Here is a 144179-nt window from a genome sequence, read left to right on the forward strand (position 1 = left end):
GAATGATTTGAGAGGCACAAAAATTAAGGAAAGGAGACCAGATAAAAAGCTTTCAGGAGAATCTGGCAAATAATGTTGGCGGTCTGGTATAGGATGGCAGTGTAGAGATGGGGAATAGGGTAGATAAAGGTAATGGTATGAGTACAGAGTTATAACTTGCGAATTGATTAGGTACTGGTGATTAAAAGAGAAGAATTGGAGATTTAGACCAGGCTAGTAGGGGATTGTAATATCTTTTGTAGAGATAGGGCAGACTGGGGAGAAACAGGATTTGGGTGAAAGGAATTCAGAGTTCCTTTAAGCTCTTGTATGTTTGGGATATTTATAAGCCAGTGTGTGGAACAGCAAAATACACAAGTTGTCTGTTAGTATCTGGAGTTCTGAAACTTAGGACAGGAAATAACGGCTTGGTAATCATCCACATTAAAATGTTACACAAAGCCAGGGGACAGGATGAATTCACTGAAGAATAGTTCAATAAAGTAAACAAATCCTAGTCACATTTCAATGTTTTGGTGACACAGACTATTTCATCATAAAAGACGATGGGAAAGAGTCGCTAGTTGTTAAGTCAGAAGGAAAACCAACGAGGTGGTACAAAAGAAAGTTAGAAAGTTTCTCAAGAGAAATGGGAATAGTTAGCTATACCGTCTTTGTAGGAATTCAGGGCCTCAAAGAGAGGGTCTAAGATAATTCTTAGAATTTGCTGTGGTATAAAGATGATGCTGATAAATGTACGTTTTTTTGTAGAAGAGTTTTTCAGTAATATTTCTAAATTCTAGCCAATTATTTTGATTACAGCTCTTTTTGGTCTCAATCAAAACTCCTACTTTTCATATATAAAATATCCAGTAAGATTCTTTCATTTTCCTCTTCTTGTCCTCCCCGTCTCATGGTGTGGCATTGTGGCATCTCCAGCATCAGGTCAGGGACTCAGGTTCACTCGTGGCCTGGTGTTGGTGCCATCTCAAAATGGCCAATGCTCTTTTATCATGGGACATTTTTATTCATAGCAATTTGCTCCTGTTCTTTTCAGATAATCCCAAATATATCAAGTAGTCTTTTTGAAAATTCTCTTAATACCTAAACAAATGGTTTCTTTCAAGATCATGTTTTTGGTTTATTCATTTGATCCTTCTTTTTTATGCTCCTGATTTTCCCTCTATGTCTGATGATCATTAGATATCCACTCATAGTTAGGAATTAAGGGTCATGCTGATGAATACTTGGGAATCAATCTTGAGTTTTCTTTCCCGTGATTTTGTGGGTCAGTTTCCTCTGCAGGCCTCTCTCCTCTGCAATAACTAATTGTGGCCATTATGATGTGAGGATTGTTCATACCAACAGCCTTGCTTCCACACAGGGCATGTGAGCAGGCAGTCCAGAGATTCCTATATTTGCCAAAATAAAGAGGGAGTTTAGTTCATATGAGGAATATTTTAGTTTATTTTATTCATATAGAGCTACCTGTCTTTTATGTGTCTGTTCACCTTACCCCCTTTGCATGAGATGAGGAGATGCAGAGTCAACAGTTCTTCTTGTTAATCAATTGCTAATACTCTCAGTAGGAGCACTCCTAAATCCTTTTTCAGAGAGCAGTTACTCTGCTTTATCTGGGAAACTTCATCCCCTCTCTATACACAGGGACGCAGGGGCACAACTGCCATGCTGTAGATGCATTTTTTAAAAAGGCTATTATCTTTTTTTTTTTAAATATCATAATCCTGTTTCTTGATTCCCACCTGGAAGCATCTCTGAGACAACCCAGGGGAAAACTGCTCTGAATCTGGTTATCTCTGCTTGGTTTGGGCTGTGACTCTTCCATACTATTATCTCCAGCAAAATGATTCTATCTGCTTTCTAGAAATTTCTCTAGAAGTCTCGTCTTCGGGATCCCTGGGTGGTTTAGCGCCTGCCTTTGGCCCAGGGCGTGATCCTGGAGACCCGGGATGGAATCCCGCGTCGGGCTCCCGGTGCATGGAGCCTGCTTGTGTCTCTGCCTCTCTCTCTCTCTCTCTCTCTCTGACTATCATAAATAAATAAAAATTAAAAAAAAGAAGTAGAAGTCTTGTCTTCTCATGACATCCTTAAAAACATTTTTTTTTCAGCTTTGCTATTTTTTAAATACATATTTTCTCTCATTTCATAAAATATTAGAAAGGAAGGGGAGAAGTTTGGTGTATTTAATCAACCACATGGACCTGGAAACATCTTATTTTGAATTAAGATTTGTTGAGAACTGCTCATTTTATTCTGCATATTAGCATCTTTTGGGGAATTAAATACCACCACCACCACAACAAATAGTTGCAGGCCCAGAGTCAGGTAAATTAAATCAAAACCTCTAGGGTTAGAGCTGGCCATTCCTTTTTTTTTTTTTTTTTTTTTTTTTTTTTAGCTCTCAGGCAGTTTCTGGTATATCTCTTTTTCTAATAAAGTACAAGATCCTTAGGGATAGAAACTTAATATTACTTATTTATGCAGACAGTGCTTTACACATAGGCAAATAAAGGTTTATTAAATTGAATTATCAGTGCTCTGAGAAGTTCAGCATTTAGAAATTAAGGGTAATTGTCTATTTTTATTATATATCCTGGGCTTTTGGGATTAAAAAAATAAAAGTTCTTGAAATATAGTAATCTCAATTTTTTATATAAGTAAACTAAACAAAATTCTATCATCCATGTGATATTCAAAAACATCATGAACTTTTATGGTATATTAATTGCACAGTGCATCCATGCATACACAATCAACATTCACATCCATGTGACTTCTCTATTTGTTCTTATAGTTGAAATAATTTAATATTTTCTTTTGAGACATGAATTTTTCAATTGTCAAGGTGGCAATTTCCATGACCACGTAGTGCCCAGGATTATGTTTGATGAGTTTCCAGAGATTACTTTCTCTCATTTTGCTAATAAATTGGTTTAGTTTATTTGGGATAATGTGGCACAGCCTAATGAATAAACCGACTTCCCAGCACAGACTTTAAGCCTGGGAACTATGAATCACCAAGCTATAAATACTCTGGGAGCTCCCAGAGAGTTGCTGATAAATTACAGGACAGTGCTTTTTCTGTAAAATGCTGCTGATTCTTGAAGGTGAGTCACTATCTAGGTTCAGAGCTTTATCTACGTTTTAATCTGAGAAAAGCAATCTGTGAAATATAATCTTGAATGAAATTAATAATAAATACAAAATTATTCGTGCACCTTTATACTCCAGTGTTGTGTTCACTCTGAGGATCTTTTCAATCATTTAGACCAGAGAATTTTCCTATAATTATGTCATGTTTGATCCAGAATCTTATTCAAGTGCTCTGTATTCACACCCTCCCTTTGATGTATAAACCCTTATGGACAGGAAAACTCCCCTGGCATCTCTGCTGCTGGGAGAGAGATGGGCTATTTCTACAATTAATTTTTTTTTCCTTTCAAGATGGCAGGTTAACAATGAGTATTATATATGGAGCATATCATATTTTCACAGTTCTGTTTCACAGCGAAAGTGTGAATAAGAAAATTATGTTTTTGCCACTGAAGTTCTTTTAAAACGTTCTTATCCTAGTAAAATATGCATAACATAAAATGTACCATCTTAACCAATTTTTAGTATACAAGTCAGTGGTGTCAAGTATATTCAAATTGTTGTGCAGTCAATCTCCAGAACTTCATTTTGCAAAACTCAAATTCTAGGGGCACCTCGATGGCTTAGTCAGTTAAGTGCCCTACTCTAGATTTCAGTTCAGATCATGATCTCAAGGTGGTAGAATGTGGGATGAAGCTCCAAGTTGGCCCCTTCTCAGCGGGGAGTCTGCTTGTGATTCTCTCTCTCACTCTCCCTCTTCCCTTGCCACTTCCCCTGCTCTTTCTCTCTTAAATAAATAAATCTTAAAAAAAAACCCTCAAATTCTATACCCATAAAACAAGTCCCCATTTCCTCTCCTCACCAGCCCCCGCAAACACCATTTTACTTTTTGTTTCTATGTATTTGACTACTCTAGATATCTCATATAAATGGAATCCTAACAGAATTTGTCTTTTTGTGACTGCTTATTTCTAAATGTCCTCAAGTTTTATTCATGTTTTAGCATGTGTCAGAAAATTCCATTGTAGGTATATACCACATCTCGTTTATTTGTTCATCTGTCAGTGGACAGTGGGGTTGCTTCCATCTTTTGGCTCTTTTGAATTATGACTGCTAGGAATATTGCTTGGAGCTTCCTTTATTAAATAGTTTAATCTTCCTAAATTACTTCTCTTTTCTACCATAGATAACCAAATTTAATGGATCTTCTTATCTGGGCTGATTTCAAGGATTCCTGGGACCAATCCCAAACCTGCTGAATCACATTGATTTTCTTGTGAAGGAAATCTTGGGTATATACTAAAAAAAAAAAAAAAAAAAAAAAAAAAAAAAAAAAAAGCTGCATCATTTTGATAATTAGAAAATTTGGGAACCTAGAGCTATCTTGTATCCTGATAATTTAGATTATACCTACAGTTACATCTTAATCACTCTCTCTTCTCCACTGATAAAATATCATCTGGGGCTTTTCCAGAGGGCAAAACTTATACAAGAGATGTCTACAGGGAGTATTGTATAAAAACATCTAATCTTTTCATTTCTTTCTGTGAAGTTCATTCTTAAATAGAGGAAAATTAAGACTTATTTCCAAATAAAGAATACTGTAAATATCTTAGCAGCATAGCCAGCTAACTGGTTGTATTGGTTGAAATTATTACTAATCTTTATTTAAGAATGCTCCAAGCTAGTTGAACAAATCTCTCAAACAGTTCTTAGGTTTTTTTCCCATGCAATATTCTTTATCAATATTAGAAATTTAGATGTTAATAAAGAAAGCATCAGGAAAGTAGGAAAAACTGTTAACTGATCAAAGTATTTACAAAGATTTAGAAATATCTTTACATTTGTTAACATATTATCCACAAACAATTCTTTATATCTTATCCATATGGAAAGTTATTTGTCTGTTTCATCTTAATAAGAATCTCTATATTTTTAATTTAAAACCCCTAAATTGTACAAATCTTTTTTTGAAAGATGAACCTTTAAATACTACTAACATAATTTTACTATTACCATGAGTAGTACTTGTTTTTGTTTGCATATTCAGAGTGCTTATTCTACTCAAAGAATGTAAATAGGTTTTAAATAAAATTTTAACTTTTCAATGACATGCATCTTTAAGAGATTTGTTTATGTTGCCACTGACATTATTTAAATAAAAGTTGTGAAAGTTCCTACTTTCCAATATATTTATTTTCCAATTAGAAAAACACACCAAAAGAATGCAAAGAGTCCAAAGTATTAAAATCAGGTAATGAGAGAGCTACTGACTTTTATTTTAAGGGGAGATATAAAGAAAGGAAGTGAATACTGGAGACTACTACCAGGTAGGAAGAAAGTATTAGTGTCATTAGGTTTGAAATGTCAGAGGGGCTTTTAAGGTTACTAGAGCTTTGCTCATTCCCAGAGGGAAATTTTGTTAAGAAAACCATTTAGCCTTAATTCAGTTATATACCACTTCCTTTATCTTTGGTATTATCTTTCAAGTACAGTGTCCTTCAAATAAACTACAATTAGTAACATGACAAGCAGCTTTTGGGACACCTGAGAGATGCTGCTGGTTTCTGAATGTCATAGGTTTTCTTTCTCAAACCAGATGACTGCAGATTAGATACCAGGTTAAAAAAAAAATCTGAAAAGCAATAGAGCAAAGGTGAGAATTCATGTCACATGAACACCTATTTCTGATAGTGAATGTCTCCTGGAAATGATTTGTACTTATTAATTATTTTAGCTTCTTTTTTTTAATGTGCTTTATTTTGCTTTCCTTCTTCAAGGATTCTTTTCCCACTAAATATAATATTTTGAGTTGAGAATGTTTTATTTTAGTACTTAAGAAGTGTTTTCCATTATCTTCCAGCCTCCATATCTATAAATAAAAAGTCTGCCTTCATTGAAATTGTTATTCCCTTGTATAAAATGTCATTTTTTTTCTGTCTGTTGTCAAGATTTTCTCATTACTTTTAGTTTTTGGCAATTTGAATATGACATATTTTCTTTATATTTATCTTTTTGGGGATTTATTAATATTCTAGATCCCATATGTTTATCATCAAACAGGAGAAATTTCTGGCCTTGATTTCTTCAAATATATTCTTCTACTTTCTTTCTCCCCTCCTTCTCAGACTCCATATATACATGTTCCACATCTTTTTCTTCACCAACATTTGCTATTTATTATCTTTTTGATACTAGCTATTCTGACTTGTGTGAAATAATCTCATTGTGGTTTTGCTCTTTATTTCCTTGAGACTAATGATGTTCAACATCTTTTCATTTGTTAATTATTATGTGTCTTTTCTTTTTAAATGTCTGTGGAGAATCCCTGCCTGTTTTGAATTTGGATTATTCTTTTAGTGTTGAGTTCTATAAGTCCTTTATATATTTTGGCTATTAATATACTATTGGACATATCATTTGCAAATATCTTCTCCCATTCAGTAGAATACTTTTTCACTTTGATGGTTTTGATGGTTTTCTTCATTGAGAAAAAGCTTTTAATTTTGTTGTAGCCCCAATAGTTTATTTTTTTTCTTTTGTATCTCTTATTTAAGGATGCACATCTAGAAAAATGTTGCTAAGGTGATATCAAAGAGATTACTGCTTATGTTTTCTTCTAGGGATTTTATGATTTTAGATCTCACAATTAGATCTTTAATCCATTTTGAGTTTATTTTTGTAAATGGCAAAAAAGTGGTCCAGTTTTATTCTTTTGCAAGTAGCTGTCCAGTTTTTCCTGCATCAGTTATTTGAGAGACTTTCTTTCTCTATTGTATAGTCTTGTTTCCTTTGCGGTAGATTAATTGACTGTCTAAGCATGGATTTGTTTCTGGGCTCTCTATCTGTTCTATTGATCTATGTGTCTATTTTTTGTGCCACTAAATACTGTTTTGATTATTGTAGCTCTTATTTAAATAAATAAAATAAATTTTATTTATTTATTTATGAATGACACAGAGATAGGCAGTAACATAGGCAGAGGGAGAAGCAGACTCCCTGCGGGGAGCCCGATGTGGGACTCAATCCCAGGACCCCAGGATCACAATCTGAACTAAAGGCAGACACACTCAACCACTGAGCCACCCAGGTGTCCCTATAGTATATCAGGAAATCTGATTTTATGATACCTCCAGTTTTGTTCTTTCTGAAGATTACTTTGGCTATTTGGCATCTTTTTGTGATTCCACACAAATTTTAAGATTATTTGTTCTAATTCTGTGAAAATGTTATTGATATTTTGATATGTATTACATTGAATCTGTAGATCACTTTGGATAATATGAACATTTTAACAATATTAATTCTTCCAATCCATAGACATGGTATATCTTTCCATTTGTGTGTGTTGTCTTCAATTTCTTTCACCAATGTTTTATGGTTTTCAGAATAGGTTTTTTTTCACCTTCTTGGTTAAGTTTATTCGGAGGTATTTTGTTCTTTCAGTGTTATTGCAAGTGGAATTGTTTTCATAATTTCTTTTTGTGCTACTTTATTATTGGCATATAGAAATGCAAGAGATTTCTGTGTATTAATTTCTTATCCTGCATCTATACTGAGTTCATTTATTGGTTCTAATAGCTTTTTGGTTGAGTCTTTAGAATTTTCTATGTATAATATCCTGTCATGTAAAAATAGTAACAATTTTTCTTGTTTCTTACCAACTTGGATACCTTTTATTTCTTTCTCTTGTCTGATTGTGTGGCTAGGATGTACTATGTGGAATAAGAGTAGTGAGAATAGAATCCTTCTCTTGTGCTGATCTCAGAGGAAAAGTTCTTAGTTTCACCATTGAGTATGATGTTGGCTTTTTTATATATGGCCTTTATTATATTGAGCTATGTCTCCTCAAAGCCCACTTTGCTGAGAGGTTTTATTTTTTATCACAAATGGATGTTGAATTTTGCCAAATGCCTTTTATGTATCTATTGAGATGATTATATGATTTTTTGTCGTTTACTTTTTAAATGTGGTGTATCACATTGATTGATTTGAGAATATTGAACCGTCTTTGCATCCTTGGAATAAATCCTACCTGATTGTGGTGAATGATCCATTTAATGTATTGCTGAATGTGCTTACTAATATTTTTTTAAGGAGTTTTGGATCCATGTTCATGTGGGATATTCACCTGTAGTTTTCTCTTTTTTTCTGTTTCTTTCTTTCTTTCTTTCTCTCTTCTTTCTTTCTTTCTTTCTTTCTTTCTTTCTTTCTTCTTTCTTTCTTTCTCTTTCTTTCTTTCTTTCTTTCTTTTCTTTCTTCTTTCTCTTTCTTCTTTCTCTTTCTTTCTTTCTTTCTTTCTTTTATTCATTCTTTTGTTTGTTTATCCTTTTTGTAGTGTATTTGTCTGTTTTCAGTATCAGTGTATGGTGGCCATGTAGAATGTGTTTGGAAGTGTTATTTCCACTTCTAGTTTTTTGGAATAGTTTGAGGAGAGTAGATAGTAACTCTTCTTTAAATGTTTAGTGAAATTCAACTGTGAATTCATTGGGGCCTAGATTTTTGTTTGTTTGGAATTTTTTTTTTTAATTTAGAGAGAGAGAGCATGAGCCAGGAGAGAGGCAAAAGGAGGGGGAGAAAAAGAGTCCATGCCTACCATGGAGTCGGACATGGGGATTTAATCTCACAGCCCTGAGATCATTACCTGAGCCTCAATCAAGAGTCCCAACGCTTAACCAACTGAGCCACCCAGGAGCCCCAGTTTGGCATTTTTGATGACCAAATTGATTTTGTTTGTAGAAATCGGTCTGATTCTTTGGGTTCAGTTTTAGAAGGTTGTTTGTTTCTAGCAATTTATCTATTTCTTCTAGGTTGTCCAATTTATTGGCATATAATTTTTCATTGTAGTCTCTTATAATCCTTTGTATTTCTGTTGTGTTGGTTCTTCTCCTCTTTCATTTTTTGGTTTTATTTATTCAGGTCCTCTCTCTTTTTTTCTTGCTGAGCTTGACTAAAGTTTTATTAATTTTATTTTCAAAGGAACTTAACTTGGCTTCATTGATCTTTTCTATTTTTTGGTCTCTATTTCATTAATTTTTCTTTATTATATCTTTCCTTCTACTAACTTTGGGCTTCATTTATTGTTTTTCTAGTCCTTTTAGATGCAAAGCTGTATTGTTTATCTGAGATTATTCCTATTTTTTGAGGTAGGCTTATCTGTATTAGTATAATATTTCCCTTTTAGAACTGCTTTTACTGTGTCCCCAATATTTTAAACTAATGTATTTCCATTTTCATTTGTATCCAGATATATTTTGACTTCTTCTTTGATTCTTTTATTGACCCATTGACTATTTAGCAACATGTTGCTTAGCCTGCACATATTGGTGTTTTTTTCCAGTTTTTTTCCTTATAACTAATTTCTAGTTTCATACTGTTTTTGGAAAAGATGTTTGATATGATTTCAATCTTCTTAAATTTATTGATATTTGTTTTGTAATCTATTCTGGAGAATGTTCCTTCTGCACTTGAAAAAATATGTATTCTGGGTTTTGAGGTTTTTTGTTTTGTTTAGTTTTGTTTGTTTTTTGGATAGAATGTTCTGTATAGATCTGTTAAGACCATCTTGTCTAATGTTTCACTCAAATATACTGTTTCTTTATTGATTTTCAGTCTGGATGCTCTACACATTGATGTAGAGTGGGATGTTAAAGTGCCCTACTATTATTACATGATAGTCAATTTCTCTCTTTATTTTTGTCAATATTTGCTTTATGTATTTAGATGCTACAATGTTGGGTGCATAGATATTTACAATTGTTTTTTCCTCTTGTAGGATTGATCTCTTTAATATTCTGCAATGCCATTCTTTGTTTCTTGTTACAGTCTTTGTTTTAAGGTCTATTTTGTCTGATAGAAGTATGGCTACCCCAGCTTTTTTCCCCCACTTTCAGTTGCATGCAATATCTTTTTCCATCCCTTCACTTTCAGTCTCTATGTGCCTTTAGGTCTAAATTGTGTTTCTTATAGGCCTCATATGGATGGGTTTTGCTTTTTCATTCATTCTGTCTGCCTAATATCTTTTTATTAGATCATTTGGATTCTTTACATTTAAATTAATTATTGATAGTAATGTACTATTGCCATTTTGTTACCTGTTTTATGGTTGCTTTTGTATTTCTTCTCTGTTCCTTTATCTCTTTCTCTTTTTTTCATGATTGATGACTTTCTCTAATGTATCATTGGCTTTCTTTCTCTTTATTTTTTGTGTATCTAGTATAGTTTTGGTCTGTGGTTCCCATGAGGTTCATATATAACATCCTAAATATATAGTAGTCTATATTAAGTTCATGGTTATTTAAGTGCTTTACATTCTAGAAGAACTTTATTTTTACTCTTTCATGTTTTGTGTATATGTTGTCATATTTTACATCTTTTCATTTTGTGAATCCCCTTACCTAATTGTTTTTATTTTGCTATTGATTTTAACCTTTATTACTTTATAATTTATTACTCTAGTACCTTTACTATATGTTTGCTTTTAATCATGACATTTTTCCTCTCATAATTTTAGTATTTCTCATTATGGCTTTTCCTTTTCCCCTTAAAGAAGTCTCTTTAACATTTTTATAAAGCCTGTTTAGTGACAATAAACTCCTTTAACTTATGTTTGTCTAGGAAACTATGTCTCCAATTTTGAATGATGGCCTGCTGGTAAGAGTATTCTTGGCTGTATGTTTTTTTTTTTCCCCTTTTAACATTTTAAATATGTCATGCCTCTCTCTTCTGGCCTGCAAAGTTCTGCTGAAAAATTAGCTGCTATCCTTATGGAGTATCCCTTATACATAACTAGTTGCTTCTCTTTTGCTGCTTTTAAAATTCCCTTTTTAACATTACCTTTTTTGGTTCATATCATTTGGAACTCTGTGCTTCCTGAAGCTGGATGTCTGTTTTGTTTTGTTTTGTTTTTCCCAGGACAGAAAAATTTTCAGCTATTATTTCTTCACCTAGGTTCTACCCCATTCTCTTTTCTCCTTCTTGGATCCTTATTATGCAAATGTTTGTTCACTTGATATTGTCTAAATGATCCCTTAATCTAGCCTCATTTTTTTAAAATTCTTTTTTCTTTTTACTGTTCAGCGTAGGTACTTTCTATTACCCTGTCCTGCAGATTTCTGATCCATTCTATGGCATTCTCTGATTTACTGTTGGTTTCCTTTAATGTAATTTTCATTTCAACTATATATTTTCCAACTTTGATTGATTCTTTTTTATATTCCCTGTATCTTGTTGAAGTCCTCACTTTATTCATCCTCCTCTCTACAGTCTGGCTATCATCTTTGCAATTATTACATTGAACTTTTAATCAGATAAATTGCTTATCTCCATTTATTTAGTTCTTTTTCTGAGGTTTCGTCTTATTCTTTCATTTGAAGCATATGCAATGCATATGAAAAGCATATGCATTTCATAATCATATGAAATGGAGCCCATCTCTTCATTTTGCTTGACTTCCTGTGTTTGTTTTTATGAATTCGGTGAAAGAGACACTTTTCCTAAACTAAAGGAATGATTTATGGTTTTCCATATATTTTTTATGGTTGTATTGACTCTGTGTACCTGGTGACTTTGACAGTCTGGAGTTGTGGCTGGCATGGGCTAGGGGTTCATGTGAATTCAGTTTTGGGACCTCCTGATTAGATGGCTAAGCTGAAGTGGGAATGGTTCAGAGCAGTTCTGGGTCTTTCCATATAGATGGTACCCTGGCAAGATAGCTGAACCTGAAGTGGGTACAATCTGGAGGATTTTGGAGGCTCTCCATGCAGATGGCACCTTGGCAGGATAGCTAAACCTGAAGTGGGTACAATCTGGGGGATCTTGGGGCCCTCTACACAGAGGGCACCTGGAAGGATAGCTGAAGCTGAAACAGGAGCAAGCTGGGGGGTTCCGGTGTGCTCTACACAGGGATTTCCCTGGCAGGGTGGCTGGAGTTGAGCATAGGCCAAGTTGTCCAAGGGTACTCCACAGAGGGGGTACTCTGGGGAGTCACCCAGAGCAGAAGCACACATGGGCTAGGAGGTCGCATGTCATTTTGCACTGGTGGTGCCTAGACAAGTTATCTGAAGCTGAAGTTGTGTGAGCCTAAAGTTTTCCAGGGTGCCTGCCTTGTGGCTGTGTCATCTTCTGAGATGGCTGGAACTCCAGTGAGCACTGATCAGGTATGACTTGGTATCTTGTTCTAGGGCCACCCTGATAGGATGGCTGGGGCTGTTATGGGCTAGGGGCTTGGAGCTCCCTGAGGTGCTAGGTCACCTAGACACCTGGATTCTGCTTCCATTCTCACTATCAAAATGGAGAGGAAACATAAGCCCTGGCACTTGCCAGGGCCTCTGATCTGGAGAGAATTCCAGCAGCTCCCCTGACATTTAGCAGAGTTCTAAGGCAAGAATCTTTATGTTTTATTTTCTCTTTAAACCACATTTTTCCCCTCTGTGTCCCAGGGCATCCAGGGCTGGTAAGGACTAGGAGCCTGGGGCTTGGTGAGGCAGCAGGCCAGCAATGGCACTTAGACCCTGAATCCTGTCTGCACTATCAAGGTGGAGGGAGAATGTTAATTGTGACACTTGCCAGCCTCCCTACCTGGAGAGAGTTCTAGCAGCTTTCTTGCCATTTGGCAGGGTTCTAGTACTGTTTTTTTATATTCTAGTTGCCCTTTTAAACTCTGTCTTTTTTTATGTGCCCCAGGGCAGATGAATCTGCTCACAGTACCTCAGCGCTATCCTCCCACTACAATTTACAGTGCCGGGGGTTGGGATTCCCTTTGTTACCATGTTTGCATCTCTCTTAATGTTCTCTTCTGTGTAGTCTATATTTTGTTGTGCAGAAACTGTTCAGTCAGCCCTCAGATCTTCAGGAAGAATTGCACTATAAATGGGTGTATATTTGGTGTGTCCATGGAGGAGATGTGAGTTCAGGGTCTTTCTAGTTCATCATCTTGGGCACTCTGTATTAGACTACTTTTTTTTTTTTTTACAGAGGACTCTCCTATGATAACCATGTACTTAATTTGATGATTTTATGTAACCAAGTATTCAATTATTTAGATTAAATTTATTTTTGGGCTTTTTTTTCTCATGGTAGTATCATAGCCATGTTCAACTATATCCAATTCTTATTTTCCATTATTTTCTTTCCTTTCAAATTACTTGATTTTTCTATATATTTTGAATATTCACAATGTTTCCAAGTATTAGCTATTTGGTGATGTATGTGCTATATCCAGATACCTTACTAGGATGTTTATAAATTGTTAACAAGAGCCCTTAGCAATCATTTGATATGTATTACACTTTCCAAAATATAATCCTCAAGAGTTACATTTAAACTTTTAGTGCTATTTATATGGTAATTTTGTATTAAGCTGTAAATAGTAATTTAAGTTTATATGGGCACTTTGATATAGACCATGGAGAGGGATTTGCCATAGGGAGAAAGAAGTGGGTCCCCCAGATTTTTTAAGACAGTTATCAATGTTGGTGGTATACTAAAATCCTCTAGTGAAATTTTAAGAGAAAACAAAACAGAATGCTTCTTCTGATCAACTGAATAAGACTCTCTGGGAGAGGCACTATTTATTGAAATATTAAAGAATAAGTAATAATTAAAATAACTAGAAAAAATCCTCAAATGGTTTAGATGATAAATGAAAACTACTCTAAGAATTACCACTCTGTCTCTCTTTCACAAGAATTTCAGGATAGAAATTCCTGTCTCACAGCAGATAAACTCCTGACAATAATTATAATATGACCCTCTTTTTTCTTTTACATTTTGAGCAACTGTTATTCAAGCTGCCATAAAGTAGATACGAAAATAGTTATTGGAGAATAAATTAATGAATAGGTAGAAGCATCCAGATAAGCAGAAATTCTGGCAGGTCAAATGTTTTTTGCAGAATTAGAACATATCCTCTGCCAAAATATTTGAGAAGGGTAAGCAGTGGAGCTGGTCTTCGGATTTTTAAACATGTGCGTTTACCCGTACCAATTTTATCTCTCCTCCAGACTGCTCCTTTCAAAATGGGTAAAATACTTTAGAATTAAATCAGTAGTTCTCAAATGTCATGTTAATGCTTTGAAAAGTATAAAGTGTTATATAAGTATGAGTCATTAATCTTGTTTATGACAGATAAACAATTAGGATGAATATATATTTACTAATCACTGACAATTTTTGATCTACAGAATGGGGGCTTTATGTGAATTACACACAGTCCTTTGAAAAGGACGTTGTGATGAAGACTGACCTCCTATCTCTCCATAGTTTCTGTGACAACATAATTAAAAATAGAAGTTGATTGTAAAACAGACAGCATTGAGACAGATTTGTTTATATAGGGTCATTTATTCTTGCTGAAAGCAACAGCTGCTTTGCAATTATCTAAAAGAGTAAGAATATTTATCAAAGGTATTCTGCAAATCACCAATCCAGGAAGAAATTATACGAAGAGACAGAGGAAAGAAAGAAGAAAAGAAAGTAAATGATGTGGAGAGAAATAAAAATAGAAGGAAAGAAAGAAGACAAAGTGAGAGAGAAGAAAGAAGGAATGGGATTTGGAGTTAATCAATGGAAAAATGCTACACACTATAGCTTTCTGTTATATTGTACATAGATACATTAAAGATCTATGATGATTTTTAGGAAAGAAATCTCTTTAACCCAGCTTTTCCTACATTATTTAATCTAGGTTTGACCCACAAATCCTTTTAACATGTAACAATTGTTAACATTCTGACAAAATGTCTTTCAAAAAGGAAATTTCTGATATGACACCAAAATAGCATTTTATAAAAGGTATTGTACATTAATTCATATTTGTTGTGATAAATGTTTAGGATATTAGGTTATGATCTCATTAATAATGATTACCTACTTGTGGGACGCCTGGATGGCTCAGCGGTTGAGCATCTGCCCCTGGCTCAGGGTGTGATCCTGGAGTCTTGGGATCGAGTCCCACATCAGGCTTCCTGCAAGGAGCCTGCTCTCTCTCTGCCTATATCTCTGCCTCTCTATGTGTCTCATGAATAAATAAATAAAATCTTTAAAAAAATTACCTACGTGTGAATTCAAATTTAATTGCTTTGTAGCAAAGGAAGCTGTTCATAAAGTTGTAGTGCATATTTGTCTTTCTTTGTGACAGCCCACCATCTGAACCCCAGTGGGTCTCGGTAAGAATCAGAGATGCTATCTCATCTATAAGATAGATGCTTGCTTTCCTGCCTGATGCTTTCTTGGCTTTCTTTGCAGCCATAATTTGGATGCGTGACTTAAGACTGCCAATCAGATGAACCCATCAGGCTTTGCTCAGCAGTATAGTCTCAAGGAGGCAGATCCAAAAAAGATGATTCTGACTGAGACGAATAGTGAATTGTGCAGCCAGTGGTGGTAACAGTATTTGTATTCTATGTTCCATTTGCTGTCTTTAGTTGTGCAAGTACAGACATCAGTGTCCTCTTTCCAAGGCAAGTTCCACAGAATAATTTTGAGAATTATTACTGTCTGAATATTCCCAGATGTGGCCCATTCTTCTGGGTGATTCATGAACTACCTAATATCCTTTAAATAAATTTGTCTTCTGCTTAAATCAGCTATAATTGGTTTCTCTTGCTTGTGACTAAAAATCCTGACTGATACTGTGGGCTTAATCTTAGTAATGAGGAAAAAATGAAATGTTAGTGGTGTGAAAGAGCTATAATTCTTCTATGTTTCTGAGATCATTGGTTGTTGGGAAAAATGCTACGGAATTTTACAGAGGAGATAATTTTCAGAAGCAAGAAGGAGGTGACTTACAGGGAGGGTCAGAATGAGCAGTAGTGTGCTGGGATTTAGTAATGAGGCAGGGCATTTCTTTAGAACAGAAAAACAATATACCCTTCTGTTTATAATTTATGGCATAATTTAATCTTGCCTTTTCTTCATTTGGTTACTGTCACTTCTGCCTTTTTATTTGCCTGAATTTAATTGCCTCATAAAAGATTTGCCATCATACCAGATTGTTCTGAGGTTAATAGTTTAAGAGCTATCTTCAATGTACAACAGAAGTTAGCCTGGTGCAGGAAACATGTGACAGACAATAATGTTGCAATGTCTGAAAACAAAATGAAATGATCTTTGACAGGATTATACTAGATCTTTCAGAGATAATAATAGTACTTTACATTTGCAAATACTCAACAGTTTTCAAGGCTCTGCCAATATATTATCGTATCCAAGGCCCATTCCGTCAAATACAAAGCTCTTAATTTTATTTTAATCATTTTGGTGGAAATCTATTTCTAACTAGATACAAATTTCTTAAACAGGGAAATATTGTATATAATGTAAACTTTTACTATAGCTTTGCATTATTACTGTGAATGTAGATGAGAGAATAATTTTAGAAACATTAGTTCCAAGTCGACTTACAGAGCACCTGCTGTGCACCCAGCATTATGTTAGATAGAAGGATATAAAAATAAATAAGAGATGGTCTTTGCTTCAAGGAGATAGTAGTAGTTATTAAAATTCAAAAAAGTATGTATGATGAAGAGGCTTAATGTCAGATGTGTAATTATACTCTCCCAGCTTTTTCAGTGTTCTCATGAAGACCAAATTTGAAACTGCAAGAACCACTGCAGAAAGTAGTTAGGATTATAATCACAGGGCTGCCACTACTGATGCAGGAAACGGTCATACAGATGAAAGTGTGTGGGGCCATGTGCTGAAGTAGAAAGAGCAAGGATCTTGGAAAGATAAAATCTAGAGTTCAAACCAACTAAAGGGAACTCCTGATATTCACGATCTGAATGGATTTGGGCAAACATCCTAACTTGTCTGTTTCCTGATTGGCAAAACAAGAATAATACCTACCTTGAAAGGCTGCATTGTGAGTTAGGGAGAATACTGGCTAAGCAAGTAGTATAGAATTTTAATTACTTCACAAAGGAAACATTCAAGTTTACAGTCTTGTGACAAAATTAGTCTACTGCAGTACTTGACACTTAATCAGCACTCAGTACATATTTGTTCAATGGTGAAAAGATGAATATGTTTGAGTCTAACTTTGAGGCAGGTAAGGCAGGTATTATTATCTTAAATGTTAATATTGTTTATGCTAGAATCATGTTTACTTTAGAAAATAGAAACTACATTTACATATCAATTCATTTAAATTAGGAAAAATAATGACATTCTGAACAGAAAAAGAGCTTCATCTCTGAATTATTTATATCATTTATGTATTTTGGGTATTTTCCATTTGTACACATATAGTAATCAAATAAATGGAAACCTTAAATGGAAAAAAGAAAAACAGCTTTTGGCCTATGGTATGGACCATTACTGTTGAATAATAATAATAATAAAAATCTAAAGAAAACTACTGAATGCTTTCTGTGGGAACATCTTATTTAATTACAAAGATTTAGTTTCTAAATATTTATGTGTGAATTTGAAACATGTGAGAAGCTCCCTTGATAGAGTGGACATGTGTATTCCATCCAGCCATTCCATTTATAATGAATCCATAAATTTAAAACAAATTTTAGAAATACATTCAAATGCCATTCGTGAATAGAAAGTTCCAATATACATGCTTCTTGATTTTCTGAATCATTATGCTCAAGAGAATAAGAAACTATATAGAGACTTAACGCTCTAAACATCTACCTAGGAGCTACATCAATTCACATGTAGCCAGTCTGCAGCTTAACATTGTATCTCCAGTTTTGCTGGAGATTCACTTTTAATGGTCAGAGGACAGACATAAGTAGACATGTCAATGGGGCAGACTGGGAGTGAAATATTCGGATATTTAAAAAAGATAGTGTGTGTACTCAGAGTGAGTTGAATTACTAAGATTAGGTACAAAACCACTTACATAACATATTACGCAGAGGAGGGACCAGAGTGAGAGGAAGTCTGAAATTGACTTCCCAAAAGGAAAGCAGTAGGAACCTATCTGACAGAGCTGAGCACATTTGCATAGATAGCACTTAGTACTGGCCATAAATCTCTGAGGATCCAAGAACCTGCCCTCTTGGTTGTGATTCTTCCTTACCTTCCATAATGTTTTCCTATTATCTGGAAATTTATCAGCATGATATGTTCCAAGTTATTTGAGTCTTGGATCTCATTCTCTTAGTGAACAGCATTATTACATATGAAAGACGTTCTTGGATTGGGCATATCTAAATACCTGGTAATATCACCAACATAGTACAATATCCATCAAATGCTAACTTCCCTTCCCTTCAAAGCCTTTGTCCACAACATCTTGACATCCAAATGCTTCTATCATCTTGCCTGTGAAAAGCTTGTTCATTTGTTCTGTTCCGAGGTCGATGTCCTGTCTTCACAATCTCTGTTTCATTCCATTAGGGAATTCTAGTATTGGCCTCATTTATGTTTCCATAGGACTTTGTATTTCTCTTATCATGCAAAACCATTCATCTTATACTATAGATAGAGTGAAATATTAGGGGAAGGAGAAAATACTAACTGCATAACTATTTTTAAGGCTATCAGGGGATGTTGCTATGCATCTGTTTATTTGATGATGTCATGGAAGAAATGGTTATAAAATATTTAGCTGTTCAGAGACTAGGATTAAGATTCTTTAACAAAAGGGGTGTGTAAGAATTATCCCTCAAACTTTAGGGAGATGACCTCCATGAGCAGGGAATTCCTGGTTAGAATGTGAGGTATCCTATTGAAAGTCTGTTCCAGAGACAGTGGGTAATGCCATGCAGATGTCCTCTGACAAAATCTCCTTCCCAGCTATTAACACTGTGTACTTATTTGAAGTACTCATTCTTCTCAGATATTTTATTGTCTATTTCTTAATTCATTTACTATATATTGTCATTCTGTGTTCCATAAGCTCCATATAGTCAGGAATCTTGTTTCATTCACCATAATCTTACCAGAACCCAGAAAAATATTTGGCACGTTGTAAATTTTGGTTGAACCAGGGAATTAATGAGTATGTGAATGAGAAACACTGAAATTTTTCAAGGAAAAGGAAAAACTTGGGGGCCTAGTATTCCCAGGATTTTTCTTCTTCTTCTTCTTCTTCTTCTTCTTCTTCTTATTATTATTATTATTATTATCATTCATTTATAATGATTTTTTTTCACTACAATTGCAATTTTTACCAACATTCTTTGATTTTCTTTTCCAGTCTTTTTTTGCCCTCCCTTAGATGGGGAGGGGCAGGTATTGTTCCTGGCATCAGCAACCCAATTCTTATTACTCCATAAATAATGTAGATGAAATATGTTAGTCCTTAAATTACTCCAAGAAATTATTGGTATCTTAATGTTATACACCTCTACAATGCTATAAATTCTTGAGTTCAAATTGAGCAGGGAGAAACTAGCTAACATCGTAACCATGAACTTGATTTTATTTATCTTTATTTTTGTGCCTTACACATAGACAACACTCAATAAATGTTTAAAGAATAAAGAAAATGAGCTAAATGATTCTACTACACCTAGCCACCATCTATAATACCAATTGTTAAGGAAATGCATTGAAAATGATTTTGTACTGTAGATGTATACTTCCTTGACCTTGAACATGTAGCAGCACCTTCCTAGCTACAGTAGTGGGCACTCTCAGGTTAGTGAAAGTGGGAGGAGGAATGTACCTCTGTGTAGCAGGAGAAAGGTCGCTTAGGGCCTTGTTACTCAAAATACAGTCTGCATCACCTGGAAGCTTATTTGGGATTCAGAATCTGGCCCCATCCCAGGACTTTTCAGTTAGAATCTGTGTTTTCATCAAAATCCTCAAATGATTTGCATGCACATTTAAATTTGAAAAGCAAGGATTTAGGAGAGGTAGCTCAACAACTATGTTACCTCAGACATCAGTAATGTCTTAAATATCTGCATCCATACAAGACCTTTTAGATAGCTATATATTGGCAGACAGTAAAATTCCTCTTCAATTACTCTGAGGAGTAAAACTTCTTCCAAATTCTTATTTGCATATTCATCAATTTCCAGAAAACACACTCAATGTAGTGTTTTGAATTAATCAATTCAGTGCTTAAATGATGAAATTTGCAGCCTCAATAAAGCATGATCAACAGCTGCTGCCTTTCATTTCTGCTTCCATTAAAGGGGACTTAGAAATACTCACCGGAAACTCATCATTTCTCTGCTTCTTGGCAAAAAATATCCTTATCCAGGAGTTGGCACAACTTCCAAGTTGAAAGAAGCACTGGATTTTACATCTAGAAACATCTGCTTTAATCTGTGCTTGAAATAAATGAGAACATAAACATCTTTTATTAATCTTTCTCTTCACATCTCTTCTATAGCACTTAGAGTCTAGGTCACAAAATTAACATCATGTGCTAGAATGCTTTGCACTGTAGTATGTCTCACAATTAAATTGTAACAATGTCAAAATAGGAATATAGATAACAGGTGCTGTGGAAATTTAATGAAGAAGTTTGGATTGCTGGGGTAGTCAGATAAACTATGTAGAAGAGATTGGTATCAACTTTGGTACTGAAGGATGAAGATAGTGGACAGAAAAGGACATGAAAAAGTAAGGACAATGACAAAGATATGAAGAAATAATGAATAGCAAATTCAATTAGCGAGGTAACATGTCCATGATGTGTGATGATGAGACTCTCAATTAGAAATGTTGACCAAGACAGATTGCCATTAATTCCAACTTGAATTAGAATATTATCTGTGGTAAATACATTTTGAGTAAGTAACAAAATGGAAAAAAAAGAAGTGTGTTAGGAAAATTCTTAATCAAGAACCATTTGCGGCACGCAAGTTTAGTCCTCGTGTTGGTATTGTAGCACTGAGTCTTATAAATGATTGCTGAATAGCAATTAATAGATATATTGTGTTTCATGTAATTTTCAGGAAAAGAAATTAGGTTCTTAAGCCAATGAACTCTGCAATTTGTTTATTTGTTTTACAATTTTTAAAAGGGTGGTAGTAATTGATACAAAGTCATAAACAGAGACAACAGAGAAAACAAATATAAATGCAGGATATACACACTTGTCTCAACATGACTGTAAGTGGGACTCTGTTACATTCTTGAGAAATAACCACCAGGGTGAATCAAAGATAAGTTTTCCAGGATCAGTTTCTCATAGTATTATTATCCCTCTTCTCTTCGCTATGTCAGAAAACCTAAGTTTTAAGACGACCTGAAACATTTTCCAACAGTCACTATGACAGTTTCTCTGCAGATGTTGGCAGAACTACTACAGAATCACCATGTCAAAACCTCTATATGAAACATTCATCTGTAGAATAGTTATGATGATACAGACACTTCCTGGAACAGCATTAATGTTCTTAGGGGAACTCTACTTGACAGATGTGTATTTCCCACTGAAAAGAGTAGGAAGGTGATTTGGACTACTACTGGCCATGATAGGTCCCTTTGATAGAACTGTAGAGTGAATAAAGCGGTTCCTCTCCTTTGGGGAAGCTTCTTGTCAGAGGGAAGAGCCGACTTGATCCATGTAATCCAAGTTTTTCTTCATTTCCACAATTTGAGATTATGGTAAACTAATAGGAGAAGAGATGATAGAGTAGAATGAAGAAGATTGCTTTAATATCCCATTGCATCACATCCGATTAGGACTATCCAGAGGCAGGCTAGTGATCAAGAGGTTATAGAAAATAAAACCTGTTGGGTAGAGGAGTGAAAAGTCTAATTTTATAACCTAACTTATTTATTAAATTACTGAATCATTAAATATTGGACTGTTGGAAAAAGCAAGAATTGTAATGAATCAACCACTCAATCACCATAAACTATTTTGAGCACCTAGAATGAGTTCAAAATAATCCAGTTAACTTTCTTTCATTTGTTTCATATACTCAGTGATCTTCTGTGTTCTTTTAGTGTAGAGATTATATCCAATGATACTGATACTATGATTTGTCCATCAGAAACACACAATAAATACATGTTAATTTATAAGATAAGCAAGAGCTGAATCTATACTTCCATGGGTAATGAGAGTAGAGTTTCTCTCACTGCTGAATTGTGTTTTTCATCAGCTCAATGTGACAGAAACTGAATCTTAAGTTGAAAATTGAACAAAGATTGGTATACTGAAAAGGAATCTTAGAGGCTCTCTAGAATAACTTTCTTTTTAGTGCCTGGATCTCATTGTTCTACATGTATGCATTCTGACTTGTAATGTGATTCTCACAAGTCTGACTTCATATTTGGTTAAAATACAGTCCTTTGTGTAGTGGGATCGGAGAAGCTTCTAAAATTTGCCCCTTCAGGATACAGATGTATGAAGCTGATGAAGAGTTTTTTTTTTTTTTAATTTTTTTTCTTTATTTATGATAGTCACAGAGAGAGAGAGAGAGAGAGAGAGAGAGAGGCAGAGGGAGAAGCAGGCTCCATGCACCGGGAGCCTGACGTGGGATTCGATCCCGGGTCTCCAGGATCGCGCCCTGGGCCAAAGGCAGGCGCTAAACCGCTGCGCCACCCAGGGATCCCTGATGAAGAGTTTTAATTTCTATTTGCAGAGCCAATAAGGAAATGAGAGGAGAAATAAGAAATAAACCTGTTTCCACCAACTGATCCCTAGAATTACTAGATCTCTTTTTGTGTAAATTGAGGAATTTGGCTAGAAGACAACTGAATATTAACTTGACTGCACCTTAGAATCACATGGGAACTTTAAGCATTTACCAAGGTATAGTGATTATCCTGAAATACTTTAACTGGTCTGAGATGCTCCTGGGTATCTGTAAGTTTAAAAGATCTTCAGATTGTTCTAATATGCCATTGGAATTGTGAGATCCTGAGGTGGTCTCCAGTTCTAACATTCCAAGAATCTGGAAAACAACAGGTCTGGTAAATTCCCAGGTTTAAGGCACTATAGCCTTAACAATCATCTATTGTTGTTACTTGAGAGGAAGAGGTTCCTACATGCCGTATAATGCAAGAATTCACTGTCTCATACTCTAGCTATGGGAAACTTAATGACATTTCCAGTAAATCCAATCAGTCTCCCAAAAGAATAAATCATCCTCTTTGGTGATATCAAATTTCACCATGAACATGAATTCCTGAGTATTTCTTCCAATTTTAGCTAATATTACATAATCTTAAAGATTATACAGATAAGAACTGATTATTTCTCAAAAGTTGGATGAAATTAGCTCCTATCTTATTCCTTCTGTGAAAAGACAGAAATATTTGTTGGTAGACAACTCTATGAAGAAAATTCTTTATGGCGCCTATAAATCCTTGCAAAAACACTACAAATGGTAAAATAATTCGAGTGGGTTATTGTCACACGAAGATATTAGTTGGAACTTATAAAGCTATTGTTGGCCATGAGAGATTGTTATAAATATGGTTTTGTATAAATTGCTGAGGAAATATAGAAATGCATTATTATTTTGGATTCTGTTTATTGGAAACATTTTGGGAACTGGAAATTTAATTAGCTGGCTGACTGGATTTAAAGGTGACTGGCAAGTACAATCCTTCACAAAGTATAATTTTAAAAATATTCAGTTTGATCTCAGAGTTTATTCTGTGGCTTTGTCCCTGATTGAATTTGTAGGACCAGGGCTTATACATTTTTCCCATTGTTGGTCCTTATATGTTACTGCAGTTAATCATTCTTAGAAGCCTAGGGCTTAATTTACATGTATCTTTTGTTTTGAAGAGCTGTGGTTCTCTGCCACGTAAGGCCTCGCTTAGAGTAGCTCCAGTTTGGAGTAGGATAAATGTTTCTCACAGGTGAACATTCCCTACAGTTCTGTTACAGTGTTGTCCTATAAGAGACTGTGTCCTTAGCAGAGGCTAAGACAATTCTCTCCTAGGTTCAAAGAACAACAAATGTTGCCATGAGGAAAGCTAGAGCAAGAAGCACTAGAGGAGGAGGAGAAAGGACTTACGTAATGGGAATGATGTCAGGAGTCATTCTCAGGTCAGTATTGTACTCAGTACAATTGTCTGGCACCCAGTTTTCATCAGCCTGGAGTGTTTTTATATATTGGGTACTTTCCCTACTTGATTTTATTTATTCCTCATCACAAACATCTGGGGCTTTCTGTGTTCCTTTAGGCCCAAGTACCATAGTCTTTCCCTTGGGACTTCTTTAGATGGTCACCTCTGGCTTCTCTTTAGCAGTAATTTTCTTCTAGTCAAGGGGATTTGTCTATCTGAGGCCCTTTCCCTTTCCAGAGTATGTTCCAGGTCTTTGGGACTGAGATATTCCTTGTCCAAATGGCTTTGAGTTCACTTCCCAGGACAATGCAATCCTCATGCCCAAGGATAAGTCACAACTGTAAAAACAAAACCTGAAGGGAAGCAACCCAGAGCTGGTATGGAGTCCCATGTTGTGAGGAAACCATTTGCCTTCTATCTTGTTGATCCATCAGCCTCGGTATTATTTCTATCTCATACCTCAAGAAAACTACTTAAGCTCTGACTATCCTATTCTCATTTCAGCCAGGGAGAAGAAGAAATGGATGAAAAAGCCCATCTTCTTCCTTCAAGGGCACTTACAAAGCTCTCCTTACATCTCATTAGCCATAATTTGTGTGGTTGTGTGTGTGTGTGTGTGTGTGTGTGTGTGTGTATTTGTGAAAGAGAAAGAGAGAGAGAGAGAGAGACTGAAGGAGGTAGAAGAGGTCTCGTTAAAGGCATAGTTATTTTGTGTTACCTGGCACATTTATTGAAATGACATAAATTTATTTAAATTTGATATTTTCATTGTGTACTATTTGTCATGTTTTATTCCTCTCTCTACACAGAATGGTTCCACCACTTTTTTTTTTATTGCATGACTTCTCTAAATCACTTGAGGTTATTATTGCATGTTTTCTTCACTCTGAGGATTTCTATTCTTTTAGTGGTTACTATCAACATTCAAATGAATATTCAATAAAGTCAGCCTCTTTGCATAGCACTGGAGTAATATAAAAAGATGGGATGACCTTAATTGTCAGTATTTCCTTTCTTCTCTGAGGCTGAAACAAATTGACAGGCAGAAAAGCTAGATCTAGAATCACTGAAAGAGGAGGGAAATGTCTTAAGTAATGGAGGGAATGATGTTCAGGAGCCCGGGTACTTGGGGCACTAGGGGCACCTGTTGTCTGCTATTTTAACTCAGCTTTGTTACAAATAAAAACCAATTATTATTTTTTACACCACTGATTTATCTTTAGATGTGCAGCATGATTATTCTTTTTACTCATCAGTCTCACTTTCATTTCAGGTATTCTTTCTGGAATATTTTTTCTTCTTCTTCTTCTATTAGATCATTTAAAGGTTCTTAAATTAAAGTTTTTGTCTGAAAATGTCTTTGTTTTCATTCTTGGAAATAGATATTCTGAGTGACCAAAGTATAATTGGACACTTACTTCCTCTCTGAATTTTGCACATATATTTTGCTCGTTACTTGCTGCCTTTATTTCTCTTGAGAATTTGTTATTCTAATCATGCTTTGGTTAATATTTTTTGCAGCTATTTTTAAGATCTTTTGTACTTCGCAATTTCACTATGATTTGTTTAGATAAGAATTGTTTTAATTTATGTTGTTTGGAATTCTTTGGCTTTCAAATGCCATTATTCATCACTTAATACTAGGAAGCTATCAGGTGTTATCTTTCTCACTATTACTTCTATATAATTGTTTTATTATTTCTTCCTGGTATCTATTTTAAAAATATTTTTGCATCTTCTCACTTTATTTTCCATGTCTCTAACATTTTCCTTCATATGTTTTATTTCTCTATTTCTGTGCTGCATTTTGTGCAATTTCTTCTGATCTTTCTCCCATTCACTGATTCTCTTCAGCCCTGCCCTGTCAAACTGCTATTTAATGCCCCAGTAAATTGTTAATTTTAATTATATTTACTTTTTAAATAACATCTCCTAAGTTCTTAATTAAATATATCTAAATAAATAAATAAATAAATAAATAAATAAATATATCTAATTTTCTTTTCTATTTTTTTGGTAATCTTTTTATCCTAATATATTTTCAATTTGGTCTCATTTTCCCAAATTTGTTAAGCATATATCTTCAGTGTTCTTTTTTGAACATTTTTAATATCAGAACTTTTGTAATTCTGGTAATGTTGCTTCTGTTTCTTCTCATTCATGGTAGTTTGTTTTCCTTTGTTTTTAGCATATGTTTAATTGAGAGGCCATATTTGTTGACATCCTGTGTTGGGTATGTATTTTTCCAGGTAGGTTTTTGGCTTGCTTTTTCAAAGTACCTGGTTGAAAAAGATTTAGGTCCAATATAATTTGCAATTCTTGGCTTATGTATTGCAAACTGAACAAATATAGTAGATTTAGACTGCAAAATATTTGAAGGCCAGATTTGACCACACAGTCTCAATGAAGTTCTTATTTACAAAAAAGACTCCACTTAGTGCTAAAGCCAAGTGAAACATGATACTTCATTAATGTTACTATTTACCTCTATAGAGTCTCTTTTTCTGCTATAGCTGTTATTGTATGTGATTTATTCAGCTCCTTGCTTTTGAAGCTGTAGGTAATGTGAGATCTAGATATACTCCTATTAACTTTCAATTCCTGCTAGCATAAATCTGTGGTCCTAACTTCCTGATTATACCTAACTTGAGTTATTTCCTTGATTTTCTGCAAGCTCATCTAGTAGTTTGAAAGAGTATTTTGAATTATTTTTTTAGATGTTCCAGAGCAGGAGAATTTCACAATTTCTAGGCCATTATAATTTTGGAAACAGAAGACTCATATTAAGCCATAGAAAATTGTTCTATTTTCAGTAGGAATACATTTTAAAAAGAATTTAAAATACCACCAGGATCAAATAAAATTCCATTATTTTCAAGATGCTTATATTAAATGAGTCAGACAATGATTTTAGGTATGATTAAGTGTTATCAACATGATTGTGATAAAAACCCATCTGAAACCAGGCTGCCTCACTCTTTCACTTAGTAACTATGTAAACTTTGACAGATTTATTAGTGTCTTTGAGCCTCATTTTTCTCCTTAAAGGAAGGATGGTAGGAATAACAACCTCTTAAGATTTCTCTGTAGAATGAATATATTGGTTCATGTAAAATACTTAGAGAAATGCCTAGTACATGATAAGACATCTGATTATCATTACCTTAATAGGTATTGATGATAAAAATTAGCAGATTTAAAATGAAGTAGTTTAGAATAGGTCATCCCAAAATGTGCTGCTTTGGCATGTGTACTCTAACTAGCCAGTCAAGACCTGCAGACCTAAGAAAAACTTTTACCTCTCCCTTAAACTACCTGAAAATAATTTAGAGAGGGGGCCTAGCCCAGAAAGAGAGCTACTACCAAGAGATAACTACTTTTTTTTTTTTTATCTGAGTGACCTGACAAACATTTAATTACCAACATCTGCTTTTCTAATCATCCTGTGAATCACCATCTTCTCTTTTGAAGCCCCAGGTCCTTACCCAATTCCTTAGTTCAGGACGGCATATAAGTCTCACTTGCCCAGCTTGCTTTGGGGTCTCCTATTCTTCTGGGGCTCCTATATGTGTGTAATTAAATAGACTTTTCTCTTGTTAATCTGTCTTATGCTAATTTAATCATTAGATCAGCCAAGAATCTAGAAAGGTAGAAGGAATTTTTTTCTTCTCCAATACAAATTAATCCTGTAATCAACAGCATAAAAAAAAGGAATGATAGGCAACATCATTTAATATTTGGGACTATATATTTCATTCTTCCTTTAAAATGACCTGAGTAGCAAAGCTTTCAATAAATGAACAAAAGATAGATTTAAGAGTTTTTAAAAATAAGGCTTGAGTTAGAGTGTACATTTTAAACACACCTCCAAGCAAATATAGGAGAAATTGATCTTAAAAAGCATATATACTTAACGTATATTTTAGTTAAATGACATCCTGAATATATTAACCTGACTATAAATGGTGTTGCCTTCATTTAGGTTTGATATTCAAAAGTGGCTTTGACATAAGTTTGATCATCATTTTGGAAAACTCAAGTTTGTAACAAATGGTTGCTGATATTAGAATGCACTTTCTATTAATATTTATTTATCTTGGGGATCCCTGGGTGGCGCAGCGGTTTAGCACATGCCTTTGGCCCAGGGCACGATCCTGGAGATCCGGGATCGAATCCCACGTCAGGCTCCCGGTGCATGGAGCCTGCTTCTCCCTCTGCCTATGTCTCTGCCTCTCTCTCTCTCTCTGACTATCATAAATAAATAAAAATTTTTAAACAAATTTATTTATCTTCTTTAAAAATATTAATATTTTACAGGCAAAGAGCACTTCTTATCTCCAGTATTTCAAAAGTAGGGGTTTTCAGCTATAAGTATGTTGTTAAAATTGTATTTAATCTCTTTCTCCAACCTGCTGAAGAGAAACAGCCCGAATTAATATTACTCCATATAAAAATATGCACTGTAGGTTTGCTGAAAAATAATTTAAATTCTTCCCCTCTGGAGGAATATGTAATGCATCATTTGTTATTCAGTGCACCTTAGGACATTCGTGCTTGAAACTTCATAGAAGAAATATTTAGGTTAGGCATTTTGTTTGGTGATGGCATTCTCTGGAAATAAAATAAGCCCTCTCTAACGTGGGATACAAGAATTTACTTTTTTATATGCCTATTCATCAAGATTGATAGTTTGTTTTAGGGCTATATCAATCTTGAATCCCTCATGTTAGACATAGTTATGAAAGAGATGGAATTGAGTGTTGAGGACTTAAAAGTAAAAGTAAAGAAAATGAGAGATAGGAGTACATTTTCCCAGTGTGTTATTTTGAGGTAAAAAGAAATTGTAACAAAATAAAGCTAGTATAATTCTGGAGGGCTGCAGAATTTGCCACCCCAAAATATGCCTTTTTGGCATAAGGATTATTTTAAAGATATAGCAGATATAGAAAAAGCTCTGAAAGCCTAGTAAAAATTATCAATTTGTAAAAGACGTTTATAAGGAAAAATCTCTATTTGTAAGATTATCTCCCTCTCAGTACTAAGAAGAGGAGAATGAACAAATCTCTAGAAACTCTTAGCACTGGAGAAAGCAGGACTTACATCTGCATAACAGCCATACTTTTATTCACTGTGCTTTTCCTAGTAACTTTCCATAACTGCATCCTTTCCCCAACATCTTTCTTTTGCCTTAGCTAAAGATGGTATCTAGGGTGGTGGCTTGGGCCATTTTAGTTACTCGGTATTTTTTGTTTGTTTTGTTTTTGATGCATAATTGACATGTAACATTAGATTAGTTTCTAGTATACAAAATAATGATCGATATTTATATACTATGCAAAATAGACACCACAATAAGTCTAGTTTTCATTTGTCACCATACAAAGTTACAATTTTGTTTCTTATGATGAGGACTTTTTAAGGTTTACTCTTTTGGCAACTTTCAAATAATGCACAACAATATTATTATTATATTAACCATGGTGTACATTAATTACATCCTTATGACATTTATTTTATAATAGGAAGTTTGTACCTTTGACCTCTTCTAACCCATTTTGCCTATTCCCTAACCCTCCCTCTCTTCTAGCAACCACAATTCTATTTTCTATATCTATGAGCTTTGTTCTGTCCATTTGTTTTGTTTCTTAGCTTCCATGTATAAATAAAATCATATGGTATTTATCTTTCTCTATTTCACTTAGCATAATACTTTCAAAGATCCATCCACATTGTTGTGAATGCCAAGATTTCATTATTTTTTATGGCTGAGTAGTATTCTAATGTAGATATATATATCATATCTTCTTTATCATTTTATTTTTATTTTTATTTTTTTTATTTTTTAAATTTTATTTTTAATTTTTTTTAATTTTTTTAATTTATTTATGATAGTCACACATTGAGAGAGAGAGAGAGGCAGAGACATAGGCAGAGGGAGAAGCAGGCTCCATGCACCGGGAGCCCGATGTGGGATTCGATCCCAGGTCTCCAGGATCGTGCCCTGGGCCAAAGGCAGGTGCTAAACTGCTGCGCCACCCAGGGATCCCTCTTCTTTATCATTTATCCATCAATGCACACTTTGGTTTTTTCCATATCTTGGTTATTGTAAGTGATGCTGCAATGAACATAGGGGCATATTTATCCTTTTAAAATAATTTTAATATCCTTTGCAAAAATACCCAGAAGTGGAATTGCTGGATCATATCCTAGTTCTAGTTTTAAATTTTTGAGGAATCTCATTCTGGTTTCTACAGTGGCTGCACAAATTTATAATCCCATCAAATGTCAGGTGATACCTTGTTGTGGTTTTGATTTACATTTCTCTGATTAGTGATAATGAACTTTTTTATATGTCTGTTCGTCATCTATATGTCTTCTTTGGAAAAATGTTTATACAGATCCTCTACCCATTTTGTAATTGGATTCTTTTTTCTTTCTTTCTTTCTTTCTTTCTTTCTTTCTTTCTTTCTTTCTTTCTTTTTTTTTCTTTCTTTCCTTCTTGCATTTTATTTGCTATTGAGTTATATATGTTCTTTGTATATTTTGAATATTAACCCCTTATCAGATATATGATTTACAAATATTTTTTTCATTCAGTAAAATGACTTTTCATTTTGTTGTTGGTTTTCCTTCCTATGCAGCTTTTTAGTTCGATTTAGTCCAAATTGTTTGGTTTTGCTTTTTTGCTTATATATATATGAGGTACATATAGTATTGAATTTCTGTTTGTGTTTCTCATGTTAATCTGTCTTTTATTATAGGGACATCTCAAGTAAGAACCTAAAAGTGTAGAGGAAAAATTATTTTTATTCTCCTACAATTTCAAAATCAGCATTTGTTGTCAGTAAGTATTGATGAACTATTAATATCGGATGAAAATGATTTGCTATATCTTCATGACTGCTTAAGAGAAATTCTCACAATTGAAGCACAGACTCTGCAATTTTTAATATCAGAAACATTTTGAAAAACACAACTATAGCAAACTCAGTAAGAAAAATCAAGTTGATCGAGTACTTCATAGATTACTTACAAATCGGGGGTCACAATGGGAACCTAAAGGTGGTGTCAAAAATTTTTAAAAAGATGGGGCACTGAGGTGGCTAAGTCGTTTAAGCATCTAAGTCTTGATTTCAGCTTAGGTCATGATCTCAGCATCCAGATTGAGAACCAGATCAAGCTCTGTGCTCAGCAGGGAGTCTGCTTGAAAATTTCTCTCCCTCTCCCTCTACCCCCTCTTTCTGCTCCTCCTCCTGATCTCTCTCTCCCTCTCTCTCTCTTTCTTTCTCAAATAAGTAAATAAATAAATCTTTAAAAAAAATTTTCAAAATGACATTTTCATTAAAAATGACCAAACAGAGCACCTGGGTGGCTCAGTTGTTGAGTGTCTGCCTTTGGCTCAGGTTGTGATCCCGGGGTCCGGGGATAGAGTCCCACATCTGGCTCCCCATAGGGAGGCTGAATCTCCCTCTGCCTATGTCTGCTTCTCTCATGTGTCTCTCATGAATAAATAAATAAATAAAATCTCATAAATAAATAAAATCTTTTAAAAAATGCCTAAACAAAAGCCTAAAATTTCCTGTGAACCAAGAAAATTAATTGTATTTGCTAAAAGTTAATTATAATTATTACTGCTAATGTAAGTTTTGAGTTATGATTGATAGTCTCTTTATTTTTATTTTCATGCATGTGAATAACAGTCTTTCTTAGGTTTACACACAAACATGGTCCTCCAGTTTCTTTTTCTCATAAAGGTTAAAATTATTCACACACACATTTTCTCAGCAAGGTGAATCTCAGGAAGACTTTGCTTTTAGGTAAAGAACATTGTCTCTGAATTCTATTTCAGTAAGATGAGGTTTTAATTTGCATCCCTACAACTTTAAGATTCAAAGGTACCATCGTTCTGCTTATATCTCTGTCTTTATAGGTAAAACTTCATGAAGTAAAAAGCTACAAACATAGTAAAGAGATATTCAATAAATCATATAAGTATGTACAAATGAGCCAAACCGACCTAGCCAAACAGCAGGTTCTTCTAAAATCAGAAATTGACATGTTAACATTATTTCTCTGTGCTCAGCATCAGATGCCTGATGCAACAATGCCATCCAAATATCAGGTGCTTTAACTGATTAGTTACTATAACCAGTTCATTGTTTCTAGGTTAATTGAGTGAGATGAAAGTAGGAAGTAACTTTTATCTACCTTTATATCACTATTTTTCAAAAATGAAAGGATCTGTCTTCATTGTCCCTGGCTATCTCAAGTGGGAATCATAGGTTTTCCCACCATTATTATTTAAATACTGCGCCATTTTAATTGATTAACAATCTAACCCCAAATAAATAACATTTTACTGAAGAAAATTCAGTTTAAAGCTTATCCTTTTCACTGAAGCTCCCTACGTGAACCACATTAAGAAGGTGGATCCTCAACACTCAGAACAACCTTTGGTAGGAATTTTCTCCTCTCTAAATGTTTCTTCAAGGCCTTCACATTTCCAACACTGACTACCTTGGATATATTGACTTCATTACCATGAAATGACTTTAGGCCACCTGTTAATAAGTCCTGCATGGGTGGTCTTTAGGATAGGCAATTCCCTGGCGTTGATTGTCTTCAGTTATTATTCTAACTCAGGCAGAGTCCCTTTTAACATCTTTTTACATTTACTAATGCAAAAAATATTTATACCCAACCGGTACTCCAGACACTGTGCCAAGACATGGTAGCATTGATATAAATCAGGATTAAGTAATGCTAAAATAAATGATATTAATGGAATAATTGTTTTTAAGAAACATGCAAAGCCAGAAAAGTATAATGAAATCAGACTTTAATATTTATTCAGAGAAGATTTGATTTTGTTTCACCAGTGTCGGCTGCTTTTTTTTTTTTTTAATATATAATGCATTACTACCACCTACTTTTCAGATCCACTGAAATTTCATGTAGTCTCAACCATATCTTTTATGGAAAAGGCTCAAGTCTAAGATCACACTTGCATTTAGTGTTTTTCAGTCTGACGCAACACTTTAGCCTTTCTGTGCTCTTATCAATCTTGATACTTTTGAAAATTGCAGGCCCACAATTTTGTAGAATTCCCCTGGATTTTGTTTGTCTGATGTTTCCTCATAATTAGATTCAAAATATACATCTTTGGCAGGCCTGTTAGAGGGTTGATGCCATGCTTCCTTCCTTGCCTTTCTCGGCCTCATATTTCAGTTTGTCCCATTATTGCTGATGTTTGCTTTGATCATTTCATTAAAGAGGTGCCTTCCAGACTTTTTCATGTAAATTTACTCATTTTGCTTCTGTAATCAAGAGCACTTTATTAATATGTTTATTTGTATCTTCACGGATGCTTACCTTCCTTTAATGCATCTAATGTTTCTCAAATGATTTTTCAGGGAGAAACTGAATGAGGAAAATAAAGAGTAAAAGCAAAAATATTTTAGTTAAACTGAGCTTTTATGAGGCAGGAAACTTGAATCTGAGATCCAGGAGGGTTAAGTGAGAAAGCTGGGGCCAGAATCCTCACTCCCAGCCAGGACCCTGACATAGCAACAAACTTCAAATCAGTTTTTATTATTGACCATCACTATCATGAGTGAGTTTTTCAGTGTGATTTATGGCCATGAAAAAAAACTTTTTCCAACCAAACTTAAAAGGTTCAAATTTTTAAGGAACGCTCTTGTTATGACTTTTGAGACATGAGACTATAATCTTCTACATTTTGTTCTAGAGTAAATTATTATCTTCTTCCTAAACATGTATCCACTGAAGCTTTCTCGGGGTGATAAGACTTCAAAAACAATGATTCCTTATGACAAAAAATAATCCATGTACATGCAGAACCAAAATTTTAGCATATAAAGAAATCTACAGAACTTAGCTAAAATATAGTGATTCCTGGATCTACACTCAGAGATTTACTCAGTAAGTGTGAATTAGGGTCTAGAGGTCTGTATTTTAACAATGAATCAGAAATTTCCCATGCAGATGGGCCCAGAAACACACCATGGAAGCACTGAAATTAATGTAAATTAACCATTAAAAGAAATAAAGCTGATAGAGTTCTCATGCAACCTAAGGAAAGGATAGGAGACTGATTATTTAGCTGAGGACTTACAATCAGTTCTTATCCAATGTTTGTAGGTATGCATTTAAAAGTAGATTTTATCAGTATATCATAGGGTTAGCTATAAAATAAGAAATCACGGTATATTTCTTGGCCTCATTGCTTCTGTACCAATTCAAGAAATGACCCTTTTTGAAAACTCCCTTATTGCATTGTACAGAACCTGATAGTTCATATGAGCCATCATTTTTTCTCCTTCAAATAAGAAAGTCAGAACACAGAGAGTTTACAGTATTTTCTAAATAGCACAGAAATAGTTGCTAGAAAACCAGGTCTAGAGCTTATTGCTCCAGTCTTAGGACCTTTTTCATTCTTCCATTGTACTAAACTATATAGTATAAATCTATATGCCTTGTCTTCAAAATAAAAAGTGATCATGGTACATGGTAGATATAATTAGTCTTTTTTTGTAAGTTTACCCTCATATTTTGTCCCTAGTACTATGAAAAATATATATGTAAGGGAAAATCCCAACTGTTTGTTCAGTTTCCCTTTAGTGTGTCTTACCCAAACTTCTCAGGGCTTTGTGATTTCAGAGAATTTCTAAATGTAATTTCAAGGGACAAATCTTCAAAATTGATGAAGCATGCCATACCTTGAATTCTTGCCAAATTGCCAATGCTCTAATATTTTAATGACTGGTTCTATCATATTCATGATTTACTCTCATTTTTCTCCCAGCTCTCTGGGAAATCTTTGCCTGGAGTTTACATTCTTTTGCCCCACACACACTGAAAGAAAAGGACTTATATTTTTCTCAGCATTGGCTAAATTTCCAGTCAGTAATATACTCATATTTCTCTGTAGAGTGCTTTTTTTCTTTTTGTCATCTGTTACATGTTCTTTCAAAAAAATTTCTTATTGCTTTTAATTAACTTTGCAATGAGTCAGTCTTCTGGTTCTCTAAGAATCTTCTGTTGCAATCATGTAGCAAAATCAATTGGCAGGAATCAGAAATATAATAGGTTAAGCAATCACATTAACCTTCTAAGTCCATGGCTTCCCAAGGGAATTCAATTTAATTCAATAGTGTTCAATCAGTGTTTATTGATTTTCTCCTTTATGTCAGGTAATTCTCCATATGATGAGAATGTAAATATGCATACATTCTAGATCAATGCCCATCAAGAAAATATAGTCTATGAGGAAGAAGACAGGTAAGTAATGAGGGTTTGTAATATTTTAGGAAAAGGTCTGTGAAGATTAAACTCATATGTTATTAGAGGAGGACAGTGGCCTCCAAATTATATTTTAACAGTATGGGAAGACCTCCTTTAGGAGATAATACATGCTCTGAATCTTAAAGCAGGAGACAACCATAATAATGACAGGACTCTGAGAGAGTAACTCACAGAAAATGGAAGGATAGGAAAGAAAGAAATAACAAAGTATATTAAAAAAAAGTTCAGAAGTATTCCAGAAACCCAGACAGGACTAGTTACATAATATTCAGGACCCAAAATGAAAATATGTTGTCCCTTGCTATATTAATAAAAATTTCAAGATGGTCACAGCTTTATTAAAGTATAATTGATAGGATAAAATTATTTTGTTTCCTTTGGATATACACTCAGAAGTGGGATTGCTGGATCATATGTTAGTTCTATTTTTAATTATTTGACGAACCTCCATACTGGTTTCCACAGTGGCTGCACCAGTTTGCATTCCACCATTTCCTCACGAACACTCATTATCTCTTGTTCTTTTTGATAATAGATATAACTACTAGGGGACCCTTGTGAGCATGGGGACCTGTACAAAATAGATCACATGCCCATGAAGCAGGCTCTGAGCAAAGACCTGGGGTACAAAGGATAGGGTTTGGAGGGATGTTTGTAGAATAGACAGGAAAGTGTGGTGAATGATAAGGTAAAGAGAGGCCAGATCAAAGTAGGCCCTGCATGATATGTCAAAAAGTTTGAGGTAACCCAACCCTATCTCCTGCTTGAAGGTATATGGATGTATGTATTAGTATTTATTTCATATTTGTGAATATGTAATACTTTTTGAACTTTCAACCACAATTTTTTTCCATAAAAATGAAAGAATTATTTGTAAAGAGGAAAGAAAATGAGATAATAATACTAATAGCAATAAAAAATAATGGGATCATATCAATGATTTCACTCATATGTGGAATTTAAGAAACAAAACAAGGGGAAAAAGAAAAAAAGACAATCTAAAAAACAGACTCTTAAATACAGAGAACACACAGATGGTTACCAGAAGGGAAGTGGATTGGGGATGGGTGAAATAGGTAAAGGAGATTAAGAGTATACTTATCTTGATGAGCACTGTCTAGAACTGTTGAATCACCGTATTATACACTTAAAACTAATATAACACAAAATGCTAACTAAACTGGAATTAAAAGAAAAAATAATAAATTAAGATCACACATTAAGAGTAACGCAAGATTGTCTTTATAAAGCATTCAAACTGCACAGTATCACAATGTACTTTCCATTACTTCCAAATAAAGAGAACCCTGGGGATCTGAGATTTTTCTTGTCCTTGCTTTCCTTTTGGTCCTTCTTTTGATATCAAGATGGCATGAAAAGAAATCCTTAATTATGGCTAAGTTTAACTTATTACCTAATAATTTATCTTTGTCCAAAAAAGTATTTAGGATTATTTTATCTACCAATAATTTCTTCCAGCACCCTGCTCCTATCATCAGCTCCTGAGCACTTAGCCTCACTCTGCTGAGGGCCTCTGTCTGCTTCAATGGTTCTCAACTAATTCAGTATCTCTGGAGGATTGAGGCCCAGACACTGGTATTTTTCTAGAACCTAAAACACACTCTTATTAAGCTCAAATACAAAATCAGAGAAAATAGGAATCAGACAAAATAATTGTGATTCTGGGACTAGTAACTATGCTCAATTTGTTGTAATAAATGACTTTGCAAACTCTAACAAGGTCTGAAGTATTTATAATGAAAACTTATTATCAAGTATTGCTCCTGGCACTCAAGAAACAATCACAGTGAGTAAGGTAGAAACAGTTGATGCTTTTATAGATCTTATTTCTGGGGGGAAATGGACAAGAAGTAGACACAGCATGCACAAATAAAATAAAAAAGCATAGAGGTGCCTGGGTGGCTTAGTTAGTTAAGCATCTGCCTTCAACTCAGGTCATGATTCCCAAGGTCCAGGGACTGAGTCCCGCATTGGGCTCCCTGCTTGGCAAGGAGCCTCCTTCTCCATCTCCCTCTGTTGCTCTCCCCTGCTTGTTCTCTCTCTCTCTCTTTCTCAAATAAATAACTAAAATCTTCAAAAATATATACAAAACATATTCACAAAACAAACAAGAAACAAGTAAAACAATTGTGATAAATGCTGGCAATTAAAATACTCCATTCTAAAATATAATAAAGAAGATGATTACTGAAGGGTGAGAAAGAGCCCAGCTATACAAAAACAAAAACAAAACAACCAAAAACCCAAAAAACAGCATAAGCTCTACTTCAGGGAAGTGAGGGACAAGAACAATAAATCATGAAATAGGAACAAGATTGGTGTGTCCCAGCAAAGGACAGGAGGCCAATGGGAGGACATGAAGGACCATAAAGTGAGAGGACAGTGACATGAAAAGGCTGCTAGTAGGCGGGGGTCAAATCAGTCATCTGTCTGACCCTTTCCCCTCGTGACTCCTCCTGCCTGCTAAAACCTTCAGCATAGCCTTGCATTTTTACTACAGCCTCTGTTTCTGTTATCCTCATTTGTTCACTTTGAATGTCAGACTTAGACCTTACTCAGACATTGAACCTTGCCCATGGCATCCTAAGAAGCCTAATACCTTGGAGTTGGATCTTGTCTTTGCCCTCAACATCCTTTTTTTGTCAGGCATTCTCACTCCTCCCCTGACTTCCTCTCCTCTGCTGTCAATGTTTCCTGTGAAATCTAGGCCAGGACCATGAATAAATACACTCCCAGCCAGAATGGCTCCTGGTCAGCCCACCAGAGCAGCTTTGTCTAGAACTCATCTAATGTGTCTCCTGCTTTTAGTAATAGCAGTGACCACGAGGACAGGGTTCAGAAAAAAAGCAGCTTCTGGCAGCCAATAATGAGCTACTGAGGAAGAAAGCAACTGCTTAGAACTATAAATCATGAAGCCCTCATTAAAGAGGTTGTCTTGTTTTTGAATTTTAGCCAAGAGTTCTTTCTCTTGCAAATTTAAAACCAGAGTTTTAGGTATTGATATCCATTCAAATATTAGTTCATGGTGTTTTGTTGAAACAGCTTTTGAAAACAGTACTCATGTTTATTAAAAATGAAGCACTTCCTGAATAATATTGACAATAAAAGGTAATGAAACGAATATACACAAAACATATTTTATTTATTCATATTTCACTTGCTTATCCACTGTGAATAGTTTCATATATTCCGTGGATATGTTTATAAAATTCAGGCTGATCAGTTAGATTTTTCTATCCCAATAAAGCAGCTAGAAAATCATACTGACTTCAATGAGGCCCCTGGGACCCCAGTTAACAAAATAATAGAGAAATTGTTGAATTCTGAACTACACTCACTTGAGCTCATGAAAATTTGAAGTATTAAACTTTGAGTTGTTTTTGTGTCAATAACAAAATTAAAGTAAAGAAATGATAATCTATCAACATCTTCCATAGTGTTCTCTTGTTAATTACACTTATCACCTAAAGGTCTTACTGCTGCATCATTTATATGAACCAATCTCACTCAATTTGCACATTGAAAAAATGGCATTTATTAAAATATAATGGAAAGATGTTACGTATGGATGATAATAGCTTTCCATTTTGGTAGATAAATAAGAGATAGAAATACTTAGAGCAAACCATGCATTTCAATTCCCTAAAATATTTATGAGGGAAATGTGTTACTAAGTTTTCTTAGGACCCAGAGTAATTATATTTAACTTAATTTTATTGATGTTAGTTATATCAGCTTAAATGTTGTCTGAGATGACCAAGGTATTTTATACCTGAATATAAGTGGGGAGATATAAAACACTGAGGCTACTGGGGTGATAGTAGCATTATTTTTAACACTTGGAGTTATAAGGGAAATATTTATAAAAAAACAACCTAATACTCAGTGCCTAAAGGAAGTCAGCATTACTCCAACACTGATGCCCACTGCAGCAGGGAGATGAGCCGTCCCCGCTGGCCCAAGACTGTCCAAGTTTTAGTCCTGAAAGTCCCTCATCCAAGAGCAACTTCAATCACAGGCATATTAGGATGTTTGGCCCTCCATATGACAACCAGAAGCCTTAAGAAAATAATGTGCATAGAATAAATAGATTCTGCTGAGTTAGGATTAGGGCAATTTATTACCCATTTTGGGCTATATTTAAGAGTGAAAAGGAGCACTATTAAAATTATATTGTGATAACATACATAATCTGGGATGGAGCAGGGACCTGCAAACATTTTCTGTAAAGGGTTAGAGGAAGTGCAAAAGTAATTAAAGAAGAGTATAATAGAGGAAGGCTGAGTCAAGAAACAGAGAATAAACTAGAAGAACAGTAAGTGTTTCTTGAGGTTAGTGTTGTAAGTTTAATTTTGGACCCCAAAACCAGTATTTCCAAAATTTCTCTTTTCACTTTCCATTATTCATGTTTGTAATCTCATTTGTCTCCAATGGGGGCTCTTTCTCATTTTATACCCATGAGGCTGAAGGTGCAGTATACTTGAATAATTCAGAGAGGACAATGGGATCTCCTGGTGATTAATTTTTGTCAAAAATCAGCAGTCTAAGTACTGCAGGATGTGAAGGTCAAGATACTTAATAGATATATTGGGATTCCTTATAGTGTTGGTGCTGGGCAAATGGTTAACAACTATCTCAAAAGTCAATTATGAACCAACAGGTACCAGTGGTGTTTGGAGCAGCTGTGATATCTTACAGGTTCTGGCTTGATCTGTATGACAATTTTGATTGACTGTGAGCTGAGGCACAGGAAAAGCATATTTACACTGAAACAATGTAAAATAAAGTCACTTAAGTCCTAGCTTATTCCAGAAATACTAATACTAATTAATGTTTTAAAAATTATTTTAATACTGCCAATTGGAGATGTCATAGCATAGTACTTGAGAGCATATACTGCCCAGGTTCAAATGTTAGTTGCTTCTGTCAGTAATTGTGAGCTTTGAGCAGATCACTTAACCACTCAACTTCCTTGTTTGTAAAATAGCAATAATGGGATTACCTATTTTGTTTTTTCTTTATTTTTTTTTGTATTACCTATTTTGTACTGTTGCGGTAAAGAACAAATCAATCAATACTTGTAAAGCACTTAAAGTGATGCATTGTGTACGATAAGCATGCAATAAAATGTTGACTGTTATTCCAAGACACTTTGTTCTTGGAGAGAACCTTAAGTATAGGATCTAGAAGTTTGCACAATTATCTTGCACAACTTCAGGAAAAAAAGGATTTTGTACATTTGTTTTATTCAGCAAATATGTATTGAGAGCATAGTGGATGCTAAATATGGTATTATGTTGCAAAGTATATAAAATAAAAACTGTGAAGGGTCTGGGATTTTGTAGAGCTTGTTGGCTAACAAGTTAGCTTATTACAGTTTCATGGATTCTGACAGAAGATATGAGATTCCAGGTCAAAGTCCAAGGATAGTTTCCTAGTCACAGCACTAGCAGTCACCAGAGAACCAGCATTTTTGCATCAATTTCTGGATCCTCAGTTCCACAGTATAAAAGAGGTTCTGATGATACCTACACATACAGTGGATTATGTTATAGGACAGGGTTTGGAAATCCCAAATATTTGCCAGTAGGCAATAAGCGTGGCTGCTCTTTGCTCCAGAGAAAGAAATAATCTTCATTTTACAGGGCTGTTAACCATACCAATATCCCTGAAAAGATAGTCCATGAAAAGAAAAAAAAAATGGCACTCATGAAGCTTACATTCATGTAAAGGAGAGAAAAATAAGATGAAAGTGGGGGTCAGAATAAGGATGTACCCCAAGTATACCCTGGCAAATAATAATCACTTGAGTTCGCTGAGGCCAAGCACCTTAGTGTCATAGCTTGTGTGAATCGCTGTGCTCTAAGGAGAGAAAGGTAGGATAATAAGTGTTCATTTCTGGAAGGATCTGGGTTCTACAGATTTATTTGGCCTGTTGCAGTCTGCATACCACAGGGAATACTCCATGAGTAGTCACAGTGTGTACCTACTAAGAGTTCATTTTCTTCTAACCAAAGAGTATATGGTCTTTCTCACAGTTCTTGTGCTTCATTTCACTATGGTCCCTGGTTGACTTTTCTATATTGAATGGTTCTTGTGCTACACCAGTATCCTCTTGGGTTTCTAAATATAACTTTAAAAAAATTAATTCAAGTAGCATTGTTTTCAAGAGTAGAATTTAGTGATGCTTTAGTTACATATAACACCCAGTGCTAATTATATCATGTAGCCTCCTTAAGGCCCCTCACCCATTTATCCCATCCCCCCACCTACCTTCCCTCCAACAACCCTCAGTTTGTTCTCTATAGTCAAGAGTCTCTTACGGGTTGCTTCCCTGTTTTTATCTTATTTTATTTCTTCCCTCCTTTTCCCTATGTTCGTGTTTCATTCCTTAAATTCCATATATGAGTGAAATCATATGATATCTTTCTCTGACTTATTTCACTTAGCATAATACACTCTAGTTCCATCCATGTTGTTGCAAATGGCAAGATTTCATTCTGTTTGGTTGTTAAGTAATATTCTAATGTGTGTGTACGTGTGTGCGTGTGTGCATACCGCATCTTCTTTATCCATTCATCCGTCCATGGACGTTTGGGCTCTTTCCATAATTTGACTGTTGTTGATAATTCTGCTATGAACATTGAGATGCATATGCCCCTTTGAATCAGCATATTTGTATCCTTTGGATAAATACTGAGTAGTGCAATTGCTGGGTCATAGGATGGTTCTATTTTTAACTTTTTGAGGAATCTCCATATTGCTATCCAGAGAGGCTATACCAGGTTGCATTCCCATCAACAGTGTGAAAGGGTTCCATTTTCTCTGCATCTTTGCCAACATCTGTTTTTTCCTGAGTTATTAATTTTAGCCATTCCGGCAGGTATGAGGTGGCATTTCATCCTGGTTTTGGTTTATATTATTCCATGATGATGAGTAATATTGAGGATCTTTTCATGTGTCTGTTAGCCATCTGGATGTTTTCTTTGTAAAAGTATCTATTCATGTATTCTGACCATTTCTTAACTGGATTGTTTGTTTTTAGATGTTAAGTTCTTTGTAGATTTTGGATACTAACCTTTTATCAGATACATCATTTGCAAATATCTTCTCCCATTCCCTAGGCTGCCTTTTAGTTTTGTTGATTGTTTCTTTTGCTATCCAGGAGGTTTTGTCTCAATAAGGTCCCAGCAGTTCATTTTTGCATTTGCTTCCCTTGCCTCTTGAGATGTGTCTAGTAAGAATTTGCTGTGGCCCAGGACAAAGAGCTGCTGCTTTCCCCTCTAGGATTTTTTTGTTTCCTGTCTTTATATTTAGGTCTTTCATCTATTTTGAATTTATTTTTGTGTATGGTATAAGAAAGTAGTCCAGTGTCATTCTTCTGTATGCTGCTGTCCAGTTTTCCCAACACCATTGGTTGAAGAGACTTTTTCCCATTGAATATGTTTTACTGCTTTGTCAGAGGTTCATTGACCACACAGTTGTGGATCCATTTCTGTGTTTTCTTTTCTGTTCTATTGATCTATGCATCTGTTCTTGTGCCAGTGCTATACTGTCTTGATGATTACAGCTTTGTGATACAGCTTGAAGTCCAGAATTGTGATGCCTCCTCCAACTTTGCTTTTCTTTTTCAACATTACTTTGGCTATTTGAGGGCTTTTGTGGTTTCACACAAATTTTAGGATAGTTTCTTCTAGTTCTGTGAAAAGTTCTAGTGTCATTTTGATAGGGATTGCATTGACTGTGTAGATTGCTTTGGGTAGTATAGATTTTAACAATATTTGTACTTCCAATTCAAGAGCATGAAATGTTTTCCATTTCTTAGTGCCTTCTTCAGTTTCTTTCATAAGTGTTCTACAGTTTTTAGCATTCCTATTTTTACCTCTTTGGCTAGGTTAATTCCTAGGTATCTTATGATATTTAGTGCAATTGTAAATGGGATCGATTCCTTAATTTCTCTTCCTGCTGCTTCATTAATGGTATATAGAAATGCAACAGATTTCTGTACCTTGATTTTATATCCTATGACTTTGCTGAATGCATGTATTAGTTCTAGCAAATTTTTGGTGGAGTCTTTCAGGTTTTCTACTTAGAATATCATGTCTTCAATGAAAGTTTGACTTCTTTCTTGCTGATTTGGATGCCTTTTATTTCTTTTTGTTGTCTGATTGCTGAGGCTAGGACTTCCAGTAAGTACTATGTTTAACAACAGGGTGAGAGTGGACATCCTGTCATGTTCCTGACCTTAGGGGGAAAGCTCACTTTTTTCCCCATTGTGGATGTATTAGCTGTGAGTCTTTCATATATGGCCTTTATGATGGTGAGGTATGTTCCTTCTATCCCTATTTTCTTAAGGGTTTTCATAAAAAAAAGGGGGGATGCTGTATTTTGTCAGATGCTTTTTCTGTGTTTCTTGAGAGGATCATATGGTTTTTATCCTTTCTTTTATTAAAGTGGTGTATCATGTTGATTGATTTGAGGATGTTGAATCACCCCTGCAGGGATAAATCCTGCTTGATCATGGTGAATAATCCTTTTAAGGTACTGTTGGATTCAATTAGATAGTATCTTGAGAAATTTGCATCCATTTTCATCAGGGATATTGATCTGTAATTCTCCTTTTTAATGGGGTCTTTATCTGCTTTTGGAATCAAGGTAATGCTATAGCATGAGTTTGGAAGTTTTCCTTTCATTTCTATTTTATGGAACAGTTTCTGAAGAATAGATATTAATTTTTCTTTAAATGCTTGATAGAATTCCCCTGGGAAGTCATCCAGCTCTGGATGATCTTGTTGGAAGATATTTGATTACTGATTCAATTTCTTTGCTGATTGTAGGTCTATTCAGATTTTCTATTTCTTCCTGTTTCAGCTTGGGTAGTTTTTATGTTTCTAGGAATTTATCTAATTGTTTCAGGTTGCCCAATTTGTTGGCATATAATTGCTCATAATATTCTCTTATAACTGTATTTCTGAGGTTTTGGTTATGATCTTCTTTCATTCATGATTTTATTAACTTGGGTCTTTTCTCTTTTCTTGTCGATAAGTCTGGCTATAGGTTTGTCAGTTTTGTTAGTTCTTTCATAGAACCAGCTCTTAGTTTCACTGATCTATTCTACTGTGTTTTTTTTTTTAATTTTCTATATCATTTATTTTTGTGCTCTAATCTTAATTGATTTCCTTCTTCTACTGGGTTTAGGCTTTATTTGCTGTTCGTTTTCCAGGTCCTTGAGGTGTAAGATTAGGTTGTGTATTTGAGGTTTTTCTAGCTTCTTTGAGAAATGTCAGTATTGTTACATATTTCCCTCTTGTCACCACATTTGCTATGTCCCAAATATTTTGGACTATTGTGTTTTCATTTTCATTTGCTTCTATGTATTTTTAAATTTCCTCTTTAATTTCCTAGCTAACTCATTCATTCTTTAGTAGGATGTTCTTTAACTTCCGTATTTTTGTGGACTTTCCAATTTTTTTCTTGTGTTTGACTTCAAATTTTATAGTGTTGTGGTCTGAAAATATGCATGGTGTGATCTTAATTTTTTTTTTTTGTACTGGTTGGGGCCTGATTTGTGACCCAGTATGTGATCTAGATAATGTTCCATAAGCACTCAAGAGGAATGTGCTTAGGATGAAATGCTTTAGGATGAAATGTTCTGAATATATCTATTAAGTCCATGTGGTCTGGTGTGTCATTCAAAGCCCTGTTTCCTTCTTGATCTTCTGCTTAGATCTGTCCATTGCTGTGAGTGGAGTGTGTAGGCCCCCTTATTGAATTATTATCAATGAGTTTCTTTAAGTTTGTTATTAATTGATTTATATAGTCAGGTGCTCCCAAGTTGAGGGCATATGTATTTACAATTGCTAGATCTTCTTGTGGGATAGACCCCTTTATTATAATATAGCATTTCTAACTACAGTCTGTTTAAAATCTAGTTTGTCTGATATAAGTATCACTACTGCAGTTTTGTTTTTATATCCATTAGCATCATAAGTGGTTCTCCACCCCCTCATTTTTTAATCTGGAGGTGTCCTTTGGGTCTAAAATAAGTCTCCTGTAAGCAATATATTAATGGGTCTATTTTTTTAATTGATTTTTGTAGCCTATGTCTTTTGATTGGAACATTGAGTCCATTACATTCACAATAATTATTGATAGGCATGAATTTAGTGCCATTGTATTACATATAAACTTGCTGTTCCTGTAGATTGCCTCTGTTCATTTCTGTCTTTGTTGCTTTTGATCTCTTGCCCACTCAAAGACTCCCCTTTAGTATTTCTTGCAGAGCTGGTTTAGTGTTCATGAGGTCTTTTAGTTTTTGCTTGTCTTGGAAATTCTTTATTCTCTTTTTATTCTGAATGAAGTCTTGTTGGATAAAGTATTCTTGGCTGCATATTTTTCCCATTTAGCACATTGAATATATCATGCCACTTTTTTTCTGACCTGCCAGAAAGAGTAGCCTGTGGATAGGGCTGCTTATCTGTCTACCCTGGTAGGTTACAGACCTTTTGTCCTTAGAAGCATTCAGAATTCTCTCTTTATCTTTGTTTTTGCAACTTTTGCTAAGATATATCTTGGTGTTGACCTGTTTTCGTTGATTATGAAAAGAGTTCTCTGTGCCTCTTGGACTTGGATGCCTGTTCCTTCCTCAGTTTAGGGAAGTTCTCAGCTATAATTTGTTGAAATAAGCCTTCTGCTCCTTTTTCCCATTATTTGTTTTTTGGGACTCCTATGATATAGATATCAATGGGCTTTGTGGAATTTCCCCTAAGTCTATATTGATTTTCTCATATTTTTCTTTCCCTCTTCTCATCTTTATTATTTTCCATAATTTTATCTTCTACATCACCTATTCAATCTTCTGATTCTTTCATCCTCATGGTGATTACATCCAGTCAGTTTTGCATCTTAGTTATAGCATTTTTTATTTTGGCCTGACTAATTTTTAGGTCTTTTATCTCTGTAGCCATGGTTTCTCTGGTGTCTTCTATGCTTCTTCCAAGTCCATTGTTGTGACTATTGTTCTAAATTGTTTTTTAGATATATCGCTTATATCTGTTTTGAGCAAATTCCCATCTGTGATTTCTTCTTGATCTTTCTTTTGGGGGAGAATTCCTCTGTTTTGTCATTATGTCTAAGTTTGTCATTTGTGTATTATGAAAGCTTGTTATTTTTCCTTAATACTATTTTAAGAAGGGGTCACATGTTGTCTGGGGTCTAGTGCCTCAGGAATTGTTTTTGGTATATTGTGTACACCCTGCTATTGTGTTTTGACTGCTCTTTCCCACAGGTTAGTTCTCTACAGAGTTCCTCCTTGCTTACAGTGGGGAATGTTTGGACTTTTGACTGAATGTGCTTTGATTTGTTTGTTAAGAGAAGTCTTAAAGAAAAAAAAAGGAGCTTGATCCAAAAAATGAGACAAGGGAACAAACTAACAAACCAACAAATGAACAAAAAATTATAAGCCTGTTACCAAAGGAAAAAAAGAATAAAATAAAATAAATATAAAACATTTAAAAATGTAAAAAACAATTTAAAAGAAGAAAGAAAGAATGAACGAAAGAAAAAAGAAAGAAAGAAGGAATGCAAGCAAGCAAGCTTAGTCCTATTTCTATTAGAACTGAAGCTGATGCTTCGGAGCTCTCTATAATCAATAAACTTGGTATATGGTGGGGGCTTCTGTTGTTCACCTGAGGGAGAGGCTCACTTCACTAGCGTACATAGTCAGACCTTCCCTTGTAAAGGTGCCCCCTGTGGGGCACAGGGAGCAGTGTTTGGTGTAAGCCACTCCAGACTGCACTGGAGTTGCTGTGTTTCCCTCTGAAGTCCCACTATGTTGGTGGGTATGCGGTGGAGGTGGAAGATGGCATCCCAAGGGAGGGAGAACTCTTGGCCATCACTATTCAGGAGGCCCTCACAGAAAAGCAAACAATCTCCTCTCTTATGTCCCAGGCTTTCATCAGTTCCCTACCCCATAGCCTGTCTGTGCCAGGCAATCAGCTACCCCCAATGCCACAGTCCTCTTGTGTTTTATCTCTGGCTGGTTGCTGAGATTCAAAACTCCAAATCTTAAAGGGCCCAGCAAGGCACGGACACACTTCCCTCCCCCAAAGGAAAGACTTGCATTATGCTTGGCACCATTCTGTCCCAGAAAAGCAGTCAAAAGGTGGTTGGAGTTTGTTGTGGCACTCAGTGCTAAAAAGCGATGACCAGGTTATCTGCCCTTTATGTGTATCTCTGTCTCCTGCTGTTCAAAAGATGCTCAATGGCTCCCACCTGGCTTTTGGTCCTTGGAGAGGCAAAATACCCTTTTCCAAATGTACTCCAGGAAGGGGATTGATCTCTCCCAGTGCAACCCAGGGGATCTTCACTGAGACTTCACACTGTTGTGTGAATGCTACATGCTGCTTCCTCTCTCCTCCCTCCCTAACTTTGCTCCACAAAAAGAGTTCCCTCCCCTTCATAGCACCATGGCTTTTCTCTCCCCCAATTCATAGCTCCAAATCTCAAATATGCTAGGTTCTGTCCTACCAATTGTGCAGATTGTTTTCTTAACCCTCAGATTGATTTCCTAGTTGTTCAAAATGATTTGGTGTTGATCTAAGTCTGTTTATGAGAGGAGAAAAGCTTAAAGTCCCCCTACTATTCTGGGGGACTTTAATTCCTTCTCTAAATATGACTCTTGATGACTTCTTAACTTGCAGTCTCCAATGAGTTCTAGAATGATCCTATTGTTCCAATTTCCCCCTTCTCAACTCTTGAGATATATTATCATAATCAACATATTATATCTTTGGAATTTCTGATTAGACACATATTGCATGTTGCCCTCTCTGTATTCTAAATTCCTTAGTCAAGATATATAACTACATGCCCACATAATAGCATAGCACAACAAAGTATAAAAAATTATAGATATTGATCTTTTGGGAAAATTAGAAGTATTAATTTGTCTATTTGTTAGTCTGCCTATAAATAGTTAAGGGCTTGTTACATGCAAATATATATAAATGCATTTTCTTTGATTCATAAGACTTGTCATCTTGCTACCAGAATATTAGTGTCTATGTCTCATGAATTTCCCTACAGTGGTTTATCACCGAAGGTAGGCAGAAATTATCATCCCCTCTTTTTAGTTGAATAGTTAAGTGGCTTACCCATCAACCTTATGATGGCGGTTGGATTTAACAGAGGTTCTCTATCCAATCTGTGTTCCTTCTTATCCATAGTAGCAATGGTTTCCATCTAGAGGATAGTTATTAACTTCTCTAGGGTAATTATTGCTTGAGATGCCACTACCAAAATAATAAATTGCCCTTAAGTTTCCATGAAGATTCATTAAATAAGAAAAAGAATTTTATATTCTCTGTTCATTACTTGTCTTTCTTCATTTTTCTATTGAATAAAATAATACTAATAATTACAGTTATAAAAGTACTTCCCATGTATCTATTCTATGATAATACTTATTTATGTATCTCAGAAAACTTTTCTAAGTAGTTTTTAATTTATTCAAACAGTTTATTTTGTGCACCTACTATGTGCAAAATATATTTGAGATGCTAAGGATATAGCAATGGACAAACAAATAAAATTCTTTGCTTTGATATAGCTTGCATTCTATTATCATGAGAGAAGAGGCCAATAAGGCCTATACAAAATAACACAGCTAGGAAGTGGCTTAGCTAGAATTCAACACTGAATTTGTTTGACTGAGAGTTCAAATTCTTTCCCTTTATCTTAAACTCTTGACTCACTTCTTAGATGTTTCCTATGAAAAAGGAAGCTAGAGGTATAAACTTGGCTTTATTTCACAAATGGTAACTAATGAAAAAAGGTTCTAAGATGTCAACAGATACTTGCTGAAAGAGTTAATGGGCCACTTGGGCACTTAAGAGTCAAAGCATTTCTACTTTAATAGGCTGATATATTAGGCTGTTATATAGCAAACTCTAATCCTTGAGAATCAATCTCTTTTGGATTATCATATGATTTCCCTAAACCTGTATCATTTTGGGTGGAGCTAGGGTTTCTACATCAGGGATAAACCCCCTTTAACTTGAGAACCTTTATATGAAGTCATTTTCTTTATACTAACCCCAAGATGGATCATGATCACAATTCAAGGGAACAGAGAGTAAGCGACAGAATAAATAGCCATTCACTCCCTTGAATTCCAGTACACAGTGGATGTAGTCAGGATGGTACCAGAAAAAGAACGGAGATTTTCTGAATTCTTCATTTATCCCCTCTTTATTTACAGGAAAATCCACAGGCTTTTACCAGTGTTAAGAAGAATGGTTTCCCAAAGATGTTTGTTCATACCCTAATTTCTAAACCTGTGAACATGATGTATTACATGGAAAAAGTCACTTCATACATTTAATTATGGTTATGGATCTAGATTATCAGGTTGGGCCTACTCTAGTCATATGAATCCCTAAAAGCAGAAAATTTTCTCTGTGATCAGAGAAATGAAACAGAAGAGGCAAGAAAAGTGATAAAAGGGAAATTGGAGAGATTACTAGCATAAGAAAGTCTGAAGTGCCATTGGTTCAAAGATTTAGGGGCGCATATGCAAGGACTGGGGCAAGTCTCTAGGAAATAAGGGTGGCCTCCCACAGACAGCAAGGTCATGTGTCCCTCAGTCCTTAGCCACAGGAAAAGCATCCTGACCAAACTCTGAATGCATTTGGATATAGATTCTTCCCCGGTGCCTTCAGTTAAGAATACAATTCTGCTAACTTTGACTTCAGCTTAGTGAGACCCATGTTGGATTTCTAATATCCATGGGACGGTGACATAATAAATGAGTATTGATTCAAGTTGCTAAGTTTATGGCAATTTATTAATATGGCAGTGGAAAACTAATTAACTACCTCTAAGAATATTTTATGGGCTTCTTTTCTATTTCTTTTTTGAGACAATTCTGTCTCAGTGGATTTTGTTGAAGATGCTCAGCTCAAACATTATTTTTCATCCTTAGCCTCCTCCTTTTGGAATTGAGGTCTCTTTTCTTACAGTTTCATTATTTCTTACATCTACCTTTAACTCTGGATATTTCTTTTTTTTTAAGATTTTATTTATTCATTCATGAGAGACACAGAAAGAGCTAGAGGCAGAGACACAGGCAGAGGTAGAAGCGGACTCCATGCAGGGAGCCCGATGTGGAACTTGATCCTGGGACTCCAGGACCATGCCCTGGTCCAAAGGCAGGCGCCAAACCACTGAGCCACCCAGGGATCCCCCAGCTCTGGATATTTCTTATGGTTCCTTCTTTGTTCCACATATGAGGACCACAATACATTTATACTCAGATCATGACCCAGAATCAACTAATTTTTCTTTTCATTCACAAGAATTCTTTTTCTATTCTCAAAAGCCTGTCCTTCCTACCACAAATCAATATCACCACCTCTGTGAGCAGGTGCCCAGAACTTCCCCTTCCCCAATTCTACACCCAATTATTTATCATATGCTTTCTGTGGGTTCAGACCATGGCATATTTAGTTTTACAACCAGCCACCCCAGTTAGGGCCATAGTTCTAAGTGAGTATTCCTGTAAAAGGGCATTCAAGGTGGTCATATAGAAACAAGGGAAGAAAAACGAGAACTGGAAGATATCTAAATACTCTTCTGTTTTTATTTTATATTTCATCTTTATACATATTTTTTTGTAATTGGAGCCTTTTGTAGATAATGTTCCAGATTTAAAGATAGTAAAAAGAATGACATTTTTCGGAGTTTGTAGCATCTTCAGGGAAGATTTCTGGAGCAGGTGAGTTTTTAGCCTTGGAAGCATCATAAGTATTTCCTGACAAATGACAGTCTTCGTTTATTTGCATATTTGAACACCAGTGAATTTAGAATCCAAAGAAAATGAGAAATTACATATTTGAGGATCTTGACCAAAAAATGATGACAATTTCATATTGTAAGTGACTTCCAGAAAACAGCTAAATAATTTTCTGGCATCCATGGACATAAATACTACTTTATAAAGTTGAATGACTTTGGATTAGGTTTGGTCACATATACCAGAAAACTCCAAATAGCATTAATAAATCCTATACATAAATCCTTGTTGGGCACCTGGACAGCTCAGTTGGTTTAGCATCCGACTCTTGGTTTTGACTCAGGTCACAATCTCAGGATACTGAGATCAAGTACTGTGTTGGGCTTCATGCTTAGGAGGGAGTCTACTTGAGATTCTCTCTCTCTCTCTCTCCCTTTGACCCTCCCTCTGCTCTCTGTCTCTGTCTCAAATAGATAAATAAATCTTAAAAAAAAATTCTTCCTTGTGTAAAATTGTTCAGATTAGGATGTAGACAAATTAGGACTGGTCTGGTGGCCTTATGATATCAGATATTCACTCAAGTTACTTCCCTCTTCTGGATCTATTACCCTACTTGATAGCTTTCATCTTAAATATCACCTCAGGGTTTAGGGAAGTGTTTGGAGCTCCAGAGTCACGGCTGCATTTAAGTCAACAGAAAGGACTTAAGGCTAGGCATGGGGAGCATAAGATTTTGCTCTCTTCATATCAGTTTCTTCTAAAAAGTCTTTATTAAAGTTCTATAAAGTGCTCCACTTAAATGTCATTAGCCAGATTTTACTGATCACGTGGCTACAAGGGACGATGAGAACTTAATTCTTTTAGCTGAAAGAAGAAAATAGTGAAAAGCAAATAGCATTTTCTATTATTTCAAATAAAGATTTCCAGAAAAGAAAACTTTCACTATCTCTTTAGGATACATAGTTTAGAGAATAATTATCACCCAGATTCAGTTCATTCAGAGTTTATGCAAAAAGAAGAGCAGAACATGAGTGATCCACAGTGGATTTTGTAGCTTTTCCTCTTTTTATTGGAAACATGTGTCTGAATATCCTGGGGGAAACTATTCTTCTTTTACCAAGAGCCTCCTTGATTTGGTTGGTTGTAACTCTTCTTTTCCTACAGGAGAAACCATGGTTGGCTTAAGCTAATCATCAGATTTCATATACTAGCTGCAGTGATTCCTTCACAGATGGGCACACAGCCCAATCCTGCCAAAGAGAGTAGACCACAGATTTTGAACAACTCTTTCTTAGTTTCTCTTCTTATCAGAAATGAACCTGGAAGATTGCAGCCATGATGCTGTTAGGAGCAATCCTAAAACCACAAGGGAGAGACTGTTTGAGAATGAAGTCAACTTATAGACTGTTATTTTACTAGGAGAAGACAAAGTAAAACCAGATCGTTGGGGGCTCTATATAAATCCCAAAGAAATTATTTTACTTAAGTAAATTTGTGTCAATATTTTGTCTCATACAATAAGAAGTTTTTGCTCTCACAGAAAAAAAGGCTAATTATCATATCTTAGCCACTATACATTTCATGTTGGCATATCTTCTTTAAATAGTACTTGAAATCCAAGAAGGATGTAAATATTATAATTTTAACAAGTGGGGAAACTGAGGTTTAGAGAGAGTTATACCTTGTCCTCATGGCTTTCAAATAGTTAGGTCCAGGTTTATGAGTTAAAGGTTGCTGTTCAAAAAAGAAAGAATTCAGGCCCAGTCACAAATGTGACTGTATTTGTGTGTTTGTGTATCCCTGGGGAGTGTGAAGAGAGGTATGTGTCTTTAGGCACCATAAATATGGTCAAGAAAAATATCCTCCAATCACTCAAAGAAATACTCTATTGTTATTATCCAGACATTTTTCAAAAAGAAGCAATTTCTTGTGATGTTATACATTTCCTTATTTTTCTTTTTTCATTTAAAAAAATATTTGAACACCAATAAAAAATAAATTTATAAAAAAATAAAAAATAAAATAAATAAACGAAATAAATGAAATCTCTAAAAAAATATATTTATTTATTTATGTGAGACACAGAGAGAGAAGCTGAGACATAGGCAGAGGGAGAAACAGACTCCATACAGGGAGCCCCATGTGGGACTCGATCCTGGATCTTGGGATTACACTGTGAGCCAAAGGCAGATGCTCAACTGCTGAGTCACTCAGGTGTTCTCCTTATTTTTCTTTATCATTCTTTATACCACCTTAGATTTATGTTATTTTTCAAAAAATTTTGCAGAGCTATTCAGGTTTGTATATGGCTAAAACACAGATAATCAGAGTGAATTGAGCTTATCAGGTGGCCCTTTTTCCATTCAGCCTTACTTTCTTACCAATTCTACTTCACAGTAAACTTACATTCATATCTTATTTATCTTAGAAGTCTAAAACTTTGCCTTAGGCTGTAAAAGGCACATAAGAATTAATATCTTCATAACTATTTAGTTTATGTTTATGTCACAAAATGGTTTGAGGAAACATTACCCTGTATGGATAATTATTTTTTCAATCTTTGGCTACCTAGCGCATGACCTGCCCCCAATCCAAGCAGTTATCATTTTTCATTTCCGTGACCCTAAGAGTAGTGTTTCATTGCATTAATTCAGAGAAAGTGACATCTGGGTGTATTTTTTTAGATAGACATTTGAAACCCATGACAGACACAATGATTTTTAGAGAAAGACATTTGAATTTTAAAAGCTTGTCTTTTATGTGTATGAAAGTTCAAGGCCTTACTCTCTCCATAAAAAAGACATGCAAAAAAATTATGATTGAGCAAACAGGAGAGGTGTTAAAGGAATAAGAGTTCGACTTTGGAGACACTGCTGTGGGCTTCCTTTTGCTGAAGTTCAGCAGGAAATTTCAGCAGAAAATATTGAAATGCCCACCTCCCAAGTAGGTTAGGGAATTGAGAGGAGAAGACACCTGTGCCTTGTGTCTTGGAGAATCTGAAGAATTAGCAGGATTCTAGAGTGCTCTCAATACCTCAGCAGAAAATATTTGAGAGGTAAAAGTTTTTTAGAGAGAGACCTGGGACAGCAGCTGAACTTATCATCCACATGAGATAAAATGCAGCTTTGTATTTCTCAAGGCTCTTTCTTCTGGAGAAATTGGTAATTGATAAGAGAGAGATAGAGGGAGATCTACTACATCCTTCTACATTAATATCCAATAAGAGAGAGAAATTTTGATGAAAAATCAGTTAAATGCAAGTCCTAAATTTAACTGTCATGCTTTTAGCTAGTTTTCTGTGGGAATCCTATTATTTTGGGTTGAGGATGCATCTTCCTGAGAGAATTTGCCTTTTGCTTCTGACCAAAGCCCTGTGGCAGTATGGATCTCAGATAATACCCAATTCCAAACCTATGAGGCCAAACATATGGTAATAATTTCTTAGGGGATTTCCTCCCCAATTTGGTTTCTCTAACAGTTCAGGCTGAAATCAATAATTTTCTTCATTTGCTTCTGGTGATAAGTGATTTTTTCTATTTTATTCTTACTTTTATTTTATTTTCTAATTCTACTTATTTTTTATTGAGATGTAATTGACATATAATATTCCAGGTACAACATAATATTTGATATCTCTATACATTGCAAAATGATTACCATAATAAGTGAAGTTAATCCATCACCATTCTAGTCTATTCTTAAATTAAGGTTACAGAATTTCATGAGTTTCAAGTATATTGCAGTGCTACAGCTCCAAATCTTTATATTGTACAAGCCCCAAATTTTGTCTTCTACAAGGAATTTAAAACTGAAGGCTATGTTTTTGCCAGGATTGGATATGTCTGAGCAAGTGTTGCTGTGGCTTTAAAATGTAACCCTGATTTCTTGTTTCCTCTTTATTATGACTCTTGGGGAGCCCTCTTTCTTTCCAGTGAATTCAGGGCACTGAAGAAGATGCTCATTATATTCTGTCTTGAACTGTGTAAGCAGAAGTTTCATCAAATATCTCATTTGTCTTATTACCTTATGCTTTCAAAACTAGTTCACTTGTGTTATCTCACTTGAGATTAGAGTTTGTAGATCTTTATTACAGAGGAGACAGCAGGTGAAGTGGAAGTTGCTTATTCTCTAAGATCTGCTTATACCTTGTTAAGGAAATAGGGCTGGAAACCTTTTCATTCTCTTTGATAATCAGAACATCACTCCCCTACCTGGTGTTAAAACCCTTGGTAGTCTAGGCTGGTACTATTTTGTTGTCCTGGTCATGGCACTCTTTGAGCCTCCTGCTGACTCATTCTCTAAAGACTACAGCGTCTGCTTATAGCCTTCCCTCTTTCACACATACTGTATCACTCTGATTTAATTTTGCAAGTGTTCCATCCAACTTTCAACTTAATATTTAATTGGCCTGTCATCTGCAGTGACTTCTGTCTTAATTTTTCTGACCACATGGCTACATCAAAGATATTTAATTCTATATATTAAATTGAGGCACATGATTTTTTCATCACAACCTTCTAAGTTTTATGCCTACAGTACCTTCTTCTTGTTAACTCTAAATATCCAGTCCCTAAACTCTCACCTGTCTAACGTTCTGCTTCATCTTGACCATACATCTTTCTGTCTGTAGCTTAGATTTTGTAATTCATTTACTCTTCTAAGTAACTTCAACATGTTCTCTTCATCTTCTTTCCTTTCTATTCAAATAGAAAAGTCCCAACTACGAACAAATCCAACTATATGTCTCCTATGAAATGTCAAATGTTGACATCTGCTAAAGAAAAAACATACAGCTTCATTGACTGGTTTCAATATAATCTAGAGACACAATGTCATCTGGTTCCTCAGTCTTGTCCAGTACACCTGTCCCTTTGGTTCTTGTTAACTATCTTTGCAATATGGCCCTTTTGAACCTTTCATGCTTTCTCCAAACCTTCAATCAAGTTAACATAATTGCATTATCAGAAGACATGTTTATGTCATCCATCACAAAGAAAATAGAAATCATTAAGTCATTATACTTCCTGTCCTTAAGTTTTTAAAATAACAGGCATATACATCCATCTTTTTTTTTACCTTTTTATCTAGTTATATTGGAAGAGAAGCTCCCGTTTTGCTTTAAACCCAAACATCCCAAACATGTAGCCCATCTTTTTCTAAACCACTTGAAGATACTTCTTAGAATGTCACTCTGGATTTTCATGCCCATCCCATCCTATCCCTTCCATCTGTTCCTCATTCTTAGTTCTTTTTCATTAATATTGACAGCAACAACCTAATTTTTCCCTATCCCCATCTGAAGGATTTCTTAGGTGTTCCCACGTATTGTGTTTTCCCTTATAGTCAAACCTCTCAAAAAAGATATGTTATACACTTCTAGTATCTCCTGTTGCACTACCATTCAGTTTTTGTCCCATTGTCATCTGACTTTTAAATCATTATTCCACTGAAACTTTTGCTAAAGTTGTTGAAAGTTTCATTTGGCTAAAATCTAGAACTTACTTCTTTAAAATTAACTATTTATTTGTTTATATCTCAAGTATATAGTAAGCTCCTGATAGCAGGAAACATTATGCCTTGTTCTTCCCACAACCCTTAGCTAGTATAGTTCCTGGACCAAAATAGGTATTCAATGGATATTTTGTACATGAATATATAGCTATCATTAGTGCGTGGAAATAAAAGAGCTAAATCTTCCTGAATTCTAAATCATGCTAAGATATTCTTTCTCAAGTCTCCTACAATGCCACGTAGACAAGAAAGTATCAGAAACACACTGGTATCTACCTCTTTTCCCATTTTAAATAAAAATTATTTCTTACTTCTATCAACTGTAATAATATTAAATAACCAAAAAAGTTGAGTTTATGAACTCTGAACCATGCGTTCTAACTTAGAAGCAGGAGATTTCAGAATGTTTTCCTACTTTCTTTGGCCTTGAGATTGTCTTCTGCTTATCAAAAAATACTACCCCCCAGGAGATAATTGGGATTGCAAGTATGGTGCACAGCTGCACAGAGCCACAAGTTGGTTAACAACTCTGCATGTGTCCTTCCCTCACCTTCCTTGCTGGACTCTGCCAGCATTTAGGCCATCTGCAAGCTTAGGCTAATAAACCTGAATTACTCTGAAGCTTGTGCATTAAAATGTAAGCATTTATCTTAGCCTGGGAGCCAAGATTTCTGTGCTATGTAAAAGGATCCAGAGATATAGAAAGGAAAGGCCCTTTTTAATAGCATGTTTGATTTTTTTCTCAAGTGTTACTGGCTATTTACTTTCTCCACCTAAGGTTGATCTGCTGAAATTTCTGTGTAAGGTTAAAAGCACTCTATAGTGGAAGATGTGTAGTAAATTCAAAACAAAACCAAAAAATCAAAGAAAAAAATAGCAAATGAAATGGCCTAGTGAAAATCCAAATCCATACAGAAATCAAGCTTTTGAATAAAAAGAAATCAAGCTTTTGATATTTCCAAAGTAATTTGAGATCAAAAGTTTCTAATTAATTAATACAGGAGGTAAAAACATTTCTTTTAAAATTTTAATACTGATACTTATTCAATTTACAACTTTACAAAACATCTTGTCTGTTCTTTTTTTTTTAATTTTATAAATTAATTTTTATTGGTGTTCAATTTACCAACATACAGAATAACACCCAGTGCTCATCCCGTTAAGTGTACCCCTCAGTGCCCGTCACCCATTCACCCCCACCCCCCGCCCTCCTCCCCCTCCACCACCCCTAGTTCATTTCCCAGAGTTAGAAGTCTTTATGTTCTGTCTCCCTTTCTGATATTTCTCACACATTTCTTCTCCCTTCCCTTATATTCCCTTTCACTATTATTCATATTCCCCAAATGAATGAGAACGTACACAGTTTGTCCTTCTCCGGTTACTGTGGCCAAGTTCAAAAAGGGTGTTGCCTGAGTTCTCCTCTGGGATTTTGATGGGATCTTGTCTCACATTTAGATCTTTCATCTATTTTGAGTTTATCTTTGTGTATGGTGCAAGAGAGTGGTCCAGTTTCATTCTTCTGCATGTGGATGTCCAATTTTCCCAGCACCATTTATTGAAGAGACTGTCTTTCTTCTAGTGGATCGTCTTTCCTCCTTTATCGTATATTAGTTGAGCATAAAGTTCAGGGTCCACTTCTGGGTTCTCTGTTCTGTTCCATTGATCTATGTGTCTGTTTTTGTGCCAGTACCACACTGTCTTGATGAACACAGCTTTGTAGTACAACCTGAAATCTGGCATTGTGATGCCCCCAGCTATGGTTTTCTTTTTTTAAAATTCCCCTGGGTGTTTGGGGTCTTTTCTGATTCCACACAAATCTTAAAATAATTTGTTCTAAGTCTCTGAAGAAAGTCCATGGTATTTTGATAGGGATTGCATTATACGTGTAAATTGCCCTGGGTAACATTGACATTTTCACAATATTAATTCTGCCAATCCATGAGCATGGAATATTTTTCCATCTCTTTGTGTCTTCCTCAATTTCTTTCAGAAGTGTTCTATAGTTTTTAGGGTATATTTTGAGAACCATTTGAATGGTAGATGGTTCTCCAACCTTTTATTTTCAGGTTGTAGGTGTCCTTCTGTCTAAAATGAGTCTCTTGTAGACAGCAAATAGATGGGTCCTGCTTTTTTATCCAGTCTGAAACCCTGCGCCTTTTGATGGGGTCATTAAGCCCGTTCACGTTCAGAGTTACTATTGACAGATATGAGTTTAGTGTCATCATGATATCTATTTAGTCCTTGTTTTTGTGGATTGTTCCACTGAACTTCTTCTTAAAGGGGAGTTTTAAGAGTCCCCCTTAAAATTTCTTGCAGAGCTGGTTTGGAGGTCACATATTCTTTCAGTTCCTGCCTGTCTTGGAAGCTCTTTATCTCTCCTTCCATTTTGAATGAGAGCCTTGCTGGATAAAGTATTCTTGGTTGCATGTTCTTCTCATTTAGGACCCTGAATATATCCTGCCAGCCCTTTCTGGCCTGCCAGGTCTCTGTGGAGAGGTCTGCTGTTACCCTAATATTCCTCCCCATGAAAGTCAGGGACTTCTTGTCTCTTGCTGCTTTAAGGATCTTCTCTTTATCTTTGGAATTTGCAAGCTTCACTATTAGATGTCGAGGTGTTGAACGGTTTTTATTGATTTTAGGGGGGGATCTCTCTATTTCCTGGATCTGAATGCCTGTTTCCCTTCCCAGATTGGGAAAGTTTTCAGCTAGGATTTGTTCAAATACATATTCTGGCCCTCTGTCCCTTTCGGCGCCCTCGGGAACCCCAATTAAACGTAGGTTTTTCTTCCTTAGAGTGTCATTTATTTGCCTTAATCTGTCTTCATGGTCCCTTAATTGACTGTCTCTTTTTTCCTCAGTTTCCCTCTTTGCCATTAACTTGTCTTCTATGTCACCCACTCGTTCTTCCACCTCGTTAACCCTCGTTGTTAGGACTTCTAGTTTGGATTGCATCTCATTCAATTGATTTTTAATTTCTGCCTGATTGGATCTAAATTCTGCAGTCATGAAGTCTCGTGAGGCCTTAATGCTTTTTTCTAGAGCCACCAGTAGCTGTATAATGGTGCTTCTGAATTGGCTTTCTGACATTGAAGTGTAATCCAGATTTTGTAACTCTGTGGGAGAGAGGGCTGTTTCTGATTCTTTCTTTTGAGGAGAGGTTTTCCTTCTAGTCATTTTGCTCAGTGCAGAGTGGCCAAAAACAAGTTGTATTGGAACACGGGGGAGTATCACTGGTCCGTCCAGCTGGTCTTCTGGGGGAGGGGCCTGCTGCGCTGATTTTCAGTTGTTAGCACTTGGGGGAGCTGCTCTGCCCCTGCCTGCTGCCGGGCTCAGCGGGGGTTGTTTACCCCGTGGGGCCCCAGGAGGAACAGCCGCAGTTGCTATGGCAACTCTGGAAGCCTGGATTCAGCCTCCGCAGGAACTACGGGGCTCGGGGCTCTCGGTTCTCGGTCTGCAGGGCCTGGAGGCTCCGGGGCGGGGCCGCTGATCTGCTCGGCTCGGGGCAGGAGCGTCCTCGCTGTCCTGGGCCCTCCCGGCCTCTGCCTGTCCCGGGGGAGGCCGGATCCTGGGCTGTGTCCCGGCGCCCTGTGCTCCGGGGCCTGCGCTGGTGGATTCGCGCTCCCGCCCCGCAGCCCCCTCCGCGGAGCCGCCGCCCGAGCCCCTCCGAGCTGCTCCGGTCGGTCCCCGCCGTGCGCGCTGCAGCCCTTAGGGAGCTCGGAGCACTCTCCCGGGGCGCAGGTGTCTGTTAGTGTCCCCGGGAGCCCGAGGGCATCCCCGCCCTCCTGGGTCCTGCTCCAACTCCCTGCGAGCCCCTTTCCGCCCGGGAAGGTTGGTGCAGCTCCTGCTCCTCCGGGACGGGGCTCTCCTGTCCTGGGGACACTCGCCCCGGCCTCAGCCCGACTCCTCGCGGGGCCCCTCCCCCCCGGAGGCCTTTTGTTCCTTTATTTCTTTTTCCCCGTCTTCCTACCTTGATAGAAGCGCGGACTCTTCTCACTGTAGCATTCCAGCTGGTCTCTCTTTACATCTCAGGCCGAATTTGTAGATTTTCAGGATGATTTGAAGGTTATCTAGGTAATTTAGTGGGGACAGGTGATTTGGGGACCCTGCTCTTCCGCCATCTTGCCCCTCCTCCATCTTGTCTGTTCTTAAGTTAAAATTCTACTTTGTATTAAAAACATACAGGTCATTTAGGTTTATATCAATTAAATTTGGATAAATCATGAATCGAGTTCAAACGAAGCATAATCTCAATAGATTTGTAATTTGGAAGTTTCATATGTTATATTTAGTGTTAAACTTAGAGGTGATTGTACATACAGAACCCTAATTTTACACACAGTGTTCCTAGTCCTGGAACGATGCATTTGTTCATTATTTATTTATTTATTATACTGACATATGTCTCTGCTGTGATGGGACCTGTGCAAAATCTTCCAGAAGCAGTGAAATGAGGGTTCTGCCCTTAAGGAGCCTGGAGTGGAAAACACAAAGTTAATCAAACATAGGGCAACCTGCACATAAAAATAGAAGTGTGTCTAAAATAATCTTGGGATATGTTAGAACTAGTGGAAGATCCAGAGAAAGTATCACGTATAGAGTGTTGATAATTTGAAGCATGATGCCAACCTACCACCCTTCCTCCTTATACTTTAGTAATATAAATAATAAATTTGTAGAATTTCCCATTGTTCCTTCTATTTGACCTCAGACTCTCACAGCTGCCAAACTTCTGTATATACATGAGTATTTTAAAGGGATCTTTCTATGTTAGGAGGCATAAATCAGAAACCCTTCCTGACTCAGATACTTCCTTGCATCTTACAGAAGCATAATGTCTAGAAAGATTAATATTTTATTACACTGAAGCTCAGACCACAAACTGGCAGCCTGTATATGTGCTGCATATGGCCCCTACATATTTAGTTTGCTCTTATGGTACTTAAAATACCAATTTTTTTTGATACAGCTTGCATTTCTAGTTCACCAATATTCACTTTATGTCACTGCTCACTCTAGAAGTTTTCTTCATTTGGTATATTTGTATACCCATTTTTATTAATTTATGATCTTCAAAATAAATTATTAAAAAGCTAGTCCTATTTATCAATCAGCGAGCACAGGTAAACAAAAGAAAAGGAAAAAATGTTATAATTACTAATTTGGGTTTTTTTTTTTGGTGATCCTATTCAAGCTGTTGCTTTCTATCTGATAGTTGATTGGCAATTAATGGAAAGTAACTCATTTAACAACTATATTGATAGAATGTAAGTGGGTGCAACATATTTCTAATCAAAGTATTTTTTACTATGGTTCTTTGTAATTATATCTTTGGAACAATGTTGTCTCGTTCTATATTGGTGAAAAATACCATGCAAAATACAAAATAAACCATTCACAGTACGGTCACAAATTCAGAATTACGAAAAAAACTCTCTTAAGTTTTAGTGACAATACCTGCTACAAATTTTATGCACTGTAATTCCCCAGAGAAGCTTGAAGTCAGACTTCGTCATGTGTGGAATTAGTTATCTATTACTATATAGAAATATCATTACACACCTGGAGACTTACAGCATGTACTGACCATATGACAATTACTATAGTCCAGGAATGTAGGTATGGCTGACTTGGTTTTCTGCTTCCATTTTCTTACAAGGCCATGGCTGGGGTCCTCTCTGAGGGCAGACTGGGGAAGGATCTACTTCTAAGGTTATAAAACTCTTGCAGGATTCAATTTTTTTTTTTGTGCATTTTTGAGCACTTTGGTATCTTGATAATTGTTGTCTGGAGGCTGCTCTCAGTTCCTTGCTGTCGTACCTCTTAAAGTCAGCAAAGAAGCCAATAAAGAGATTCTGCAGGCACTATGGGAGTTATAGTTTTATGTAACATAATCATAGGAATGACATCCAGTTACTTTTTTGCTCTATAGGTTAGAGGCATGTCAGCCTTATCTACACTCAAGGACAGGAGTTCATCCAAGGATGTGAATAATGGGAGGAAGGGATAATTTAGAGTTATCTTAGAGTTTGTCCATTACACATATCTAATAATGGTGATGATGATGATCCCAGTTAACTTTTCTTGATCACTTAATGTGTGTTGGATTATCTTTTAAGCATATTATTTGCACTACTTCACTTTTTCCTCCATGCTTCTCCAAAAACAGATAAAACAAAGCGGGTACTATTATAATTCTCAACAAATAGTGAAGAAACAGAAAAGTTGGTGGCTAATATCTTACCCAAAATCAAATAAAAAAACTAGTGGAGCTTGAATTCTAATCCAAGCTGTGTGAATCTATGCTCTTTTGTTAATAAACGGTTTTTATTTAATTGTAACTTACAGGGAGAAAAACTATACATCATGAAAATTTATGTTAATGAGTTGTCACAAACTGAACACCTATATAACATAAGTACCAGTCAGGGAAAAAACTAGATAATTATCAACATCTGTGAACTCTTTCATATCTCATCTCAATCCCAACCCCTACTCTCCACTCCAAAGATAACATGTATCTTGACTTATAACATTAGCTTTGCCTATTTTTGATCTGTGTAAAAAAATTGGATTCACATAGTAAGTATGTTTTTGTTTCTGTCTTCTTTCATTTAACATTTTTGTAGGTTTCATCTATATTTCATGTGACATTAGTTCATTTTCAAGATGTGTTATACTCTATTCCATGCATACTCTACAATTTCTTATCCATCCCACTGTTGACAAATAATTGGATTGTTTCCATTCTTATTTATTAAAATTATAAATTAATAAACATTCTTATACATCTTTTGGTGCACATGCATATGCACTTCTCTCTGACAGGCTAGATAAAAATAAGTGGAAGTAGGCTAGGCAAAATAGATTTCCCAATTAGTTTTATCAGTAGTAATAACACCACCAGCCTATGGTAGATCTTCCCCAGAACTTTATATTCATGGCCTTACTCATATTAACCATTTTAGTGAATGTAACATTCTGTGCATTGATTTTATATCCTACAGCCTATTGAATTCATCTATTCTAGAAATTTTTTGGTGGAGTCTTTTGGATTTTCTATATGGTGTATCATGTCATCTGCAAATAGTGAAAGTTTGACTTCTTCCTTGCCAATTTGGATGAGTTTTATTTCTTTTTGTATAATTTTTCATTGTGGCTCTATTTCTCATTTCCATGAAGAGGTTCAGCACCTCTTCATAGATATTACTAATGGTTTTAATGTCTTTTTTAGGGAAGGTGTTCCAATCTCTTAATTAAATCACCAGTCATTTATTATTTCAAAGGTCTTTATTTTCATCATCACAAAATTAAAATTTTGGTTGTTTTTTCACTATATCTAAAATGTCTTTTACAGCAACAGATATACTCAATTTTATAGAACCAAATTACAGGGATCCCTGGGTGGTGCAGCGGTTTAGCACCTGCCTTTGGCCCAGGGCGCAATCCTGGAGACCTGGGATTGAATCCCATGTCGGGCTCCCGGTGCATGGAGCCTGCTTCTCTCTCTGCCTGTGTCTCTGCCTCTCTCTCTCTCTCTGTGTGACTATCATAAAAAAAAGGGGGCCAAATTATTAAGCCTTTCCTACATGGTTAGTGTTTTCCATGTCCTTTTGAAGAAATCACTCTACTCCAAGGTATTAAAGATTTTTTTCTCTTTTAAAAATTTATTTTTATTCCTCACATTGCATTGTTAATCAGCCATACGTAGTGTGTCATGTGTTTCTTTTACTGTTTTCCAGATTTTTGTTGTTTTTATTTTTCAGAAGTTTGACTCTCATGGGCTTAGGTATAGTTCTTTATGATTATCTCACTTGGAATTTTTTGAGATTCTTGTATCTATTTTCATCCAGTTTGGAAGTTCTGGCCATTTTTCCTTTAAATATATGTTTTGTGCCATTTTTTCTCTCATTCTGAGGCTTCTATAACATTTTTATTGGTAAACTAGACGTTATCTAACAGATCTCTGAAGCTCTGGTAAGTTTTATTCAGTTTTTGTCTTTCCATTCTTCAAAATTGGGTAATTTCTGCTGATCTATCCTCAAGTTTACTAATTCTCTCTCCTGCCATCTAAAATCTGCCTTTGAGTTTATTTAGTTTTTAATTTTGCATATTGCATTTGCCTACTCAAGATTTTTTTTGTTTTTTTTTGAGAGTTTCTATTTATTTCTTGAAATTCCTTATTTTTTAGAAATTTTCATCATATTTTCCTTTAATTCTTTGAACACAGCTTCCTTTAATTATTGAGTATATTTATGATCACACTTATTTATTTATTATTAAATTCCAATATAATTAATGTACAATGTTATATTACGGTACACAATATAGTGATTCCAAAATTCTATACGTTATTTAGTGTTCATCATAAGTGTACTCTAAAAAAATTATTTATTTATGTGAGAGAGAATACAAGTGGGAAGAGGGGCAGAGGGGCAAACAGAAACTTTCAGGATTCTTTGTTCTAATTCTGTGAAAAATCTGTTGGTATTTTGATAGGGATTGCATTAAATCTGTAGTTTTCTTTGGGTAGTATGGACATTTTAACAATATTTGTTCTCCCAACAAATGAACATGGAATATCTTTCATTGGTTGTGTTAGGTTCCATTTCTTTCATCAATGTCTTCTAGTTTTCAGTGACAAGCCTTTTACCTCCTTGGTTAAGTTTATTACTTGTTATTTTTGGTGCAATTGTAAATGTGATTGTTTTAATTTCTCTTTCTGCTACTTCATTATGAGAGTACAGATCTTTTCTATTTCCTATCCTACAACTTTATTGAATTCATCTATTCTAGCAATTTTTTGGTGGAGTCTTGGATTTTCCATATGGAGTATCATGTCATCTGCAAATAGTGAAAGTTTGACTTCTTCCTTGCCAATTTGGATACCTTTTATTTCTTTTTGTTGTTTGATTACTATGGTTAGGACTTCCAGTAATATGTAAATAATAGTGGTGAGGGTGACATCCCTGTCTTGTTCCTAACTATTAAAAAAAAAGATACTCTTTTCTATTTCTTTGCATATCTCATATTTATTGTTGCTTTACCTTGGACATTTTGAATAATATCCCATATCAACTCTGGATTCTGATTTATTTTTCTGATTTTTTTTCTTTTTAGTATCTCGCCTGAATTCAAACTGTGGGATCTAAATGCATGACAATGTGTAATGCTAGTATCTTAATTCTTAGTTTTACTCTTTAGCCTACAGGTGTTTTCTTTTTGTCTGCATAGCTTTGTGATCAGCTGGTGCTTTGGTAGAGACTGCACTAATACATTTGGAGCCTCTAAGGCTTCTCCCTACTCTTGATGCTTCTGTGGTTTGTATGTATAATGACAAGTTCTCATTTCACTTTACTTTCTGCTGGGCTCTTTTGGGTTTCCCATAGATGAAAACATGTACTTTTTCAGTCACCCATAGCTAAATGGTGCTTAACTGGCTCCCCCCCCCCCCCCCCCCCCCCACGACAAGGGGGGGGGGGGGGGGGGGGGGGGGGGGGGGGGGGGGGAACCCCCTAAAAAAAAAAAAAAAAAAAAAAAAAAAAAAAAAAATAAAAAAAAAAAAAAAAAAAAAAAAAAAATAAAAAAAAAAATAAAAAAAAAAAAAAAAAGGGAAAAAGGAGGTGAGAGGGATGGGGAAATAGTTTGAGATTAATTTTAGTTTTATATGTGGGGAGAGGGTTAGGAGTAAATTGATGATGGTAGGTATGTAATTTTGGGGGGAAGAATTAGGATTGAGGAGTGAAAGAGGTGTATTTGAGTAGGGGTATGGGATAATGTATATAGTGTTTAGTATTAGATATTAAAAGAGATGGTAAAAAGATGATAAATAGATGTGAAGAATGAAAGGAAAAATGGAGAAATGTTTAAGAGAGCATTAGAAGAAGAAGATCTGGTATCTCATGAATAAATAAATAAAATCTTTAAAGAAAAAAAAAAAAGAAAGAAACCCTGAAATCTCACTGACCAAGCTGGGTGTGTGTATGGGAGAGACTACAATGAGAAGAAGGCTGTAGAGCACTATTATCTTTATCCAAAGCTGTAACAATTCTTCAAGAATAAATTTCTTTAAGAAAATTGCTCGTCAATTTCTTGTGTATCTTTGGTTGGTTTCCAGGTCTGGAGTACATGTTCTTAACGATGTCATCCAGTTTAATTTTTGCTTTTCACAGATAGGATTTACTAATTTACTCAAACATCTAATGCTGAAAGATCTATACTGTGGGAAAGTTTGGGAGGTATTTTTTTTATTTTCTTTACATTTAAATTTTAGATAGTTAACATACAGTGCAATATTTCTCAAGTGGAATTTAGTGACTCTTCACTTAACATGAAACACACAGTGCTCATCATAACAAGTGCCTTCCTTAACACCCATCACTCATCTAGCCTATCCACCCACCTCCCTCCATCAACCCTCACTTTATTCTCTATTCTTAAGAATCATTTATGGCTTGTTTCCCTCTCTCCTTTTTTACTTTCTCCCTTCCCATACGTTGATTTGTTTTCTTTCTTAAATTCTACATATGAGTGAGATCATACAGTATTTGTCTTTCTCTGAGTTATTTCACTCAGCATAATACACTCTAGCTCTATCTGTATCCTTGCAAATAGCAAAATTTTATTCTTTTTGATGGCTGAGTAAAATTCCATTGTATATGTATGCCACATATTCTTTATCCATTCATTAGTCAGTGGGCATTTGGGCTGTCTCCATAGTTTGGCTATTGTTGATAATGCTGCTATAAACATCAGAGTGCAAGTATCTCTTCAAAGCTGTATTTTTGTATCCTTTGGGTAAATGCCTAGTCTTTACCTAGTGCAATTGCTAGATTGTAGAAATCTCTATCTTTAAGATATTGAGGAACCTCCATACTGTTCTCCAAAGTGGCCGCATCAGTTTGCATTCTCACCAACAGTGTAAGAGTGCTCCCTTTTCTCTGCATCCTCATCAACCTCTGTTGTTATCTGAGTTATTAATTTCAGCTATCTTAACAGGTATGAGATGGTATCTCATAGTGGTTTTGATCTATATTCCTCTGATGATGAGTGATATTGAGTATCTTTTCATGTGTCTGTTAGCCATCTGGATGTCCTTTTTGGAAAAGTGACATCTATTGACATCCTTTTTGGAAAAGTGGCATCTATTGATGGCTTATTTCCATTTCTTTTTTTTTTTTAGATTTTATTTATTTATTCATGAGAGACACAGAGAGAGGCAGAGACACAGGCAGAGGGAGAAGCAGGCTCCATGCAGGGAGCCCATGTGGGACTCGATCCCGGGACTCCAGGATCATGCCCTGGGTCGAAAGCAGGCACTAAACCACTGAGCCACTCAGAGATCCCCCATTTCTTAACCAGGTAATTTGATCTTTGGGTGTTGAGTTCAATAAGTTCTTTGTAGATTTTAGATATTAATCATTTATCTGATACATCATTTGCAAATATCTTCTCCCATTCGATAGGCTGTGTTTTAGTTTTGGAGATTTTTTTCTTTTGCTTTACAGTTTTTTTTTTATCTTGATGAAGTCCTAATAGCTCATTTTTGCTTTTCTTTCTCTCGCCTGTGGTGATATTTCTAGTAAGAGGTTGCTGCAGCCGAGGTCAAAGGAGCTTCCACCTGTGTTCTCTAAAATTTTGATGGTTTCCTATCTTATGTTAAGGTCTTTCATTCATTTTGAATTTATTTTTGTGTGTGGTTTAAGAAAGTAGTCAAGTCTCATTCTTCTTCATGCCGCTGTCCAGTTTTCCCAACACCATTTGTTGAAGAGACTTTTTTTTTTCCATTGGATATTCTTTCCTGCTTTGTCAAAGATTCATCGGCCACACTGTTGTGGGTCCATTTTTGGGTTCTCTATTCTGTTCCATTGATCTATGTGTTCTTGTGCTAGTATCAAACTGTATTGATGACTATAGTTTTATAATACAGCTTGAAATCTGGAATTGTGATGCCTCCAGTTTTGTTTCTCTTTTTCAGAATTGTTTTACCTATTTGGGGTCTTTTGTGGTTCCATACAAATTTTAGGATTGTTTGTTCTAGCTCTGTGAAAAAAATGCTGTCTTTTGTTTTTGATAGGGATTACTTTGGATACTTTAGATATTTTAACAATGTTTGTTCTTCTAATTCATGAGCATGGAATGTTTTTCCATTTCTTTGTGTCCTCTTCAATTACTTTCATAAATTTTCTATAGTTTTCAGAGTATAGACGTTTTATTTCTATAGTTAGATTTGTCTCTAGGTATCTTATTGTTTTTGGTGCAGTTGCAAATGGGATTGAGTCCTTGATTTCTTTTTCTGCTTTGTTATTGATGTATAGAAATGCAACAGATTTTGACACATTGATGTTATATCCTACAACTTTGCTGAATTCATGTATGACTTCTAGCAATTTTTTGATGGAGTCTTTGGGTTTTCTACATAGAGTATCATGTCCTCTCCAAATAGCGAAAGTTTGAATTCTTCCTTGCCAATTTGGGTGCCTTTTATTTGAGTTCTGTAATTATTATTATTTTTAATGGTTATGATATTTAACAGATTTTATATCTCTGGATCAATTTTGAAATATTTTATTTTTCTGAACATTTTGCTAATTTTATCAAAAAATTTAAATATATTGGATTAAAATTATTTCAAAATATCCTTCTTTAAAAAACTTTCTGTAATATTGGTCATTGTGATCTTTTATCATTCCTGAAATTGGATATATGTTTCTTCTCTCCTTTTAGTGTGGTCAGGCTTGCTGTGTTGATCAGTTTTACTAGTTCTATTAAAAAACCACTGTTAATGACTGAATTGTGTCCCCCCAAATTCAGGTGTTGAAGTTTTACCCCCAAATATGACTGTTTTGGAGACAGGAACTCAAAAGGTAATTAGTTAAATGAAGTCATTAGGGTAGGGCTCCAATCCCATAGGACTGATGTCCTTATAAGAAGAAAAAGGGGTTCCAAGGAGACACCTCTCAATCTTTCTCCCCCCCCCCAATCTCTTTTACTCTTTCTCCCAGCCCCCTATTCTCTTTGCATGAGCACAGAAGAAAGGTCATGTAAGGACACATTAAGAAGGGAGCTAGCCGTCTACAAGCCAGAAAAAGATGTTTCACCCGAAACCAATCTGTTACCTTAATCTTGGATTTCTATTCTCCAAAACTGTAAGAAAATAAACTTCTGTTGTTTAAACCACTCAGTCTGTGGTATTATGTTATGCAAGCCTGAGAAGACTAATAAGTAAATATATGCTTTTATTTTAATCCTCTTCTTTCTACTTTCTTTGTATTTAATTAAATGCAAAAGACCCCTGTACTTTTGTCAATCCTTTACATGTTTTAGTCATGGAGTTTTAGCTTTCTTTTCTGAAATATAAATTAAAGGTTTCAAATTCCTATCCTTGTAGAGAATAGCTGATTACAGGTTTTGACATCATCTTTCCTTTGTCTTTCAGTTTTGATTTACATAGTGATTTCATATTTAGTTTGTCTATTTACTTTTAAAGAATTGTTTCTTAAATGTGAGACATTTCCAAACTTTCTTATTATTCTCTTATAATTGATTTCTAGCTTAATTTTTTCAGTGTGCAAAAGAATATGCTATATCCAATAAGTTGGATCCATTGAAATTTGTTGAGACCACTTTATAGCACAACAGTGGTCTATTCCATGTACACTTGGGGGGAAAAGTGCATTTTGTACTTTTCAGAGAATTCTTCATATGACTAAAGTTTAGTTGTGCTCAAACATTCAAATTTTCTTGATATTTTGGAGGCTTTTATAATAAGTTTTTAGGCTATTTAAATCTCTTGATATAATTATGGCTTTGTGTCTATTTCTCTTTTTAGTTCTGTATTTCTTTTTATTTTGAAGCTGTGTTAGTACTTACAAATTTAGAATTGGCATATTTTTCCAGTGCATTGTTACTTTCAGCATATCTGATATTATCATTCATAACACTTGTCTTAAGGTCTACTACTATTATTGCTACATCAGGCTAATTTTGTTTGTTTTTTCTATCTATATATTTTTAAACATTCCACATATTTTAGATGATAGCAATTATTTTTTTAAATCTCATCTTGGAATCTTTGTCTTCTAGTTAGCATATTTACTTTATTAACATGTAATTTATTTTTTAAAGATTTTATTTACTTATTACAGAGAGAGTGTGTGTGAGCATAAGCAGGGGTAAGGGCAGAAGTAGAAGCAGACTCCCTGCTGAGCAGGAATTTCCAAGGCAGGATCCCAGGACCCTGGGATCATCACCTGAGCTGAAAGCAGACACTTAACTGACTGAACTGCCTAGGTACTCCTTGACATGTGATTTAATTATATGACATTTTACTTTTTATCACCTTCAGTTTTCATTTGTCCTAACTGTATTATTCTCTCTTTCTTTGCCCTTTTTTGGTTAACTCACATTTTTTTTGTTGTTTATAAAGATTTATTTTTTCATTTTAGACAGAGAGAGAATGAATGGGGAGGGGCAAAGGGAGAGCGAGAAAGAATCTGAAGCAGACTCTGCACTGAGCATAGAGCCTGATACAGGTTCTTGATCCTACAACTGCAAGATTATGACCTGAACCATAACCAAGAGTCATATGTTCAAACCACTGAGTCATCCGGGCATCCTGGATAAATCACAATTTTTTGTTATTGTTTTTTGTTGTTGTTTGGTCTTTTTTAAAGATTTTATTTATTTATTCATGAGAGACACACACAGAGGAGGCAGAGACACAGGCAGAGGGAGAAGCAGGCTCCATGCAGGCAGCCCAATGTAGGACTCGATCCCAGGACTCCAGGATCACACCCTGAGCCAAAGGCAGATGCTCAACTACTGAGCCATCCAGGTGTCCCATTTTTTTTGTTATTGTTATTATTATTTTGCTCTATTATCAGATTGTTATGTTATTTTACTATTTTGCAATAATTAGCCTAAAGATGATCATTGTAATCCCTTTCTTTAAGGATTGAATTAAGGTAATTGATATTTGTTAATCTCCTAGCAAATCTAAAATCTTAAAACACTAATTCAATTTATCCCTCCAGATTTTTGTCCTATTTTTGTCAAGTATTTTAGTTCCATATAAGTTTAAGCCCTTTAAGATATTATATTATTGTTTTATGTAATCAGTATTCATTTAGAGTTGGCCAAATGTTTTTTCCTAGATGTTGCTTCTTGTTTTTCTACATATTGTTTTACTCTGTGGAATGATTTTTCATCTGCCTCTCTTATTTCCTTTAGTACTAGTTTACTACTGCCAAATTCTCTAAGATTTTGTCTCAAAAATGTCTTTCATTCACCTTAATTTTTAAAGTGACAATAACCAAGAAATTTCCAAAATAGACTAAAGCCGTTCAGCTACAGATATAAGAAACATTAAAAATCTGAGTATAAAAACATAAATAAAACACACCTAGGCATCAAAATTGGATGATGAAAACTAACATTACTTGTGCCTTATTCTCTCACTCTTTTATTTCTGACACTCAAAATAAATGTGAGTTAGGCCTTTTTGCTATTTTTGGTATGTCTTTAATGAGCTTTTCAATGTTTTTAATTCCTTAGTCTTTTCATCCTTCAGTTTGAACATTTTCTTCAGACCTGTCTGAAGTTCCTAAATTTTTTTCTTTAGTTTCTCTAATCTACTCTTAAATCTATTTGGAGAATTTTCAAATTATCATCATTTTAATTTTAATTTCTAGAATTTCCATTTCATTCTTTTTTAAAGTTTTAAATTATGTGCCAAATTTCTTTATCTGGTCATTTAAGTTTCTGAACCTATTAATCAACTTACTTTGAAGCCCATGTCTGATGATAACAGTGTCCTTTACATCCTATGTTTTTGTTCGTTTTTCCTTTTGCTGTTTTGTTTTGTTTAGGGTTTTTTGTAAGTTGTTTTCTTTCTGTAGGCCTGATTAACTTTGATTGTGTTATGGATATTGTAATGAAAAATTTTAGAAAGAATTCAAGGCTTTAAATCATAGAATATTTACACATAAAAATTTACATTTGATTTTAGAAAGAAGTCTGTTTAGGGACAATAGCCTTATTTCAGTCATGGGCGAGGACATTCAAAGATAAGTTTCTTTTAAGGAATGATTTGTTCTGTCCTCTTGGTGAGCCCTAAACTTTAATTTTTGTTTTTTCTTGTCCTTAAGGCTGCCAAGGGTTATGCTTCATTTCCCAGTTCTTTGTCTTTCACTTTTGAAATTGGCAATCACCTTAAGGAGAAAACATTATTGTACATGCTCAGCTTTCCCATGTAGCTTCCTTCTTCAAAATATTGACCCAAAAATTTTTACGGTCTTACTCGGTCTCTAATACCTAAATCCAAGTAATTTTTCTCCCATTATTTATTTACATATTATTCAGATTTTCTAGTTGCTCAGAGTAATCATAAAACAAGTCAGTCATTCCAGGAAGCTAGTTTCCAACACCTGTGTTTTTAGCCAAATACTCTAGATATTTCTGATTTAGAATTGTCATTAAGCTAAGATATAAAATGTTAAGTTCCATTTTCAAAATGTTGCATATGAAAATGGAAAATGAGTTAGTTGTTGGTTTGAAGTTTGGAATATTGGTGAAAGGAACTAAAACGTGCTGACAAGATCACGGTTGAGGAATTTAATCAACATTTAGCATGGTAGCAAAAAGTCTACACACTCACACACATAAACATCATATTTGAGTTAATGTGAGTCTTGTAAGGTAAGAATTGTTCTCTCTCTTGTACAGATAAGGAAACTGAAATTCAGGCAGAATAAATAATGTGTCACAGACTGAATCTACCCTTTGATGATTTTATACATTTATATATTATAATTTACCATCATATGTTCATTTTATTCAGACATATGCATGAAAGTATGTAATATATTTTAGAAAGCTTTTTAAATAAATTTTTAAGAATATTTTTTTCCTGGTAGATTTAATTCTTAAAATAATGCTTCAGATTATCTGTAAAATTAATTTATGTAATCTAGGAAACTAAAGGAAATAATCTTGATGGCAATATTTTCAAAAAGTGTACTTGTTGAAAAAAATGATCCAAAATAACTCCATCTTTCCTTTTACATGGTAGTTCAGATGCTATTGTAAATTTAGTATTCTTACTTCTTTATACATTTAGCCCTTGCAAAGTGATATGTTTTCAATTTTTTTTATAAATCACATTTGCCTTGGAGATATTTCAAAAAATTTTAAAAAAATGTTACACACAAAAAGAACACAACCAAACTAGTGATATAATTCTGTAATTTACACACATTAGTTTTACCATGATCAAATCTCATTTTTCATTCAGGCAAAATACCTAGTGAATTCTATGCTGTGGTGGTTCATGACTACATAAATTAACTTTATTATATTCAAAGTCATCATAGATAATATAAGAAATATTACATGCTGTTTAAAGGTTCAAGAAGCACCAGGTCTTTTGAATTCTTCCTGTGAGTTTAACATATTTGGTTAATATGAGCCTTGTTCTTTGGATAAAAAAGAGAACATAGTTAAAATATTAACAGTATGTGCTAACTACAGTCCTCATTGATTTTTCCTTCTGGCCTATGCCATATCCTAGGAAAAGAGCCAATTTCAATAAAATAAATAATAATACCTTTTATCACACTTTACAAAATGTTTCTCTGTATAATGTATTATTTACATCTCAAGAAGATTCTGAAACATAGCTATTATTACTTCAGTTTAAAAGTTAAGAAATTGAATTAGAGAGGTTTAATGTGCTGTCCAAGGTTTTACAATTTGTGTTTTGGGATAGAGATTCAAGCATGTTTTGATAATACAGAACAGAATGTAAAGAGTGTGCTATAAAACTTATTAGACTTAGCCAGTAAAAATACAAAATGTTAATTCATATCCAGGGCAACATATAAAGGTCAGAAAAATTATTGTGGAGAATCAGGTAAGGTAACAATGAGAGAACCTAGAAATGATTGCATTCTTGTAACAAGTGAGTCAGATGAGCCAAAAAGACATTTGGAGCCTGAGCAATAGAACAGAGCCCATCTGGCTGCTAAGGCCTTTCCATGGCTTCCATTCCTGTGTATGCCTAACCAGTAAAACTCAGAATCCTTAATCGGTAGATAATATTTGAGTAAGTAGATAACAGTCTCTACATTTGTTTGTTTGTTTGTTTGTTTGTTTCATCCATTCAACACATATTTGTTGAAAGCCTATGTTGCATTAGGCACTACTCTAAATGATGGAGATGTTGCAATGAACAAAACTGAGAACAATCCCTGCCTTTGTGGAGCATACATCCTAAAAGAAGACAGATAATAAACAGAACAATTAAATCATATAGTCTGTAAAAAGTTAGTATGTACAGTGGAGGCAAAAGTAGAAGAGGGAAAAGGGCCTGAGGGGTGTGTGACTGGGTGACACAGCTTTAAACAGTTATACTAGCCTGCACTGAGAGGGTTTACTCTGAAGGAGAGGCATTGTCTGGATCCCTGGGGAAGAGCATTTTGGGCTGAGTGCCAAACCATGTGGTGGAATTCTGCTTATTGTGTTGAAGGGAGAGCAGGAATGTCAAAGGGGCTTGAGAGAGAGGAGGGGGAAGAATAGCACCAGAGCTCAAAGATGTCACTGGGCAGCCAAGCCTGTTGACCTTTGCTATTTCCTGAATGAAGGGGTGAATCTGCGGCAGCTTTTGAGAAGCTGAGTAGCATAATTTCACTGATAACCTAACAGTGTTGTATTAGCTGCTGTTTTAAGAAAGTAAGGACAATTAGAGAGGTTTAACAGAAAGGAAAGTAAGGACAGCAAAGGGGAAACCGGTTAGAAGGCTTTGGCAAAAATCTGCACAACAGATACCTGTGGCTCAGATGAGGATAATCGCAATAATATTTATGAGAAGTGTTCATAGTCTAGATATGTTTATGATAATAGACCAATGAAACGGACTTTTGCACTATTATTTCTCAAAACATTGACATTCTATTTTTCATTAAATCACTTGTATACATATTTGTTAAGGATGGTTACATATTTTATTTTAATTTCTGTGTCAAATGGTAGTATTGTAGGCAATCTGTGAAGACTTCTGAGATACACTTTCATGGTTATTGAAAAGTAAATGTTAGGCTTTTAAGAGATTGTTGAGGACCCACTATGATATGAATAAAGGCATAAAATCATCAGTGTGTGATAATTCTATATTTTGCTGATTATGGGTAGTGTGTTTATAAAAGCTAAGAGGGGAAGCACATGAGAATCATCAGTAGATAAAATGGATTTTAGATTATGAGGCCAAAACCTCTATGCCCACCTGAGAATTATTACTATTATGTCAGTTTCATAATTCTTAAGTATGATTACATTATAATGCTCAGTATGACTATGAGCACAGCTACTGAAAAAGATAAATTGCATTACACTTCATAAGCATCAGTACTATGAAACTAATAAGGAATAATAATAGAAATGGCATAAACTTGCTCTTTTTCTAAGGGAGCTTTCCCTCCATTTTGCATATTGGGGGGGGGGGGAGTCTAACAAGTGAGTATTCGCAAAAACCTTCACTCACTCTTCTTCCAGATTATCATGACAATGAAGCTGGAGATGCCAGTGTGTTCTTGTGGTCCCTCTTGCACGTGAGGGTTTGTCAGACTCCAAATCAGTTTTCCTTTCTCTTAGCTGCCAATTTGGAAAGAGAGAATTCTAAAATTTAAGTCAGTCTTAGAAAAAGTATCTAAATTACTTAACCTCTCTGATTCTAAGTCTTTCTCTTCAATATATTAAAAAAAACATTTCATGGTTCAGAGTCGTGACAATGAAATGTGATTTTCGTCTGCAGTGAGAATAGGAGGCATTCATTGTACATAGTATGCACATAACTGTCTTACATTACTGCCTACCAGGTAGAAGTTGGAGGGTGAGAAAGGAAGAGGTGTGAATATTTCACAGCGAGGACCAGGACTGATTTTTTTTTTCTTTTTGGCTTTCAGATCAGTCTATTGTAATAGGAGACTATGGTGGTTAATTCATTTGTCAACGTGTCTGGGCTACAAAGTACCCAAATATTTGATCAAACAGTACTCTGAATGGGTCTGAGAGGGTGTTTCTGGATGAGGTTAACTTGAATTGGTAGACTGAGTAAAGCAGATTGCACACCCTAATGTAGGTGGGCCTTATCCATTCATTTGAAGGAACTGCATAAACCAATTCCTCAAAATATCTTTCTCTCGAGAGATAGGTAATACAGATAGATACAGATAATCCTAGTCCTGGCCATCTGCCTGTCCTTCAAAATATGTATGTACACATATTTCCTATAGTGTACTGAAGAATTCTGGAGAATTCTGACTAATATAGAGACCTCTGGTCCTAGCATGGAAAGCGCGTATTTTACCATTGACCTGAAAAATACATATGTGTGTGTGTTTGTGTGTGTGTGTATCTGTATGTGTAATCTATTCCCATCATATGTGCATAGGAAGTGTTTCCAAGGGAGCCTAATTCTGTGAACAAAATTAGAATTCTGGCTTAATTTGGCATGTTGCGGTAGAAAAAAATGATGTGGGGTGTATGTGTGTGTGTGTGTGTGTGTGTGTGTGTGTGTTTTAAAGAATCTGGAAAGAGAAGCTGTATGAAAATGCTGTGTGAAAACAAAGAAATTAGACTCAGAAAACCTAATGGCCAGTTTCATTGTTTTGTAAACCATCATACATTTGATGTTCCTCAGTTAAGAAAGAGTGGATTGTAAAAGAAACAGAGGCATATAGCAAAGGAAAGACCATGAAGAAATGATATGACTTACATTTGTGAGTCTCAGCCAAGACCAGTAAGGTCTCCCCTTATCACCTGTCAACCACCAAGGGGCAGCAGATCTAAGGCATTGGAAAGGCCACTTGACATAAGTGTCTATAGCTGCAGGACAGAAACAGAATGACTCCAAGAAGATTGGGTGAGCCATCCTGAGGCCCTATAGGAGAATGGGAGGATTTACCCAGGGTGAGATGAGGTCTTGCTTCAATTGATTTCTCTGGTTGGCACTGAAAAGACATGGGATGGGTTTCTTGTATTTTCTGTATGACAGAAACATACCGTATGCATACAACTATGGGAACAAATAATAAATCATTAAATAAGTCTAAGTAAAATCTGTTGCTTTCTGGGACTAAGTAGCTTCATTCACTGATACTTGTTAATGCTATTTGGAACCTAAAGAAGGGAAATCTCATTCGAAGAAACATGTTTCCAAAGTTGATGATTTAAATTTACAACTTTGCAGCTGCAGTTACATACAAAGATCAGGGCAGTACTAAGATCCAAGCACCAGTTTCCCAAAACAACAGAGATGAGAAAGATAATTCAAACCTTAAGATATTAGTATTAATTTAGTCCATGTATTGTATCAATTCCTTTGCCTCTCAGGCAATATTAGCACCACATTCTCTCTTGATGACAGTTTTATTTGCAAAAACATTTATTTGCAAAAACATCGTAGGTTTAGTAAAAATTTCTTCTATTGGACATTACATATGCACCACTGGCCTTGTGTGTATACAACACACTCAGTTGTGAGTGCTGTCCAGTAGTAAGGGGAGATTGCTCTTGTGAGAGGGAAGAGGCTGTGTCCTTCAGGCATCCCAACCTGTCTCTTGCCTTCTTTTCCTAGTGCTTTGGGCTAACCCTGTTTCGTCTAATAACTGATTCCCTCTGCCTGACTCTCTAGAAAAGTGCCCTGATCACTCTCTAACAAGCTAATGCTTGTTTATTACAAGAAGGATTATAACCTGAATTATATATTTTCTTCCATGAGGACAAGGTCTTCCTATCAACAGACAGGCTGTATAGATTACTGAAGATACTTCACACTACACATTACAGATTGGTTATTTGCTGAAAATGACTATAGGTGTATTATCTAAGAATTAAATATGCAACTGAATGAATGGTGAGAAAGAAAACATTAAAATAAAGTATAAGTTAACCTGACTCCTGTCTAAAAGCTGATGAAAATACATGAGAGACAAGGCCACTAATATTTATGGAGCATCCACTCTGTAAATGTTTCTGATCTGCTTAATCCGAAAAATTGTCTGATAAAGTAGGTAATATTATCTGCATTTTACAGATGAAATCCAGGTAAGACACATAGTACTAGTGGTAAAGCAAATACTTGAACTCAGGTCAATCCACAATAATGAACCTCAGAAATACATAAGGAAGATTAGACATGGGAATGACTTGGAGGTTAAGTTGCTAAGATCAGAGCGGATTTCAAGGAAAGCATATGCCAGTATTGGCCTATGACCAGTTGTATGAGAAGAACTGAATCTGGAGCTGGTATCTAGGCTAGAGTACAAATACCTGGGTGCTGTGGGGTGTGGGGGACTTATACATCCCTCATGACTAGAACAGCTGAAAATGTAAAGTGGATAGAAATGCAATAGAGAGATTTCTCAGCTGGTGGGTAAAAGTAATAAATGAACCGAAGGTTATATAAATAAAATCTTTAAATAAAACTGATCAGAAGTATTGTACCCTGAATAATGATCCCCTAAAGATGTCCATGTCCTACTCCTTGGCACCAGGAAATATAATAAATTCCAAAAGTAGCTTTGGATGTGTGATTAAATTAAGGCCCCCTGAGCTGGGGAGATAATTCTGGATTATCTCAGTGGGTCCAACATAATCACGAGGGAGGCAGTAGAGTTACATTCAGAAAAGAGAGATGATGGCAGAACAGAAGTGGGACTGATGCACCTCAAAGATGGAAGAAATGGTCAGTACCCGAGGAATACAGGTGCCTTTTAGAGGCTGTAATAGATAAGAAAATGGCTTTTCCTCTAAAGTCTCCAGTGGGATCAAGGCCCTGCTGACACCTTACTTTGGCTCAAGGAAACTGATTTTGGACTTTCAACCTCCAGAACTATAAGATAATAAATTTGTATTATTTTAAGCCATTAAGTTCATGGTAATTTGTTATAGCAGCAATAGAAAATTGAAATGATAATTCTATAATAAATATCAGTCAAAATTATGTTTTATGCTGTATATTGCTGGATTTAGAATTGACCTATTCTTAGGTGCTCTTTTACAGATTGTATTTCCTTGAGCTATTTTTTTTTTCTCAAGAATGTGTTGGGAATCCTTGCCTTTTTGCAAGTGAGCAGTAGCACAGGTAAGGGGGAAAAAATGAAGCAAAAGAATTTTAAAAAGTAACAGCAGAAAAAGCTCTTTTCTTTAATCAGTAAGTTAAAAGTAGGGTAACAGGGCAGCCCTGGTGACTCAGTGGTTTAGCGACGCCTTCGGTCCGCGGCGCGATCCTGGAGACCGAGGATCGAGTCCCGCATCGGGCTCCCTGCGTGGAGCCTGCTCCTCTCTCTCTGTGTCTCTAATAAATAAATAAATCTTTAAAAAAATAATAAAAATAGGGTAACAGTTTCTGGATGGTCAGCAGACTGTTACTGTTATTTAGATACTTATTTTTTTCTTTCTCCCTGAATTTTCTTTTGATTTGTTTGCACAGAAAAAAAACTATTCTTTTTTTAAATATATATATATATATATATATATATATATATATTATTTATTTATTCATGACAGACACAGAGAGAGAGAGAGAGGCAGAGACGCAGGCAGAGGGAGAAGCAGGCTCCATGCAGGGAGCCCGACGTGGTACTGGATCCCGGGTCTCCAGGATCATACCCTGGGCTGAAGGCGGTGCTAAACCGTTGGGCCACCAGGGCTGCCCAAGAAAACTATTCTTATTTTAATTATAGTATTAGGATGAACTCTGTCATTGTATTGGCTCAGCTAGGATACAGGTTATTTTGAATTAATGCCATTTTGTGCTTGATCATTACCATGTCTATATTTTTATTCTATCATGTCCAACTAATTTCCATGCCTTTAACAGCTACTTTTCATTCATTCACTCAAGAAATATTTATTGAGCTCCTAATCTATATGGAAGATACTGTACCAACAACTGGGGATAGCATGATGAACAGAGCAAGCATTGTCCTTACCTTTTATTCTTCCTCAAACTACCTTAGACCACACTGGTATAACCCATTCTGACTCTGCTTTCACTTATATCTGCTAATACATGTTTAAGGACTTAATATTATATAATGGATATTAGCACGTTTCTCTGTAACATGTAAATCACCGAATATTAAAAAAAACACCAAATATTATCTTGGTGAATCATGTACATTCAAATGTTTTTGCTGTTTTTAGCATTCAGAACACTGGTTGGGAGTGCCTGGGAAGTGGGGTGAGTGGAGCTTTTATTTGTCCCATAGGTTGCATGGTAGGGACTGGTTGTGTGGGGGACAGCTGCTGAGGAGTTTGCAATAAGCAGCCCCAGTCTGTGTTGCCTGGGTGCTCACTCAGAGCGACTGTCTTCTGGGACCCCGTTGTTCCCCCTGGTCCCTGAAGGTCATGGCTCATCTCCAGCCAGTCCCTCTGCCCTTCCCTGCCCCATCACCACCCTTCTGGCCAGAGCTAGAGCCTATTCCTAGCCTTACCCATTGATCATTTCAAGAAACCTCTGTTTACTGTGCAGCACCCAAGTAAAACCTACTCTACAAGTCTAAGTTGTATATTTGGCAGATTAAACGTGACATTATCATAAAAAAGTATTATATAATGCACCAAGAAAATATTTATTCTTCAACAGTTTACATAGACTCCCCACTTGGCCCCTTAAAGGAAAAAAAAAAAAAAAACAAACATGATATTTTAGCTTGATAGGTAAGAATTGTCCAGGTGGTCACAGAGGAGAGAATGAGTTTCAAGCAAAGGCAAAAATATATACATACACAAGAATGAAACAGGAAAATGTGTGATTTTTTTTAAACAAAAGAGTGAGCATTTCTTGTGTTACAGGGACATTATACATAGAACATCACCAAATGAAAGAGCCATGCTGAGGTTATATCGAAAAAACGTTTTGTGTAATAATAAAGTATATAGATTTAATTTTAAAAATCTTATTTACTTAGTTTATTTTTTTATTGTGTCAAAAAACACATAATGTGAGATTTACCATATTAGCCATTTTCTAAGTGTAAAGCTCAGTATGTGAAGTATATGCACATTGTTGTGAAACAGATCTTTGAAACTCTTCTATCCTGCAAAATCGAAATTCCACTTTTTAGACATTAGAGTAGCCCATGGAAGGGAAGAGCTTAAAATAAAAGAATACCAGATTCTGACTCTCTCTCCTCTTGTCTTTTTAACAAAAGATAACTCTGGCATCTATATAGAGAATTATCTGACAAAAGAATGAGAGAACTATAGAAGCTTGTAAGTAACATGTTATAATATAATTTTGGAACCAGATGAACCTAGGTTCAAATCCTGACCCCTGCACTTACATGCTATATTAAGTGAAGATCACGTGGCTACATTTTCTTTAGTCAAGAATGAAGTTTACATGTTAGTAACTTACTTTGATGTTTTAAAAAATTACTATTTTTTTCCATTTATATAACCAGGTATTTTTTTTTATAATGGCTTTGTAGCAAAACTATTTGACGGATGAATTGGCTATTAGCAGATTAAATTGTCTTCAGTGTTCTACATGAGTTATATTGACCTATGCTTCCATTTTCCTGAATTCCTAATTGCTAAAATAAATTCTTGAACAGCTTTTACTTAACTGCCAGGATATGACTACATAATCCACTTTGTATTTCAAAATGTAATCTAAAATTCACTTTCACAATTAGGGTTTTGAGGCTAATTTTCTCTGGCAGCCGTCTCAATCCTGAGGCCAGATTAGAGCCACCTAGAAGCTTTTGATAATATGCTGGTCTCCACCACAAACCAACTCAGTCAGAATCTTTAGGTGTGGACCTAAACATTCAATCTTCTAAAAATTTCCCCAAGTGTATTTAATGAATGTAAAACCTGGGCTGAAAATCAACACTCTGTACTTCTCTAATTTTCCAAAGCACCTATTTTATACATTGAAACCAAGTTATGCCTGAACTATGGCTTTCTGTAGTTCATTCCTAGTTTTCCATAATCATGGAAAATTGGGTAAGAAAATGAAATGTTTAGCTCTATTTTATCATTTTATTTTATTTTATTTTTTAAAGATTTTATTTATTCATGAGAGATACAGAGAGAGAGAGAGAGAGAGAGAAAGAGAGAGAGGCAGAGACACAGGCAGAGGGAGAAGCAGGCTCCATCCAGGGAGCTCCATGTGGGACTCGATCCCGGGTCTCCAGGATCATGCCCTGGGCTGAAGGCAGCACTAAACCGCTGAGCCACTGGGGCTGCCCTATTTTGTCATTTTAAAGTAAACATTTTTTTTCTAAATTAATCTTGCTATGGTCACAAATTAACTTGATATTTAAAAAACATTATGTAATGTAGGAAAAAATTCAATGTTTGATAAGTTCATCTGGACCAATATAAATCTTTATATTGAATAACTGTGTCTATGACTTTCCATAAGGTTCCAGTGGTGTCAAAACCAAGGAGTGGGTTGTGAGGGAATACTTCCTTTTGCACATCATTAAACCAATAAAATGTAATCTATAAGCTTAGTATAAACAGCTTGTCCTCCGTGCAAATATAACTTCAAAACGAGTCCTTTCTCCCAGCTTTCTAGACTAATTAACTCTCCAGCCTCCTTCTATATAGAATTAGACCTCTGATAATCCTAATTTATAATTCTTCTGGTTTGGAAAGATTATGTCTTATAGCTGGTCCATGACCATATTTATTATAGGGATTTGGGGCGACTCATGTCAGATGGTTCTTAAACGTAATTTACAAGTGGCCTTTGATTGTTCTTTCAACAGAGGAGACTGAATATTTCCTGCTTTGAATTAATAAGAGAAAAGGTCAGATTTGCTGTTTCAAGCTTCCCTTCTCTTCTTCTGCTTCTTTTGGATCTTTATTATCAACCATAAAGATAAAGAAAAGTACTGCAGTCTGATGACACAGGTCTGCATAAAATCTCCACATTTTTTTTCTACCTGCTGAACTTTGAATTTTAGTTCTATATTATTTAGAACCAGATGTTTCCTTTGACTTTTTTTATAGTTGTTTTCTAGAGAATCTGATATTTTGCTCAAAACACTTTCTTTCACTTTTGTGCAAAACATAGAAACATTTTCAAGCCTGAATGCCTTCATTTGACAATATTATATTAACATAAATTATTTTCTGCCCCTATGCTAGGCACCAGAGGTTATTAATATTTAAGAAATTCTTTAATATCAAAGTTTGAATAATAAAAAGATAACTTATGGCAAAGAATCATAGAGTACAAATAAGAGATACAGACATATAGGGCAGGGGAAATCATAGCCGAATAGTAGAATGGTCAGAGGTCAGAGTTGAGTTTTAAATTGGCCCTGAGACCTGAGTATCTACAAGGCAATTTCTTCATGCCAAACTCAGGGGAGGCCAAAGCTTACTCTTAATAGGAAACTTCTTTCTTTCTTTCTTTCTTCTTTCTTTCTTTCTTTCTTTCTTTCTTTCTTTCTTTCTTTCTTTCTTTTTCTTCTTTCTTTTTTTGTCTTATGGAATAATAATTGATATCCATCATTCTATGAGGTAAATGATGCAATGATACTTTGATTACATATGTTGTAAAATGATTACCACAATAGCTTTAGCTAACATCAATCTTCTCATATAGATAGAATAAAAAGAAAGGAAAGAAAGAAGAAAAAAAAATCTCCTTGTGATGAGAACTCTTAGGGTTTACTCTCTTGACAACTTTTCTATATCATAGAGCAGTTATGGCTACAGTCATCATGCTGTACATCACCTTCCTAGTACAAGTGACCCTGAACAACCTGGGTGTGACCTGTGAAAGTCCACTTACATAAGAATTTTTTTATTTTTTATTTTTAAAAATTTTTTATTTATTCATTTATGACAGACACAGAGAGAGTGAGAGGCAGAGACACAGGCAGAGGGAGAAGCAGGCTCCATGCAGAGAGCCCGACGTGGGACTCCCTCCTGGGTCTCCAGGATCATGCCCTGGGCTGAAGGCGGCGCTAAACTGCTGGGCCACTGGGGCTGCCCAAGGATTTTTTTAATAGTACAGCACTGTAAATATATTCTCTTCTTTATGATTTTCTTAATGACATTTTCTTTTCTCTAGCTTATTTTATTGTAAGAATACAGAAATAATACATATAACATACAAAATATGTGTTAATTGACTATATTATCAGTAAAGCTCCTGGTGAACAGTAGGCTACAAATAGTTAAATTTTATGCAGTTATATGCAAATGTTTGACTGTGTGTGGGGCTGACATTCCTAACTCTCATGTTCAAGGATCAACTGTACTTATGTATCTTATAAATGGACATTTGTATCAATGGACATTTGTATCAATGGACATTTGATCACCTTCTTCCAATTTCTTGTCCCCCCATCCTCTGCCTTAAGTAACCACAAGTTGGATCTCTCTTTCTATGAGGTTTGTTTTTTGTTTTGTTTTGTTTTGTTTTTGTTTTTGTATTCTATATATAAGTGAGATCACATGGTCTTTGTCTTTTCTTTGTCTGAATTATTTCACTTAACATAATGCCTTCAAAGTCCATCCATGTTATAGCAACGTGGTATTTCCTTGAGGAAACTATTTTTGATGGTCACCTAAAATTTATAATTTTGTTTTGTAATTCTGTGATGTCTCCTCCTGGAGGAAAACTCTATATTCCCTTTATCATATCCATAGAAGAGACTGGGGTTGGTTCTGACCCTGCATTGCATCTCATGCATGTGCTTTAAGAATATTAAATAGTTACCTTCTATGGAACATAAAAAAAATGCTATGCTTGTCACTTTAGTCAAAGAAACACAAACTATAGCAGTAGGTAGAATTTTATATTCCAGATGGTGATGAATCACTGATGGTGCCCCTAGGGTCTAATTGTACAACTTTCCTAGATACCTATAAAGCATCAATTATGCAAAACAAGTGTTTTCTCTTAATTGTTTCTCTCAGGAATTTTTAACGTAAATCGAAACATATTATAAAACAAGCTTTATTTTGAATCTGCAAACTCTTTAGTTTTGGCTAGATATCTGCATCTATATATCTACATATCTATAACTCTCTCTCTACTGTCTATTTGGAAAGCTGCTACAGGATTATTCAGCAAAAATGCAAATTATGTCACCTTAGGTTTCTATATTATAATATTGAAAACAATATTACCAATTGTGTTATTTACATAGGTTATGCAATCTAGGACAAAGTTTAATGCTTTATAAGCTCTACATGTATACTTGATTTCATACAATGTTAGAATAAAATCATTCCTATTTATATCAAAAGCTATTATGATAGTCCCTTCTAGGGATGCCTGGGTGGCTCAGTGGTTGAGCATCTGCCTTTGGCTTATGTTGTGATCCTAGCATCCGGGGATAGAGTCCTGCATGGGGCTCCCCGTGGGGAGCCTGCTTCTCCCTCTGCCTTTCTCAATAAATCTTAAAAAAAAAATGATAGTCCCTTCTATATCATGTATCCTAGTGTTTCTCTGCCAAGGCATCATAATGAAGCATTGTTTGATGACAGATGATGACCACACTATTGTGGTGAGCATTGAGTAATGTATAGAATTATTCAATCAATGGGTTGTATACCTGAAACAACTATAACACTGTATAATGATTATACCTCAGTAAAAAGGTTTTCTAAATTAAAAAAAAATACTATTTCCTATTGATTGTAACTCTAAAATCTTTCTCAAATCCAACTAGTTCTCTCTTTCTATTGACACTTCTCTTATCCAGGCCACCATGTTACCAAGCTTCAGACACTACAGCAGTCTCCTTAAGACATTCCTCTGCCTATAAAATCCATTCTCCCCATTGAAGTCAAAACAGTCTTCTAGAAACAAATAGAATCATGTCATTGTTTTGCTTAAATTTATTCTTAGTTATCGTATTACCTTTACAGTAAGAAAACATTAAATATTTCTAAGCCTGTAGGATCTGGGCCCTACTAACTTCTGAACGTCATTTTTCTCAATTTTCCCACTTACTGTCTGCTTCGGCTTTATTGTCCATCACTTTATTGAATGTGTGGTGTTCTTTCATGGTTCAGGAATACTTTCAAGTCATTCTACTCCCAACCTTGATTCACCTAATGATCTCTTATTTTTTGGGGGGGGGGCTCTTCTGTGTATTAGAGAATGTTTAGCAGCCATGACTTTCCCCAGTCATGATAAGTAAGAACATCTACTTTGTATGTGGTTGTCAGACTAGTCTCCCATAATGACCACGTCCTAATTAGCAAAACCTCTGACTATGCCAGTATTATGGCAACAGGGATTTAAGGTTGCTAATCAGGTGACCCTAGATAAGGAGAGTATCTTGGAGTATCCAGATGAACCTGATATAATCATGATCCTATAAAAGTGGAAGGAAGACGACAGGCTCAGATTCAGTGTGAGAAGAACTCGGGCTGCCATTGCTGGGCTTGCAAAATTAAGGGACCTATAAACTAAAGAATGTAGGCAGCCCTTGGAACATGGAGAAGGCAAGAGAAGGAGTTATCTCTAGAGCCTCCAGAAGAATTGGAGACCTAATGACATCTTAATATTCCTTGAGATCCATGGGAGATGTCTGACATACAAAACTGTAAGATAACAAATTCTTATTTTCTTAATCATTAAGTTTGTCATGATTTGTTACAAAACTAATAGGAAACAAATGCAACCTATTTGTCATAGTTTTTCTTTATAATCTCTTTATACTTTTAGTTACATAGTCAATGACTTTTGCTAGAATGTGTACTAGTGAAAACCCTTTCTTGTTCACTGCTATTTCTCAAATGTTTGTGTACTTGATGGATATTTATAGAATGATGAAACAAATGAAATAATTTGGTTTAGGATTTCATTTTTGCCACTAACTCATATCATGTAAATTTCTGTCTCTTCTATTTCATTGACTTATGGAAAAAAAAAAAGAAAACCATGTTCTAGCTCTCTATTGCTATTGTTTGGAGCACATATTTTGTTCTCTGTAAAAAATTAGCTTTAAATTATTTGAAAATTGATTTGAGAAACCCCATCTTTCGTAGATGGGCTTTCAAGGTAGGAAAATGTTAAGGAAACCTTGGTTTGTATTATTTTAACAGAACTTCTGAATAAAGAACTGTTAAGCCAGATGCTGGAGAACTGAGAAGTCTAAAAGGAAAAAACGCTGATGTCCCTGAGTTCATAACAGCAGGTAGCAGCTACAACATCTGGGACTGGCACAACAAATAGAAGTGGCTGAGATTATAATTTAAGAAACTTGGAGGAAAAGACTCATGGAACTGAATTCTGACCCACGCTGAGTGCCTTGGCTGGTGTGGGGTCTCTGTGGTTGGAGAAGGAACTGTGGAATCAGACCCAGGCCCCTGAGGCCAGGTTGCTGAATGGCTGATGGTGATCTCTTAGGGGGCACAAACATACTGGTTCTGGGAGTGTTGGAAAACGGTAAGACTAGGAAGGCTGCTGCTGCTGCTACTGGACAAGCTATTGTTGCCTGGATATGGAAATAGGAAAGAGCCAGTCCCTCCCCATCTGTGTGCCACCCTCCAGCTATTCATCTTGTCAGAGCCTGGCAGAGAGACTCTGTTATGGCAAAATCCTGCTATGCAGCTAACCCCAACATCACAGATCTTATACAAGCCTGGATCTGACATTGGCTTCATAAGCAGCACAAGAATTTCTAGGTAAAAGTAAATCAAAGAATGCATGAGATAAGATCCTACATATCCTCTCATTATAAATATGATAGTTTTGTTAGGGAGCCTAGGACTCCCTCTGCTACAAGTACACTCCTGTCCTCTAACAGACTGTTTGAGCAGGGATGGAGTGCTCACCACAGATGTGCCCTTGTAAAGTCTGTGTTTACCATTATCATAAATATTCTGAGGCAGCGTAGGTTTCATGTTTTTGTTGGGGGGCAAAAAAAATTTCCCCACTGTTGGTTTTAAATTTCATCCCTTTTCTCTTTTTTTTTTTCTTTGAAGGTTCAGTAGTACATTTTGGGGGTTGGGGAGAAAATAAGTATAAGAACTTATTGATTTTTTTTCCTGTTTTAGTTAGATTTCTGGAGTACTTGCTGCCATAACTATTCTGAATCCAGAGTCAGATCTTCCCACAAAAGATATTGGACTGAGCCTTTTGTGGACAAATGTTCTCATTTTGTGAACCTTTGGTTGTCTCCAGATTCTGTGCTTTCTTATGGAAATTTTAGTTAACAATGTTTCAAAACTAACTGTCCATTCTTATAACAAATATTTTCATGCTGTCTTAGCCCTTTAAAAAGTGATTTCCTAAATTTTACCTTTGAAAAAGCATAAATCTTTAAGTTTTGTTTACTGTCTTCAAAAACTATACTCCTGCCATTTAAATTTTGGTGTATTTTTCTCTTATCTTTTTTCCTGTATTTGTCTTGTTTCTATCTTATTTTTTCCCTCTGAATTCCAGAGGTGGGACACAGTCAATAGGTGTTTTTGTTCGTTCTTTTTTCTTTTTTTTATACAATTGTACTAAGTATGAAGTAGGACTAAGTAAGGCAGTATTCACAGGGGTAACTCCTATCCCATGATCCCCAACCCCAGATAATACCCTGCTGTCTCCTTCTTTCTTTCTGTGAACAGTCCTCCCTTTTTCTAGGTGTCTCGTTTCCCCTTCTGTTGCTTGCTCCTTACAATGCCAGAGCCATTCGAGCCAGTCTCTTTAGCACCTCAGGTGACCCTCATCAGAAGATTCAGCTGGACTCTTTGCTCTTCTCCTAAGGACTAATGAAGGGGTGCTCTGACTTTGAGGGAGGATGGTTTTGTCAAAAGTCACTATAGGAAGTGAAATCACCTGTGTTCAAAATGGTCCTGGAAAATTCTTTAGGAAGTGGCCTCCATAGAGATGAATTAACAGATCTCCAATATAGTCATTGGTTGGTTTCTTTCTGATGCCAGCATTACTGTTTCCTCAGTTAAGTGTCAGTAAAAGGATCAGGCATGAGGCATATGGTTAGAAACTTTGCAATATTTAAAAATACTTATCTTAACCAATGGCATTGCAACCCATATGTCAAAATGATCACACCATGAGAGGCATGCAGTGAACTGACAATTGAAATTAATTTAAATGAGCATCTGATTCCACAATAGTGTATATGAACAAAATGATATCATCGCAGTTATTTACAGTAAGGCTTGATGTCCAGTGGTCCAATATATCCAGAGGTTTTTCTTATCCTTAAGAGAGGACTATGCTAACATCTCAATAATGAGATGGAATCAGCAAGTATTGAGTCTGGCACCGTACCGGAGCCTTTTGACAACTGAGTCACTTGGACTTCCCGCCTGTTCGAAGATTCAAAATCAAAATAATTAAGTGGTGGGTTAGAATAGTCCTTGGCTTCCTTCGTTCTGTTCTAGCATGGTTTTCTAATAGGCTGTTGACTTCCCAGTTACTAAGTACAGAGAGGTAGGAGTCTGATTGACAGGATGATAAGAGGTATAAAACTTCATTAGGCACCTACTTGAACTTTCTCAAGTTGAAAACACACACTTGAGCTCCTTAACCACCATTTGTTGCCCACATGATTCTAAAGACTTTGGATAGAAGTGCAGAGCACCAAATGATTTCATCTCTGGAGGATTCTAGATAAGTCAAAAGTGCAGAGACATCACAAGCTTTGGCTGCTTTCCCTGAAGTTTGCCAGAGCCACCACCTGTGATAATCTTGAAGCAGCTGCTGTTCTTGTCTTATCTACACTGAAATCACAGTACAACTAATACGACATTTCAGTGAAAAGATGCGACTTAGCAGCAGCTGGGTCAGGTGGAATAGACCTGGCTTGGCTTTTCTTACAGAAAATCTTTTCAACATTTAGTTTTATTCCCAATCTCCTTATTTATTGCTACCCCTCATGCATCCTGAAACAATTCATCAGTTTAAGCTGTTTTTTCTGGAATCAAGGACAATTGGAACTATACGTAGTCACGTTCTGAGGTTTCAGTTTCCAGGGAAAAGTCTCTTGGGCAAGGAAAGGGCCTCTAGAAAAGGTAGGGGTGGGGGAGCGTTTGAAACTAGGAAGCATATGGGAAAGAGGAGCTGTGGCTATTCAACTTCCTCACATAACCTTTTCCATGAATAAGGCTTATTAAACTGGATCTTGAAAAGGCCCCTTTCACTTTTTTTTTTTTTTATGGCTTCCTTTCACAAAGAACAAATGCCACAGACAAACCAACAAAATGCTGGGTTGGTTATTACCTTTAAAGGTCATTTGAAGTAGAGTACCATATTACTCAAGGCTAAAGTGACCTATTCAACCTTAATGCTCCAGGGAAATGTCAGGCACAAAGAGTCAGTACACAGGTACTCGAGTTATTATCTTTGCAACTTAAAACAAAAACCCCTACAACATGTATTTAAAAAATAAAAACAATCAAGGACCAACAACTGAAAAGTTAGTCTCTACTTGTGGTATAAGATTTCGGCAGTAGTAATGGCATGGTGTGGGGGAGAGGCCAGTAATGTTTGCTTGAAGTAACTGTAAACCTTAGGAACTTAATATCAGATAACAGTGGGAATTGAATTATAAGGACCTCTCGTAGTGGAGAGGAACCTCACTCAAATGGAAATTAAAATATATCTATATATCTATATTTTAATATAGATATATTGGAGACCTTTAAAGTTAGTCTTTATGTCAGGATGATTATTTACTTTTTCTATTGTAGCCATCTGTGGGCAACAATGGGGAACTAATGGGGTTTCTATTTATTTTCCTCCTGTTAGCTCCTTTTTCCTCTGGACAAGCTCCCCCCCCCCCTTTTTTAAAGATTTTATTTATTCATGAGAGACCTAGAAAGAGAAGCAGAGAAACAGAAAAAGGGAGGAGAAGCCGACTCCACGCAAGGAGCCTGATGTGGGACTCGGTCCCGGGAATCCGTGATCAGGCCCTGAGCCAAAAGCAGAAGCTCAACTGCTGAGCCACACAGGCATCCCTGGACAAGTTCCTTAGATCATGGAATTCCCCACCAAAATTTGGCTACCCATTTCTATGAAAACGAGAAATGTAACTGGTAATATATCTACACTCAAAGCTTGCCATTTTCAGTAAAATTTATAGTGATTCATGCAGTGCATTAAAAATGCATGCACTCCTGAGTGCTCATACGCTCATTTTTATCGATGCCATTGGATTTCAGTAGTGTCATTAATGACTATTGTAAATAATCCAAGACCTTGTAGTTTTTACTTCTGACCTAAAGTGAAATGATGTCTTATACTTTTGAGGTTTAAGAAAGTGGGAAATGGAATTTCATTGGAAGAGAGGGAAACACGATTTTATTCAAATGGCAATGGCTTTATAGTTAAGACAAAATGAAATAAAGGCCTATAAATTTCCTTGTTTCATTATGAAAGGTTAATGGTTCCCATTTGATGGAAGACAACATTTGAAACAGTATGTGAGTCATATTTGAAGTTATTTATTGAGGTCTTATAATGTAGGACATCTTGCTAATGAAAATGCTAGCACCTCATTTCTTGAGCTCTTACAATGTGTCAGATGCTGCACTAAGTACTTGCAAGGTGGGCAGATAGGCAAGGCAAGGCCCAGCCTTCACCCTGGTATAGTCAACCTTACAGTGATAAATTCAGGGGCATTGTTACTTCTATTTACAGTAAATCAGCTGACAGCTTTCAGGCTGAAGGCAAGATCTGACCTGGCTAGTGATATCTCCTACAGCCATCCTGACCTGCTCCAAGTCTGGGGCCCACAGCAATGCTCTGATACCCTCTCCCATGCTGGCTTGCCTGCTCTTAGGCTCTGGTTCACTTGTGCCTGGAGGATCAGGATCTGTTTGTCAAGTAACTGCACCACCTGTATCCTGGACTAACCAGTGAAGTTCTCTCCATATGAAGGATGGTTAGTATACTATCTCCAGAGATTTTGGAACTTTACTTTGTTAAATAGGGACTATCATTCAAGTTTCTTCTTCCTTGGTTACTCTTTCTCAGCAGCAGAGTATTTGTTAGAGTTGTCTTTATATCTTATAGAGTGCTTTAGTATTGAAACTTGTATTTTATACTAAACACTTCCTGTTTATTTTTAAAGAGAGCATGTAATGTGGGAGGAGGTAGGTAACAGAGGCAGAAGGAGAGTGAGAATCACAGACTTCCTGCTGAGCAGGGAGCCTGATGTGGGGCTTGATCCTATGACCCTGAGATCATGACTTGAACAGAAATTAAGAATTCTTGCTTACCAACTGAGCCACACAGATACCCCTAAATATTTCCTGTTTAGACTGCCATGTGGTTTCTGTGTTCTGTGTGTAGATTGATACAGGTGGCAAACAGGAAGCAGATAATGTGGGCTAACAAATTATAACAATTCCATAATTTCCCATAGTTCTCATCTTTTATCCCATGTTACTATAGAAATATGAATGCCCTTAAATTTGACTTGTTTTTCTTTAGAAAAGTTATGAGATTTTGCTGCTTCCTAAAATTTCAGCAGAATCCATTCTATATAAGAAACTAAATTCTGATTGAGGGTAAATGTATAAAAACTAGATCTCTTATATCTGTTATCTTTGTTAGTGATTTTCATGAGTGGAGACTATTATATAATGGAAAAAGCATAGTGGAGATTGTTTAAATAGATAGTATGAAAAGTTAATAGACAAATTGATGTATAGTATAGCTCAAATAAGAAGTAATATAGCTATTTCCATTAAGTTAAAAAGCTGGGTAATGCCTGGTCTCAGAAGCAGAGAATTTATTTCAGTGTAGTAGGAATGCAATCAGGATGACAGGATATGAAGCTAATTCAGGGGTTCTAGATAACTCAGGGGTTCTTTGATTTCTTGTAACTTGGGCAATGTTGATTTAGATATGCTTAGTAGACCTATAAGAGGAAATGTTATACAGGCAATAGATATTCAATAAAGGAATTCAACAGAAATGTCATGAATGAAGATTTTGATTTAGGGGTCATTGTATAGAGACAGCTTAAAGTCATGTAATTGATTGCTATTACTTAGGGAGAGGGTCCACATATATAAAAAAAATAGGAGCATGGAACAGAGCTGTGGGAAGCTCTTACACTTAGACGTCAAACATAGAAGTTAGAACCAGCAAGGAAGAAGAGGCAGTGAAAGCATGGATGTAAGAAAGGAGGAAATCCAGAGGGAAACATCATCACCAGAAGGAAAACTTTCAGAAGGAAGAAATCAACAATGCTTCTACTGCTTAGAGAACAATGTATGGTCAGAGGTGGGAACATTTTGTTGACATTTCACCACAGAAATAAGATGGCTGCCAAAGAGGAAGGTAACAGCAAAGGGAGTTTAAATGGAAAATACTAGGACATTTGTGTAAAGCTGGGAATAATTCAGAAAAGTTGGGAGGATATTGTGGTACAGAAGAGGGCAGAATTGATGAAGGAAATTACTGGAGAAGAGAGGAAACCTGAGGAAAAAAGGGGGAAGGCTGTCTGAGAGGATCTGGGACCCTTTATTCTAACATAAGGGAAGGTAGAGGTTAAAAGCTTAGAGGGAATATGAAAGAACTGCCTTGTGATGGGTTCTACTGTAGAAGGCAAGAGGTTTGAGGGAACATGATTAGAGGAGTTTTGTTGGAAAAAAAACATGAAATGACCATTTGGAAACTGGGAAACAAAAGTAAGAAGCATGAGTAAGTTTGTTAAAATGTGTGCACATTTTAACAATTTTAATTGTCTGAATGGCAGTGCAGAAATGGTGACTAGTATGTTTAACAAGATGAGGTGTTTTTTGTTTTGTTTTGTTTTTGTTTTTCCTCCAGATGAGTAAAATAGAGAGAAGGGAACAATGAAATTAAAGTTATTTTGAAGGGAGAAGTATAATGTACCTAAACTGTGTAAGGGTGAGGGCAAGGCCATGTGGAGGTAGGGTCAGTAAATGTGAGATATTAGAAGATGAAGAACTGCTCAAGTAGGAGTGTTCAGTTGAACTCAAAAGGATAGAAGTGGCTTTCTAGAAGCTACATTCTTGAAATGTCAGAAGTAGATTTGGTGTTAATAGGATACAGTTATAGTAGTATATGGCCTAACTAAGATGAAAGAAAAGTCCTAAGAAGGTGAGGAGGACAAAAACTCAAAGGCCAAGCTATTGGATGTATTAAAAATCCTAGTAAGATACGGAAACAGTACAAATTTGTTCTATTGTGTGGGATTTTGTGATTTACGGGAAGAAAATGGAAAATGTTTCTCAGGTGAATACAGGAAGACCTTCGAGTTCAGGCACCATGAAGTAGGGAGATAAAAAGGTGTGCCTCTTACTGATGTATTTTTTAGTGACTGCTCAGTTTTTATATTGAGACCGCACACCCAGAAGTCTGCTATAATACTGTCCTACCCACAGTGAGGAAAAAATATTGATAGCTTTTCCTTCCCCACTATTTTCTACCAGATTTTTTTTCCCTTGGTGGACTAATTTTAAAAACTCCACAATTTTAATCTTTTATAGCACCATATAATAGTGACTGCTGTTTGTCGTTAAGGTATCAGTATTTGCAACCTGAAGTAGAATATTTGGGGAGGTTGGGACCTTATTTCTTCAACTAGAGTCTTTGGTTAGTTTTCATATTAGAAGAAAATATATCAACTTCTCACTGAACATGTTCGTTAGAGATCAATAAAATAATTGGCAAACACATAGCCATTAAAGTATTGAAATTGCCATGAAAACATAACATGTTGACAGGCTGGCTTTCAAGTCCCTTGGCTCCAGTCTGGCATATGCAAGGCACTAGCATTTCAACTAAGTAATAAGATGATATGATGGTGATGGTGATGGTTGTGTTTGCTTTCTCTCTCCGAGCTAAAAGCTGTCCTAGGTGTTCTTGTTGCTGTTGCTTCAAACTTCTTTCTATATTGCTTGCAGAGACCTTTGTGAGGGGTGGATAACAATTAGAAGAAAAAGAATTAGTCATGGGTCACAGAGTCACTGCTCTTAAACCCTACAGTTTCATCCCTACCACTAATTCCAGTCTAGCTTTTAGTAATTCCAGAAATTTAGTCTTGCTCAATAACTTTCAACATTTAGTATGATTATTTAAAGATGCTTTGCAAATACAGTAAATTCTAAAATTCTACATACCTAAACTGTAAATCTATAAAATGAATAAGAGAATCTTAATTATCAACTTATAGATGTCCTCTATTCTTCTAAGAGTCACCTCCACATATTTTAACTATTCTATCTATATTGCCCCGTATCAAATGTAACTAATGTAAAAAAACTCCAAAGTAGGACAATTTAGAGAAGAACCAGGAATGTGGAGGAAATATGAAGTTGTGCTCTATCCAGATGGCTGGATCCCTACCTACTGCTCCATCTAGCTCAGTCTCTCCCAAATTCCATCTCCTCTTGTTGCTGCAGGCATATATCCAATTGTCCATTCAAAATATACTTTTTTTTTAGTTATTTATGATAGTCACAGAGAGAGAGAGAGAGAGGCAGAGACACAGGCAGAGGGAGAAGCAGGCTCCACGCTGGAAGCCTGACACGGGACTTGATCCTAGATCTCCAGGATCACCCCCGGGGCCAAAGGCAGGCGCTAAACCGCTGAGCCACTCAGACTGCCCTCAAAATCTGCTCTTAGCTGTCTCCAAGCCTCTTTGACACAACCTCTGAAACACTAAACAAATTACCTCAACTACATCTATAGATGGTTTTAGCAGATACTTGTACGTAGTGTCATCTTGAATAGTGGACCTAGATGTAGCCTTATAGAACCTCAGCTATTCATAAGTAGAGACACTTCTCTAATAAGGTACTAGTATCCAAGGTAGGAATAGGCTTTTTAAAAAAATAGGTGCTTGCTTGCTTGCTTGCTTGCTTGCTTTATTTATTTATTTATTTATTTATTTATTTATTTATTTGGGGGAGGGGATCAAAACCATGGATTGAAAAAAGTGCCAATTCAAAATCTTATGAATAGTAAACAAGATTATTACCCTTAGATAAAATGAGATAAAAAAAGAAACCTGATCAATATTTGCTATCTATTTTCCTTAACTACTTGATTATAAAATTTTGAGTAGGGAAAGAATTTGGGGATAGAATAATCTGATTCAAAACTCAATCTTTTTACTAAATTAACTTTTAAAAAGCGTAACACATTTTCAAAGAAATAATTATCAAATAGCTATACCGACAACTTTTAAAAATTTGCAGTTGAAGCATAGTATGCAACGAGAAATACACCTAAATGTATGGCTGAATTTTTACAACTGAACACATTCCTGCAGTTCACTCTCTAATTATGGGGTTTGGGCCATAATCCATTTCTTAATCTCTCCTCTTATTTTCCATTACACTCTTTGACTTCTAAAATGCAGATGAGTTTAGACTATTTCTATATTTTTATCTAAGTAGAGTCCTATCATAGATATTCTTTTGTGTCTGGATGCTTTTGCTAGCCTTGATTGTGAGGTCCACCTATAATGTTGGACCTTTATCTAATACCATTAAGACTACTAGAAATAGTTTTACCATGAACCTCATAGTATGTGTATTTTGGTAAGCATATGTATGAATTTTTGTTTGGAATTACATAAGGAAATTCTGGGTCATCATGAGTTGCTGGAGTCAATATTTCAAGGCAGTTGTACCAATTTAGTTGTACCAGGAATGCATGAGAGCTCTGGTTGTTCCAGATTCTCACCAACAGTATTTTCCATGGTTTAAATTTTAGCCATTCTCATGAGTATGTGGTTGTACCTTATGGCTTTAAGTTACATTTCCCTGTTGAATACATCTTTGTTTATTGATTCTTTGGTCATCTTTGGTGAAGTGTCAATTCAAAGTCTTTTGTTAGAGTGACAGTGTTTTTATAATACTAAATCTAGGAGAAGCTATAATTTTTAAAGTCAGTTTCCATTTTCAAATGGAAGCTCACAGGTCCTTTAAGTTCACACATCCCTCCCATTACCTAAAAGGGTATATCATCTGATACAGAATTTTTTTTTTTCTTGGTGTTCTGAAGGAAAGATTCTGATTTCAAAGTCCTGATTCAAGAAAAAATTATTCTGTTGAAATTTCTCTTAATATTGATTTTAAATATTCAGAAAAGCCCTGTGAAGTTTTCTCTCTAATTTAGCTAAGAATTCTAAAACTACATTACATTTTCTTTTCCATCCATATAATGCAATGAAGTTACTCTATTTATTTAAAGATTTTATTTATTCATGAGAGACACAGAAAGAGAGAGAGACACACACACAGGCAGAGGGAGAAGCAGGCTCCACGCAGGGAGCCCAACGGAGGACTCGATCCCAGGTCTCCAGGGTCACTCCCTGGGCCGAAGGTGGCGCTAAACCGCTGAGCCACCCGGGCTGCCCAAGTTACTCTATATAAAGTAGCTATCTTGTTAGCATCAAAGTTGCCAATGAATAATCAATTCTTTTGACAATTTTTAACCACTTGCCATTATTTGTTCATAGTTAATATATTTTTCTGCTCTTATTTTTTTCCTTTTTGTGGTACTATGTTTAATCTATTACATGTGTCCTCTAAATTAATATTCACAATGAATGTTGCAGACAAGACTTGGATTATCATCGTTCTAAAGATAGGAAAATAGAGGCTTAGAGAAACTATAAGTTTACTCCAAATCAGACATGACAAGAGGTAGAAGCAGAATTCAAAGATAGCTTTAAGGTACCAAAATCAATGCTTTTAACTATCCCTTGTTGTCCTGTATGACTTACACAGTTTATAGCTACCTAGATCATATCAAACAAACAAACAAAAAACACACATAAGCTTTATTTGGTCTCTCTAATTCAATTTTGATTTCTACTTTGCTAGATCTAATAGACATTGCTTTGCTCTCATCTTTTACATCATAGCAGCACTCCGCATTATTGACCATTTCATCTTCTTAAAACACTACCATCCTTTGGTTTCCATGAAGCAGCACTCTCCATCTATTCTCTTTTTCTAGTGATTACTTATCCTCCCTTTTTAGGATTATTTTCTCATACATCCATAGCCCAGATTCCCGTATTATAAGCTTCCCTTTCAGTAAGGACTTCTAATTTAGATATGTGTATATATCTGGTTGAGAGACCTAATTATAGCCTCAACCTACTCAATGATTCTTTTTTTTATCCTATTAACATATCTTTGTTAAATTTTCCTAATGGAACTGCCCTGGGTGATGCTTCTTCATCCTTCTGAGGTTCTTAAATTTGATGGGTTACTTTATTCCTTGCTAGGGTCCCAAACCCTCATTTTTTAAGTGACACATCCTAGTGTTGGCAAGCACTAGTGGTTCTGGCACCTTAGATTTGACCCCAGAAAGTATTAACAGTTCAGCTGAAGTATGACTTTTTTTCTACATTGATTTGATTTATGATGAGCATTTGTTTTACTTTTGTCAAATGAGAACTCCTTTATTTAAAGTAAAATGATGTGTGCCAGAAAGCAAAAGTTACTCTTGGCAAGTAGAAAGATATCTGTGTGTGCTTATATCAGCACAAAGTATGTTTCTTTTATATTCAGTAAATATTTTTAAAAGGGCTCATATTTAACATCAGCAATAAAGAGGTAGGAAAATGGATCAACGTGCTAGAATGGACATGAATTATTAAAAAATAAAGAAACAGCAGAAAATAGAAATGGTTTTATATACTGAACTGCATTTTGAGATGCCAGTTTTGGCATCTGTGTGTTTTTGTTGTTGTTGTTGTTGTTGTTTTTTTAGAGAGATCATATTAATAGTTAAATTGTTTTTGTTATTCTTATTTAGGGCAAAGCGTATCTGAGTGCCTGAAAACAGACTACTTTCAACGAGTCAGACTATTAGAAAGTGAGTGAGAAGTAGAAGGTCATCTGGATCTACTGTAGCTATATTTAGAAGTATAGAGTGATGAGTGCTCTAGGAAAAGTGGATAATATTAGGAAGCTTTCTATTCTGAGGATGTTGTTGGAAATGCTTCTTAACCCCTAAAGTATTCCCAGAGGAATAAGAAGGAAGAGGATTGTTTTTTTTTCACAAGAATAAGTATCTGAACCAAATCTGAAAGGATATCCTGGGACTAATGCATAATTCCTGGAGATGAATCTGCATACAAATTGAGAATGGTTGGATAAAGGTATATTTCTGTAAATACTGACACCTTTGATTGCACTAGTGCCTGCTACAGACTAAATGTTTGTACCCCCTCCCCCCACACTGAGATTCATATGTTGAAACCTAATCCCCAATGTGATGGTATTAGAAAGGCATTGGGGAGGTGATTAGGTTATGATGGTGGAACCCTCATGAATGGAATTAGTTCCTTATGAAAAAGACCCCAGCAAGCTCCCTCATGTCTTTCTGCCATGTGAGGGTATAGTGAGAGGACAGCAGTTTATAAACCAGGAAGCAGAACCTCACCAAACACTGAAATCTGCTAGCATTCCCCAGCCTCCAGGTCTATGAGAAAGGACATTTTGTCTACAGAATTAATAGCGTCTCGAATGAACTAAACTAGAACCTCTTCCCAGTGCTTCTCCATGTGCCCTAAAACCTTCGCCTATTATGTAGGACAAGTCCTACCAACTTCTATATACTGGACATTATTCAGCAAGGCCAGCCTCTATTCCATGCCAGTATTCATCCTCAGGCTATCACTAAGGTGACCATTTTCCTTGGCCAGTTATGGTTTATACCAGAGCTCCTTCTCTACACCCTGCCCAATTTAGCAATTGGCCTACACTTATGTGAAACGTATCTCAATTTTTAAAAAAATGAAAATAAGTTTTAGGTATAGAACATAATTTGATGTCTGTGCACATTGTGAAGTGATGGCAATAAATCTAGGCATCATCACAGTTACAAAAAAATTGTTTTGATGAGGTCTTTTAAGAGTTACCTTTTGCAACTTACAAATATGCCATGCAGTATCAACTATAGTCACCATGCTATGCTATATATTACAGCCCCATGACTTATTTTATAATTAGAAATTTGTACCTTGGGCAGCCCTGGTGGCTCAGCAGTTTAGCGCCACCTTCAGCCCAGGGCATGATCCTGGAGACCTGGGATCAAGTCCCACGACAGGCTCCCTGCATGGAGCTTGCTTCCCTTTACCCGCTCTCTCTCTCTGTCTCTCATGAATAAATAAATAAAATCTTTAAAAAAGAAAAAAAAAATCTGTACCTTCAGTTCCAACTCTTCACCCATTTTATCTACCACCCCTCCCCTGTGGCAACCCCCAGTCTGTTCTCTAAAATCTATGGGCTTGGTTTTGTTTTCCTTTATTGTTTTTTAGATTTCATATATATGTGAGGTCCTGCAGGATTTGTCTTTCAGAATGACTTCTGTTTTCATTTACTAGAGTATTAATCATTAAAATGCATCGGGGTGGGTTTTGTAGACCTCCTTTCAAACCTGTCCTTTCTGCCACGGTCACAGCTAGTAACACAGGCAGCAAAGCTAGTGGCTTGATACTGCGTTAGATCTGAAAATAGCAGTAACCCATCTCTTTACTGATTCTTTGCATACCATTTAGGACACATTCAGTACTTTTTTTAAAGACAGCATGCAAAGTGTCTGCTGACAAAATTAACTGCTTTTGGATATTAGCAACTGAAGACGACTGTTCATCCTGCTCTTAGGTTTTTTAAAGCAAATATTCAAACTGCTGTCCTTTGCTGCTCGCTAGGCATTCCAGCCAGTTGGGTTATTGCCCTTGCTATTGAAAGATACACAAAGGTAGTAGAAACCAGTTGGTAGGGGGTGGGTGAAAATTATGCGTGTGCTTGTGTAGGAAATAGAAGCTGAGTAGTTCTACCATCAGTGTATATCCCATAACCCAAACTTTCTTATTAAGATGGTATTACCACTTTTGGTATAGTGTAAATCTATAGTTTGTTCAATAACTGTAGTTTGTTTTGCAGTTAATACCTGACAGCAATGATTTAAAAATAGGAGTGAATACATAATGAGAAGTACTGAATTTGTTTTCAAGAAAATCATTATGTTTACCTTGCATAAAAGATAATCCACATTCACTATTGGCTATGTGTACCAGAATATTATCTTATAAAAGCATGAAGATACTAACCTGATAAAAAAAAATCAGAATCCACCTCAAAAGTTATGTGTATGTTAGGAACATTGTGTTCAAAGCCAATATTACATGTACAGCAGCAAAACATGCCTTTTATTACTACTATTGAACATTATTTTTCATTTAGTCAAATGAATGATTTAAGTTTGCTGAGTTTTAATATAAACCTGCTTGGTAGAAAAAGTAAAAACAATATTTATTAACATATTACTCAAGTAGCTGAAAAATAACTTCACAAAGAGGGAAATGTTGTCAGTTCTAAATAAGTCCTCAGATGCTCCATCAGTTAATTCCAAAAATGGCAGCTATTTCACTTTAGGTATTTCAATTAGCAATTGACTAATCAATTTAGACTTCATCCTAAATGCCATCATAAATAAAGTAGAAGTTCAAAATTGGCAATTTTTTAAGCAATAATATGAATACAAATTTTGTTGTGGCATAATTCTATGGTCAAAATTGTGTTCTAATTAAAAACTAGGGAGCAGAGATATATAATTCATAATTTAAACAGATTGTAATATCCTACTCATGGAAATACAGTTCTCAAAATTTAAAAATGTTAGATAAAAACATAACTATAAAGCTTTTTTGTGAAGGCTAATGTTGAAAACAAAATTTGCCTAAGGTCTCCCCTACCCCACACACCATCAAGTGGATTTTAGACATGCATGAGCCTTTGGACTGTTACTTTTAAAATCAACGTAGGTGTACAACAAATATTTTAAATTTGAGTCTACTATCTTATTTTGTTTAAAATCAGTAATAAAACTTTAATCAAAATATTCAATTAATAGGGTCAGAAAAAATAATCCTATGAAATTTATAGCAAATTGATTAAAAACAATGCTTGTAAGCAGGAAGGCATACAAATTTAATCCAGAAAAGCAAGGTTAAATTGAACCAACAGTGAAAGCTCAAATAATACACTAGACTTAGTTTTGGTAATATACTTTGAAGCACCTTGAATTGTTGAATTTAATTATTTTTAACTGGGTACATCTATATTACCCTTATGAAACACAACTGAGAACATAGAAGTATTACATCTAAATATGTGTGTGTATATATGTGTGTATGTACACACACAATAAAATATTGTCATAAAAAATGAAATCTTGCCATTTGTGACAACGTGGATGACACTTGAGTACTGTGCTAAGTTGGATGAAAGACATATAGCATGATTTCATTTATATGTGGTATCTAAAAAGTAGAAAAAGAGCAGCTAGACTCAGAACAGATAGCGGCTGCTAAAGGGGAATAGAGTTGGGTGGTAAACCGGATGAAGGGGATTAAGTACAAACTTCCAATTATAAAACAAGTCATGGGGATGTAATCTACAGCATGGGGAATATCGTTAATAATTTTGTAAGATGGCATATTGTAACTAGACTTATTGTGGTAACACTTTGAAATATATATAAATGGCAATTCATTGTTATACACCTGAGACTGTGTGTCAGTTACACCTAAAACCAAACCAAAACAAAAAACAAAAACAGAAAAACCACAACCTACTTGATGTTTTCTTTTAAATTGAAACAGGAATGGATGATACGTATGTTTGTATCTCTAAACCTAGACATGACTGAGAAGAAGGGCTAAGACTGTCTGTTCTCATAAATGGGTAGATAACTAGAGTTGGAGAGGACTCAAACACCGGTTCTTTGACAACATGGGACATAGTTTTTACACACTAAACTGTCTGCATCCCTTTCACAGATGCTCCCATACAGTTTGACATGTAAAAATATATGCTTCATTTTAGTAGCAAAGTAACAAAACACACACACCTCTAGAAGGGAACTTAGAGTTGACAGCAAATGGCAGAAATGGGAAAACAATGCTATCTAATTTCAGATGAGTCTCTTTAATTGCCATATGATGCACAGTTTAGGCCCTATAAATACAATGGTCAGGATTTGAGAAACACCAAGACTATTTATAACCTGATCATGCATGTTATGATCATACATGATCCATTCTCTCTAAACCTAACATCTCCAAATTAATCTTACAAGGAATTAAAAATTTTAATATAATGTAATATACTATAAGTCCTTTTTCAGAAAGAATCTAACACACAACATGTCTGGTAGGGATTTTGGGAAATATTTCCCAGACCCCCAAGCACTTATGAAAAGGAGAAAGCATAGAGAGTTGAAAATCAGTTGCCGATGGAAAATCGCTACAGAAACTTTCAGTTTTAGAAAATCACATGGAATGCTATGTCCATTTTTAGGAAGACTCATCATGAAATACAAAGATACACAGAAATTTCAAGAGAATAGTTATCCATGAGAAGAGAGGAAGGCATTAACTTCATATTTCTCTAGAAATCCTAAGCTGTGAAGCAAATGTGTGATGTTAACATTTGTATAATTTAGGTGGTAGTTGCATGTGTGCCTATATTTTTCGTAATTTTTAAGTACTTCATGATTTAATTTATCGAACAAAGGAGCAGCAACGCAATAAAGACAAATCAGAATAAATAAAACAGAAACAACAAAAATGCTAAACACTTTTAAAGTTTTTCTAGGCTCTGTCCTAAAGATACTTGTTGGTGTGTGTGTGTGTGTGTGTGGAGGGGAGCTTTTCCAACAACACATGATTATTACAACTATATAGTCTCAGCAGTCCAAGCTATAGAAACCTTCACAACACAGGAGTGAATCCTTTTTATTTTAGATCCTTGTGGCAAATATCTTCACTAAATGTCTTTTTGAAAAGGTTAATGGCAGTAGTTGTACAACCTGCTTGAGCTTATCTTAATACTTAGAGGATGTTTTCTGAATTTTTGTATACATTATGATGCCCTATGTGCACAGTATCACATAGCTAGTATATGGTAGAACAGGTGTTAACATCAGGTTTTCTAACTTCCAGTGACTAAACTCTTTTTTAGAACATAATTTTGCACCACCACCCAATGGATGTCTTCCGATGTTGTGACTCTTATTAAATTACCATTTTTTGTAAGAATATTTCAGTTATGTTAACATTATGAGATTCCTATATTAGTAGGGTTTCTGTTTACCTTCTGTAACTATAAAGTTCTGATTATCAATTTCCTCTAATTTCCCAACCTGTATTCCTTAAGAGACACTGCACCAGCTTATTTTGGCGATTGTAAATTGGGAAAGATCACAAAGAAAATATTTGTGACAAGTATATATATTTCTAGGCAAATCTCACTGTTACACAACTTTGTTATCAATAAATGTGATTAAACATGATAAACTGACTTAGTTTTTAAATATCTTCATATTCACAAACTTTGGAAAATTGCCAGGCATACTTATATTTTGGCCAGCAAATATGGTCACCTCACTGTATTGACATAGCAGCCTAGAATGAAAGATAAATGGACACAAAATAAACCTGAGTCAGATACTTACAAAAATCTATTAAATTCCTTGACCTTTCTTGTTTTCAGATTTTATTTATTTAGAACAAGTGCAAGTGGGAGTACAGATAGAGGCATAGGAGAAAATCTCAAGTAGACTCCACACTTAGCCCAACAGAGGGCTCATCTCATGACCCTGAGATCATGACCTGAGTGGAAATCAAGAGTCCAATGCTCAAAAGACTGAGCCTCCCAGGTGCCCCTTCTTGACCTTTCTTTTATAGCATAGAGAGGGCCAGTCTTATCTCTTAAATTCACCTGCTACATTCTTATTTCTTAAATGTGTATGTATTTAAAGCATACAACATGATTTGATATACACATAGTAAAATAACTACTAATTAACTAGATAAGCTAATTAACATACCCATCATATAATTACCTTTTTTTTTTGTATTTGTGATGAGAGCACCTGAAATCTACTCTTAACAAATTTCCAGTATTTAATATAGTACTTCTAACTTTAGTCATCAAGCTGGACATTACATCTCTAGACTTAGTTATTCTACATAACTGCCACTTTGAACCCTTTGGCCGATATCTTTCCATTCCTCCACCTCCCCACCCTGGTTACTCACTGTTCTGTTTCTATGTATTTGACTCTTTTAGATCCCACACATAAGTGCAATTGTGCAGTTTTTCATTTCTGTGTTTTATTTCATTTAGAATAATGCCATCCAGGTTCATCCATGTTGTTGCAAATTTGCCCATCTGCAGCAAATATGTAAAGATGTCAAAATTTTCAGATTTGTTTTTCATGCTCTACTTTGCCCCAAGTTGCCTACATATATTTATTTTTCTTTCAAAATGTCTAACTTCCTTTAGTTTTTATTACTAAGATGTTATTACTATGTCTCCTGGTTCTTACTTATGTCAAGAGGTAGGTCTTGGGGAAATGTTCCATGAGAGAGAAAAGCAGAGGCTGAAACAAGGCTAACTTTCTTATGCTAATTTGCTCTTTAAAAAAAGTAAAAGGAAGACTGACTTATGGAATGTGGCTAAATTTGGATGAGGAAAAGCATTTAAAGACATGATAACACAGGATGAAATGCTAAGTCAATGCATATGTCTTATTAATGGTCTCTATTACCTCCTATTCTTGCAGCAAATATAATTAGAGCTTGCTCTCAACCAAACTGTTTCCTTAGATGATTACATAATTACATAATCTATAGAAATGATGTTTGATTGATCTAGCAAACAAGAATTATTCCTAATAGGAATACTGTTCCTAACCTTACAAATACTGTTCCTAACCTTACTCAATGTAATGGGCATCTCTTCAAATGAAAAATTAGTTAAGAGTCAACTCTTTGTCAAGTAATTCCTACTTAATTATACAAAAAGCTATTCTCTTAAAAAAAAAAAAGTAGCTTCTATTCCTGGCCTTCTTACCACCTAGATAACCATCATATTAGTTTGTTTTTATCTTCTAATGTTTCTTTATTACATACATGGTACCCAAGAAACTACTATAGAAATGTCAATGACCAATTTTCTTAGATATCAAACACTTCATATAATTTTTCATTAACATATTTTTGTAGAGTGCATGTGTATATATACTTTTCATAAGTATTTGTATACAACTGGTATAACTTACCAAGGAATTCAGTCTTTAGAAATCAAAAAAAAAAATCTTCCAAAGGAAAAAAATCATAATTTAGATACTAGGAGACCTTTTTTTTTTTTTTTTTTTTGGATCTACAACTGTCTAATTTATACAGAGCTTGACTTAAAAGAATCTAAGTTTCTGGCAGGGTAGGAAATTTCATGCCCTTTTTTTGTTCTGATATTTTAAAAGATCTAAACACATAATAGGAACTAAATGTTTGTTTGATATGTCAGTTTTCTTGGTTATGTTTGAAAGATCCTGGAGATTTTCTTCTCCCTGCTTAAAGACTATACTTTTATTGGTGTGGAAGGAAAGCTTCTAGCCTAATCTTGGCATCTCTTCCTTACTGTGCTCTGAGAACTTTATTTTTAATTAGTGACTTAAAGGAAGCCAGATGGGGCACTTCCAACCCTTCTATTATATAATGATCTCAGGGGTGGCATTTCGAGTTAAGATTGATAGGTAAATGATCAGTGGTCAGAACGACATGAATGTGTACAAGGAAACAGTGAAGGAGGCCAATATATAGAAAAAATAAAATGAAGCTGACCCTGCAGAGAAGAGTAAAGAGGAAAGGAACCATATGGCCCTATTCATCCAACAGAACCTACTTTATGTCGGCATTGCACTAGCTCCTTGGGAAACCTTAAGGAACCTAACAGTTTAAGACCCATGTCTTCTGAGAGCTTAAGCTCACAGTGAGAGACAGAACTCTCCTGAAAAGGTATGCTTTAAGCTAATGGAACCGCTTAGAGAAGAATGTGAACTCCGATTGCCACAGGTCTCCTGATGGCTCTCTGGGCTCTGGTTTGGCTCCTTTACAGGGTCCAGTTGCATTTTCTGCCATTGTGTTTTGGGAGTTGCTGCTGTTACTTGAGACCAAAGAACTTTAATGAAAATTTGAAAGTTGAGTTGATATGGAGATAAGACTTTGAGATAATCATAAAAATGCATCGTCTTTGTCTTCAGCCTTCTTGAAATTGACATGAACAGTTATGTCAAATTTAAACAAAAAAATGAATATGCTTATATTTTTAATAGCCTTATTTCCTCAAGTAGTTCATCTGAAATGTTGATTTTTGTAGTCAGTTATAAACTTGTAGAATTTCTGAAAGCAGAAAAGACCTTAGGGAAGTTGCCTCAATTTAAAGATATGAAAGCAGGAAAAGATCCTGGGATGAAGTCAGACTTTAGAATTTATTTGCAATATGACCAGGATGAAGTCTAGAACCTGACTGCCATTTTAAAACTTTCTTCAAAAGTAGTGGTGAAATCACTCTCTAGAAACATAGATGTGCCTAAGACATTAATGACTCCTGCCTGGATTGTGTTCCAGCTTTTGACAAAAGAACAAATGATCAGCAAATGAACCCCTACTACAACAAAAAACGTTTGGGGGGGGGATGCTGTTGGCAGATTCCTCACAACATTGTTGGAATCAAATTTTAATTTCAATCTTCTCTTTATTAGTACTACTATTTAAATCAGAGTCAATTCATACAGGACTGGGAATGCTAACAGTCATTATCTAGACCAACTTTAAATGTATGTACCTAGCAATAGTATATCCAAGATACCACAATGTACCTAAAATACATGATGGATGCCCCCAGGGCCAAATGTTGGTAAAAACTGCTTACATCGGGTCAGCCCCGGTGGCTCAGTGGTTTAGCGCTGCCTACAGCCCAGGGCGTGATCCTGGAGACCCAGGATCGAGTCCCACATCAGGCTCCCTGCATGGAGCCTGCTTCTCCCTCTGCCTGTGTCTCTGCCTCTCTCTCTCTCTCTCCTCTTTGTGTATTCTCATGAATAAATAAATAAAATCTTAAAAAAAAAAACTGCTTACATCATTCTTTGGCAGTAAAAGCTGAAGGACATAGAGATCACTGCAGCAATGCCCAGTGCCAAGACCTGGACTAACAACTCACTGGTCTCTTTCAATCTCTTCTAAAGGTATAACGCAAGAAAACTGCAAGCCCAGTTAAAATGGTTAAATACTGGGCTTCAATAGAATATAATACTTAATTCATCATTATTAAAACAAAACCCCTCAATATGCCAATTCAAATACTTTGTGGAATTCATTAAAAGATTTAAGCATATATTGTTTAAGAAATCCAAACAGAAAAATCTGTTTTGAATAATGTAGTGATGATAGGTGAAGGTTTCTCATTAAAGACTTTTTCCTCCTCCCAAGTATCTAAAAGCTACCTAATTGAATAATCAATTTACTACTGACTTGACCAGTAGTCAGGATCAGTAGGATCCTTAGATACCTAAATCAAAGCAATTTGAGACCAGAAATTAGTAAGTAATGAATACAGGATTCATTTTCTCTGGGCATAAAACTACTTCTCAGCTCCACATGTATCAAAACACTCACTTTAGTAATATTTATGCTTGTGATTCCAGATTAGTGCTCCCTAATTTGAGGCTCTCTCTAATCCTAGTGCTATACAGCTGATACCTTTCCTGTTGTGACTTTGTATTGTTTCTATCAAACTTAACAACCTGTTTCTACTTACAAGTTGCAAAATAATATACACAATCACACAGAGACCTCAGGTAGAAAAAAAGTCTATTGTCCTTTTATAGACTGCATTCAGTCTTTTTAGGCTGAATGCATAGGAATTTTTATACATCTGCAAAATGGTCCTTCAAGCCTTTCATTTCCATCCACATAATCAAATTAGAATGTTAAAAGATTAAGATAATTATTATTTTAAAATATCCATGGGTTGGGGTGCCCAAGTGGCTCAATTGGTTAAGTGTCTGCCTTCAGCTTAGGTCATGATCCCAGGGTCCTGGTATCGAGCCCCCATATTGGGTTCCCTACTCAGCAGGAAGCCTGCTTCTCCCTCTCCCCCTTCTTGCTGCTGCCCCTGCTGGAGCTCAAATACTCTTTCTCTCTCTTTGTCATATAATTTTTTTTTAAATATGTAGTTCAAGGGTCTTGGAATCATCCATCATTTGCCTGACAATGTCAAAATACTTTTTTTTTTTAGCTGGCTTAAGAATTCTGAATCATAGGAGTGAAGACAAGCAATTTCAGTGTTCATTTTCTTACTGAGTTTTAAGAATTCTACATGTATTTTGAATAACAGTCCTTAATCAGATGTCTCCTGGAAATATTTTCTCCCAGTCTATTGCTTGTCCTCTAATTCTTATATTGTCTTTCACTTAACAAATGTTTCTATTTTTAGTAAAGTCCAGTTTATCAGTTCTTTCATGGATCATGTCCTTGACACTGTATATAACTGTATATATAAAGAAATCACCCTACCCAAGATCATCTACTTTTTTGTCTATTTTTTTCTAGTTTTCTAATTTTAAGTTTGTATCATAGATCTACTTTCAGCTATTTTTTTGAGGGTTATGAAGTCTATATCTAGATTTATCTTTTGCATATGTGATGTTGCATTTGTTGAAGAGTCTATTCTTGCTCTGTTGTATTGTCTTTGGTTCTTTGTCAAAGATCATATGGGGTCTATTTCTGGGATCTCTATTCCATTTATCCATTTGTTTATTTTGCCACTTTTTTTTTTTTGGTCTTTATTTGACAGAGCACAAGCAGGGAAAGTGGCAGGCAGAGGAAGGGGGAGAAGCAGACTCCCCATGGAGCAGAGAGCCTGATGTAGGACTCAATCCTAGGACTCTGGGATCATGACCTGAGCCTAAGGCAAAAGCTTAACCGACTGAGCCACTCAGCCACCATATTTTGCTAGTCTTGATTACCATAGATTTATATTAAGTCTTGAGGTTGGGAAATACTCCTTTTATAGACATAAACTTATCTTTGAAGATGTAAATGAATAAGTGGGATTATGGGAAAATAATGGGACTGAAAAATTGTTGGGATCTGTAGAGTGGAATAGAACCTAGAGGGTGTTTATGAAAGTTTTTATGAGCTAAATTTACCGGATTTACATGATGGGGTAGTCATGAAGCCGATGCAACTGAAATTGTGGCTTTCAAGAGTCTGTTATCTCAAAATCTCCTGGGATTTCAAGAATGTCAACAGGTATAAGGAACATGTCTTAGGTTTATTTGAGATACTATTAAAAACAAGATTTTTCTCTAAACTTGGTTTCTGTAGCTTGTCCAGAGACACAAAGTTGAAAAAATAAGGTATCTTAGAATTCTCATTTTAGACTCAATGAAATTAGACTATTAAAAAGAAGTCTAAAAATCCTAGTGGTATTTTAGTGATAACTCTCTGCTCTAGGGAATTCGATATGCTATAAAATTATGGATTAGCAAATTTTTAAAAATTTCCTTTTAATAGTTATTTTCCTTTTAATATTGTGTTATTATATTTGGACATTATTTTGAATATACACGTAGTTTCCTTCTAGAGCGGAATACCCAATTTCTGAAGGGATATGGAAATAGACATAGGCCCAGAGTAAGAGTGGACAAAGCAGAACTGGTGCCAAGAAAGAAAAGGTCAGATTAAAAAACTCAATCTGAAATTCAGGAATGGCTTAGGGTTCTGGTGAGCCAACATCTCTGAGTATCCTGTATAATTAGGGATGAATCACCGTTTCTACAGACAAGCTCTTCCAAGAGGACAAATCAGTTTTAACTTGTTTGTCCGCTCTCATCAGTTTGTAGTTACTACCTGGATTGCTCTATTGACACGTAGCTTCTGAATCCAAGACTGGTGCTGATGATACTGAGATGGAAGTAGAAATTGGTGGTGAACTTGCTATTTCTATGCCAAATATGACTTTTTTTTTTTTTTTGTTTTCATTGGCCTGGAGTAGACTATTAGAGCAGCTAGTGATTTCTGCCTTGATGAGGTCTAGCCCTTTCCATTTCTGCTGTTCAGACAATGGGTATAGACACCTCTTACTTGGATTGCATCCATCAATAGAGTTGAGACTGCAGCAATTTATGGTAAATGTAGGAAATACTGAGGATTAGATGGTGGAAAGATTTGAAATTTCCTTTGAGAGAGCTAGCATGCTCCATGTATTGGACTTTCATGAGGTCTCTGTAAGGATAGTTTTGAGTTCATGAGTCTCTAAAATATCCTTTATAATTTTGTCTAGAAATAATACCTACTGAGTGAGACTACCCTAAAATATATATAAGTAGGGGATGAAGATTAGTCACATGAGAAAGAAGATAAATGGAAGAAAGCATTTAATAAGTCTGTTAAACATAAAGTACTAGGTTGTTAATTTATGGATTAGTGATTTTCAACATACTTGTAAGAGAATGATTTTGTAAGTATTTTACTTCTCAGTATCTGAAATATCCAATAAACAAAAACAGTTTATTTATAGATCTTTATTATAAAGGAAAACAAATGGTTCAGAGATGAAGTAAAAAAAAAAAAGTACGATCTTTTATCTGAGATAACAATGTGTGAATCAACAGATCGAGAGGAAGATAATTACCAGAGGCTGTGATATTCAAATAATAACCCTCCCTTCTTATATGTTTTGAGATGGGAATTACTTCCTGTCCAGACATAACTCTCCCGAAGCCACAAGTAAAATGACAAGAAAAAAATCAGTTCTTGTTTTTATTATTGACATGTTCTGTCCAGTCAGATGGATGGATGCCTGGTATCTTCTCTACTGATTCTTTTTTTTTTTTAAGATTTTTTTTAATTTATTAATTCATAGAGACACACAGAGAGAAAGAGAGGCAGAGACACAGGCAGAGGGAGAAGCAGGCACCATGCAGAGAGCCTGACGTGGACTTGATCCAGGGTCTCCAGGATCATGCCCTAGGCTGCAGGCGGCACTAAACCGCTGCGCCACTGGGGCTGCCCTTCTCTACTGATTCTATATCCAGGCTTCTGTACTTTCACATCGTGCCACCCTTCTTGGTATCCAGATTTATAGATCATTTGGCTTCTAGACACAAATCGTTTCCAGAAACCTGGCTTTACTTCATTTTCCATTTCTACTTTCTAGAGCTCCTTTCTTCCCATTAGAAGATGGTAGGGTATTTGTTTTAGGAAAGAAGCTATCAAAACACAGTTCTGCCTTATATCTTTTTCCTGAGAATCAAGGTACCCACTTCATGCCTGCCTTTCCAAAGGAGACAATATTTTATGTTTCCAAAGTACATTTATATCCCTGCGTATGCTATGATAGGTCTGACCTTTTTATTGATAAGGAAAAGTCTCATGGAAAAGCACACACCAAAACCAGTTAATATTTCATATCAAAAAAAATTTCATATCAACTTTTAACTTAAATTATAAAGGGCTTTAAAAACTCTCAAGTACATCACTGTAACAAGGAAAACCCCAATTATGTAAATATCGTTGGGAAATATGGGAACAACTTTCTGTCCTTGATACTAGTACTGAGAATTAAAATATTGTCAGAATACATTCTTAGAAAATGAAGATTCTACATTTAAAAAAAAATCGTAACCATCTCATTGTTTGAAATCTATCATTCTAGAAGCACTGCAAAATTTCAAAGTAATTGCCTGAGGCAAAATTCGGAGGTAATCAGAATTTGATCTTTACTATTATTGCTCTTTCCTTCAGAAAGGCCTCTCCATCTTCATTCCTGGGTCACACTGTCCTGTCGCTCTGAGTACTTACCCTGTGTCTGATACTCCATTTATATTCTGTCTCTGGTCTCACTCAAGTGTTCTAATGAAGTTTTCAAATGCTACCACTCTCAGGTATTAATACTTTTATGAGGTGTTTGACACAATTTTGAGATTCGATGAAATCACAAAATAAAAGAGAGATGTGAGAGATATTTAGGCTGCATAAAATTGCTTAATACAAATTTTGTGATGGGAAATAGTTAAACTCTTAAGAACAGCTGATTTTAAAACTCTTATAATACTAGGTAAGGATGACAACTGTTTACTCTTTTTCCTACATGATTAAAAATTTTCAACTACAGCTATTTGAGATGAAAATTATAACACATGCTAGTTTATTAGCACTCACTTGACAGTGAAAATGGATTTTGGCCATAAGTTAATCTAAATGAAGAACCTCAAATTTTAAATATACTTAGGTGTTAATGTATACTTGAACCCACAAAGTTATAGCCACTTATACAGTTGGAATTAAACACATTAACTGATAGTTCTCACATTAAGTAATATTTAATGGCCTAGAAGTAGTAACTATTATCTTCACACCATACAGATCCGTAGATGATACTACTACATATAGCAGTGACAAACTAGGAAAGATTGCAATTTTTTAGGTAGAAAGCTTTAAAAAGGAAAACGTTTTTTAAATTACCTTTGTTTTATGGTGGAACACTTCTTCATTAAACTCCTTTTACCATTTTACAATATTAAAATAATAAAACTTGAATTCCAAAAGATTCATTAATTTTAAATTCTTACCTTAAGAAATCAATGGCATTGTATAGCTTCATTGTCTGTTTATCAAGAATTGCAGTAATGGGATTTCTTTGCTGGGAGGCTATGAATAAACCAAATACCAATTATGAATTATAAAACTATATACATACCTCATGTCTTTTTTGTTTTGATATGGAGGACACCTTGCATTAGGCTGGCAGATTTCTTTTGAGTAGATCTGAAAACTGCACCCAAAAATTCACTGAACTCAATAAAAAAAAAAAAATTCATCCAAAACATTGAGCTCAATTAATTTCCTCAAGAAGAAATATCTTAAATTTAATTTCGAAGTTTACTGATTAACTATATACTATCATTTTAATCTTGTTTTCATTTTTGATTAGGGAGAAACCCATAGAATTCCCTAAACCTAGGCATTTGTTCAAAAACATCATATATATTGAAACATAATTGTTAACTAAATTGTTAAATTTAATATTAAAAGGGGGAGTTGGTAAATTTAAGCAATTAGAGAACACTTTGCCTACTCCTGTTACTTTAACCTCAGTCTCTCTTTTTCTATAAACATTTATTTATTTATTTATTTATTTATTTATTTATTTATTTATTATTGGAGTTCAATTTGCCAACATATAGCATATTACCCAGTGCTCATCCCACCAAGTGACCCCCTCAGTGCCCATCAGCCAGTCACCCCCACCCCCCACCCACCTCCCTTTCCACTACCCCCTGTTCATTTCCCAGAGTTAGGAGTCTCTCATGTTCTGTCATCCTCACTGATATTTTCACTCATTTTCTCTCCTTTCCCTTTTATTCCTTTTCACTATTTTGGGGGGGGATATAAAATATAACCTTCCATTTAGAAAGAAGGGGTATTATATGAAAACACGAGTCTTTTTAAACTATATAAATTAAGAAGTTTCAAGGTTGGAAGTCTGATACCTGGTTGCTACGTGAACACTGTCAATTTTAAATCTTTAAAAGTTACATTTACATATAAACGGGAAAACTTAAGAATTTTTGCCTGCTTTTAAAAACTATATACAATTATGGGCACGTACTAGATATGCTGTAAAATGACTTATGGTTCTAGTCAAGAGGCTAGGTGACTAACATTGTTAAATCAAAACAAAATAAAAACAAAAACAAAAAAGAAACCCTTAGGGCCTACTTAACTTGAGATTGTTCTCCTTTAGAAGCCAGCCAAGGCTGCAAGCTCCACCATCTTCAAACTTCAGGCTGCCCAGAGAATAGAACCAGCAACCAGAGCCGTAGTGCTACTGCTGAAGCCATCAGATCTTATAGATTCAGGGTTTCCACAAATCTGTGCAGTGCTAGAGCTAGCAAATTAAAATACAAACTCTTCTGAGAAAGAAAACTTAGTAGTGCATATAAATTAGCATTTTCCTCTCCTCTATTCTCCCCCCCCAAAAAAAATCCCTAAATGACCTAAGTGCCAATGCAGAGCTGCATGAGAAAAGAAAAGCATGTGATTTCAAACAGACCAAATCAAACAAAACGAAACACAACAATAAAGAATAAACACAATATAATCATGGAAGTACAGGAATATGTTAAGTTGATACATATAAAGCTTTTTTAAAAATCACAATTAGATATTGATTATGCTAATACAAATCAATAGCCTTTGTATTTGAGGCTTTATATGTAAAAAATATACATTCAGAACCTCATTAGGGAGGCGGGGCAAGATGGGAAGAGTAGGGTCCCCAAGTCCCCTGTCTCCTCCAAATTACCTAGATAACTTTCAAATCATCCTGAAAACCATGAATTCTGCTTGAGATATAAAGAGAACAGCTGAAATGCTACAGTGAGAAGAGTTCGTGCTTCTATCAAGGTAGGAAGATGGGGAAAAAAGAAAGAAATAAAAGGCATCCAAAGGGAGGGGCCCCACAAGGAGCCGGGCTAAGGCTGGGGCTAGAGCCCCCAGGACAGGAAAGCCCCGCCCGGAGAAGCAGGAGCTTCACCAATCTTCCCCGACTGAAAGATGCTCGCAAGGAGTTGGAGTAGGACCCCAGGAGGGCGGGGATGCCTCAGGCTCCCTGGGACACTAACAGACACCTGTGCCCCGGGGAGAGCGCCACACCCCCTGGCCGAGCTCCCGAAAGGGCTGCAGTGCGCACGGCTGGGCCTGGGAGCAGCTTGGAGGGGGCTGCGCCACCGGGAGCACGAATCCAACAGCGCAGGCCAGGGAGCACAGGGCACCGGGGACACAGCCCAGGATCCTGCGCTCCCCCGGGACAGGCAGAGGCCGGGAGGGCACAGGACAGCAAGGACGCTCCTGCCACCGGGCAGTCTCGAGCTGTGCAGATCAGCAGCCCCGCCCCCGGAGCATCCAGGCCCCTGCAGACCCGGAGCTGCGGGAGTTACTGCAGGAGCTCACTCCTGGGCTGGAGGACTGGCCGCCACCACTGTTGTTGTTCCTCCTGGGGCCTCACAGGATAAACCACCCCCCACTGAGCCGTGCACCAGGCAGGGGGCTGAGCAGCTCCCCTAAGTGCTCACACCTGGGAATCGGCACAGCAGGCCCCTCCCACAGAAGACCAGCTAGACGGACAGGGGAAAAATTGACCAAGCAGCACTGGAAAGTTCCAGGGGAGGTCGAGGGATTTACAGTATATAGAATCAGAGGATACTCCCCCTTGTTTTTTGTTTTCTGTTTGCTTCCTCCCCTTTTTTTCTTCTCTTTTTTTCCATCTTCGTTTTTTTTCTTTTTTTCTCTTTCTCTTCTTTTTCTCCTTTTCCCAATACAACTTGTTTTTGGCCACTCTGCACTGAGCAAAATGACTAGAAGGAAAAACTCACCTCAAAAGAAAGAATCAGAAACAGTCCTCTCTCCCACAGAGTTACAAAATTTGGATTACAATTCAATGTCAGAAAGCCAATTCAGAAGCACAATTATAAAGCTACTGGTGGCTCTAGAAAAAAGCATAAAGGACTCAAGAGACTTCATGACTGCAGAATTTAGATCTAACCAGGCAGAAATTAAAAATCAATTAAATGAGGTGCATTCCAAACTAGAGGTCCTAACGACTAGAGTTAACGAGGTAGAAGAACTAGTGAGTGACATAGAAGACAAGTTGATGGCAAAGGGGGAAACTGAGGAAAAAGACAATAAAAGATCACGAGGATAGATTAAGGGAAATAAGCGACAGCCTCAGGAAGAAAAATCTACGTTTAATTGGGGTTCCTGAGGGTGCCGAAAGGGACAGAGGTCCAGAATATATATTTGAACAAATCATAGCTGAAAACTTTCCTAATCTGGGAAGGGAAACAGGCATTCAGATCCAGGAAATAGAGCCCCCCTAAAATCAATAAAAACTGCTCAACACCCCGACATTTAATAGTGAAGCTTGCAAATTCCAAAGATAAAGAGAAGATCCTTAAAGCAGCAAGAGACAAGAAATCTCTAACTTTTATGGGGAGAAATATTAGATTAACACCAGACTTCTCCACAGACACCTGGCAGGCCAGAAAGGATTGGCAGGATATATTCAGGGTCCTAAATGAGAAGAACATGCAGCCAAGAATACTTTATCCAGCAAGGCTCTCATTCAGAATAGAAGGAGGGATAAAGAGCTTCCAAGATAGGCAAGAACTGAAAGAATATGTGACCACCAAACCAGTTCTCCAAGAAATATTAAGGGGGATTCTGTAAAAGAGGAAGTCCAATGGAACAATCCACAAAAACAGGGACTGAATAGGTATCATGATGACACTAAATTCATATCTTTCAATGGTAACTCTGAATGTGAATGGGCTTAATGACCCCATCAAAAGGTGCAGGGCTTCAGACTGGATAAAAAAGCAAGACCCATCTATTTGCTGTCTACAAGAGACTCATTTTAGACACCTACAGCCTGAAAATAAAAGGTTGGAGAACCATGTACCATTCAAATGATCCTCAGAAGAAAGCAGGACTGGCCATCCTTATATTAGATAAACTAAAGTTTATCCCAAAGACTGTAGTGAAAGATGAAGAGGGGCACTATATCATACTTAAAGGATCTATCCCACAAGAGGACTTAACAATCATCAATATATATGCCCCGAATGTGGGAGCTGCCAGGTATATCAATTAATAATCAAAGTTAAGACATACTTAGATAATAATACACTGGAAAACTGTGTGGAGGTTCCTCAAAGAGTTAAAAATAGACCTTCCCTATGACCCAGCAATTGCACTGCTGGGGATTTACCCCAAGATGCAGATGCAATGAAATGCCGGGACACCTGCACCCCAATGTTTCTAGCAGCAATGTCCACAATAGCCAAACTGTGGAAGGAGCCTTGGTGTCCATTGAAAGATGAATGGATAAAGAAGATGTGGTTTATGTATACAATGGAAAAATATTACTCAGCCATTAGAAATGACAAATACCCACCATTTGCTTCAATGTGGATGGAACTGGAGGGTATTATGCTGAGTGAAATAAGTCAATCGGAGAAGGACAAACATTATATGTTCTCATTAATTTGGAGGATATAAATAATAGTGAAAGGGAATAGAAGGGAAGGGAGAAGAAATGTGTGGGAAATATCAGAAAGGGACACAGAACATGAAAGACTCCTAACTCTGGGAAATAAACTGGGGTGATGGAAGGAGAGGTTGGCGGGGCATGGGGGTGACTGGGTGACGGGCACTGAGGGGGGCACTTGACGGGATGAGCAGTGGGTGTTATTCTGTATGTTGGCAAATTGAACACCAATAAAAAATTTATTATTAAAAAAAATAATAATAATACACTTGGTGACTTCAATGTAGTACTTTCTACAATAGATAGGTCTTCTAAGCACAGCATCTCCAAAGAAACAAGAGCTTTAAATGATACACTGGACCAGATGGATTCCATAGATATCTACATAAATTACATCCAAACGCAACTGAATACACATTCTTCTCAAGTGCACATGGAACTTTCTCCAGAATAGACCACATACTGGGTCACAAATCAGGTCTTAACCAATACCAAAAGATTGGGATCATCCCCTGCATATTTTCAGACCATAATGCTTTGAAATTATAACTAAAATCACAAGAAGAAGTTTGGAAGGATTTCAAACACGTGGAGCTTAAGGACCATCCTGCTAAAAGATGAAAGGGTCAACCAGGAAATTAGAAGAATTAAAAAGATTCATGGAAATTAATGAGACTGAAAATATAACCATTCAAAATCTTTGGAATACAGCAAAAGCAGTCTTGAGGGGGAAATACATCGCAATACAAGCATCCATCCAAAAACTGGAAAGAACTCAAATACAAAAGCTAACCTTGCACCTAATAGAGCTGGGGAATAAACACCAAACAGATCCTCACCCAGCAGAAGAAGAGAGTTAATAAAGATTCGAGCAGAACTCAATGAAATCAAGACCAGAAGGACTGTGGAACAGATCAACAGAACCAGGAGTTGGTTCTTTGAAAGAATTAATGAGATAGATAAACCATTAGCCAGCCTTATTAAAAAGAAGAGAGAAAAGACTCAATAAAACCATGAATGAGAAAGGAGAGATAACTACCAACACCAAGGAAATACAAACAATTTAAAAAACATATTATGAGCAGCTATAACCAATAAATTAGGCAATCTAGAAGAAATGGACGCATTTCTGGAAAACCACAAACTACCAAAACTAGAACTGGAAGAAATAGAAAACCTGAACAGGCCAATAACCACGGAGGAAATTGAAGCAGTCATCAAAAACCTTCCAAGACACAAAAGTCCAGGGCCAGATGGCTTCCCTGGGGAATTCTATCAAACGTTTAAAGAAGAAACCATACCTATTCTACTAAAGCTGTTCAGAAAGACAGAAAGAGATGGAATACTTTCAAACTCGTTCTATGAGGCCAGCATCACCTTAATTCCAAAACCAGACAAAGACCCCACCAAAAAGGAGAATTAAAGACCAGTATCCCTGATGAACATGGATGCAAAAATTCTCAACAAGATACTAGCCAATAGGATCCAACAATACATTAAGAAGATTATTCATCATTACCAAGTGGGATTTATCCCCAGGATGCAAGGCTGGTTCAACACTCATAAAATAATCAATGTGATTCACCATATCATCAAGAGAAAAAACAAGAATCATATGATCCTCTCAATACATGCAGAGAAAGCATTTGACAAAATACAGCATTGATTCCTGATGAAAACTCTTCAGAGTGTAGGGATAGAGGGAACATTCCTCAGCATCTTAAAAGCCATCTACGAAAAGCCCACAGCAAATATCATTCTCAATGGGGAAGCACTGGGAGCCTTTCCCCTAAGATCAGGAACAAGACAGGGATGTCCACTCTCACCACTGCTATTCAACACAGTACTAGAAGTCCTAGCCTTAGCAATCAGACAACAAAAAGAAATAAAAGGGATTCAAACTGACAAGAAGTCAAACTCTCCCTCTTTGCCAATGACATGATACTCTACATGGAAAACCCAAAAGAATCCACTCCAAGATTGCTAGAACTCATACAGCAATTTGGCAGTGTGGCAGGATACAAAATCAATGCCCAGAAATCAAGGGCATTTCTATACACTAACAATGAGACTAAAGAAAGAGGAATTAAGGAGTAAATCCCATTTACAATTCCACCCAAAAGCATAAGATACCTAGGAATAAACCTAAGCAAAGAGGTAAAGGATTTATACCCTAAAAACTACAGAACACTTCTGAAAGGAATTGAGGAAGACACAAAGAGATGGAAAAATATTCCATGCTCATAGATTGGAAGACTTAATATTGTGAAAATGTCAATGTTACCCAGGGCAATTTACACATTTAATGCAATCCCTATCAAAATACCATGGACTTTCTTCAGAGAGTTGGAACAAATCATCTTAAGACTTGTGTGGAATCAGAAAAGACCCCGAATAGCCAGGGGAATATTAAAAAAGAAAACCATAGCTGGGGGCATCACAATGCCAGATTTCAGGTTGTACTACAAAGCTGTGGTCATCAAGACAGTGTGGTACTGGCGCAAAAACAGACACATAGATCAATGGAACAGCATAGAGAATCCAGAAATGGACTCTTAACTTTATGGTCAACTAATATTCGATAAAGGAAGAAAAAACATCCACTGGAAAAAAAGACAGTCTCTTTAATAAATGGTGCTGGGAAATTGGACAGCCATGTGCAGAAGAATGAAACTAGACCACTCTCTTACACCATACACAAAGATAAACTGAAAATGGATGAAAGATCTTAATGTGAGACAAGATTCCATCAAAATCCTAGAGGAGAACACAGGCAACACCCTTTTTGAACTTGTTCACAGTAATTTCTTGCAAGATTCATCCATGAAGGCAAGAGAAACAAAAGCAAAAATGAACTATTGGGACTTCATCAAGATAAAAAGCTTCTGCACAGCAAAAGAAATAGTCAACGGAACTAAAAGACAACCTACAGAATGGGAGAAGATATTTGCAAATGACCTATCAGATAAAGGGCTAGTATCCAAGATCTATAAAGAACTTATTAAACGCAACAACAAAGAAACAAACAATCCAATCATGAAATGGGCAAAAGACATGAAGAGAAATCTCACAGAGGAAGACATAGACATGGCCAACATGCACATGAGAAAATGCTCTGCATCACTTGCCATCAGGGAAATACAAATCAAAACCACAATGAGATACCACCTCACACCAGTGAGAATGGGGAAAATTAACAAGACAGGAAACAACAAATGTTGGAGAGGATGTGGAGAAAAGGGAACCCTCTTGCACTGTTGGTGGGAATGTGAACTGGTGCAGCCACTCTGGAAAACTGTGTGGAGGTTCCTCAAAGAGTTAAAAATAGACCTGCCCTACGACCCAGCAATTGCACTGTTAAGGATTTACCCCAAAGATTCAGATGCAATGAAACGCCGGGACACCTGCACCCCGATGTGTCTAGCAGCAATGTCCACAGTAGCCAAACTGTGGAAGGAGCCTCGGTGCCCATCGAAAGATGAATGGATAAAGAAGCTGTGGTCTATGTATACAATGGAATATTACTCAGCCATTAGAAACAACAAATACCCACCATTTGCTTCGACATGGATGGAACTAGAGGGTATTATGCTGAGTGAAATAAGTCAATTGGAGAAGGACAAACATTATATGGTTTCATTCATTTGGGGAATATAAAAAACAGTGAAAGGGAATAAAGGGGAAAGGAGAGAAAATGAGTGGGAAATATCAGAAAGGGAGACAGAACATGAGAGACTCCTAACTCTGGGAAACGAACAGGGGTAGTACAAAGGGAGGGGGTGGGGGTGACTGGGTGACAGGCACTGAGAGGGGCACTTGATGGGATGAGCACTGGGTGTTATTCTATATATTGGCAAATTGAACACCAACAAAAAATAAATTAAAAAAAAAGAACCTCATTAGGGTTTCTTCATTTCTATATTCTTACATGTCTACACTTCACTTGAAGATAGTTGACTCATAGAAGCCTCTTGCCTCAGGAGAATCTTTAGATGTCAGATGCATTCAATGTCAGAAGACCTAAGTTTCTAGTTTTGTTTTTCAGAATGGTGCCTGCATTTATCGGAGTTATGTGGTTTAACAAGGAATAGAGGGATCCCTGGGTGGCGCAGCGGTTTAGCGCCGCCTTTGGCCCAGGGCGCGATCCTGGAGACCCGGGATCGAATCCCACGTCGGGCTCCCGGTGCATGGAGCCTGCTTCTCCCTCTGCCTGTGTCTCTGCCTCTCTCTCTCTCTCTCTCTCTCTCTCTCTCTCTCTCTCTGTGACTATCATAAATAAATAAAAATTAAAAAAAAAAAAACAAGGAATAGAATATGTGCCTTAAACTAGGAGGGTCAGGAGGTCTACAGGCACAAAACACATGGTTACTATTGTTTCTCTCATGCCCTCTATAGTTCCTGATCAACCAGAGCTATGTACAACCACATACTGTACAATGAGGAGACTACAAAAGTTAATGGCCTTTTGGTACTGTAAGTGAAAATAGACTTCAAACACTCAGCAATGCTCAATTTGACTAGGGTAAAAGGAATTTCAGAGAATTATCATAGACTGGAGACCCAGTTGGGGTGGGAGTGGCATAGAAGAATGTGCTTCTAGGTAAGAACCAAAGGATCCTGAGTGTCTAAGACTGAATTTTCCACCATCTCAGAGGGCTTGGGCCTTAGAATCAGATGGAGTTTGACTAAATAAAAATATTAGAATACTTATATGTACATATGAGCATTTTGAATAATGTTCAAAACCTTATTTAAATGTCTATGAGTTTATTTAGATATAGAAAGATAATATGGAGGATTGTAGGTATCTGTCAACTTGGATATAAATTAGGTCTAGATATCTTTGCTAATGTCCTATGCCTAGTGACACTAAAGGTCAGCCTTTAAATGAAAGGAACAGCATAGAGGCAATACAAGTCTTAACATTACCTATTAATGTGCATTTAATAGACTGCTCCAGAGGCCCTGAAATCATAAAATTTAAGTGGTTGTGATTGCCCCATAAGGCTTCCCACTTAATTTTGTCCTGCTGTTTCCCTCTCATTCCAGCTGGCTAAGAGTACAACTAATGTGCCAAGTTTCCCTAAGAATAGCCTGTGTTCCTGTTTTATGTGGGATACGAGGTCCAAAGGACTTGGGCCTGAAACAAGTCTAGGTAGAACTCCCGTGACTCAATGATGCAAGTTCTCAAGTTACCTTCCCCAGTTTTACTGGCCTCTTATTGTTATACAGAGTTCCCCTTAACTGACTCTTGTTAGGTGTACAGTTTTTCCTCTTTAAACAGACTATCCCTGGCTTGCTTCTTCTTTTCTCTTTCATCCAAGTTAAATTAGAACAAATATTTTAGCCAATTTGTCTTGAAAATGGAGCCCTCGTATAGTAGAAGGTATACTAAGCAAACAGTTCTGAAATTTGTTCTTTTAGCCCCAGCTCTGCTATATGCTAAATTTATGATCTTGGATAAACTACTTAGCTTTCTGAGACTCAGCTTCCAAATCAATAAACTGCTGTACGAAGGTGAATTATTATCATCATTACCTTGTATTGCCATCCATTTTCAAATATAAACTAATTCCAACCATAGATTCTTGAGTGCGGAATCTAATGTACAAACATAGGCTTGGCATTTGAACTGCATCATAATGAAGAGAAAACTTAATTCCTTTGTAAAGCTTAATAATTACTTTAAAGCAATTTTCAGTCTTAAAATTTCTGGTAGTGTTCTGAGGTCCACCTGGTCTTATACATTGCAGCAGTGTTTCCTTATCTTCAGGCAGTGTTTTACTGATATTTATGGAAAAAGTAACCCCAAATTTCATTGAGGAAGAAAACAGTTACCCAACAGCACAGCTATATCTAAATAAAACCTAATCTGTTAACCTAAAGATATCCATCTCTACCAAAAATGGTTCAGAACTATCAAAGAAGTTTGGATAAATAAATCAAAATGACTTTTATCTGCATGCATGTAAAGAAATAAAAATGGACTTTTATACAATTGAGATATTAAATGTTCTTAAATGTCATCAAAGTTATCAAAGCCAATAGGTAAAAACTGACGGTGAGCAGGAATGTAAAAAATATTGTTCCCAAATTACATAGAAGTAATAAAGGCCATTATTGGCTAGTGACTGATACCATAAAAGCACTTTGTACAGGTATGAAGTGATTTTTTTTAAATTCCATTTTATTGTATGAAGGAAATTGTAATGCTGAAGTTTATGAGTACCTTTGAATTACTGCTGCTCTATGTAATTGTTCCTGTACTTTCCATTTGCAGGTATCTAATGCAACCATCTTCACATATATTAATTTATGTCACAGCCATAGCAAACAGTACAGGAAAGTCTTTTTTTTTTCCCATCTGGCATAGATGACTTAGTACTTCTAGAAACATTTCCATAACTTCTGCAGCATCTAACACTGCTTTGTGTAAAACTGTGCCCTACTTCACAAATGCAGGAGGACTTTATTTCTAAAAATTTCTAAAAACATATAGCTCATGGAATTTTCACAGATGGTGAACTGAGCACCAGATCAAAAAACCAGTCATCACCCGCACACCAGCAGCTCTCCTGACGTCCTCCCATTACTATCTAATCCAAGCAAAGTTAACCAGTCTGTAGATTCTGGATGTCTAGATTACTTTTGACTGTTTTTATGCTTTAGAAAACAAAATCCTGCAATGTGAACTTCTCACTGAGTTCTTTCATCAAAAGTATCTTCACTTGATTCATCCACATAGTTGTGCATAGTTGTAAAATCATATTCTCACTGTTTAATAATAGCTGTATGAATAGACCACTAATCAGGTTCTACTCTGAATTGTTCTACTTAAAACAATCCAAAAGTCACATTTGGTGAATATATGGAAACATTATTTTTGAGTATATAAATCATGTGAAATTGCTACTTTTGTAATTCACAAATAATTGAATGTTAAATTTGATAGAATAGAATATAGTGTCTAGAAATAGAATTTTTGGGTCACATTGTATACACTTTGATAGATGTTGTCAAAGAGTTTGCTAAAATTGGACCAATTACCTGCCTACCAGCAGTATAGTATGGTCAGGTTCCATAATATATCTAATTTGGTATATTCTTTTTTTTTTCAAGTATTCTGATAGGTGTATAGTAATCGCACTGAGGCTATAATTTCCATTTCACAGTGAAATTAAGCCACTTTTATGGTTATTGGCAATTTAGATATCTCTCCTCCTATCTCCTCTGCTTTTTCTTCATTTTTCATTGCGTTAGTTTGGATTTTTGAGTTTATTGTGTATGAGCATGCATACATGTGTGTTCTGAATACATGGAGTGCTTTGTCAGAAATACACAGTGAGAAAAATGTCCTCTCTAGCTGTATAAGTTGCCTTTTCAGTTCCTTAATAATATTTAATATAGTCTCATTTATCATTTATTTTTCTCCTATCATTAGTCTTTCCAGGTCTGACTTCAGAGGTTTTGGCCTATTCAAAAGTTACGGAATGTTTTTCTATCTTTTCTTCCTATAAATCTACTTTTGTTGACCTTTGAATCTTTGATTCATGTGGAATAAATTTTATGTATGAAATGATATAGAGGCCCATATATATTTTTTCAATATGGATATCTAGAATCATTATTGACATATTTACACTTTATCTGAATTGCAATGTTGCCTTTGCTATAAACCAGATATATGTATGGTTTTTCTCTGGATATCAGCAAGCTTGTTTTAAATGTCATAAGTGAGAGTAAAACTTAATTCTATCAGAATAGACTTGGTATTTGTAAGGACTCAAATTTGTTAGTATTTAATGTCTAAAGTAGGTTCCTATGAGCAAACTGGATACATATTAAAAATATAAAGGATAAGATTAATAGAGGGTATAGTATATAAGATTCTGAAATATATAAGTGCAGGACATTGATATAGGGTGTGATACATGAAGTTTCAAAACTATTGAAATAATATCATTGTCATCGATCTAGCATGCAAAGGGACACTAAGGTGTTCTAGGATTCCATGTTTTGCAGCTGTATCATAAAAAAATAAAAGCTCTCAAAGCTTTTATCTGTTTCAACATTAGTAGCAATTTAAGTGATCTATAAACCAAATTTATGGTGCCATTTAAAATTGTTCTAAATCTTTCATATAAATGGCATACTGCATTTATTGAATGCATTTCCAAATATTGCTATGCATTAACTCATTTGAGTGTTGGAGACTTCTTATAATATGTGTGTTTAGTTATGTTTTACTTGCTATAGGATCGACTCAGTCTTTGATTTCATTTCGTTCTTTACTGCTAGCTTCTTTTTCATTTTTCTTTCTTACTATAACTTTTCTTTATATTCCCACACTCACCAGAAGCTCTAGGAGGTTGCAATCAGTAGTAATAAATAAAAATTCAGGTTTGCTTAACCTCAGAGTTGACTTTTAAAGTATTGAATTTTAGAATCCTACGTTTTATGAAAAAAAAAACACAGGAAAACAGCTGGTCAAAAATCAAAATGGAGAGGGAGAAAGGGGAGGAAGAGAGATATTAGGTCTTTGTAAGAAATTGTTATAAAGCAGAGTTTCTAGGAAAGACTCCCCCTCCACCGCCCCACATTCTCACTTTCAAAACCTTTTCCACATTTCTTGAAAATCCTGCTAAGTGGCTTCTTTGAATAGGGATATTGAAAACATTCATTTGCCATACATCAACTTTCTTCTTGAACTCCACAGAATAGTTTGGAATGTGCAGCAGTTCAACAAGGAAACGTTTCATACATAATGAAGAGGAAGACTGCTTATGATCATGATGGGGCCCCTCTATAAAGAATTTGGGTTGGAGAAGGAAAGACTTATGAAGACTATGAGAAACCTAAGTGTTTTATAAAATAACATGAGATAGACAGGCACAGAAATGTTTAAAACACATCTTCATTGGCCTAAACTGTTCTTGCAAGGAGAATGAATATACTCAAACACTTAGAGTGGCAAGAATTAGCCATTTGTTCCTCCTTCGGGCATGAAGGATCCTTCTGTATTTGGTGCATATGGGACGTGTAAGTGATACAGTTCTTTGACATTTTATGGTAATTTTTACCAGCTTCATCTGGAAAGAAACCCAATGGAATTATAACATTGAGAACATTTTTGTTTACGTAATTATTTGCTCGGATAAAGAACACTCAAGATTACTGTATGTTGTTTTAAAGCCTGCCCAGTAACTCAAAATGAATTTGTTTGGTTCAGTTTTTACCTATCAACAGTCAATGGACTTACCTAACTAGAATTAGTCATTCCCATCCTCCTCTTCATGTGCACAAGCTTAATAGATCAAGGGAGTCCACTATTAGACTTAATTTATTCATCTGATTTTTACCTGCTTTTTAAATAAATTAGAAAACAAAAATATAAGTGCTAGACATTGATAATGACACCACAAAAGTTAGTGGAAGACATTATGTTAACTAAAAACCATACACAGAAAGAAAACTTCATGATTTCACCTATGTGGAACCAAAAAAAGGCAAATGTGTAAAATACAATGGTGGTTTCCTGGGACAGGCAGGTGGGGGAAACTGAGATACTGGCCAAGGAGTACAAAGTTACATAATCTAGAGACCTACTGTACAACATGACTGTAGTTAATACTTTATTGGAAACTTAAAAACTTGCTAAGAATACAGTTGTTTTTTTTTTTTTGGTGCTCCTATGCCATATACATACATATGTACACACATTAAGTATGAGGGGATTAATATTTGTAATATTTTCACCATGTCTATGTCAAATTATGTTGTGCACATTAAAATGACTTTTATTTAAAAAAAAAAAAAAAGCACCAACTCCTTTGGAAAAAAAAATCTTACCTCTCATGTTACTTTGAAAATTTCATTGAAGACCTTAAAATTCTGCATAGAAAATTTAAAGTGTCATCTAAATAACAACAGATTTAAGTTTTCCAAAAACTGTTAAAATTGTAATTAATATGAATCTAATCTATAATCAGAGAATCCAAAAGAATCAAATAATAAAAATTATTTTTCATAAGTACACTCTAATCCCAATCCCCTATTTCCCCCATCTCCCCAGCCAACCTTCCCCCTGGTAACCATTAGTTTGTTCTCTATAGTTAAGAATATGTGTCTTGGTTTATCTCTTGTTTTTTTTTTTTTTTCCCCCCTTCCTCTTTTTTTTTTCCTTAAATTTTACATATGAGGGAGATTGTATGGTATGTGTCTTTATGTGACTGACTTATTTAGCTTAACATTGTACTTTCTACCTCTATCCATGTTTTTGAAAATGGAAAGATTTCATTTCTTATGGATGAATAATATTTCATTGTTTATATATACCACATCTTTATTCATTCACCCATCAGTTGACACTTGGGTTTTTGGCTGTTGTAAATGATACCGAGATAATAGGGTAGTTCTACTTTTATTTTTTTTGAGGAAAGCTTAATACTGTTTTTCACAGTGGCTGTACCAGTTTACATTCCCAGCAATGGTACACCAGGGTTCCTTTTTTCTCCCCACATACCTGTGAACACTTGTTTATTGTATGTATGTATTTATATTTTATTTATTTATTCATGAGATACACACACACATACACACACACACAGAGGCAGAGACACAGTCAGAGGGAGAAGCATGCTCTATGCAGGGAGCCTGACATGGGACTCGATCCTGGGTCTCCAGGATCAGGCCCTGAGCTGAAGGCAGAGCTAAACCGCTGAGCCACCTGGGCTGCCCAAGATGTCTGTTCTGCCTCTTTTTTTAATTCATTAATTTCTGAAGGACTCAGTTGAATTTCATGTCTACATCAGAACTAAAGACCAAGGAATACATTTCACTTGTCCTTCAAAATATTCTTCCTTGTATTCTATATCAAATTTGAAAAGGGCCTCTTAACACAATCTTAGGATGAAATTTTTCTTAGGAAAAATGAAAAATATGTTTTAAATAGTATTTTCTTATACAAAGTAAAATTTCAGCTGAATTCTTAGGTCATTTTCAGTAAAGACTGCTTGGTAACATTGCATTAGTAGAAGTTACTAAGACCTTGTACTGGTTTCTTCTTGGCCTCTAGCTTGAGGCCTTCATGACTTCATCACTTCCAGGGAATAAAATAAGTAAAACTAATGTATCATGAGTATTTACATATTTATTACTACAACTATTTAAAGAATTTTATTTTTATATTTGAAATATCAAATTCAATATATAAAACAAGTAAACAATTGACCCAATTAAAATTCAGGAATTCCACCATTATTCTCTCTCCTGCGTCAATGAACTTTCTGGTATCCCCAAGGTTTCTGAATAATACAATCAGAAAGTTGATGAAGTACTGAATTGGTCTTACAAACTTTTTTAGTCCAAAAGTTACACAGTACTAGATATAATCCAAGTATTTATTACATTTAGATATTTTTAGCTTTGATTGATTTACTAGGACTAAGAAGAAATAGTCTTATAAATGAACAAACTGATGTCTTTATTCACAATGTTCAGTTACCACAATGAGCCTTTTCGAGTTTCTTTTTTTTTTTTTAATTTTTTTTAATTTTTGTTTATTTATGATAGTCACGGAGGGAGAGAGAGAGAGAGAGAGAGAGAGAGAGAGAGAGAGGCAGAGACACAGGCAGAGGGAGAAGCAGGCTCCATGCACCAGGAGCCCGACATGGGATTCGATCCCGGGTCTCCAGGATCGCGCCCTGGGCCAAAGGCAGGCGCCAAACCGCTGCGCCACCCAGGGATCCACCTTTTCGAGTTTCAACATGGTTGGGAAGCTGTATCAATAAGTATAAAGTCCAAGGGCTGAGCATGGATTTTTATACTATTAGGGACTGATCTCTAGAAAGGATGTCCTATCAACATCTATCATGTAGAGCCTCCCAAAAAGAGTATATATCCTTGAGTCCCTCCTATCTGCAAAATCATCCAGATACATGGAAGATTTTTAAAGTCTCTATCACTTTTCTAGATGTCCTCCAAAATAAATCCCTGTTGTTGTGATTGTTCTTTTGCCATTACTGCTCTATTCTCCATTTTGACCCTTTCTCAAATAATCAGCTCAAATTAGCAAATATTTGGATGCCTACTGTATGTGAGTCTCTCTGCTAAGCCCTCAATTTTTAGAAGATTAATATATCCTCCCTTACATCAACAAACTTAATCACATTATAATTGTTTCAGGTAAATATGGATCCTATTTTATTGACTTCATTCAAAGAAATTGGTGATTCTGATAATTGACTTGTAGTGGTAAGGGTTGCTAGACTAATTTTTTTTAAAGTATATTTGACATACAATGTTACATTAGTTTCACATATACAACAACATAGGGATTTGACAATTCTATGCATTACACAATGCTCACTATGAGTGTAGTTACCATCTGTCAGCATACAAAGTTATTAAAATATTGACTATATGCCATATGCTGTACTTTTCATCCTCATGACTTATCTGTTTTATAACTGAAAGTTTTGTATATTTAAGAAAATATTCAAATTGGCCTTTCTCCATTACTGAGGTTGAGCTTTGCCATGTAACTTCCTTAAACAAAAGGCAAATAGATAATTCTCAAGCAGACCAGATGCTTTAGAAACTGAATGTTTCTACAGTTCTCTTGGTCTGGTCTTCTGTCATAATAGCATTATGTCAGAGGAGGAGTATTCCTGCCTTGGAGCCTTGTAACAGTTCAACCCAAGCCTAGAGCAGAGCTAGCAACTGTTCCACAGATGTTAATATGCAACATGAGCAAGAAGTAAATATTTGTTATTGGAAGTTACTGGTTATAAAATTGTTAGTAAAACCTGAAAATTCCAGAGGATACTTTATCATTAGTGCATTATTGCCATGAGAAATGGTGGGCTATAGTTATACCTCAAAAGAATCCTGTTTAAAATTAACTTTATCAGTTATTCCAGGAATGTCTAATGTTAGTGATGGAGGATATAACACCTTCCCCACCCAGCTCTTGTCAAAGCAAAATGATCTCCTTCAGATCACTCACTATCACATTTTATTTTCATGTCCAGTTACTGGATCATGGGCTATTGCTTCAAAGAGGTGTGAACATTAATAGTTTTCTGAATAGGGGCACCTGGGTGGCTCAGTGGTTGAGCATCAGCCTTTGACTCAGGTCATGATCCCGGGTCCTGGAATCGAGTCCATGAGGCTCTCTGCAGGGACCCAGCCTCTCTCTGCCTGTGTCTCTGCCTCAATCTGTTTCTCTCATGAATAAATAAGATCTTTAAAAATAATAATTTTCTGAACAAACTGAGATTTTAGAGTGGAGTAGGTCACCTAAAACTGGATGCTTCGCAATTATTAGGGCCATTTCAATAGCCAGAATGTTCTACAGAAGTCATTTTTTTTAATTCAGAAAATGTTTTATTAATGCTGTATTTTTAGAAGAATTTTAGATTTACAGAAATGTTGAACAGATAGTACAGAGTTCCCAAATATACTCTTATACAGTTTCCTCAAGTAGTATCTTTTATGATGTTTAGTATAGTACCTTTGTCACAATTAACCAATGTTCATGCATTATTCAGATCTTACTTTTTAGTCTAATGACCTATTGTGTTCCAGGAATTCATCCAGGATACATTATTTAGTAGGCATGTTTCCTTAGGCTCCTCTGTGACAATTTTTCAGACTTTCCTTGTTTGGGATAAACCACTATTGTAGGATCCCTATTGAAATTTGTCTTTCTTATAATTATACTAGAGTCTTGAACTTTGAGAAAGATCACAGGTAAACTTCCAATCTCATCACATCATTTCAAGAGTACGCTACTAACAAGACTTATAGCCATTGTTGACCTTAATCACCTGGTTGACATAGTGCTTATAAAATCTTGCCCACTGTCAAGTTGATCTTTTTTTCGCCTTTCCATACTATACTCTTTGTATAGAAGTAACTATGTACCACTCGCACTTAAGGAGTGGGGATTTATGCTCTGCCTCTTTAAGATAGATCTATATACTTTCTTTGGAATTCTCCATTGGTTATTTGTCTCTGCTTATTAGTTTATTTAGCCGTTTATTAATATCAGCTAGACTTCAGAGTCCTAATCCAATACTCCTGTACCTTTATTCTCAAATGGCTCTAGGTTTGACCATTGGCAGCTCTTTTGGTTGTTTCCTATATCCCTTTGAAATACCTCACTATTTTGTGTTGTGGGTTTTTTGTTTTGTTTTTGTTTTTAGAATTCCTTCCTTTCTGTCACTGTAAGATGCTCCAGTCTCCTCTTGTATATTTCCTAATTTCCCACCCTCGTTCTACAATCAGCATTTTTCTGAGGACCCCTGGTTCCTTTTAATGGTACTGTAAATCAAGTTTTGGATTTCAGATATGTTAATAGCTATTGGTGTCTCATTTCTTTTAGGTCTTCCATTTCTTAGAGCAAAGAAATATATGTATGTATATTACTCATATGTATACACATCTATAAATATTTCTTATTTTAACTATTTGTATGTACAGTGACTTGAATATGAATTCTTTGTTTCCAACTCTTACTCATTACCACATGGATCGTTCTTGTCTCCTGCTCCTGGTTATCTGTAGATTCCCACTCCAACAGTGAGAAACCTTGTTCTCACAGTTCACGAACTACTTAATTGTTCAATTCTACTACATATGAATAGCAGTATCAGAATTGTTAATGTTATCCCAGGGGGAAATAATGTTATCAATGAGAGTGTAGTACTTATGTGTAATTATTTTTCACTGTGGTCTTCATTTTTTTTTCCCAAGTTACGTAAGTTAGTACTGTTTCCCCACCACATTCAGGTGAGGTTTTTTTCATCTAATTTTGATATAGTTATATTCTCTGATCAGTCAGTCTGCCTTTTTTGGGGAGGAGGGGCAATCATTCTATCTTCAAATTATTTAAATATTTACATACTCTAAGGTTCATTTTTTGGGGGTTAGAAAGTTTTATGGGTTTTGGGAAATGAATTATATCACATATTTACTGTATAATACCATAGAGAATAGTTGCTTTGCTGTATAAATCCCCTTTGCTTTACCTACTTCCCACTTAACCTGATTCTCTGACAACCATTCATTTATGATTAATTTTGAGTTAATTTTAGTGAGATAGGTAAAATTTGGGTCTGGGTCGACATTTTTCCCCCTTGCATAAGGGTATCCAATATTTCTAGAATCATTTGTAGAAAAGCTTATCTTCACTGGATTGTCTTGGCAAAGATCAGTTAGACTATATTTGTGTGGGTGTATTTTTGAGTGCTTTATATTGTTCCATTGACTTAATGTGCCTACTGTATTTTTTGTGCTTATTGTTCTGACAATAGTATGTCTTCAATACAGTAGCTTTATAATAAGTCTTCAGATCAAATAGTGTCAGTTCTCAAATTGTTTTCTTCAGCATTGTGTTGGCTATTCTTGTCTTTTGCTTTTCCAAGTAAATTTTATGATTCCTTTGTCAATATCCACAAGATAGCTTGTTGAGAACTCGATTGGGATTGTATTAACTAATAAATTTGTGAAGAATTGTACAAAAATCTTGAGTTTTCCAATCCATGGACATGAAATGTCCCTTTTTTTAATCTTTATTTCATCATTGTTTAGTTAGCCACATATAGATAATAGATTTATTCCTTAACTGTTTCATACAGTTGGAGTTAATGTATATAGTATTGTTTCTGTTTTTAATTTCAAAATTACTCATTGTTAGTATACATGAAAGTGATTAACTTTTGTATATTAACCTTGTATCCTGTGACCTTAATCTTGTCAACTCTTTGGGGTTTCTACATAGATAATAATGCTACATGTGAACAAAGACAGTGTTTTTACTTCCTTCCCAATCTGTATACATTTTATTTATTGTCTTATTGCACTAGCTAGGTCTTCCAGGATGATGTTGACTAAGTGTAGCAAGATGGTAGGCTTTTGCCTCATTCTAAATGTTAGGAGAAACACAATCAATTTCTTTTTACTAACAATAAATTTTTAGTAAGTACTTGCTATTACATTGAGGAAGCCCTCCCCTATGCTTAGTTTGATAATTTTTATCATGAAAGAGTGCTGAATAAATTATTTCCCTGTATTAATAAAATCCTGTGATTTTCTTTGTTTGCCAGTAGATATAGTGAATTACGTTAAAGGATTTTTGAATGTTGGACCAGCCTTGAATACCTGAAATAAATCCTACTTAGTCATGATGTATAATGCTATATTATGGACTCTTTTTTCTTTCTTTCTTTTTTTCTTTTTTTTTTTCTTTTTGGACTCTCCTTTCTAACACTTTATTGAAGATTTTTACATCTGTAATCATAATCTGTTTTTTTTAATTCTTTTTCTGGTTTTAGTATTAGATTAAGTATAGCTTCATTTTCTACAAGATAGTGTACAGAACCGGTATAATTTTTTCCTTAAATGTTTGGTACTATTCACCCGTGAACCCATCTGGGCATGATGATCAGGAAGATTAAGTATTGATTCAATTTATTTAATAGGTGTAGAACTAATACATTTGTGTGCATTTTTGCAGTTTGTGAATTTCAAGAATTTGTCCATTTCACCCAAGTTATCAGACTTGAATTTATTTTTTAAAAAAGAAATAATTCATGGGCATGAATTTCTGATATTAATTTGTATTTTCTATATTTTGTATTAGCCTAGATAGAGGCTTATCCACTTTATTGACTTTTTTTTAAAGAATCAGCTTTGAATTTTATTTTTCTCTATTGATTTCACATTTCCAATTTTCTTGACATCTACTTTAAGTTTTGGTTCATCTAACTTTTATTTTTTCTGCTTGCTTTAGGTTTAGATTGATGCTCCTTGTGTAGTTTCCCAAGATGGAAGCCTAGAGTATTGCTTTTATACTTGTTTAATAGATACACATCCAATGCTATAAATTTTCCTCTAAGTACTGTTTTTGCTGTATCCTACATATCTTGTGAAATATTTTCATTTTAATTCAAAATATTTAAAAAATGGTTAAGACTTCTTTTTGACTCATGCATTGTTTAAAAATGTGTTTAATCTCCAAATAGTTTGTTTTTTTTAGCTTTCAAAATGAATTCTTATCTAAAAATTACTTCATGTACTGATAACATATTTTGTATGATTTCCAGTTTAAGATGATTTTAGCTGTGTTTTGTGGCCTGTAATGTGGTTAATCTTGCTAACTAATCCATGTGACCTTGAGAAAAATATATATGTATTTGCTGTTTGGTGAAGAATTTTATAAATGCCATCTAGGTCCATTTCTTTGGTGCTATACAGTTCAGCCACATCCTTTGAGATTTTTCTGCCTGTTATGTTAGATTTTCTAGTTATTTTTACCATTTTTAAATTGTGTCTTGGCATGGAACCTCCCACAATTCATCTTATTAGGGGCCCTATGTGCTTCCTGAACCTGGATATTTGTTTCATTTCCCAGATTGGGGAATATTTCAGCTATTATTTCTTCAAATACATCTTGTGTACCTCTTCTCTCCTTTCTCCTTCTGAGACCCCTACAATGTGAATGTTATTATACTTGATGTTGTCAGAATTCCCTTAACCTTTTTTTTTTCTTTTTGCTGTTCAGCTTGGTTACTTTCCATTACCCTGTCTTCCAGAGTGCTGATTGTTCTGCATCCTCTCATCTGCTGTCAATTCCCTCTAGCCTATTTTTCATTTGTTGTCCTTCATCTATGACTGGTTCCTTTTTTTGTTGTTGAAGTTCCCACTGAGTTCATTCACTCTTTTTGACAATTACTTAGATTTCTCTCCATCATATCGCTTATCTTCATTTCACTTAGTTCTTCTTCTGTAATTTTTGTCTTTTATTTTGAACATATCCTTGTCTATTCATTTTGTTTATCTTTATCTATTAGGTTAGCTATGCCTTCTTCTCTTGGAAGTAGTGGTCTCCCATGGAAGAGGTACCATGGTGCCCTGTAGTACAATCCTGCCCCTCATCAGAACCACCTGCTCCAAGGGTGTTCTCTATGTGGGCTGCTTGCACCTCCTATTGTGGCTGAGCCATGTTCACTATGGGAATGCTGGTGCGTGAGGCTGTAATGACCGTTTTGCCTGCTGTTGGTACACTGAGCAGGATTTAAAAGTCCTGTTTGTTTGCAGTCAGCACCACCACCCTCCCCAACACACACACCCATTATTGAAAGGCCTGCTGCAATCACCATGGCATCCCTGGTGAATTTAGTTGGCACTTAGCCTAGCTATCTGCAATAAGCCTCTGCCACAGCTATACATACACTGAAGAGTTTATTCCCGGTATAGACAGTTAAGATGCCTGGCTGGAGGAACTGCAGACACACTGGTATGTAGGGATATCGCTCTTCTTCCTCAGGGCAGGAATCACTTTGGAGTGGTGTTGGTCATTTCAGACTGTCTGCTCCGTGTATTAGGAACACTCTTGAGGAATTTGTGCCAAGGCATGTGGGTTGGGTGAAGTGGGTCTCCAGTAGAATGCTTAAGTGGGGCATAGAGTACTAGCAATATAGATTGAAAGTATTAGAATTGGCTCCTGCAAGTATCTGGCTATTTAGGCTTGAGGGGTGGCAAGAAAAAAGATACTCACCAGTACTTTTGTTCTTGAAGAACTTTCTTTAGGTCTCTGCCCCTACAACACATGTTCTAAAGATTAGTCAGTAAATCTCCTTCACCCAGATGCTTTTCAAGCTGTTGCTTCTCTGCTGTCTTGGGCCAAGCTATTTAGTGTCCTGGCTTTTTGAGGGTGAGGATTTAGTTTTCTGTTGTCCTCTGCCTCTCCAGGAGTTAAGCTGCACCAATTTCAAAGTCAGGCATTATGCGGATTCATCTTTCCAGTGTGGGTCCCTAGAGCTAGTGGTACCCAGATTTGATACTCTCATCTGTGTTTCTGATGTCTTTCCCGTTTGTGGTTAGTCACTCTGGGGATTTGGTTTCTGATAATTTCTCTACTTCTCCTACTCTTATAGCTACAGATTTGTCTCCACAACTAGCAGTGGAAATTTATTCTGCTAGACTTCAGATTATTTTGAGTTCATTGCATACCTGTGTTTGTTGACTTGGTATGTCTATGGGACCAGGGTAGCTCAGGATCCTACCACTCTACCATCTTCCAGAAAAAGTTTAAACACATACATATGAGTTGTTTTCTATTGCTTGTGTCCCCAAAACACCCTGATACAAGGTGCGACTCTATTTTCTTCCATACATATTAACCTGTTGTTGTAATAGTATGTTAATTACTCTTTTCTTTCCTAAGTGGATAAAAAAACTCCACCCTTATCATAGATTAGTCTCTCAAACACATTGTAATTTATTCCAGAAATCTGTTTCTAAATTTTTCTTTTCTATTTCTAGGCTAATACCCTATCAATTTGACTTTCATATCTCTATAGTTTTTATGCCAGGTATGCAAGTTTACACATACCTTTTTTTTAAGATTTATTTATTTATTCATTCAGAGAGAGCAAAGAGAGAGGCAGAGACAAAGGCAGAGGGAGAAGCAGGCTCCATGCAGGAAGCCCGATGTGGGACTTGATCCTGGGGCTCCAGGATCACACCCCGGGCTGTAGGCGGCGCTAAACGGCTGCACCACCGGGGCTGCCCTACACATACCTTTTAGAAACCTATCTAGGCTCCTTTGGTCATTTTTTTCCATATGAATTATAAATCATCTTATAACAATAAAAATAACCCATTTGGTTATACATCAGTTTGGAATTACATTAAAATAATGTCAAGTTTGGAAGCCCTGGTATTTATAATTTTGATATTAAAATTGCCTTTTACAAGGTGGATAGTGAGTCTTAGAACCCAAGAATGCTGTCTTTCTAGTTAACTTTTTTCTTCTTGTTCTTTGATATAAACTTGATGCCATCCTTGTCAAATTCAATATTTTATAGTTCATTTTCTAACTAGAATTTATCCAATTTCTATTTTAAAATGTTCACTCCATTGGTGAATATATTGATATATTAAAATGTGTTTGACAAAGTCTATTGAATTTTCTACATACACTATCATATGGTCAATCCAAAGATATCTAACTATTTCCAATACATGAGAGATTTTTACCTTAGTGTTTTCACTGGATACTCCAATACAATGTTGAATAACATTGATGTGTATTGACATATTTTTTTAGCTCCTAATTTTGAAAGAAGTTAACTTTAGATTTTTAGAATAATTTCTATTAGTTGTTTTTAAGTACATCATTATCTAAGCTATACTTATATTCTTAGAATAACAGACTGCATTTTGTCAAATCATTTTTAAATCTGATAAGAGTGCATAAGTATTCCTCATTTTTTCAATGTTATAAAAGTACAATGACATGCATGCAAAATATGACAGACATTACAGAAGTTAATACTACTTGTAACTATATGTCAATAAATTTGAAATAACTAAAAGACATGGTTTTCTAGTAAAAATGTGAATTACTATAATGTTTACCCTAGAACAAATACCAAATTTAAAAATTCCATGATCTTTTGGAGAATATAAAAATAATTGAAGATCTCCATTGTACCAAAATAAATAAATAAAACAAAATTCTAAAATCAGGAAGATAATGAGTTCTGTCTCATTTTAAAGAACATATATTTTCACCATGGGAAAAAATGGAATGCTTTTTAATCATTTTATAAAGCCAGAATATGTTTAATACCAGAATCTATTAAGATTGTACAATAATTTAATAATCAAATATTGCTATAAAAGCAGAAAAATCTAAATTCCTAACAAATAGAATCAGTATAGCAAAATGTAGTCTACTAACATAGAAGAATTTTTTTAGGAAGAAAAGAATTTAGTCTCCAGAATACTAGCATAATTCATAAATACAAATTAAAGAATCACATGTAGATCCTTGTTAATAAATATCTGTGATTTGTGTGTAGATTTATGTTAATAAATACCCATGAATCTTAGTAATATTACTATAGACTTATCTCTTCATTAGACCAACTGTCTTGTAAAGATATGCCAATAGTCAGAAAAAAAATGTGGTAATTTGTGGATGAGTGCAAATATTTCTTTCAATTGAGAATGTCCCTAAAATAAGTAATTAATAAACTTGAGCCCTTTGAAGGTACACAATAAGTCTTCAAGAACAATTATAACAATTCAAAAAGCAGAATATATTTTCATTTAAAGCAGCAGAAAGGGGCCCCTGGGTGGCTCAGTCATTTGGGAGTTGGACTCTTGATTTAGGCTCAGGCCATGATCTTGGGGTTGTAGAATTGAGCCCCACATCTAGATTTGTGCTGGGTGTGGAGCCTGTTTAAGATATATTCTCTCTCCTTCATCTCAAACATTCTCTCCCATACATCTCAAACTTAGTATGTTTAAAATGTAACCTTATAATATTCTGACACTGTTTTACTTGTAATTTCTCATATCAATTAATGGTAGCAACATCCCCCAGTAGCTCAAGCAAGTCTTCCTTTCTGGCATTGACAAATGCAATAGACTCTCAATTGGTCTTCCTAATCCTACCTTTCTCTCCATAGTTTATTCTCAAAACATCTCATTAAGTGTGGGGCAGATTAGTTCATAAAAATCTTTAGAAACCTCCAATGGTGCCCATTTGTTTCAGAGTAAGTGCAAAATCCTGATAATGGTATTGACATAATTCACTGCAATCCTTTCCCTGCTCTCTGCTTTACTTTGCTGCTGCTTGAGCTTACCAGGAGCACACTAATTTTGAAACTTCACACTTGTGTTTTCTTCACTTGGAATGTCTTTCCAGATGTTGGCAGGACTTATTGCCTTTGCTTCTTTAAGTTTTTGTTCACCTTTCACTTTTCTCATGAGTCCTAACCAGGGCATTCTATTTATAACTGCAGCCTTTCTCACAGTGTTCCCAACTCCTCTTATTTTTTCTTTAGTATTTATCATTTCCCAATGTACTATATAATGACTTTTTTTTTGTTTCTTGCTTCTCTAACCTCTTCCCCATTTCACCCAATAGACATAGTTTCAGTTTTTACAATATTTTCAGTTGTATAGTAGAATCAATTAAAGAGTGTTGAGTGAATCAATGAGCATCATGATGAGACTCCAAATTTTTTTTTTAAGGATTCATTTATTTTAGAGCATGGGAAAGAGGGGGAAGAGGGAGAAGGAGACTGAAACTTAAGTAGACTGCGAGCTGAACACAGAGTCTGATGTCAGGCTTAATCTCATGACCCTGATATCATGACCTGAGCCAAATCCAATAGCTGGATGCTTAAATGACTGTACCCCCCAGACATCCCTGGGACTCCAGATTTTTAATACAGTTACTGATTGGGGCCTATTACATGAAAACTTGAGGTATAATGACTTACAATATTCTTTTTTTAAGAAAAGACTGTCCAGAAAACACAGGGATCAATACCTCTAACTTCTCACTAAAACTATTCTCAAATGTTTGACATTCCTAAATATACCAGTCCCCTATGAGGGTGAAGATCCAAGAATGATCCTCTACTAAATATGTTAGTTTAAATAGACATAAAGCTGAAAATATGAAATAATCATATTTGCTGGCTTAAATTTGTGGAAAAATACAAGACATGACCATTTTTTCTCTTTTACCTCATAAAGATTCTAGTGCCTTGAATATTAAAAAACAAAACAAAACAAAAAAAACCTCAAATAGGTCAAGTTCATTGTCCTTCAAGACCATTCTTTAGCTAATACTCTAGCCTTTAAAATTGGCTGCTCAATTTGCCACTTTAAAAATCATGAACATCTGCCTGCCTAATACCCTCCCCCAAGTCCAGCAGGTGAGCCAGCTTCCTAAACAGCAAGTCTTGCTCTAATGAACAGAAGTTATATTCCCCAAGATGCTCATTTGGCAGGGCTATTGGGCTGTTCTCAGCAATTCTCCAAACTTGCACTTCACACTTCTTTAGTTCTGAAGAGGAAAAAGGGGAAAAAAAAACCTTCAGTGTTTTTCTAAAGCAAAATAAAAAATGTCATAGCATTGAGTGTCTACAAAATGAATTTCTAAGGGCTTTTGCCAGCTTATTGGAACAAACCATCCAAAAAAATGTACTACTTTGAATTCCATACATGGTTAAGTACTTTCAATTCTCTACTGTGTTTAGGCTACCTTAAAAAGTGTCCTTATTTTGGGCTTATTGTTGATTCAGAGCTATTTCAGAGAATCTGATTTTGCTTGGATAAACTCTGAGTTTGATTCAAATAGAAACTAGGTGTCTTTCTGATTCTGCTTCATGTGTTTTAGGTGAATAATTTACGTATGCCTCTAAAGTTTCTGCTTCATTTAACTTACAAATCTCTTCCACAGTTCTTTGGAAATATTGAGGAATAGTGACATATATTTTTTCTTTGAAAACACTGTTATTGAATATTTAATGTTCACCAATCTTAGTCTTCATTTCTTAGTTAAATGGATAAATTAAGCAACAACAAGTTAAAGAGAAATAATTAGTACAATCCAGTGTGTGACATTCTAAAGTAGCAATACTGGAAAGGACGGATGCAGAAGTTACTGCTATGAGAGGGGTAAAAAAAATGTTACCTAAGTCTTTTAAGTTAGTTTAATCGAAAGGAGGGACAGAACAGTTTAGGCATGTGGGAGAGCATTAACCAAGGTAGAGACACATAAAACAACATAAGGTATTATGTTTTCCATTGGTGGATAAACCTACTTTTGTGACATTTTGTGAGGTTAACTCATAAAACACATGTGCATTTCCATTATTAATTCAAGTGTTCAGAATTCACTTCTTCCCCCTCTGTTAAATACTCCTTTTATTATATGAGGTTCAGATAGATGTTTCAGGTCTGTGGGTAGTATGTATCAGCCATGATATTTAATAAACAGTTTAGAAATTGCATTTGAAAAAGCAAATTACCCAGAATTTTAGAACCAAAGAGTTTGCCCTTATAGTCTAAAATATTTTTCCAAAAAATTTCCTCTGGCAATTTTATTTATGTAATTAGTGCTCTTAGAACTCTATTTTACAAATAATCTTGAGGTTTAAACTACATAATTTTAAAAGGTCACTCTAATACAAGATAAAATAATCTTATATCTTAAGATAGTATCCCATCCTGAGAGTTTGGGTTGTTAATTTTTAGAATCACCTGAGAAATACTTTAGGGTCTTTGGTAAGTTTATATAAAACAATTATGAGATTTGATATTGATTTTTAAACAAATGTTCTCTTTACAGGGAGAAATCAAGACCAATATGTTTTAGTCTATATATTTTCTATATGCAGTCTATATATTTATCAGTCAGGGTCCCTTCTTGAGAAGGCACCTGCCAGAAAAAGTGATAATAGAGAAAAGGTAATAAAAAAAACACTATTAATACCTGATACATTTACCTTAAAATACATTCCACCAGAATTTCATAACTGATGACATAGGTACCGCATTTAATTTTTAAAAATCAATTATTCCTTTTTGTGAATGAGTGAAGAATTCTAAGAAATAGTATGATGTGGTAATATTGAACCTAAGGGAATATGGTCAAGGAAGGGAAAGGGAGAAATTTGGCTAATTCGGGTTAACAGACAATCTTAGTGATTAATGCTCATAATTCAGTTTTTTTTCTATATAAATGAACTAGGTCCATCTAGTACACTAGTCCAAATCAGCATTGTGTTTGTGGAATGTGTACCTGTGTACATGTCAGAGACAGATATGGGTAGGCAATGGAGTGGAAAAGGACACTTAAAAAAAGATGAGACCAACTGAAGTATAATAAAAACTTTGAATGTATTTCCTTATTCATTATATGTTGATATACCTCTTAACTTCTAAACAAACCATGCTCAAATCTAAGCAAATAAAGTCTTCTAGTGGAAATGCTTTCCTCCTTTTGCAAGATACCCCATCTAAGATGACAAAAAATTTATGCTAGATTTTTTTTTTCCTAAAGAGTCTATCTAGCTTTGGATTTCTCAATATAACACATGCTTCAGCCATATGTAAAAGAAAAGGTCCTCTGACCTCAGAATAGCCTTATTCTTTTGTTCAATGACTTTGAAAATACTGATTTAAATGGTAGTCATGAGTGTTAAGAGATAAACTGAGACATATTAAAATTTACAAGTTTATTTGAACATATATCAATTGAATTAATTATGGCTAAACCAAAGCTGGTTGGAAGTGTTCCACTTGATAGGAACTAGGATAAAAGTTTTTATAGAGAAGATGGGGAAGCAAAGCAAAGAACATTTTGATTTGCTATGGCTTAAGCAGTTGCCTTATTGGGAAAGACTAGTTGGCTATTTATGACTGGTTATTCTTATTTGTTTAAATTTTAATTCTGGTATGGTTAACATATAGTGTTATGTTAGTTTCAGGTTTACAATATAGTGATTTAGCAACTTTATGCATTACTCAGTTCTCATCAAGATGAATGTACTCTTAATCTCCTTCACCTATTTCATCCCCCACCCGCACCACTTCCCTTCCTCTGATATCCATCAGTTTGTTCTCTATAGCTAAGAGTCTGTTTTTTGGTTTCTCTTTTACTTCTTAAATTGCACATACATGAATGAAATCCTATGGTATTTGTCTTTCTCTGACTTATTTCATTTAGCACTAGCCTCTAGCTCCATCTGTTTGTTGC

Source organism: Nyctereutes procyonoides, unplaced genomic scaffold, assembly GCF_905146905.1.
Source record: "Nyctereutes procyonoides isolate TBG_1078 unplaced genomic scaffold, NYPRO_anot_genome, whole genome shotgun sequence".
In the NCBI taxonomy this organism is placed as follows: Eukaryota; Metazoa; Chordata; class Mammalia; order Carnivora; family Canidae; genus Nyctereutes; species Nyctereutes procyonoides.